Here is a 144,179-nt window from a genome sequence, read left to right on the forward strand (position 1 = left end):
TAAACCCAGGCAAGTTGAACAGAGACGTTCCTACATTAAAAAAATAGCCCTCCAAGACAGTCAGCCATCAGGGTAAGAACCCCCAGAGCATTTAGCTTTCAAGGCCAGGGGGGCCTGAGTGCAGGAGCTCCACACAGTTGGGCGAAACAGGGATTCCACTCTTGAAGGGTGCACAGAAGACCTCACATGCACTGAGACCAAGCACAAAGCAATACCTCCATAAGAACTGGGGTTAGACCAAACTAGGTGTCTGTGAGGGTCTCCTGAGGAGGTGGGGGTCAGTTGTAGCTCACTGTGGGAGCAAGGACACTGTAGCAGATGTGTCAGGGAATATTGAGTGGTGTGAGCTCACAAAGACCCATCCCTACCCAACAGCCTATAGGCTCAAGAGCTGGAATGACTTGGGCCCAACAACCAGTGAGACAGGACCACAGATCCACCTATCAGCAGGCAGGATCCCTGAAGTCATATTGAGCTCATAGCTACCTCAAAGCCCAGCACTTGACTTGGCCCTGTCCATCAAAATGAAAAGATCCAGCTCCACCCACCAGAGGACAGGCACTAGTTCCTCCCACAAGGAAGCCTACACAAGCCCCTGGTCCAAACTCACCCACCAGGGGGCAGATGCCAAAATAAGAGGAACTATGATCCTGCAGCCTACAGAAAGAAGACCACAAACACAGAAAGTTAAACAAAATGAGAAGACAAGAGAAATATGCTGAAAACAAAGGAACAAGATAAAAACCCACAAGAACAACTAGATGAAAAGGAGATAGGCAATCTACCTGAAAAAGAATTTAGAGTAATGATAGTAAGGATGATACAAAATCTTGGAAAAAGAATGGAGGCCCAGGTCAAGAAGATACAAGAAATGTTTAACAAGGAGGTAGAAGATTGAAGAACAAACAGATGAGCAATACAAAAAGTGAAATGAGAAATACACTAGAAGGAATCAATAGCAGAATAAATGAGGCAGAAGAACAAATAAGTGACCTGGAAGACAAAGTGGTGGAAATAACTCCCACAGAACAGAATAAGGAAAAAAGAATGAAAAGATATGAGTCTTTTGAATGAAAAGATATGACAGTCTCAGAGACCTCTGGGAAAAATTGAATGTGCCAACATTCACATTATAGGGGTCCTAAAGGGAGGAGAGAAAAAGAAATGGCCTGAGAAAATATTTCAAGATATTATAGCTGAAAACTTCCTCAACATGAGAAAGGAAACACTCACTCAAGTCCAGGAAGAGCAGAGAGTCCTATACAGGAGGAACCCAAGAAGTAACACACTGAGACTCATAATAATCAAAGTGACAAAAATTAAAGACAAAGAAAAATATTAAAAGCAATAAGGGAAAAGCAAAAAATAGGATGTAAGGGAATCCCTATAAGATAATTAGCTGAGATGGTGGAAGAGTAAGACGCGAAGATCACCTTCCTCCCACAGATACATCAGAAATACATCTACACATGGAACTGCTCCTATAGAACACCTACTGAATGCTGGCAGAAGACCTCATACCTCCCAAAAGACAAGAAACTTCCCACGTACCTGGGTAGGGCAAAAGAAAAAAGACAAAACAGAAACAAAAGTATAGGGACGGAACCTGCTCCAGTGGGAGGGAGCTGTGAAGGAGGGAAGGTTTCCACACACTAGAAGCTTCTTCGTGAGTGGAGATTGCGGGTGCCAGAGGGGGGAAGCTTCAAAGCCACAGAGGAGAGTGCAGCAACAGGGGTGTGGAGGGCAGAGTGGAGAGATTACCACACAGAGGATTGGTGCCGACCAGCATTCACCAACCCAAGAGGCTTGTCTGTTCACCCGCCGGGATGGTCGGGGGCTGGGAGCTGAGGCTTGGGCTTTGGTCGGATGCAGGGAGAGGACTGGGTTTGGCTGTGTGAACACAGCCTGAAGGGGTTCATGCCCCACAGCTAGCCGGGAGGGAGTCCAGGAAAAGTCTGGAGCTGCCAAAGAGACAAGAGACATTTTCTTGCCTCTTTGTTTTCTGGTGTGCAAGGAGAGGGGATTAAGAGCACTGCTTAAAGGAGCTCCAGAGATGGGCATGAGACGCTAAGGCTGCTGCTGCCACCATCAAGAAGCCTATGTGCAAGCACAGGTCACTATTCACTATCCACCGATCCTCCCGGGAGCCTGTGCAGACCGTCACTGCCAGGGTCCATGATCCAGAGACAACTTCCCTGGGAGAACACACAGTGTGCCTCAGGCTGGTGCAACGCCACAATGGCCTCTGCCACCGCAGTCTTGCCCCGCATCCGTATCTCTCCCTCCCCACCAGCCTGAGTGAGCCAGAGCCCCAAAATCAGTGGCTTCTTTAACCCCATCCTGTCTGAGCGAAGAACAGACACCCTCAGGCACCTACACACAGAGGCAGAGCCAAATCAAGAGCTGAACCACAGGAGCTGTGCAAACAAAGAAGAGAAAGGGAAATTTCTCCCAGCAGCCTCAGAAGCACCGGATTAAAGCTCCACAATCAACTTGATGTACACTGCATCTATGGAATACCTGAATAGACAACGAAAAATCCCAAATTGAGGAGGTGGACTTTGGGAGCAAGATAGATTATTTTTTCCACTTTTTCTCTTTTTGTGAGTGTGTATGTGTATGATTCTGTGTGAGATTTTTTCTGTATAGCTTTGCTTTCACTATTTGTCATACTGTTCTGTCCATCCATTTTTTTTAATTTTTAAAATATTTTTCTTAATACTTATTTTTATTTTAATAACTTTATTTTATTTTATCCTGTTTCTTGTTTACTTTCTTTCTTTATTTTCTTCCTTTTATTCTGAGCCATGTGGATGACAGGCTCTTGGTGCTCCAGCAAGGTGTCAGGGCTCTGCCACTGAGGTGGGAGAGCCAACTTCAGGACATGGGTCCACAAAACACCTCCCAGCTCCACGTAATATCAAACAGTGAAAATCTCCCAGAGACCTCCATCCCAACACCAAGACACAGCTTCACTCAACTACAAGCAAGCTGCACTGCTGGACAACCTAAGCCAAACAACAACTAAGACAGGAACAAAGCCTGATCCATTAGCATAAATGGTGCCTAAAATCATAATAAGACCACAGGCATGCCAAAACACACCACCAGACATGGACCTGCCCACCAGAAAGACAAGATCCAGCCTCATCCAACAGAACACAGGCACTAGTCCCCTCCACCAGGAAACATACAAAACCCACTGAACCAACTTTAGCCACTGGAGACAGGCACCAAAAACAACAGGAACTATGAACCTGCAGCCTGCAAAAAGGAGACCCCAAACACAATATGATAAGTAAAAAGAAAAGATGGAAAAACAAACAGAAGATGAAGGAGCAAGATAAAAATCCACCAGACCTAACAAATAAAGAGGAAATAGACAGTCTACCTGAAAAAGAATTCAGAATAATGATAGTAAAGATGATCCAAAATCTTGGAAATAGAATAGACAGAATGCAAGCAACATTTAACAAGGACCTAGAAGAACTAAAGAGGAAACAAGCAATGATGAACAACACAATAAATGAAATTAAAAATACTCTAGAAGGGATCAATAGCAGAATAATTGAGGCAGAAGAATGGATAAGTGACCTGGAAGATAAAATAGTGGAAAAAACTACTGCAGAGCAGAATAAAGAAAAAAGAATGAAAAGAACTGAGGACAGTCTCAGAGACTTCTGGGACAACATTAAACAAACCAACATTCGAATTATAGGGGTTCCAGAAGAGGAAGAGAAAAAGAAAGGGACTGAGAAAATATTTCAAGAGATTATAGTTGAAAACTTCCCTAATATGGGAAAGGAAATAGTTAATCAAGTCCAGGAACACAGGGAGTCCCATACAGGATAAATCCAAGGAGAAACACGCCAAGACACATATTAATCAAAGTATCAAAAATTAAATACAAAGAAAACATATTAAAAGCAGCAAGGGAAAAACAACAATTAACACACAAGGGAATCCCCATAAGGGTAACAGCAGATCATTCAGCAGAAACTCTGCAAGCCAGAAGGGAGTGGCAGGACATATTTAAAGTGATGAAGGAAAAAAACCTACAACCAAGATTACTCTACCCAGCAAGGATCTCATTCAGATTTGATGGAGAAATTAAAATCTTTAGAGACAAGCAAACGCTGAGAGAGTTCAGTGCCACCAAACCAACTTTACACCAAAAGCTAAAGGAACTTCTCTAGGCAAGAAACAAAAGAGAAGGAAAAGACCTACAATAACAAACCCAAAACAAATAAGAAAATGGGAAAAGGAACATACATATTGATAATTACCTTAAATATAAATGGATTAAATGCTCCCACCAAAAGACAGAGACTGGTTGAATGGATACAAAAACAAGACCCTTATATATGCTGTCTACAAGAGACCCACTTCAGACCTAGGGAAACATACAGACATAAAGTCAGGGGATGGAAAAAGATATTCCAGGCAAGTGGAAATCAGAAGAAAGCTGGTGAAGCAATTCTCATGCAAGGCTAAATAGACTTTAAAATAAAGACTATTACAAGAGACAAAGAAGGACACTACATAATGATCAAGGGATCGATCCAGGAAGATGATATAACAATTGTAAATATTTATGCACCCAACATAGGACCACCACAATACATAAGACAAATACTAACAGCCATAAAAGGGGAAATAGACAGTAACACAATCTTAGTAGAGAACTTTAACAACCCACTTTCACCCATGGACAGATCATCCAAAATGAAAATAAATAAGGAAACACAAGCTTTAAATGATACATTAAACAAGATGGACTTAATTGATATTTATAGGACATTCCATACAAAAACAACAGAATAAATATTTTCTCAAGTGCTCATGGAACATACTCCAGGATAGATTATATCGTGGGTCACAAATCAAGCCTTGTTAAATTTAAGAAAGTTGAAATCGTATCATGTATCCTTTCTGACCACAATGCTATAAGACTACATATCAATTACAGGAAAAGATCTGTAAAAAATAAAAACACATTGAGGCTAAGAAATACAGTACTTAATAACGAAGTGGTCACTGAAGAAATCAAAGAGGAAATCAAAAAATACCTAGAAACAAATGACAATTGAGACACGGTGACCCAAAACCTATGGATGCAGCAAAAGCAGTTGTAAGAGGGAAGTTTAGAGCAATACAATCCTACCTTAAGAAACAGGAAACAACTCAAATAAACAACCTAACCTTGCACCTAAAGCAATGAGAGAAAGAAGAAGAAGAAAAAAAACACCAAGTTAGCAGAAGGAAAGAAATCATAAAGACCAGATCAGAAATAAATGAAAAAGAAATGAAGGAAATGATAGCAAAGATCAATAAAACTAAAAGCTGGTTCTTTGAGAAGATAAACAAAATTGATAATCCATTAGCCAGACTCATCAAGAAAAAAAGGGAGGACTCAAATCAATATAATTAAAAATGAAAAAGGAGAAGTAACAACTGACACTGCAGAAATATAAAGGATCACGAGAGATTACTACAATCAACTCTATGCCAATAAAATGGACAACCTGGAAGAAATGGACAAATTCTTAGAAATGCACAAGCTGCCATGACTGAACCAGGAAGAAATAGAAAATATGAACAGACCAATCACAAGCACTGAAGTTGAAACTGTGATTAAAAATCTTCCAACAAACAAAAGCCCAGGACCAGATGGCTTCACAGGTGAATTCTATCAAACGTTTAGAGAAGAGCTAACACCTATCCTTCTCGAACTCTTCCAAAATATAGCAGAGGGAGGAACACTCCCAAATTCCTTCTACGAGGCCACCATCACCTTGATACCAAAACCAGACAAGGATGTCACAAAGAAAGAAAACTACAGGCCAATATCACTGATGAACATAGATGCAAAAATCCTCAACAAAATACTAGCAAACAGAATTGAACAGCATATTAAAAGGGTCATACACCATGATCAAGTGGGGTTTATTCCAGGAATGCAAGGATTCTTCAATATACAAAAATCAATCAACGTGATACAACGTATTAACAAATTGAAGGAGAAAAGCCATATGAACATCTCAATAGATGCAGAGAAAGCTTTTGACAAAATCACCATCCATTTATGATAAAAACACAGCAGAAAGTAAGCATAAAGGGACCTTTCCTCAACATAATAAAGGCCATATATGGCAAACCCCCAGCAAACATCATCCTCAATGGTGAAAAATTGAAAGCATATCTACTAAGATCAGGAACAAGACAAGGTTGCCCACTCTCACCACTCTTATTCAACATAGTTTTGGAAGTTTTGGCCACAGCAATCAGGGAAGAAAAATAAATAAAAGGAATCCAAATCGGAAAAGAAGAAGTAAAGCTGTCACTGTTTGCAGATGACATGATACTATACATAGACAATCCTAAAGATGCTACCAGAAAACTACTAGAGCTGATCAATGAATTTGGTAAAGTAGCAGGATACAAAATTAATGCACAGAAATCTCTGGCATTCCTATATAATAATGATGAAAAATCTGAAAGTGAAATCAAGAAAACACTCCCATTTACCATTGCAACAAAAAGAATAAAATATCTAGGAATAAACTTACCTAAGGAGATGAAAGACCTGTATGCAGAAAATTATAAGACACTGATGAAAGAAATTAAAGATGATACAAACTGTTGGAGAGATATATCATGTTCTTGGATTGGAAGAATCAGCATTGTGAAAATGACTCTACTACACAAAGCAATCTATAGATTCAGTGCAATTCCTATTAAACTACCACTGGCATTTTTCACAGAACTAGAATAAAAATTTCACAGTTTGTATGGAAACACAAAATACCCCTAATAGCCAAAGCAATCTTGAGAACGAAAAATGGAGCTGGAGGAATCAGGCTCCCTGACTTCAGACTATACTACAAAGTTACAGTAATCAAGACAGTATGGTACTGACAAAAAAACAGAAATAATGATCAATGGAACAGGATAGAAAGCCCAGAGATAAACCCACACACATATGGTCACCTTGTCTTTGATAAAGGAGGCCAGAATATACACGAGAGAAAACACAGCCTCTTCCATAAGTGGTGCTGGGAAAACTGGACAGGTACATGTAAAAGTATGAAGTTAGAACACTCCCTAACACCATACACAAAAATAAACTCAAAATGGAGTAAAGACCTAAATATAAGGTCAGATACTATCAAACTCTTAGAGGAAAACATAGGCAGAACACTCTATGACATAAATCACAGCCAGATCCTTTTTGACCCACCTCCTAGAGAAATGGAAATAAAAACAAAAATAAACAAATGGGACCTAATGAAACTTAAAAGCTTTTGCACAGCAAAGGAAAGCATAAACAAGACCAAAAGACAATCCTCAGAATGGGAGAAAGTATTTGCAAATGAAGCAACTGACAAAGGATTAATCTCCAAAGTTTACAAGCAGCTCAACCACAAAAAAGAAACAACCCAATCCAAAAATGGGCCGAAGACCTAAATAGACGTTTCTCCAAAGAAGATGTACAGATTGCCAACAAACACACGAAAGAATGCTCAATATCATTAATCATTAGAGAAATGCAAGTCAAAACTACAATGAGATATCATCTCACACCAGTCAGAATGGGCATCATCAGAAAATCTACAAACAACAAATGCTTGATATTGTGTGCAGAAAAGGGAACCGTGTTGCACTGTTTGTGGGAATGTAAATTAATACAGCCACTATGGAGAACAGTATGGAGGTTCCTTAAAAAACTAAAAATAGAATTACCTTATGACCCAGCAATCCCACTACTAGGCATATACTCAGATAAAACCATAATTCAGAAAGAAACATGCACCCCAGTATTCATTTCAGCACTATTTTCAATAGCCAGGTTATGGAAGCAACCTAAGTGTCCATCAACAGGTGAATGGATAAAGAAGATGTTGTACATATATACAATGGAATATTCCTCAGCCATAAAAAGAATGAAACTGGGTCATTAGTAGAGACGTGGATGGATCTAGAGACTGTCATGCAGAGTGAAGTAAGTAGAAAGAGAAAAACAAATATCATATATTTATGCATATATGTGGAACTTAGAAAAATGGTACCAGTTTTTCTACCTTCCAAATATGAAACTGGTTTGCAGGGCAGAAATTGAGACACAGATGTAGAGAACAAACATATGAACACTAAGGGGGGAAAGTGGTGAGGTGGTGGTGTTTAATTGGGAGATTGAGATTGACATATATACACTAATATCTATAAAATGGATAACTAACAAGAACCTGCTGTGTAAATAAATAAATTAAAATTAAAAAAAAAATCTCTGTACTGTAAATACCACCTTGTACCTAGAAAAAGCAAACTACTTTTCAATATCATTCATTTTGATTTTAGGAACTATTGTGAAGTGAAACATTAACAATCAAGTATAAAATGGAATTTGACAAACCTAGAGACAAATATATCCAAATATCTTTCATAATACTTACGATTATCCTCTAATAATTCCTCCTACAATTCACTGAGAAACAATTTTAAAACAGTCTGTCAAGTTTGATTTAAAATCAGCATTGTATTATACAATGCATTAATTATATTTAATATCATGTATTAATTGGATTATTCCAGATCAGATGAATCACAGTGATATAATTGCATTTTCAAAAATTAATATTTTCTTAATATTCTCAGCTATCAAGTCAGTATTGAAATTTCTAAATGTAGTACAATTTTATTTATTTTTATTTCATATTTTTGCCATGAATCACTATCTAAATGTAGTCTACACATTATGATTTTATTTTATTTTATTGGGGGTATAATTGCTTTACCATGTTGTGTTACTTTCTGCTGTATAACAAAGTTAATCAGCTATATGTATACATATATCCCCTCCCTCATTGACCTCCCTCCCACTTCCCCCTTCCTACCCATCTAGGTAACCACAGAGCAACAAACTGAGCTCTGTGTGCTATACAGTATGTTCCAACTAGCTATCTGTTTTACACATGACATTGAACATATGTCATTCCCAATTTCCCATTGCAGACCACCACCCTATCCCCACCATATACACATGACTGTTCTCTCCATCTGCATCTCTATTCTTGCCCTACAAATAGGTTTATCTGTACCATTTTTCTAGACTCCACAAATATGTGTTAATATACAATATTTGTTTTTCTCTTTCTGACTTACTTCACTCTGTATGACGGACTCTAGGTCCATGCACATCTGTACAAATGACCCAATTTTTTTCTTTTAGGGCTGAGTAATATTCCATTGTATATATGTACCTCATCTTGTTTATCCATTCAGCTGTTGATGGACATTTAGGTTGTTCCATGTCTTGGCTATTGTAAATAGTGCTGCAATGAATATTGGGGTACATGTGTCTTTCTGAATTATGATTTTCTAAGGGTATTTGCCTAGTTGTGGGATTGCTGGGTCATATGGTAGTTCTATTTTTAGTTTTTTAAGGAACCTCCATACTCTTCTCCATAGTGGCTGTTTCAATTTACATTCCCACTAACAGTGCAAGAGGGTTCCCTTTTCTCCACACCCTCTCCAGCATTTATTGTTTGTAAATTTTTGATGATGACCATTCTGACTGGAGTGAGGGGATACATAACTGTAGGTCTGATCTGCATTTCTCTAATAATTAGTGATGTTGAGCAGCTATTCATGTGCTTCTTGGCCATATGCATATGTTCTTTGGAGAAATGTCTCTTTAGGTCTTCCTCCCATTTTTTGATTGGGTCTTTTGCTTTTTGATATTGAGCTACATCAGCTGATTGTATATTTTGGAGATTAATACCTGGTCAGTTGCTTCATTGGCAAATATTTTTTCCCATTCTGAGGGTTGTCTTTTTGTCTTATTTATGGTTTCCTTTTCTCTGCAAAAGTTTTAAGTTTAATTAGACCCCATTTGTTTAATTTTTTAAATTTTTCATTACTCCAAGAGGTGGGTCAAAAAAGGATCCATTTTATTTATTTTTCTTCTCTGTTTACCATTGCTGGACTTCACAAACTATTTTGAATAATATTAGTGAGAGTGCACATCATTGTCTTATTCCTGATCTTAGAGGAAATGTTTTCAGTTTTTCACCATTGAGAATGATGTTGGCTGTGGGTTTGTCATATATGGCCTTTATTATGTTGAGGTAGGTTCCCTCTATGCCTACTTTCTGGAGAGTTTTTATCATACATGGGTGTTGAATTTTGTCAAAAGCTTTTTCTGCATCTATTAAGATGATTATGTGGTTTTTATTCTTTAATTTGTTAATATGATGTATCATGTTGGTTGATTTTCAATCCTTGGATCACTGGGATAATTCTCGTTTGGTCACGGTGTATGATACTTTTAATGTGTTGTTGGATTCTGTTTGCTAATATTTTCTTGAGGATTTCTATGTCTATGTTGATCAATGATACTTGCCTGCAATTTTCTTTTTTCTTTTTTTTTTTGTTTTTTCTCAATATTTTTTTTTTTTTTGGATATCTTTGCCTCATAGAATGAGCTTGGGAGTTTTCCTTCCTCTGCAATTTTTTGGAAGAATTTGAGAAGGATGGGTGTTAGTTCTTCTCTAAATGTTAGAATAGAATTCACTCGTGAAGGCACCTGGTCCTGGACTTTTGTTTGTTGGAAGATTTTAAATTGCTGTTTCAATTTTATTAGTTGTGATTTGTCTGTTCATATTTTCTATTTCTTCCTGGTACAATCTTTCAAGGTTGTACCTTTGTAAGAATTTGTCCATTTCTTCCAGGTTGCCCTTTTTATTGGCATATAGTTGCTTGTGGTAGTCTCCTATGATCCTTTGTATTTCTATGGTATCAGTTGTGACTTCTCCTTTTTCATTCCTATTTTTATTTATTTGAATCCTCTCCTATTTTTTTCTTGGTGAGTCTGACTAAAGATTTATCCATTTTCTTTATCTTCTGAAAAAAACAGCTTTTAGTTTCATTGATTTTTACTATTGTTTTCTATTTCATTTAATTCTGCTCTGAGTTTTATGATTTCTTTCCTTCTACTGACTTTGTGTATTATTTGTTCTTTCTCTGGTTGCTTTAGGTATAAGGTTATGTTGTTCATTTGAGACTTTTCTTGTTTCTGGAAGTAGAATTGAATTGCTACAAACTTCCCCCTTAAGACTGCTTTTTCTGCATCCCATAGGTTATGGGTCATTGTGTTTTCATTGTCGCTTGTTTGTATGTATGTTTTGATTTCCTCTTTGATTTCTTCTGTGGTGTCTTCGTTATTTGGTAGCATAGTGCTTAACAACCATGTGTTTGTGTATTTTATAGCTTTTTTCCTGTAATTGATTTCTAATCTCATAGCATTGTGGTTGGAAAAGATAATTGAAATGATTTCAATTTTCTTAAATTTACCAAGGTTTGATTTGTGACCCAGAATGGGATGTATCCTGGAGAATGTTCTGTGTGCACTTGAGATGAAAGTGCATTCTGCTGTTTTCAAATGGAATGTCCTATAAATATCAATTTAGTCTATCTGATCTAATGTGTCATTTAAGGCTTGTGTTTCCTTATTATTTTTCTGTCTGGATGATCTGTCCATTGTGGTAATTCTCCCACCATTATTGTGTTACTTTCAATTTCCCATTTTATGGCTGTTAGCATTTGCCTTATATACTGAGGTGCGCCTATGTTGAGTGCATATATATTTACAATTGTTATACCTTCTTTGTGGACTGAACTCTTGATCATTATGTAATGTCCTTTCTTATCTCTTGTAACAGTCTTCATTTTAAAGTCTATTTTCTGATATGAGTATTGCCACTCCAGTTTTCTTTTGATTTCCATTTGCGTTGAATATCTTTTTCCATTCCCTCACTTTCCATCTGTATGTGTCCATAGGTCTGAAGTGGATCTCTTGTAGACAACATTTATATCAGTCTTGTTTTCATATCCATTCAGCCAGTCTGTGTCTTTTGGTTGGAGCATTTAATCCTTTTACATTTAAGGTAATTATCAATATGTGTGTTCCTATTGCCATATTCTTAATTGTTTTGCATTTGTTTTGTAGGTCTTTTTTTATTTCCTTCCTCTTTTTTTCTCTTCTCTTGTTGTTTGATGACCATCTTTGGTGTTGTGTTTGGGTTGATTTTTCTTTTGTATGTGTGCATCTATTGTAGTTTTTTGGTTTGCATTTCTCATGAGGTTTTGATATAGCAGTGTATATGTATCCAAGTTTGTTTAAAGTTGCTGGTCTCTTAATTTCAAATGTAATTCCCGTTTCCCACATTTGTACTCTCCTCTTCACATGGTTGATCGTTTTGATATCATATTTGCGTGTGAATGATTTCCTGCTTTTACTATATGTTTGCCTTTACTAGTTAGCTTTCCCATTAGTGATTTTCTTGTTTCTAGTTGTGGCCTTTTTTTTTTTTTTTCCCCCTGCTTAGAGAATTTTCTTTAGCATTTCTTGCAACTCTGGTCTGGTGATGCTGCATTCTCTTAGCTTTTGCTTGTGTGTTAAAGTTTTGATTTCTCCATTGAATCTAAATAACAGTCTTGCTGGGTATAATATTCTTGGTTGTAGTTTTTGTTTCCCTTTATCACTTTAAATATATCATGACACTCCCTTCTGTCCTGCAGAGTTTCTGCAGAAAAGATCAGCTCATTAAATTATTGGGAATCTGTTGTATGTTATTTATTGCTTTTCTCTTGTTGCTTTTAATATTTTTTCTTTGTATTTAATTTTTGTTAGTTTTATTAATATGTGTTCCTCCTTAGTTTTACCTTGTCTGGCACTCTCTGAGCTTTCTAGGCTTGGGTGATTATTTCCTTTCCCATGTGAGGGAATTATTTTACTATAATCTCTTCAAGCATTTTCTCATACCCTTTCTCTTCCTCTTCTTCTTATGAAACCCCTATAATTTAAATGTTGGTGTGTTTAATGTTGTCCCAGAGGTCTTTGTGACTGTCCTCATTTCTTTTCATCCTTTGTTCTTTATTCTGCTCCTTTGCAGTTATTTCCATCATTCTATCTTCCAGCTCACTTATTCATTCTTGTCTCTCCATTCTTCTGTTATTGTTTCTTTCTAGTGTATTTTGTATTTCATTTATTGTGTTGTTCATCACTGTTTGTTTGTTCGTTTTTTCTTCTAGGTCCTTATTAAAGATTTCTTGTAGTTTCTCCATCTGTGCCTCCATTCTATTTCCAAGATTATGGATCATCTTTACTATCATAACTCTGAATTCTTTTTCAGGTAGGTTGCCTATTTCCTCTTCCTTTATTTGTTGTTGTAGGTTTTTATCTTGCTCTATTGTCTGTAACACATTTTTTGTCGTCTCATTTTTTTGATGTGTGGGGCTGTGCTCCTGTCTTGTTGGTTGTTTGGCCTGAGGCATTCAGCACTGGAGTTTGCAGGCAGTTGGGTGGAGCCAGATCTCGGTGCAGAGATGAGAACCTCCAGGAGATCTCACACCAATTAATATTCCCTGGGACTTGATGTTCTCTCTTAGTCCAGCAGTGTGAACTCAGTGTTCCCACCACAGGAGCTCAGGCCTGACCCCTGGCCTTGGAACCAACACCCTGCAAGCCACAGTGCATGGCCAAAAAAAAAAAGAAAAAAAAAAAAGCAACAAACAGAAAAGAGCAGAACAATAGCAAAGAATAAAAAAAAGTTAGAAGAATAAAAACTGTATTAGACAAAATAAAAATGAAACAACAACAAAACAAAAAAAAACATGGCAGCAAATAAATAAATAAGAAAAAAGAAAATAAATAAAAAAATAAAAAGATGCCTCTTTTATCAGTGTCCTTGCCCTTCCAGTGAGCTACAGCCTACCTCTGCCTCCCCAGTAGGCCTCCTAGATCTCTAGGTAAGTCTTTGGACCCACTGTTTCAGCCCAAATTCTGCATGTGTTCATCTCAGCAGTGTCTGTTCCTGGAGCTGGCCCAGAACACACATGCCCCCACAGGCCTGCTGGTGCATAGGTCTTCACAGGTGTTCCTGCAGGGACTGGCACAGCTGGAGGAGGTCTTAGAGCAGGGGGCACTCAGACTGCCTGGACCTGCATGACCAGAGGAGGCCCTGTCAGGGTGGCACTTTGGCTTCCAGGATCTGTGTGGCAGCCAGAGGAGGATTTGCTAGAGGCAGGGCTCAAGCCTGGGACCCACATGGCTGGGAGAGGCCTTGGTGGGGGGCGGGACTCGGGCCTGGGACCCACATGGCCAGAATAGACCTTGGCCGGGAGGAAGGGTGCTCTGGCCCAGCACTCATGTGGCCGGAAGAAGCCTTGGCATGGGTGGGGCTCAGGCCTGGGACTTGTGAGGCAGGAGGGGGCCTTAGGGGTGTGAGTTCAGGCCTGGGAGCACAGCAGGTTTGCCAGGGCCCAATCAGGCAGGGAAGATGATGGCCACATTCCCCTCCAATCCCCCGATCCTCCAAAGGTCCCTCTCCATCCCTGCTGATCCCCTCAACATGAGTGGGTCTCTCTGAGCATGGGAAACTCTCCACTCCACCATCTCCCCCTCAGGGTTGCCTGTCCTGTCCTGCCTCCACTTTTCTTCCCTCCCTCCTTTTCTCCCACATCCTACCTTGTCATGTGGGGATTCTTCCTATCCCTTTAGGTGTCTGAGGACCCCCACCAGTGTCTACTAGGTACCCTAGTTGTGAGGAGACTTGAACTCTGCATCCTCTTACTTCACCATCTTGACCTACACATTGTGATTAATAGTCATCATTTTTTCTCTTTCAGTATTTTGTCTCTTTTAATACATTGCCTATTTTTTGACAATATATTTGTTTAAAAAAACATATTTTGCCTGTAAATTTTCCCACAGCCTGGAAATTCTTGTGTTTTTCCCCATAATGTCATTTAACATATTCTTATTTTGCTGTATTTTCTGTAAATTGGTGGTTGAATATATAAACTTCATCAGCTTAGGTTTGTTTGATATTTTGTTAAGACTATGTTATAGATGGTATATTTTTCCATTCAGAGGCACATGTCATCTGGGTGTCTCTCTTTTAAAAATATTCTAATGTCTATATGCATTAATTCCCTTGGCTAGCAAAATGATATTTGATCAATTGTTCTTCATTAATAATTAACTGTTATACTTCTATAAAGAGAAACTTTCCCTTTTCTTACTCAGTAGTACACTTTAGATTAGATAGAAAGGTAGTATAACTCTTGATTCTTTCCCTTCAATTACCCATTTTCAAATGAAATGTTAATTTACTAGCATCCAAAGTTGTCATTCTAGATGACTGAAATTCATATGAATGTAAATTTTTTCTTACTTTTCTCTACCCAGCCCATCAAATTTGTATAATGTGTGTGTATATATATATATATATACACTGTATGTATACACTGTATATATTGTACAGTATATATATATATATATATATATAGTACATAAATTTATATAAAATTTATCATGGAAAGCTAGAACCAGAAAAAATGACCCTGGAAAATATTTTTTGGTACGGGGGTTGATAGACTGGAATATTTCCAATTTCCTGAAACCACATTTATTTAAATTGTAAACAATATTTAAGAGTAATAAAGAGATATTTAGGAAACCAAATTTAACTTTAAATAACCTAGATTATTTAAAGTTACTATAAAAGTGATATTGACTCAGGTCTTAGGTTAAAAAATCAAAATTTAATTCTACATTTGTGTCAAAATATGTTTTAATCATGCTTGCATTTAATGACAGTTACACATTTATAGGTCTGAAAATAGTTTTTGTGGTTTTACAGATTAGAAATGCAAGTTTTGCCTTTTAGGATTTAAGTAAGTTGTGGACCCTTGGAGAAGATGTCGTCTACATCAAGCAGACTCTCAAGGAGTAACCAAGGTTAAATGCTGCGTTGATGTTGTGATTGATCCCCTATTTATAAGGGTGTGTGTGTGTGTGTGTGTGTGTGTGTGTGTGTGTGTGTGTAGAGGAGGTAGTGTTAATTACACAGTCAAATAGCTTTACACAATTATGTTCTGGCATAAGTACAGACCCCTGGTTGGGGAGGGATGCAAAAAGGAGAGGGGAAGCATCAAATCAATGTGACTCTCAGCATGACTGAAAAAAAGATGAATTTGGTCAGCGATTAACAGATGGGCTTTATGCATCTCAGATACCACTAACATAACCTTCTTTATTTATATTTGCAAAATACTCTGGGGATTCCATGTTGACTAAAGTTACAGTGTAGGAAACTAACTTCCATGTGATGTCTTTATTTCTTTTCACCTATAACAAAAAGTAAACAAAAACACACAAGAAGTAAATCCTTCGACTTTGTCATTGCTGTAAAACTACTATGGAATGTGTTAAAAAAAAAAAACCAGAAACTTCAATTAAATATTAAATAAATAAACCTCAAAAAACAGGAGAGAATTGGAAACCCTCATGCCCTGTGAAGATAGCAAAGCCCAGCAGAAAGAAGAGAGACTCTTCTCTCCTGGCAAGGGCTCAGCCAAGAAAAGCCATAGACTTTGTTTAATACAGCCCTCCCAATGGCCTTTTACCCTCTATAAACATGTTCTTCCCGTGCTGTGCAGTGACTTGCAGATGGCTTTCCATGTTTGCAAACCTCAAATTGCAATTTTCTGCTCATCCTGAATAAACCCATCTTTGCTAAAGAAATATCTAGCATGCTACTTGTTTCAGGTCAACAAATGACAGTATGGTCCTTTCCAATATCTTTCCCACCATCTTTTTCCTCTTTCCTTCCTCCTTCATCACTGCAGGCTGTGCCTACAAGAAAGATAACAATAAGAAGCAAAAATAAAAAATAGAACTCGAAACTTCACAGTGATTTTGAGCAATAGCACTTCCAATTTACTACAAAATCTTCCCTTGTTATCTGATGAAGCTTAATCTTACAACTAGCAAGAGGAAACAGTACAAATCTATGATAGTTTTATACTCTAATTTAAAATTGTACAAACCCTTTAGTCTTTTCCTCCTAGATGAGATAAGATTTGAGTTCCTCAGACTCTTTTTCTAAAGAACAGTTCTTACAAATCATGTATAAGATGTAAGATGTCCTTTAACTGCAGTTAAATTTGTTCCCCCACCCCTACCCCAACCCCTACCTCCACCCCCCACCATGCACATGTATGTGTCCTGTGAAAGTCTCTTGATTATATGAGGCCTTGTGGAGACTGCAGTTACCTGGGAGTAATCAGGAATCTACATGGTCATATGGATAAATGTACATTTTAATGACTGAAAAATATGGATCAAGAAGGTTTTTTATGAAGCAAATTTATTTAGTGACTTGTTTAATATTATTATTGAAGATCTTGTAGATTATTGGGTTAACACTGCTCTTTCAGATTTGTAGAAAATGTTGTCAGTGATATACTACGAGGCAATGGTCTTTGCCTTAACTATATATTAGAATTGCCTGGGGTGCTTTAAAAATGTACTGATGCCCACCCTAGACCAATTAAGTCTGAATCTCTGCTGAGGGTGAGGCTTGTAAATTTCTACTTAAAACAAACAAAACAAAACAAAACAAAACAAAACAAAAAAAACAGGCGATTCTAATGTGTAATCAAAGCTGGAAACTCTGGCCTTAAGAGATAAAAGACCAGAAATGAGTATAATCCATGAAAGCACTGGCAATGTGTGGCATTTCCAGAACTTTTGGGATTCTTCTTTAAAAACACTTTATTTTGTTCCATTCTATTCTGTTTTTAGCCCATTTGTGGATAGCTTTTTTCTTTCTGTAGTTGGGGAAAAAACCTGTTTTTTCAATGTCTTTCAGCATTCTGGTTTTAAACAGCTCCATAACTTAAAGTATTTGAAGTAAGAAAGAGTGGCTTATGTTCATTGTAATGCATTGTACAAAGTTGGAAATAACTGTGTGGCTTTCCCCACTACAGCCTCACACTGGTAAATCCAAATTTATGGAACGCTTTTATCTAGTAGGTGACAAAATCACTTTGCAATGATGGCCTTTTTTTCTGTTGAAAAAGAAACTGGTACAAATTGGGCAGCCTTAGGGGATCTGGAAACTCAGCTTCAGTTTATAGAGTTGGCGTATTCCTTAACATACCTATAGAATTGACCCCTATATAATTAATGCAAAACCCCAAAGCTAAAAGTTTTATTTATTCCATTTCCTTAAAAAAGCTCATATTCTTGATATATGGAAACTATAGAGAGTTTTCCTGAAGACTTTTTGAGTATTCATTTTAATTTGAAAATAGAATCTTAATACAGTATATCAATCCAATGGAAAATTTCAGTTGTAAAAGACATTATGAACTAACAGAGTTGAATTCTGGGTGCCCCCCATAGGCGACTGATTGATCAAAGAACATCAATTTTGGCCATATATTGGCATCCTTAGCAAAAATAAGCTTTAACATGACTGTCCTCTCTCAGTTCTTGGCTGAGTTTGGTTGTGGATAATCGCTACTCTTAGATGGGTCCTCTCTTATTTTTTCCACAATCCCTGAATTACCAGATTCCAAGTTTATGAAGGAGTAAAATTATTATAACTAATTGAATATCTGTAATGCATTCAAGAAGAAGTATTTTATTACATTCTCAAGCTGTTCTTTAATATTATTATATTTTAAGCAAAAGTCACATTTTCATTTTAAATTAATGCAGTAATTGGGTACAGAAATTTATTTAGTTTTTTATAAACACTCATTTACGTGCAGTATTAAAGAATAATTTATCACTAATTAGTTTTTGCAGAAAAGTGTCATAGAGTTTTGCAGAATACACATCTAGGTAATACTTAGGCAATCCTTAAAAATCTTGTTGAGGCCAGCCAGCAACTATTGTCTTTACATCTTTCTCCTTCTGAGTTGATATATAGATACTGTCATAGGTCTTTCTGGTGTTTTCTTAAATACTTTTAAGGGCAGTTGCCACTGTTAGGGTTATGAATAGTATTTCATTTTGAAGTTGCAAATTTATTTGTTATTATCAATAACAAACTGATGTTATTAACAACAGGTGTGTTAGTAACAACAGCAAATTTTATTGACTCAAGCATTTTTGTAGGGTTGAGGTAACTTGTTTAATGCTACAGTAGAGCAATAGGGTCTTTATAGTTGTTAGAGACCTTAGAAGTCCCAAGTAAAACCGTTTTTTAAAGAGATATTAACTGTAGGATTTTTTTTCAAAGTCACAGCTAATAAGAGTAATGGCTAGTGACCTCAGGTCTGCTGAATCAGGTCTCTGTTCACATTTCCTTTGGTAACACTATTGAACTGATTCTCAGTTCAGACTGCACTTTAAAATTGCTGGAGCAACTTTTAGAAAGAAGTTATGCCTGTACCCAGTCTCAACCAAGAGAAATGGAATCATAGGACTGTGGCTTGGGATATATGCTTTCAAAAAATCTCCCAATTGATTTTAATGCACAGTGGTGATTGAGACCTATATATTATAAACTTTTCACACCACATTATCCATTCAATATAAGACCAATGTCTCATCTGAATGGTGATTCTATTTGATACATTTGAATCTTTAGGTAGATTAACTGTCCACTAAATGAATGCATAATGAAAATGTAGTGTATTTCAGAATATTTCAGAATATTATACAGTCATAAAAAGAAGGAAATCCCACCTTTAGTTACAATATATATGGAACTTGAGGACATTATGCTAAGTAAAATAAGTCAGCAGAGAAAGACAAATACTGTATGATCTCACTTATACATATGTCAAATCAAAAAAACAAAAAAACACCCAAATCATAGAAACAGAAAATAGAATGGCAGTTGCCAAGGGGACATGTTGGTCAAAGGGTACAACTTCAAGGTATAAGTTCTAAGTATCTAAAATACAGCATGGTGACTATAGTTAAAAATACTGTATTATATACTTGAAGGTTGGAAAAAAGCAGAATATTAAATGTTCTCACCACACAAAAAAATGAGGTGATGGAAGTGTTAACTAAACTTACTGTGATAATTATTTTGCAATACATACATGTACCAAATCATCACATTGTACACCTTAAACTTACATAACATCTCAGTATATCTCAATAAAGCTGGGAAAAATGAATAAGTTGATCAATGCCACCACCAAAAATCTTAAATGAAACTGAAGCTTCAGTGGTAAGGATGTTGATGAGGGCATTTCTTTGCATACCATAGATGCCCAGGAGCATCACATACTTGTTTGCGGAGTACTCTGATTGGTTAGCTTTAAGAGAAAGTAGAAGCATTTCAGCAGGAGAATCTTTCAGGAAACAGGATGACTGGTTTCAAACTTGTCAGTATGCAGCAAAAAGTCATTTTAATATTAGGGTTTGTTTGATTCCAGAGTATAGAACACACTGATTGCTTAGGCATTTGCTTTGAGAGTGGTATTGAAAAGGTTTTGGTTTGTTTGTTTGTTTTAACAATGTCACTTCTCTGTCACCAGAAGATGTTGCAGATGAGTAGAGCTTTCTAATACAGGACACTTATTGCTTCAGAACCTATGATTTGATACCACTATCATAAATCACTGAAGTATGTAATTATGCTAACAAACAGAAAAGGAGCAGAAGGGAACACATAGGAAAAACCAGCAACAACATTGCATCATGCTGAATCACACAGCATCTCATAGCACACAGAACAAACTTGTTTTTCTGTAAAGAAATGGCTCCTCACCTCTATATTTCAACTAGATAGTCTTCATCCTTAAGCAAGGTTTAATAATTCCAACTTCTGAGAATTTAGGCACTCTAAAAAGTAGCATTTTGAAATCTTACTTCTTGGTATTTTAGATTGCAAGCTCTCTTAAGAAAATTTCTCTGTTTACTTTTTAATTCTCAAAAAGTTGAAGTAAAGTATTAGTTTTGTAACTAGTAGTTTTGTAAATAATATAAATGAATGAACAATTTATGATTTAAAGGATTAAAAAAAATTCTTTAAAGCTTTTTTGCATCCTGAAATTCCTCAGTAGAATAGTCATTTATCTAGAGATCATTTCAAATATTAGACTATGATTTCTGGATTTCAAAATTAGTGAAATTTTTTACTTCTGATAATTTATTTATATATCTGTCTCATATCTTTAAATAATATGTTCTATTCAGGAAATATTTATTGACCATCTATTAGGTGTCAAAAATTATACTCTCTAGAAGGTGAAAGTACCTTCCAAAGTTCCCCATCTAGTGATAATAGTGGGCATATGTAGAAGGACGTGCAATACAATGCCAACCATAATAAGTACTATTATTAGAAGTAGTAATAAACACTATGGAGTGGGGATGTCCTTTGAGGGCAGTATATTAGATTCTGTTACCTCAAATTACCATTGACAAATTGTGAGACAGAGATCAATATTGCATTGAAAATATGTTCTTGTTTATTTGTTCACTCAAAAAACATTTGAGTTCTAAGCAATGTGTTAGGGATACAAATATGTGTAAGACATGTTACCTAATCTGAAATGGCTCAAAGTCCTTCTGGGAGAGGCAGACACTAAGAAGATATCTCTTACATGATGTGTTAATGGCAGCAACAGAGTTAAACATAAAGAATAAAGAGAATATTTAATTGTTGCAACTTTATGAGACAAAGCAAACTTCTTGGTTCTTTATTACCTGAATTGCATGTTTATATTTTTATAAACTATATATAAACATATTTATAAAACTAAATTGCAAGACCTTCAAGATGGTGGAGGAGTAAGATGTGGAGATCACCTTCCTCCCCACAAATACATCAGAAATACATCTACATGTGGAAAAACTCCTACAGAACACCTACTGAATGCTGGAAGAAGATCACAGACTTCCCAAAAGCCAAGAAACTCCCCACATACCTGGGTAGGGCAAAAGAAAAAAACAGAGGCAAAAGAATAGGGATGAGACCTGCTCCTCTGGGAGAGAGCGGTGATGTAGGAGAAGTTTCCACACACTAGGAAGCCCCTTCACTGGCAGAGATGGGGGGTGAGCAGGGGGAAAGCTTCAGAGCCACGGAGGAGAGCACAGCAACAGGGGTGCAGAGGGCAAAGAGAAGAGATTCCCGCACAGAGGATCAGTGCCGACCGGCACTCACCAGCCTGAGAGGCTTGTCTGCTCACTTGCAGGGATGGATGGGGGCTGGGAGCTGAGGTTCAGGCTTCAGAGGTCAGATCACAGGGAAAGGACTGGGGTTGGCTGCGTGAGCACAACCTGAAGGGGGCTAGTGCACAAGAACTAGCCAGGAGGGAGTCTCGGAAAATGACCGGAACTGCCTAAGAGGGAAGAGAAAATTGTTTTGGGGTGCGTGAGGAGAGGAGATTCAGAGCACCACCTAAAAGAGCTCCAGAGACAGGCGCGAACCGCGGCAATCAGTGGAGACACCAGAGATGGGCATGAGACACTAAGGCTGCTGCTGCACCACTAAGAAACCTGTGTGCAAGCACAGGTCACTATCCACACCTCTCCTCCTGGGAGCCTGTGCAGCCCGCCACTGCCAGTGTCCTGTGACCCAGGGACAACTTCCCCACTGTGCACCTCATGCTGTTGCAACTTCACGCCAGCCTCTGCTGCCACAGGCTCACCCCGGATTCCATACCCCTCCTTCCCCTCAACCTTAGTGAGCCAGAGCCCCCTAATCAGCTTCTCCTTAACCCCCGTCCTGTCGGAACAAAGAACAGACACCTTCAGATGACTTATACAAAGAGGCGGGGCCAATTCAAAGCTGAACCCCAGGAGCTGTGTAAACAAGGGAGACAAAGGGAAACTTCTCCCAGCAGCCTCAGGAGCAGCAGACTAAATTTCTATAATCAATTTGTTGTAACCTTCATCTGTGGAATACCTGAATAGACAATGAATCATGCTAATTTTGAGGGGGTGGACTTTGGGAGCAACTGTAGACTTGGGGTGTTCATTCTGAATCTAATTTTTTTCTGGTTTTATGTTTAATTTAGTTTAGTATTTAAAGTTTATTATCATTGGTAGATTTTTTTTTATTAATTTGGTTGCTCTCTTCCTTTTTTTTAATATATAGATTTTTTTTCCTTTTTCTCTTTTCCTGAGTGACTATGTATATTTCTGTGATTTTGTCTGTATAGCTTTCTTTTACAATTTGTCCTAAGGTTCTATCTGTGAAGTTTTATTTCCTTTTTTTTTTTTTTTTTGTAGTATAGTTTTTAGTGCTTTTTAAAGTTGATGGATTTATGTTTTGGTTTGGTTGCTCTCTTCTTTCTTTCTTTCTTTTTATTACTTTTTACTTTTTTTTATTTTTAATATATATATATAAATAAGTTTTTTATTTTATTTTTATTTCTTCATTCTTTTTTTCTCATTTTTCATCTGAGCCAAGTGGCTGAAAAGGTATTGGTGCCCTGGCTGGGTGTCAAGCCTGTACCTCTGAGGTGGGAGAGCCAAGTTCAGGACATTGGTCCACCAGAGACCTCTCAGCTCCACATAGTATCAAATGATGAAAACTCTCCCAGAGATCACCATCTCAGGGCTAAGACCCAGCTCCACTCAATGGCAGCAAGCTACAGTGCTGGACACCCTATGCCAAATAACTAGCAAGACAGGAACACCACTCCACCCATTAGCAGAGAAGCTGCCTAAAATCATAATAAGGTCACAGACACATCAAAACACACCACAGATGTGGCCCTGTGCACCAGAAAGAAAAGATCCAGCCTTATCCACCAAAACACAGGCATGAGTCCCCTTCACCAAGAAGCCTACACAACCCACTGAATCAACCTTAGCCACTGGGGGCAGACACCAAAAGCAACGGGAACTACGAACCTGCAGCCTGTGAAAAGGAGACTCAAAACACAGTAAATGAAGCAAAATGAGAAGACAGAGAGACACAAAACAGATAAAGGAGCAAGGTAACAACCCACCTGAACAAGCAAATGAAGAAGAAATAGTCAGTCTACCTAAAAGTGAATTCAAAGTAGTGATAGTAAAGAAGACCCCAAATCTTGGAAATAGAATGGAGAAAATACAAGAAAATTTAACAAGGACTTAGAAGAACTAAAGAGCAAAACAACAATGATGAAAAACACAATAAATGAAATTAAAAATTTTCTGGAAGGAATCAATAGGAGAATAACTGAGTCAGAAGAATGGATAAATAACCTGGAAGATAAAATAGTGGAAATAACTACTGCAGAGCAGAATAAAGAAAAAAAATGAAAAGAATAGAGAATGGTATTAGAGACCTCTGGGACAACATGAAATGCAATAACATTCAAATTACAGGGGTCCCAGAAGAAGAGAAAAAGGGAGGGGCTGAGAAAATATTTGAATAGATTATAGCTGAAAACTTCACTAATATGGGAAAAGAAACAGTCAATCAAGTTCAGGAAGTGCAGAGAGTCCCATACAGGATAAATCCAGGAAGAAACACAACATGACACATATTAATCAAACTATCAAAAGTTAACTACGAAGAAAAAATCTTAAAAGCAGCAAAGGAAAAACAACAAATAACATACAAGGGAATCCCCTTAAGGTTAACAGCTGATCTTTCAGCAGAAATTCTGCAAGCCAGAAGGGAGTAGCAGGACATATTTAAAGTGATGAAGGAGAAAAACCTACAATCAAGATTACTCTACCCAGCAAGGATCTCATTCAGATTTGATGGAGAAATTAAAACCTTTATAGACAAGCAAAAGCTAAGATAATTCAGCACCACCAAAACAGCTTTAAAACAAATGCTAAAGGAACTTCTATAAGCAGGAAACACCAGAGAAGGAAAAGACATACAAAAAGAAACCCAAAACAATAAAGGAAATGGTAATAGGAATATGCATATCAATAATTACCTTAAATTAAATGCTCCAACCAAAAGACATAGACTGGATGAATGGATACAAAAACAGGAACCATATATATACTGTCTACAAGAGACCCACTTCAGACCTAAGGACACATACAGACTGAAAGTGAGTGGAGAGAAAAAATATTCCATGCAAATAGAAATTAAAAGAAAGCTGGAGTAGCAATTATCATATCAGACAAAATAGACTTTAAAATAAAGACTATTACAAGAGACAAAGAAGGACACTACATAAGACCAAGGGATCAATCCAAGAAGATATAGCAATTGTAAATATTTATGAACCCAACATAAGAGCACCTCAATACATAAGGTAAATGCTAACAGCCATTAGGGGGGAATTCAACAGTAACACAATCATATTAGGGGACTTTAATGCCCCACTTTCACCAATAGAAAGATCATCCAAAATGAAAATAAATAAGGAAACACAAGTTTTAAACAATACATTAAACAGGATGGACTTTATTGATATTTATAGGACATTCCATCTCAAAACAACAGAATACACTTTCTTCTCAAGTGCTTATGGAACATTCCCCAGGATAGATCATATCATGGGTCACAAATCAAGCCTTGGTAAATTTAAGAAAATTGAAATCATATCAAGTATCTTTTCCAACAACCATGCTATGAGACTAGATGTCAATTACAGGAAAAAATCTGTAAAAAATACAAACACATAGAGACTAATTTATACAATACTAATTAACCAAGAGGTTAATGAAGAAATCAAAGAGGAAATCAAAAAATACCTAGAAACAAGTGACAATGAAAACACCACAACTCAAAACCTATGGGATGCAGCAAAAGCAGTTCTAAGAGAGAAGTTTATAGAAGTACAATCCTACCTCAAAAAAAAAGAAACATCTCAAATAAACAGCCTAAACTTACACCTAAAGCAATTAGAGAAAGAACAAAAAAACCCAAGGGTAGCAGAAAGAAAGAAATCGTAAAAATCAGATCAGAAATAAATGAAAAAGAAATGAAGAAAACAATAGCAAATATCACTAAAGCTAAAAGCTGATTCTTCGGGAAGGTAAACAAAATTGATAAATCATTAGCCAGAACCATCAAGAAAAAAGGAAGAAGATTCAAATCAATAGAATTAGAAATGAAAAAGGAGAAGTAACAACTGACACTGCAGAAATACAAAGGATCATGAGAGATTACTACAAGCAACTATATGCCAATAAAATGGACAACCTGGAAGAAATGGACAAATTCTTAGTAAAGTACAACCTTCTGAGACTGAACCAGGAAGAAATAGAAAATATAAACAGACCAATCACAAGCACTGAAATTGAAACACTGATTAAAAATCTTCCAACAAACAAAAGCCCAGGACCAGATGGCTTCAAAGGCAAATTCTAGCAAACATTTAGAGAAGAATTAATACCTATCCTTCTCAAACTCTTCTAAAATATTGCAGAGAGAGGAACACTCCCAAACTCATTCTAGGAAGCCATGATTATCCTGATAGCAAAAGCAGACAGAGAGGTCACAAAGAAAGAAAACTACAGGCCAATATCACTGATGAAAAGAGATGCAAAATCCTCAACAAAATAGTAACAAACAGAATCCAACAGCACATTAAAAGGATCATACACCATGATCAAGAGAGGTTTATCCCAGGAATACAAGGATTCTTCAATATACGCAAATCAGTCAATGTGATACACCGTATTAATAAATTGAAGAATAAAACCATATAATCATCTCCATAGATGCAGAAAAAGTTTTCCACAAAAGTCAACACCAACTTATGATAAAAACCCTCCAGAAAATAGGCATAGAGGGAACTTATCTCAACACAATAAAGGTCATATATGACAAAACCACAGCCAACATTGTTATCAGTGGTGGAAAAGTGAAACCATTTCCTCTAAGGTCAGGAACAAGACAAGGCTGTCCACTGTTAGCAATATTATTCAACATAGTTTTGAAAGTTTTAGTCACAGCAATCAGAGAAGGAAAATAAATAAAAGGAATCCAAATCGGAAATGAAGAAGTAAAGCTGTCACTGTTTGCAGATGACATGATGCTCTACATAGAGAATCCTAAAGGTGATACCAGAAAACTACTAGAGCTAATCAATGAATTTGGTAAAGTAGCAGGATACAAAGTTAATGCACAGGAAACTCTTGCATTCTTATACACTAATCATGAAAAATCTGAAAGAATAATTAAGGAAACACTCCCATTTACCATTGCAAGACAAAGAATAAAATATCTAGGAATAAACCTACTTAAGGAGACAAAAGACCTGTATGCAGAAAACTATAAGACACTGATGAAAGAAATTAAAGATAATACAAACAGATGGAGAGATATACCATGTTCTTGGATTGGAAGACTCAACATTGTGAAAATGGCTGTACTACCCAAAGCAATCTATAGAATCAATGCAATCCCTATCAAACTACCAATGGCATTTTTCACAGAACTAGAACAAAAAATTTCACAATTTGTATGGAAACACAAAAGACCCCAAATAGCCAAAGCAATCTTGAGAAAGAAAAAAGGGGCTGGAGGAATCAGGCTCCCTGTCCTCAGATTCTACTACAAAGCTACAGTAATCAAGACAGTATGGTACTGGCACAAAATCAGAAATATAGATCAGTGTAACAGGATAGAAAGCCCAGACATAAACCTACACACATATGGCCAACTTAGTTCTGATTAAGGAGGCAAGCATATACAATGGAGAAACGACAGGCTCTTCAATAAGTGGTGGTGGGAATACTCAACAGCTACATGTAAAAGAATGAAATTAGAACACTCCTTAACACCATAAACAAAAATAAACTCAAAATGGACTAAAGATCTAAATGTAAGGTCAGACACTATAAAACCCTTAGGGGAAAACATAGGCAGAACACTCTATGACATAAATCACAGCAAGATCATTTTTGATTCACCTTCTAGAGAAATGAAAATAAAAACAAAAATAAACAAATGGGACCTAATGAAACTTAAAAGCTTTTGCACAGCAAAGGAAACCATAAACAAGATGAAAAGGCAAATCTCAGAATGGTAGAAAATATTTGCACATGAAGAAAGTGACAAAGGATTCATCTCCAAAACATATAAGCAACTCATGAAGCTCAATATCATAAAAAACAAACAACCCAATCCAAAAATAGGCAGAAGAACTAAATAGACATTTCTCCAAAGAAGATATACAGATTGCTAACAAACACATGAAAGAATGCTCAACATCACTAATCATTAGAGAAATGCAAATCAAAACTACAATGAGATATCATCTCACACCAGTCAGAATGGCCATCATCAAAAAATCTAGAAACAATAAATGCTGGAGAGGGTGTGGAGAAAAGGGAACACTCTTGCACTGCTGGTGGGAATGTAAATTGATACAGCCACTATGGAGAACAATATGGAGGTTCCTTAAAAACTAAAAATAGAAATACTGTATGACCCAGCAATCCCACTACTGGGTATATACCCTGAGAAAACCATAATTCAAAAAGAGTCATGTACCAAAATGTTCATTGCAGCTCTATTTACAGTAGCCAGGACATGGAAGCAACCTAAGTGTCCATCGACAGATGAATGGATAAAGAAGATGTGACACATATATACAATGGAATATTACTCAGCCATAAAAAGAAATGAAATTGAGTTATTTGTAGTGATGTGGATGGACCTGGAATCTGTCATACAGAGTGAAGTAAATCAGAAAAAGAAAAGTGAATACAGTATGCTAACACATATATATGGAATCAAATAATAATAATAATAATGGTTCTGAAGAACCTAGGGGTAGGACAGGAATAAAGGTGCAGAAGTAGAGAATGGACTTGAGGACAGTCGTAAGTGGAAGGGTAAGCTGGGACAAAGTGAGAGAGTGACATGATCTTATATATACTACCAAATGATAAATAGATAGCTAGTGGGAAGAAGCCACAAAGCAGAGGGAGTTTAGCTCAGTGCTTTCTGAGCACCTAGAGGGGTGGGATATGAGGGTGGGAGGGAAACACCAAGAGGGAGGAGATATGGGGATATATGTATATGTATAGCTGATTCACTTTACTCTAAAGCCAAAACTAACACACCATTGTAAAACAATTATACTCCAATAAAGATGTTAAAAAAAAAAAGTAAATTGGCATTTCTCACCTATATTTCTTTAAAAATTTGATTGAATATTAGACCACACTTTAATGCCTAAATGTGACCTTACTTCCCAATCTTCAAAACCTTGGCTGATTTGTGAATGTTTATAACTTTTGAATATTGATTAAACTGACTGTGACCTATTTAGTTAACATAGCAAGATCTATTTTAGCTCCACCATGTATTTTAGACCCTGGATCTCTGGAACAGCTTTTACTCACTGTCTCTCTTTCTCTCTACCTCTATTTCTATCTCTGTCTCTGTCTCTCTGTCTTTCCATCTGTCTCTATCTCTGTCTTTATCTCTGTTTCATACACACACACACACACACAAACTCGCGCACACACACACACACATTAAAAATATCAAAGACTTATCAGAGGAATGTGGAAACCCTGACATTCCTGCCCATGTCTTGTAAATAAGACTCAGAAGGAAGTTTTCTAAGGGTAGCAAGTGATTTTTTTTTCTCTCTCTCTAGTGTTCCAGCTTATGAACCTGAATATTATTACAGACACTTTGTTATATTGTAATACATATATATATTTTTTTAAATAAACATGTATTCTGTAAAATCATACACAGAAATTAATAGACTTATGGGAAAAATAAAGTTAAGGACAGACCATTAAGAACCTGTGTGATGTTCTAACCAGAGCCCCACCTGACATAATACTTTGATGAAAATACGAGCACAGTTAAAAAGACAAATTTCTAATAAGTAAATATTACAAGTTTAGGAATTTATCTTTTTTTATAAAAAGATGATAGTAGCTCATTGGAAAGGAGTATAAGGAAGGGTTGAGGCTGTTGAGTTATGGAAACAAAGGAAAAATGCCCAAAGATTGGAGAGCAGCACAGAATAAAGCATTTCTGGACAGAGCACATGCCTGAATCAAGCCAAGAAAACTGGAGGTGAATGGGTATCTGTGGACATATTTCTCCTTCATGGCCTATTAGGTTTAGCTCAGTGTGAATTCTTCCTGTTCAACTGAAGTTATTTAATGGACAAAATCCTAACTATAAAAACAAATGCATGTGAAACTAGGCAATTTCCACTTTACTTTGACATCACACCTAAATTTATTACGGTGTATGAATTGATTTTTAAATCAAAACCTATTGTACCAGAAGGTCTATTTTTGCACTATTCCTCTTGCCTGGACACTTAAGTTACACTGAATTTTTTCACTCTGCTTTTTTACAGGTTTGATTAGATCTTGAGTACTTCCTAGCAATCTGATCCCACCTCATTCTTGACAACGCCCTTCTGGGTGGTTCAACTTTTTTAAGTGAGGTTGTATGTGTATAAATCAGATGAATTCTTTAGAAATATGGTTGTAAGTCCTTTCTTTATTTTGATAATTCTATGTAATTTAAAGGAAAGCAAGGGGAGGTTTCTTTCCTTTTCTCCTCTGCAAAGAAAACAGATTTTAAAATATTTCTATAGCATAAAAATCAGAGCATTAACAAGTTCTCAGAGGCATCAAAATTATACATTCTGCCTTTAGCATTTAATTTGTTAGAAAACCTCCTGATATTGGAATAGATATTGGCCACTAGTTGAACAAAATATGTTTTTATTCTGGTGTACTGATCGCCCTGTGCCTAACATGTTATTTAAAAAAAACAAAAAAAATAGTAACTGGAACTGGAAGCTGGTGGTAGTTCATGGATGGTTAATATTGAGGAGTATTAAGCAACATAGTAAATATTAGCCCAAAGATCACGAGAGTTAAATAAAGCACAGTTTAACTCAATGACCTGAATATTTTGGGAGATAATAGACTCTGGGTGGCCTTAAGTATTAAAATGTTTTCCATCATGGTCTTCTTCAATCTGCAAGTGTATGAGAAGGTATTGTCAGCATTCTGTGTTGTCACGCTTATGTGTCCAAAGGAACCAGAATTGCATGATGATAAAATTGCTGAATACTTAGTTAAACTCAGCTAATCTATATTATCATCTTCATTGTAAAATGCTACTGCTCCATAATGCTTCAGTGCCCTGAATAATTCTGACTATTCTTTTCTTCCTTGGCCTTGGATTACCTCAGGCAAGTTACATTTCACTAATCCAGAATATTATGACTTGGCTGACTTGTTTCTACTATTATCTTCATTATTATAAAAATAGATTCTACTCATTTAATATTTTCCTTGTCTTACAACAAAGAAAATAATTTGTGCTTTAAAATAGAAATCTGTTTCCTTTCCATCCTTCACTCTTCTGAAATAATGCTTTTTCAAAGAAAGAGCCCATATGGTGCTTAATGATCTCTCCACTTACACAATTAATGTTTAAGGGCTGTAAACTGTACACTCAAATGCTTAAATCATTTTCAGTGTGTGCATAGTTAAAAGATTTTATTGCTTTCTTCAGTAGCCAATTCCACACACTAATAATCCACTACTAAAGAAAGTTTTTCTAACTTCCCAAGGCTTGATCTTTTGTTAGTTTATAGCAAGATTTTTATACTTTGCCATCCAATTTTATGATAATCATCTTCTGGGATTTTCAAATAATTTCATTGGCCACTTTTCTTTTAAGGCAAGAGGAATTAAATTCACCTCACATTTCAGAAGTGGTTGTAATTTATTTTTAGCTTTGAGGCTTTTTAAAAGATTTGATCAAAAAAATTCAAGCAATATTTAGAGTGACAAGTGTCTGTTAAGTCTTCTCATATTTTTCCATCTTTATCTCTTCCGTTGTAAAATGTTACAAAATATCCCATGAATTAAGATTTAGGATGTAATGAAGACCATTATTAAGCACCACAAAAGTTCATTAAGGGACATCAAAAAGCTTCATTCACCAGCCCTTCTTGTTTTTGCTAATATCTGAATTAACTTCATTTTCACAAAGCAGCAAACCTCTTTGCTATTTGCCTCTGTGATTTCTCCACATACCAAAACATTCTTATTGCCATAATATTCTGCATTAATATTATCCACATTATGGTTTTTTTTACATTTCTTTGCAGTTACTCTGAATTTCTCAGTTCCCCTTCGAAGAAACTCCTTAGTGGTATTTCTTTTACACACTTCTTCATACCCTATTTACTCCTCAACCTATTTATTTTTTTTTTATTTTTTATTTTTTTAAACATCTTTATTGGGGTATAATTGCTTTACAATGGTGTGTTAGTTTCTGCTTTATAACAAAGTGAATCAGTTATATATATACATATGTTCCCATATGTCTTCCCTCTTGCGTCTCCCTCCCTCCCACTCTTCCTATCCCACCCCTCCAGGCTGTCACAAAGCACCGAGCTAATATCCCTGTGCCTTGCGGCTGCTTCCCCCTAGCTATCTACATTAATACGTTTGTTAGTGTGTATATGTCCATGACTCTCTCTCGCCCTGTCAAAGCTCACCCTTCCCCCTCCCCATATCCTCAAGTCCGTTCTCCAGTAGGTCTGCGTCTTTATTCCTTTCTTACCCCTAGGTTCTTCATGACATTTTTTTTTCCTTAAATTCCATATATATGTGTTAGCATACAGTATTTGTCTTTTTCTTTCTGACTTACTTCACTCTGTATGACAGACTCTAGGTCTATCCATCTCATTACAAATAGCTCAATTTCATTTCTTTTTAAGGCTGAGTAATGTTCCATTGTATATATGTGCCACATCTTCTTTATCCATTCATCCGATGATGGGCGCTTAGGTTGTTTCCATCTCCGGGCTATTGTAAATAGAGCTGCAATGAACATTTTGGTACATGACTCTTTTTGAATTATGGTTTTCTCAGGATATATGCCCAGGAGTGGGATTGCTGGGTCCTATGGTAGTTCTATTTTTAGTTTTTTAAGGAACCTTGATACTGTTCTCCATAGTAGCTGTACCAATTCACATTCCCACCAGCAGTGCAAGAGTGTTCCCTTTTCTCCACACCCTCTCCAGCATTTATTGTTTCTAGAGTTTCTGATGATGGCCATTCTGACTGGTGTGAGATGATATCTCATTGTAGTTTTGATTTGCATTTCTCTAATGATTAATGATGTTGAGCATTCTTTCATGTGTTTGTTGGCATTCTGTATATCTTCTTTGGAGAAATGTCTATTTAGGTCTTCTGCCCATTTTTGGACTGGGTTGTTTGTTTTTTTGTTATTGAGCTGCATGAGCTGCTTGTAAATTTTGGAGATTAATCCTTTGTCAGTTGCTTCATTTGCAAATATTTTCTCCCATTCTGAGGGTTGTCTTTTGGTCTTGATTATGGTTTCCTCTGCTGTGCAAAAGCTTTGAAGTTTCATTAGGTCCCATTTGTTTATTTTTGTTTTTATTTCCATTACTCTAGGAGGTGGGTCAGAAAGGATCTTGCTGTGATTTATGTCATAGAGTGTTCTGCCTATGTTTTCCTCTAAGAGTTTGATAGTTTCTGGCCTTACATTTAAGTCTTTAATCCATTTTGAGCTTATTTTTGGGTATGGTGTTAGGGAGTGATCTAATCTCATACTTTTACATGTACCTGTCCAGTTTTCCCAGCACCATTTATTGAAGAGGCTGTCCTTTCTCCACTGTACATTCCTGCCACCTTTCTCAAAGATAAGGTGTCCATATGTGCGTGGGTTTATCTCTGGGCTTTCTATCCTGTTCCATTGATCTATCTTTCTGTTTTTGTGCCAGTATCATACTGTCTTGATTACTGTAGCTTTGTAGTATAGTCTGAAGTCAGGGAGCCTGATTCCTCCAGCTCCGTTTTTCGTTCTCAAGATTGCTTTGGCTATTCGGGGTCTTTTGTGTTTCCATACAAATTGTGAACTTTTTTGTTCTAGTTCTGTGAAAAATGCCAGTGGTTGTCTGATAGGGATTGCATTGAATCTGTAGATTGCTTTGGGTAGTAGAGTCATTTTCACAATGTTGATTCTTCCCATCCAAGAACATGATATATCTCTCCATCTATTTGTATCATCTTTAATTTCTTTCATCAGTGTCTTATAATTTTCTGCATACAGGTCTTTCGTCTCCTTAGGTAGGTTTATTCCTAGATATTTTATTCGTTTTGTTGCAATGGTAAATGGGAGTGTTTTCTTGATTTCACTTTCAGATTTTTCATCATTAGTATATAGGAATGCCAGAGATTTCTGTGCATTAATTTTGTATCCTGCTACTTTACCAAATTCATTGATCAGCTCTAGTAGTTTTCTGGTAACATCTTTAGGACTCTCTATGTATAGTATCATGTCATCTGCAAACAGTGACAGCTTTACTTCTTCTTTTCCGATTTGGATTCCTTTTATTTCCTTTTCTTCTCTGATTGCTGTGGCTAAAACTTCCAAAACTATGTTGAATAAGAGTGGTGATAGTGGGCAACCTTGTCTTATTCCTGATCTTAGTGGAAATGCTTTCAGTTTTTCACCATTGAGGATGATGTTTGCTGTGGGCTCGTCATATATGGCCTTTATTATGTTGAGGAAAGTTCCCTCTGTGCCTACTTCTGCAGGTTTTTATCATAAATGGGTGCTGAATTTTGTCGAAAGCTTTCTCTGCATCTATTGAGATGAGCATTTGGTTTTTCTCCTTCAATTTGTTAATATGGTTTATCACATTGATAGATTTGCGTATATTGAAGAATCCTTGCATTCCTGGAATAAACCCTACTTGATCATGGTGTATGATCCTTTTAATGTGCTGTTGGATTCTGTTTGCTAGTATTTTGTTGAGGATTTTTGCATCTATGTTCATCAGTCATATTGGCCTGTAGTTTTCTTTCTTTGTGACATCCTTGTCTGGTTTTGGTATCAAGGTGATGGTGGCCTCGTAGAAGGAATTTGGGAGTGTTCCTCCCTCTGCTATATTTTGGAAGAGTTCGAGAAGGATAGGTGTTAGCTCTTCTCTAAACGTTTGATAGAATTCAGCTGTGAAACCATCTGGTCCTGGGCTTTTGTTTGTTGGAAGATTTTTAAGCACAGTTTCAATTTCAGTGCTTGTGATTGGTCTGTTCATATTTTCTATTTCTTCCTGATTCAGTCTTGGCAGGTTGTGCATTTCTAAGAATTTGTCCATTTCTTCCAGGTTGTCCATTTTATTGGCATAGAGTTGCTTGTAGTAATCTCTCATGATTTTTTTAATTTCTGCAGTGTCAGTTGTTACTTCTCCTTTTTCATTTCTAATTCTATTGATTTGGGTCTTCTCCCTTTTTTTCTTGATGAGTCTGGCTAGTGGTTTATCTATTTTGTTTATCTTCTCAAAGAACCAGCTTTTAGTTTTATTGATCTTTGCTATCGTTTCCTTCATTTCTTTTTCATTTATTTCTGATCTGATTTTTATGATTTCTTTCCTTCTGCTAGCTTTGGGGTTTTTTTGTTCTTCTTTCTCTAATTGCTTGAGGTGCCAGGATAGGTTGTTTATTCGAGATGTTTTCTGCTTCTTAAGGTGGGCTTGTATTGCTATAAACTTCCCCCTTAGAACTGCTTTTGCTGCGTCCCATAGGTTTTGGGTCGTTGTGTCTCCATTGTCATTTGTTTCTAGGTATTTTTTGATTTCCTCTTTGATTTCTTCAGTGATCACTTCATTATTAAGCAGTGTATTGTTTAGCCTCCATGTGTTTGTATTTTTTATGGATCTTTTCCCGTAATTGATATCTAGTCTCATGGCGTTGTGGTCAGAAAAGATACTTGATACAATTTCAATTTTCTTAAATTTACCAAGGCTTGATTTGTGACCCAAGATATGATATGTCCTGGAGAATGTTCCATGAGCACTTGAGAAAAATGTGTATTTTCTTGTTTTTGGATGGAGTGTCTTATAAATATCAATTAAGTCCATCTTGTTTAATGTATCATTTGAAGCTTGTGTTTCCTTATTTATTTTCATTTTGGATGATCTGTCCATGGGTGAAAGTGGGGTGCTAAAGTCCCCTACTATGAATGTGTTACTGTCGATCTCCTCTTTTATGGCTGTTAGTATTTGCCTTATGTTTTGAGGTGCTCCTATGTTGGGTGCATAAATATTTACAATTGTTATATCTTCTTGGATTGATCCCTTGATCATTATGTAGTGTCCTTCTTTGTCTCTTTTAATAGTCCTTATTTTAAAGTCTATTTTGTCTGATATGAGAATTGCTCCTCCAGCTTTCTTTTGGTTTCCATTTGCATGGAATATCTTTTTCCATCCCCTTACTTTCAGTCTGTATGTGTCTCTAGGTCTGAAGTGGGTCTCTTGTAGACAGCATATATAAGGGTCTTGTTTTTGTATCCATTCAGCCAATCTGTGTCTTTTGGTGGGAGCATTTAGTCCATTTACATTTAAGGTAATTATCTATATGTATGTTCCTATTTCCATTTTCTATATTGTTTTGGGTTCGTTATTATAGGTCTTTTCCTTCTCTTGTGTTTCTTGTCTAGAGAAGTTCCTTTAGCATTTGTTGTAAAGCAGGTTTGGTGGTGCTGAACTCTCTCAGCTTTTGCTTGTCTGTAAACGTTTTAATTTCTCCATCAAATCTGAATGAGATCCTTGCTGGGTAGAGTAGTCTTGGTTGCAGGTTTTTCTCCTTCATCACTTTCAGTATGTCCTGCCACTCCCTTCTGGCTTGTAGGGTTTCTGACGAGATAAGCTGTTAACCTTATGGGGATTCCCTTGTGTGTTATTTGTTGTTTATCCCTTGCTGCTTTTAATATGCTTTCTTTGTATTTAATTTTTGACAGTTTGATTAATATGTGTCTTGGCGTATTTCTCCTTGTATTTATCCTGTATGGGACTCTCTGTGCTTCCTGGACTTGATTAACTATTTCCTTTCCCATATTAGGGAAGTTTCCAACTATAATCTCTTCAAATATTTTCTCAGTCCCTTTCTTTTTCTCTTCTTCTTCTGGAACCCCTATAATTCGAATGTTGGTGCATTGAATGTTGTCCCAGAGGTCTCTGAGACTGTCCTCAGTTCTTTTCATTCTTTTTTCTTTATTCTGCTCTGCAGTAGTTATTTCCACTACTTTACCTTCCAGGTCACTTATCCATTCTTCTGCCTCAGTTATTCTGCTATTGATCCCTTCTAGAGTATTTTTAATTTCATTTATTACGTTGTTCATCGTTGCTTGTTTCATGTTTATTTCTTCTAGGTCCTTGTTAACTGTTTCTTGCATTTTGTCCATTCTATTTCCAAGATTTCGGATCATCCTCACTATCATTATTCTGAATTCTTTTTCAGGTAAACTGCCTATTTCCTCTTCATTTGTTAGGTCTGGTGCATTTTTATCTTGCTCCTTCATCTGCTGTGTGTTTTTTGTCTTCTCATTTTGCTTATCTTACTGTGTTTGGGGTCTCCTTTTTGCAGGCTGCAGGTTCGTAGTTCCCATTGTTTTTGATGTCTGTCTCCAGTGGCTAAGTTTGGTTCAGTGGGTTGTGTAGGCTTCCTGGTGGAGAGGATTAGTGCCTGTGTTGTGGTGGATGAGGCTGTATCTTGTCTCTCTAGTGGGCAGGTTCACGTCTGTTGGTGCGTTTTGGGGTGTCTGTGGCCTTATTATGATTTTAGGCAGCCTCTCTGCTAATGGGTGGGGTTGTGTTCCTGTTTTGCTAGTTGTTTGGCATAGGTTGTCCAGCACTGTGGCTTGCTGGTTGTTGAGTGAAGCTGGGTGCTGGTGTTAAGATGGAGGTCTCTGGGAGATTTCCGCCGTTTAATATTATGTGGAGCTGGGAGGTCTCTTGTTGACCAGTGTCCTGAAGTTGGCTCTCCTACCTCAGAGGCAGAGCCCTGACTCCTGGCTGGAGCATCAAGAGCCTTTCATCCACACGGCTCAGAATAAAAGGGAGAAAAATTAGAGAGAATTAGTAGAAGTATGAGGAAAGAAAGAAGGAAAGGAGGAAAGGAAGGAAGGAAGAAAGAAGCAAAGAAGGAAAGAAAGGAGGGAGGGAGGGAGGGAGGAAGGAAGGAAGGAAGGAGGGAAAGAAGGAAAAAAGACAGAAAGAAAGAAGATACAGTAAAAATAAAATACAGTATAATATAGTTATTGAATTAAAAAATATTTAGAAAAAAAAAAAAAGGGACGGATAGAACCTTAGGACAAATGTTGGAAGCAAAGCTATACAGAGAAAATCTTACACAGAAGCATACACATACACCTTCACAAAAAGAGGTAAAGGGGGAAAAATCATAAATCTTGCTCTCAGAGACCACCTCCTCAATTTGCGGTGATTCGTCGTCTAAAGGAGGGAAGGAAGGAAGGAAAGAAAGAAAGAAAGAACGAAGGTAAAGTATAATAAAGTTATTACAATTAAAATTAATTATTAAGAAAAAAAATTTAAAAAAAAAAAAAAACATGGACGGATAGAGCCCTAGGAAAAATGGTGGAAGCAAGAGTATACAGACAAGATCTCACACAAAGCATACACGTACACATTCACAAAAAGAGGAAAAGGGAAAAAAATCATAGATCTCGCTCCTAAATTCCACCTCTTCAATTTGGGATCATTCCTTGTCTATTCAGGTATTCCACAGATGCAGGGTATATCAAGTTGATTGTGGAGCTTTAATCCGCTGCTTCTGAGGTTGCTGGGAGAGATTTCCCTTTCTCTTCTTTGTTCTCACAGCTCACAGGAGCTCAGCTTTGGATTTGGCCCTGCCTCTGCGTGTAGGTCGCTGGAGGGCGTCTGTTTTTTGCTCAGACAGGACGGGGTTAAAGGAGCCGCTGATTCGGGGCCTCCGGCTCACTCAGGCCGGGGGTGAGGGGGGGAAGGAGGGGCACTGCGTGCGGGGCGGGCCTGCAGCGTGACATTGCGGCAGAGGCCGGCGAGACGTTGCACCAGTCTGAGGCCCGCCGTGCGTTCTCCCGGGGAAGTTGTCCCTGGATCCCGGGAACCTGGCAGTGGCGGGCTGCACTGGCTCCGCGGGAGAGGGGTGTGGAGAGTGACCTGTGCTCGCACACAGGCCCCTTGGTGGCGGCAGCAGCCTTAGCGTCTCCCGCCCGTCTCTGGGGTCCGCGCTTTTAGCCGCGGCTCGCGCCCGTCTCTGGAGTTCCTTTAAGCAGCGCTCTTAAACCCCTCTCCTCGCGCACCAGGAAACAAAGAGGGAAGAAACAGTCTCTTGCCTCTTCGGCAGGTGCAGGCTTTTCCCCGAACTCCCTCCCGGCTAGTCGTGGTGCACTAAGCCCTTCAGGCTATGTTCAAGCTGCCAACCCCAGTCCTTTCCCTGCGCTCCGTCCAAAGCCGAAACCCGAGCCTCAGCTCGCAGCCCCGCCCGCCCCAGCGGGTGAGCAGACAAGCCTCTCGGGCTGGTGAGTGCCGGTCGGCACCGATCCTCTGTGCGGGAATCTTTCCGCTTTGCCCCCCGCACCCGTCGCTGTGCACTCCTCCGCGGTGCCGAAGCTCCCCCCTCCACCTCCCGCAGTCTCCGCCCGTGAAGGGGCTTCCTAGTGTGTGGAAACTTTTCCTCCTTCACAGCTCCCTCCCACTGGTGCAGGTGCCGTCCTTATTCTTTTGTCTCTGTTTTTTCTTTTTTTCTTTTGCCCTACCCAGGTACGTGGGGAGTTTCTTGCCTTTTGGGAGGTCTGAGGTCTTCTGCCAGCCTTCAGTAGGTGTTCTGTAGGAGTTGTTCCACGTGTAGATGTATTTCTGGTGTATCCGTGGGGAGGAAGGCGATCTCCGCGTCTTACTCTTCCGCCATCTTCCTGCCATTCCTCAACCTATTTAAATCTGGCTATTCTTACCTCCCTTCCCTCTGAAAATTCTCACCAATGACCTACATCTTGCCAAAATGAATGACCAATTTCTTGCTCTTTTCTTACTTATTGCAACTTTGATAGTTTAACTATTCCTTACTTCTTGAAATATATAATTTCATTTCTAGACTCCCTTGGTTTTCTTTCTATTTTGCTGACTTTTTCACTAGCTATTAGAGCTTTGTCCTTGTTTCATGTATTTTGTTTTTATGTTCTCTGCTTAGGTGAGCTACTCTGTTGTGTTACTTCAAATAGTATCTATATGATGATGTCCCTTACATTTGTATCTTTTGCATGAATATCAAACATTTTTCTCAATATCTTCATTTTGATGTTCAATTGCATGGCAAATACTACATTTCTAAATGAAATACTTAATTTTCAACATCCAAATCTGCTGCCTCCAAAGTATCTCCATTTCCATTTCTATCTAGTTCTTCAGGAAAGGTATCAAAGTAGAAATTATTATTCATTCCTACCTCTTTCTCACATTTCACATCCAGTTCACAAGGCAAGTTCTTTTAGCCATCAATATATAGCCCAAATCTGACCACATGTATTCATATTCACAGTTACAGTGCTAAGTAGCATTATCTGTGACGTAGGATACTGCAATAGCCTATAATTGAGATCCTATCTCAATTCTTACCCTCCTGTGGTCCATTCTCAACTCAGCAGCCAGAGTGATCTTTCTAGAACAAAAATGATTTTTCTGCTTGAAACACTTCACTAATATCCCAATATTTTAAGAATAAAATCTAAGTGTCTTGCCATGATGTAAAATAGTCAAAATAATCTGAAATTTGTGGAACTCTGAACAGAACATGTATTCCATTCCAAAGTGACTTTTACACATGTTTTTGTCTATCTGGAATATACTTGCTTTCTTTTCTTAAGCCCAAGATAATATTTTAAATGTATCAAATCATGTGTGGTTTTTAACCTTGTACTGCACTTTTTCTTCACTCTGCCTTTCCTCTACATTTTCCCATAGTCACTCCTTATTCAAGCAACTAGCCATTTTGTATTCCTTGGTAAAGATGAATAATATGAAAGAGCAGAAATGAGAGACCTTCCTACCCCATCCATACCCCAAAAAGACTTGAAAAAGTCCCCAAGTCAGAATGGGGAGGAGAGATGGAGAGAAAAGGTGATAAGAAAAACATGGAGATATGTGGGGCCTTAGAGAGATAAGAGTTGTACACAGTCATTATTTTATCTGGTCACAAATGAACACTTCGCCTCTTGAATAACCTGAGACTTTCCTTAGCTCCTGTCTTTCTTACTCCCAATGGATAATGTCTCCTGCAAATAAAAATAGAGTGGGGGCCTAAATGGCAAGTAGACTGGTGGCTGTGATAGAAAAGGATGGTGGTGACCACTTGCTACACTTATGCCTATTGGAGAGCTATATGGAACACATACTAAATCTCCCTTAGGACAATGTGTTCTCACCATAACATATGAGTGCTTGTCCAGAATACTGTTAATTTGTAAATCTGGGTACAACCTAAGTGTCATTATTTGACATAGTAATACCTTCATACTAGTCAACTATATCTTTTCACTCTTTAGTACCATTCAAGAAAGCAAATAAATTTGACCCATCTCATATGATGTGGGAAGGAAGGAAACCTACCTGCAGCAAATTGCTTCACACATAATCTATGTAAGTCTGCCAGGGGATTGCCCTAAACAGTATTTCTTGAAAGCTAGACAAAGAAGAAGGATGATGGAAAGTAAACTACAAACCTAACCCTCCTCAGAGGTAATTTTCTGAAAATATGCCCTTATAACTGTTTTCTTAGGTTTTTAAAATTACTTCCTATTTCCCTTGTTATTGTTCTTCATTCTGGACTATATTTATAGGAGGCAAGTGGACATAGAAAAACTCATTTCAAAACTAGTTTTGTACCCTTCATTGTTGTATAGGATACAATAAAAATACCTAGTCAATTTGATTCACACAGTTTGCTAAGACAGATTTAGCACATTTAAATTATTTTTAAAACAAGTTTGCTGTAAACTCTCTTAACTACTTCACAATGTGGGAGAACTTTTCTAATTTTCCTCTGAACCTTCATTCTTTAATCTGTACAATGAAGAAAATAGTGATGCAAATTTCAAGTGTTTCCTATGGATTAAGTAAGATAATAAATGTCATTGTTTAGTAGAGTACCCAGCTAAATTAGATACCTAATGACAGTCGGCCATTGTTATTTTTATTAGTTGATTTATGTATTTATATCTCTGGAAATTCTTCCCAGATTTCATTGTGGTTTCCTCTTCCCTTCTCTAACCTTATGTACTAGCATATTCAAACACGTGTTGTTAATACTATCAACTAACATCTACAGATCAGTGGCTTAGGTATGTACTATAAATTCAGACCTTTCCTTTCACTTTTGGATGCTTAGATCTAGTTGTTTTCTGGTTAGGTCCACCAGATGTACAGCAGCAACTCCAAACACAACCTGTTTTAATATGAATTAAGATTCTCTAAAACTTCTTTTGTCTCTACGTTCCAATACACTGTTGAATGATCATTTGGAGGTTTCACTTGATATTTTCTTCTCTTATTTGGTACATCATATAGGCCACAAAGGCTTGAAGTTCCATAACATAAACATTTTTATCCCCACTGTTGTTGCTTTGATTCAGGACTTTATCATCTCTTACCTGTGCTATTGCACTTGATACCTATCTGTATCCTGATCTTATAAAGAAAACCTCAAAAGCATACAGCTGCCACAGATGAGTTAAAAATATGAATGTGCTAATCATTGTTCTGAAAATTTGCAGTGGTTCTACTGAGTGTAAAGTTAAACTCTGGCTCTTTATGATTTATGTCAATTTCTCCTGGCTCCTCATTTGCTATGGTGGCTGTTAATGTGCCACCATATACTGTATGCCAGACAGCTTGCAAGTCCACAAACACTGCTTTATGCTTCCATTTCTTGTCATAATTCTTTAAGTCTTTTTTCTTGCTGTGCCTGCTTGACAAACACTAATCACCCCTACTGCCTCCAAATCTACCTTGGACTTGTCTTCCTTGAAGAATGTCATTATTAATTCTTTTCATTGGCAAGGAACACTTTGTCATTGGCATTGCCTTTTTGTGTTCCTCCTGTACGTAGATGAGTCTTCTATCTAGGTACCAACGAGTGGACCATTGACTCCTCTTTGTGAAGCAGCAAGGTGATTAGGGGGATTGACCAGATTGATGGGAGGCTCTTGATTGGTCTAGGCTTCCAATGAAAAGTTTTTTCTTTTTGCCAGAGAAAGACTGGCCTAAGATATTTTGGGATTTTGAAATTGAGAAGATGTTTCCCTGGAGGCTTCTGGGAAGTAAATTTTCTTACTTTTAAGATAGAGACATGGAAATCTGGGTTTCCTATTTTACTGAATGTGAAAGAAGAAGTATGCTGCTGGTAACAAGCTGAGGACAAAGCCACACAAGAGAGAGGGCAGAACTAAAAGGAAAACAAAGAAACAGGAGAGAAGTTCAATTAAACTGTTTTCAAATGTCACTGTGCCTCTAGAGTTTTAGTTATGTGAACCAATATTATGTTATTGTTAAAGAAGATTGAATTTGATGCTTTGGAATGCAAGTAATCAGAAAAACTCAACAGAAAGAACCTGCAACAAGTCGCTATATTATTTAGTTAGATACCTGTCTCTACTTTCTATTTTCTTGAAAGCAAGAACTCTATCTACTTTATGTCACCCCAAGTCATATTTATGTCACCCAAATTTGAGGTTGGGGAATTGTATTTGGTCAAAACTTGTTTGATGATAAAAAAATTAATTTTCTGGGTTCCTATTCTGTTTAAAGCATTGGTGGGAGACTTTTTCACATATGTTATTTCATTTAATGTTTATAATTAATTGATTGTGAAGGAGCTATAAGTAATTTTGCATGGATCCTAGATTATCATGAAATGAATTCAGAAATGTCCATGTCCACATGATGACATGGCAGAACAGTACTTACAAATTTTATTTTTGTTAATTGACATGCATGGAGAAGATGTCTTCACAGGGAAGAAAAGGAAGTGTAGAGACCCAGGACCATTGATGAGGGTGAGAATAAATGACACCCATTTGAGACCTATAAAATTGGAACAAACCCTGGGCACTGCAGGGAACACTGTCATAGAAACAGAAGGAGCTGTTGACACAAGAGACTATACAGAAACTCGGGTCACATAAAGTGAAATTTGGGGGTCTTAGTAACAAAGACCTAGACTTCTAAAAGAATGACATTCTCCCTGTTCTGTGAAATACACAGCATGACTCTAGCATAGTAAAAAAGTTTTTGAAAGTGAGAACATATAGAATTTCCTGATCAAACCCAGAGTTCTCAAAAAGCATCAGCACCACTAGGAAACATGGATTCACAAAAACTGGACACTAACAAAAGGATAGGAGGAAGGAAGAGAAGATCGTTTGTGACTACATGTGAGACTCCCTTAAGGATTCTTTCTAAATACTAGGGTAATGTTCAGCAGTAATGTGGTTGGACTTTATTTATATCTGCTCAGGTATATTATTTTATTAAATACCCCTAGAGCGATGGGTCCTAGGAAAATTAAGTAACACTTGGTAGTAGTGTTTAATAAAATTACAACCCAGGTTACTTTTTGGAAGGCAATTTGGAAGAAGAATGAAGTAGGTCTGGCTTTGAAATATTAAAGAGCTGTGAAATGGCCTATACTTCCATTAAAGTATATATTTATAGTCACTCACATTCAATGGGAAGGAATACACAAGGACATGAATACTGGGAGGTGGGGATCATTGGGGGTCACCTTAGGGTCTTCTTACCACGATTACCATTAAAATTTTTCTCTATAAAAAAAAACCTTGAGTTATAGATCACTTACTAGTTTAACAGTTTACAAGACAAAATTTTAGTCTTGCAGAGTAAGATGACTAATTCACAGAATATGCTAAGTGTTTATTTTAAATTACTTTATCTTTGAAGATTCGGTGCTTTCATGTGCTATCTTTTGATCATATCCAATCCATACTGCTAAAATTCTGTTGAGAATCCCCCCACCATGCACATACACACACACACACACACACACACACACACACACATCATTACTCATTTCAAGTTTTATTTCAGATCATTCTTTCTAGCTAGATTTTATCTTTCATGGTCTTACTTGTATTTGTCCAACATTAATAATTCTGTGGTTGTAGGATTAGAAAATGACACCTTGCCTCAACTATCACTTCACAAATATCCCAGAAAGAATCAATAATGACTATTTATAATGAGAGTTTGCAATCATGTGAGTAAAATTGAAATATATCATTTCCAAAGTAATACACTGTAGCATTCATCATTCATGATTCTTGCTTTCCATGGAGTACTAAATGATAAAAGTATAGAGTGAAGGACAAAAATGGGATATGATAAAATGTCTCAATAAAGTTAAGATTTGTTCCTTCATTATTGTAGAGCAGTGGTTCTCAAGGCATAGTCTGATGATGCTTGGGGGTTTCTAAGACCATTTCAGGGGCCTGCAATGTCAAAACTAATTTCATTAAAATGCTAAGAAGTTATTGACCTTTTACACTACCTCTCTCTCTGAGTGTGAAGTTTTTCAGAAGCTACATAAAATATAATGATAAAATATACATAAAATATAATATAAAATATAATGATACCATTTCTCTGATGGCTTTGTATTCTTTTATTTTATTTTTTTCATACTGATGCTTTTTTTGTTTGTTTTTTATTGGGGTATAATTGCTTTACCATGTTGTGTTAGTTTCCACTATACAATACAGTGAATGAGCTTTTTGTATAAATATATCCCCTCCCTCTTAGACCTCCCTCTTACACCCCCTATCTCACCCATCTAGGTCACCACAGAGCACCAAGCTGAGCTCCCTGTGCTCTACAACAGGTTCAAAATGTCCATTAACAGATGAATGGCTTTGTATTCTTGTGTTTAAATGCCTCAATTTTGTTTTCCAACACATTACATATTGATAGATAAAAATAGTGCTATTCTGTTAACTGTTTAAAAGAAGAATATTTGGACCCCAAAACACCAAAACCTGATTTATAGTGTTTACTGATTTTCTGTGATGTAGATACTCCCATGATGATTGACTTCAAGCTAGCAAGGTGATGTCATTGAACACAGAGTAAGGAATAATCACACACAGTCAGTTCTTGTGAGTCAGTGTGAGGTGGCTCCATTGCATCACTGGATATAACCCAGATAAGCAAAAATGCTCCGGAGTCAATTTAAAAGTGTAAAGAGGCCCAAAGATTAAAATAAAAAAAAAAAAAGTTTGAGAATCTCTGATTTATCATTTGTCCTAAATGATTCCCTGGTAGAATTCGTGTAGGTAAATTTTTTCAGGTACAACAGCCAACCATTTTCATGATTTTGTTTTCTCCTTTGGACTGTGATCCTTCATTAAATCCGACAAATTTAATTAGTTCTCAGTTATAAAGAAAGAAAATGTACCTTCTACTGTGGTCCCAAGGCACTTGTTACCTATCTCAAATGCAACAGATAACATTGAATTTGTGTGTGAAAGTGTCTATCTGCCTCACCAAATAGTAATCCAGGACTTCATTGTTCCCTTGATATCTACTTTGCTTTATCTGCTAAATTAATCAATAACAAGTATAAATTAATATTTTATGATTTTGGAGCATTTACATTTTAAAAGAAAAACCAAAATGAGGATAATCCTTTCTGCATAGAGCGTAATGGAACTTAAGAGTGAACTTATATTTTGTAAAGTTGAACTGGCTGTAGAGTGTTAGATATATTTGTAGGAAATATTACATGATAGTTACACGTTAGAAAAATTCATAACTTGAATTTATACTTTTCTCTGTTCTTAGGAGAGAGCTTATAGTTTGTTAGCATTAAATTAAAAAAAATTACTAAAGAGGTGGGAGGGAAATTTTGGAAGTGATGGATATGTTTATGGCATAGAGAATGGTGATGATTTCACCAGCATATACCAAACTCCAAATTCATCATTTTATATATTAAACATGCACAGATTTTTGTATGTCAGTCAAAACTCAATTAAGTGGGTTAAAAAAATTTTTTGAAAGTACTCTGTCTGAATAGTGCATAAGAGCACACATTATTTCTCATAGTGTCTTCACAGGAATTTTCACTATAATACTAATTGACTGAATATGTAACTACCATTTATGAATTTGCTAGACAATTTAGTTCTTTCTCAGATATTTAGCCTTTTTTTGTAATGATTCAGTTATTACCCTGAAAGACTATAGCTAAAACATGAAAGAAGTAAGAGTAGAGAAAAATATGTACAATAAATAATTTTTAATTGTAGTGCAACAGGCTCTTTTTCTTCTGGAAATCCTAGGGTGGAAATGTTAGTGTTCATTTAAAAAAATACTTAAACTACAACAAAATAACCAGATACGACATCTCTTGCTGACAATTTGAGGAATTCATATCTACTTGTCTTACTTTAAAGACTGTTAGGTTTTCTTTAGACTCCAGAATCTTATTCAACATTTTTGACTGTATGGTGCTATTTGTGAACAGATATATCCTTCCACATATTCCACATAATTCATCTTTCATGGCTTTTTGTTCTCTGGGAACTTTTCAATATTGAGAATAGTTTTTAGTTCACAAATGTAATTATTGGGTAAATTTCTCAGCCAAAGTTCAAAGATGCAAATGAATTATACCAGTGGGTTAACTAGCCAGAGTGGGTAAAGATCATGCCCTTCTAGCTTCCAAAATGTATTCTGTAAAACATGGATTCTAGAAATTTTACATAGATATTAGATAGTATTCGGGGATGTCTTGGCTAAATCAAATTGCTGAGGAGTTTCTCACAATAATTACTGTATTATTCTGATTGTGAATCTTCAAGGGAAGGTGTTGTTTTCCCTTTTGACTTTGAAGTACATTTTCCACAGAATATCCTATAGGAACACACTATATGAAACTTCCTTGTATATATGCTCCAAATGGAATGTCTTAAGAATGAATGAGGGCATTAAAATAATTTAAAAATATTATTTTGAAATATTAATTCGTTAGGCAACAAATTTGTTTTTATTTGTGGACCTATAAAATTATTCTATTCAATAATGATTTTTAAAATAAAATTATTAATAAAATAAAAAGAATGCATATTCACAGACGTTACGGTAAAAAAAAATTCTTATTTTATTCATTATTTGAACTTAAAAAAATAATGCAATAGAATAATCATTCTTCATACATATTCATATTATTTTGATTAGTTTATTAGCTGTATTTTTTCTAATGTCATTTTTTCATGAATGTATTTTAATATGGTCTCATTATTTTTAAATCTTTTATGAAATTGAAAAATTTTTTCATAGTTACATTTTATGAGTAATATATTTGAAATTGTTGAAATCTTTGATTCTTTTCTGAAAACTATATTTCTAACTGAGAAAATTATATTTTTTAGGTGCCTTGTAAACTCAGAGCAAATTCTTCCAAAAGTAATTTATTTTTGTAATTTTAGTTTGTAGTTAATGTGTAAATACCTTAGGTCAAATGTTTTCCCAGATACCCTTTTGTCACCATTTTGAGTAACTATTCTTGACAATTTTTTAAAAAATCAATCTTATTAAATGTTTTCTTTATTTGTAACTCTTTTGAATGTTGTAGATGCTGAAAAATCATAGACTTTCTCAATTTTATTCATTTCCAGTATCAATGATCAATTTATACACTTAAAAATAAGTGCTCCATCACACATCCTAAAAATCAAGATATTCTGGAGTACAACTATAGAATTTCAAAATTAAATGTGTATTCCATTTCAGAATTCATAATTTGTTCAGTTTCCTGCTTTTTCCTTGATAAATTTGAACGTTTTGCAATTTTCAAATTTTTTTTTGATATCGAATTTGCTGAAATGTTCAAAAACTGCAGGTTGGTTTATTCTTTTCCACTATTTTCCTGGATTACTTTAATTGTAAATTTCCAATTCATCTGAAAAAAATGTGACTAAAATTTAGAAGATATATACAATTTAGAATACATGTAAACAAGACATAAAAATTTGGAAGACACATAAGACATTTTGACTTACAAAGTAACTTCTCAAAGGCTCAAACATGTCTATGTTTTAACTGATGAATAGTAGCAAAGAGAGAAAAATCATAGCAGTAAGCTCTTCACAAATTTTTTTTGTTTTCAGCATCAGCTTCTTCTTATAGTATATATTTACTGTAGTGAATATATATAAAACATACATAATTTTTGACATAGTGGCTCTTCTTTCAATTAGTAAACATTTGCAGATTTTTGACATATAAATAGTAGCTTATGTACATTTAATATATTAATAACATTCTTTATCCTATGAGGCTGGATTCACCAAAAAATTTATTTATCATTACAAAACAATCTTATCTTCTATGTTGAACTTTCTACTATAGAAGCATATTTGCAGTAATATTAGACATTTAACTTAAATAGAATGAAATTCCAGAAGATTTATTTGATTTTAAATTTGATGAAAAATGAACAATTTTTGGAATTAAATAAATTGCTTTTCTTTTTGAAACATTAGATAATGACACGAACATAAAATTTATATCATCTAAATATTTGTTTTTTTCTGTTAATGAAGAATCATATTAGTATCAATTGCTTTGTAATTTTGTACATGCATAAATAAATGAACAAAGTTAATTTAAAAGCTATCATTTGAGCTAAATAAAATTTTTACTTCACAGAGTATTATTAAACATGAATTCTACGGCTGTACTTTCTCTCGTTTAATAATCTTCTTAAAATATTTACTATCTTTCCAATTAGACGCTAATGCTTCTGTAAATTTTGTCCTTCAGTTGATACATAATAGCCCTCCTCCCATTTTAGTGTATGTTAAATGTCTTAATGATAACAAACAGTTTAGGCAAATCACATATTCATTACCAATTTTCTTTAGAAATGAAAATTCTTTATTTATAAAATTAAAATGACCTTTTTAAGGCTCATTCTTGTATAAAAAGTTTATAAAGTAAAAGTGTTAATGAAAATAGTAGACGTTTTAGATTTTAACCATGGAATGTCTGACAAAATATCCATAGCAAGATATGTAGATACAATCTAAGACAGGGCAGCCCAGCATTTATTTCCCATATACCTGCCACATTTTCTATTGACCCCACAGACAAGGGGTATGGCAGTGTGTTCATCTGACAGGGTTGGCATGATCCACGGTATAACTGGTTGGCACATCAAGTAGCCGGAAGGAGTAGCAGCATCAAACAACTTAAACTCTCACCAAAGACCAGAAGGTACTAGATTTTCCTAGCTTTTTAGGTTGAAGAGCACTTTATCAGCTATTCTTGAAAAGGGGGTGTTTGTTAGTTATGATGCTAAATCTAGATCAGATCAAGAAAGTGAGTCCAGTTTCCTCCTGCATGTTTTCACTGTGTGAAACTGAGGACTGTTACTGCACATATATCTCACATCCATGGCAGAATCTGGAGACACAAAATGGAGGCTCATCAAAAACATTTGAGAAGTAAATGATTAGTGTGCTGGTCTGCGATCCATATTTTCTTTGAAGTTGGGGGGAGCATCCTCAAGAGAGGATGACCCTGTCAAATCTCCTTGTAAACATGCAATGTAGTCCTACTGGCAAACAAAATAAGGTTTGTTGGAGAGTCTTTAGTTTTGGAATGCTTTTGACTGGATGTGTCTCATTTATCTAGGATTGCTTATGGTAAACAAACCTGAAATCTACAGTTTTATAGGGTATGGCTCCCTGAGGAATGTCATAGAATGTATGTAATCACATGAAGATGAATGGAGATGTTTCCCAGCCAAAATGGCTCCTTCTGTGTAAGATACTGTATATTTGGCACCAGAGTGCATTCTGCTGCAACAAGAAAGAACCTGGAGAACTGCATTAGAGAACCTAGACCATTCCTGTTGTGCCAGTGCCTTGCAATTGCTTATGTCCTTAAAATTATTAGTAAATCTTTATGCTAAGTAAAATCTTAGATTTGTGTCAGTCTTCTTGGAAAATGTAATCCTTTGTTATCATACCATTTCAGATGATTTTATTGCAACTATGTGAATTAATTATAATACTTCCTTAAAGTGAAGAATATGGAACAAACTGGTTGGGACTCTGTGTCAACAGGAATAAGCCAGAACTGTCTCCTCCTTATACCTGGAAGAGTGCAGACCTCTAAAGGAGTCTGGTCTCCAAGAGAGAAATCTGCCACCAGTGGCTTTAACAACAGACATTCTGACATTTGTCACTCAGTATTATTCATATTGAGACTTTCCTCTTTCTGGACGCCATTTGTCTATCTGCATGGGATGGACTGACTGGCTGTTGCTTAGCAGTAGTTTCTGAACAATTGTTTGGTGTTGGTCTCACATTTCATTTCCTATTTTAACCATAAGTAGGACATAAATCCAATTTGGTAAGCATTAATAAGTATTTTATTTTAAATAGAATAGAATGGAATACAATAGAATATATAGAACAAAATAAAAATAGAAAAAAAAATCAATGCACATTTACCTATGTAAGTTTAGGTATTGTTTCATTATAGTTTTGTTTTGGTTACTTGTAAGTGTGTGTGTGTGTGTGTGTGTGTGTGTGTGTGAGAGAGAGAGAGAGAGAGAGAGGGAGGGAGGGAGAGAGAGAGGATGACAATATGAAATGTGTTTATGCCTGAGGATCATAGTAAAAAAGAAATACCATGACTTCTATTATGGGATAATAGTCTAGAATCTTAAGCAGCCTCTGTTGAGAGTACACTTTTTTGACCACTTAAGAAACATAATCTTGCTTTACATGGGACTTCCTCTGATACAGTGTAGTATAAATGTTTTATGTAGATAGACATTGAGGGAAGAAATTTGCAAGCCTGACATCAAATCTGGAGACTTGAAATTCAAATCTGACATTGAGCCTTGAGGGTTCAGATTAATTTCTGACTAGCAAAATGCAATTTATTTTTTTTAAGTCACCATAAAATTATACAAAAAAAAATCAAATAGCTTTACCAAATGACAATTTGAGTAAAAACCAGTCATTAGATGTGAAATACATTTCCCATAGCATACACTTGGATTTTTAATGAAAAGAAAGGTACTTGTAAAGTGCTAGTGTGTATTTTGTGCAACCTCAAATGTTTGGGGGAATTTTTTTTTGCCTGGATGGTGCAAAACACAGAAAGTCTTGCTTATCTCTCAATGTACACTGTAGCACAAAAGAAAATTAAGCCACTGGAAGGGTATTATGAGAAAGAAAAAAGTCAAACTATTCATTTAAAGTTTGACTCTGACCAAAGCTCCAATGTTTATAGTTTGTAGTTTTTACAATGCCATTATTATTATTTCAACTCAACAAAACAAGTTATTGAAACATTGAACTGGAATTATGATCGATGTACTACAATCAATAACATGTAAAATTTAAGAAATATTTGTCCCATCAATCCATGAAGACAAGGCTTTCCCAAAACCAGTAGTGCAGGAAGTCCTCAAAGATGATCACAAAAACCTCTCAGACTTCTGTTGTTATGGTATGAAATCAGAAAACAATGCACATATTCAATTACTTTCCTAAAAATAGGTACATTATAATTCTGATGCTGAGCACTAATATTTACAGAACATTTATTCTGTACCTGAAACTCTGCTAAATTCTTTTCATAGATTATCTCATTTAATGCATTAAACCACCTTCTGAAGTATTTAGTATTATTATCCTTGTTATATGGTTAAGGAAACTGGGAGAAATAAAAATTTCTGTAGGCTCCAGAAAACATGGGAACTATCTGAATCAACTCAGACCTACATGGATCAACACTGCAGACTTTCTCTTATATCATGTTTCCTCCCTCCCTCTTTCCTTCTTCTCCCTTTCTTTCTTTCTTTTCATTTTCTCTCTTCTTCCCTTCTTCCTTCCCTCCTTTTTTCTTTCTCTCTTTCTGCTTCTGTGACTCTTTCTATCTGAAATTTTAGACTCAATGTCATCTTACTCAGAGGACATTGACTATCTGTTTCTTTCCTCTTACCTGTTCTCCACCCAGAGAAGTTAGCAACTACTCACAATCTGTCATATACTGTACAATAATACCTGTCATATAATCTAAGTCAACTATGGGGAATGACATTTGAAAATTACAGACTTTCACATATACTTGAAATTAACTTCAGGCGTATTTTGTGGAACTACTTATCTAATATTTAAATATTTGTTAGTCAAATACTCAACCATTTTGATAGTTAAATCTTCCAGTAATAGGTAGCTTACTTCTAACTTTGAGCATGGCTATTAAAACAAATCTTCATATTAAAGTGAAATGTGACCTTATGGCTTCATTCATTTGTCAAACAAATATTGAGTGATTATCATATGCCAATCACAGTTTAGGTCCTAAGGATACATCAGGGGACAAAACAAAACAAAACAACGATCCCAGAATTTGCAGAGCTTCTACTTTCTTCTCAGTTAGGCCATAATAAGAATATTTACATTATTTTTGTCATGTTCATCTTTCAGGTGTTAAATGATAGGTCTTGTGTACATCTTTAATCTTCTTTTCCCTAAATAAAATACTCTCTGTTAAAGGGATATATGTGGAACATAGTTTAAAGCCTTACCATTTACACTCATCTGGAAGCTAAGTATTCCTCAGAGTGGCACAAAAGGAGTATATCGTAATGTCAAAGTAAAATAGAATATTGATATGTTTAATCCAGATAATCCATAAACAAAATGAGCTGTTTGAGTTTTGGATGTTTTCTTATACAAATGTACTAGATTTAAGGACTGATGAATTTGGTGAGTTATTGGATTAGGTAACATTTCTTAGCTAGCACATGTCTCTCTTATTTTTATAAAACTTGAGGTTTTTATAAAAATAAATCCTGAGTGGAGTTTATTCATAATTAGTTCCTATTCATCTTATCCTTCTACCCATGAGCTTTTCCCCCAGAATTATCTAACTATTTTAGGTAAAAAAAATCTTTTCTAAGTATCAGTTGATTTCTTGCAATAGATTTGCATGCACAAACACAACTGCAAGGGAAAAATGAATGAACAAGAACTATATACTCTGTCCAGGTTTGTTCTATCATTTTTCCACACTGAATAGTCTTGATACTTGATGAAAGAGAGACAGGACCTTTGAGGAATAAAACCTTAACATCCATTGTGTCAGGACACTTTTCTGTCAGTGACATCAATTTCTTTGGAAATCATCACTCATCTTTAGCTTAACCCATGCCCTTCAGAAGGGCATGATTCAAGTGTTAGAAATGCATGTTCTCCTCACACACAAAGTGAAAGTCACCTTGGAATGAGAACTACAGGTGTGTTTGATGCCAGAAAATACAGAAACACGTTGACCAAAGATTTTTCTAAAAGATCTGAGATCAACACATTTAAAAATATATGTATAAAGGGACATATGCATTAAATATATATAAATACATTTATATGTATCAATTTTTTTTTCATCTCTTTATTTTTGAAACTGCCAATTCTGCTACCAAGGAGAATTCTGAATCCAGTGACTGGTATCTTTATGTGAAGGACATGTGAAAACACATAGTGAAGATGGCCATGTGGCTACCGAAGGCAGAGACTAGAATGATATAGCTCCATTCTTTCGCTATTCTACGGGGAATATCTATTCTTCCCTGTCTAACCACTATATTTTGGAGCACACAACTTGCTTTCTAGTTTCACAGGTCCGCAGATGAAGAGGAGTTTTGCTCCAGGATGGATCATTTCCAGAGTCTCACCTACATCTGATTTAGGTGATTTTGATGGTGAGATATGAAACTTTTGAGTTGATGAAATGGGTGAAGACTTTCAGGGATATTGGAATAGAGTGAACATATTGGGCACAAGGGACAGTTGTGAATTGGGGGGTCAGACAATATTGGGTTGAATAGTGTGCTCTCAAATGTATGTCTACCTGAAAACTCAGAATGTGACATTATTTGGAAATCTGGTGTTTGCAGATGTAATTAGTTAAGATATTGATTGGTGTCCTTTTAGAAAGCCTATGTGAAGACACAGGAGAGGATGATGCCATGTGATGAAGACAGAGATAGGAGTTATGCAGCCACAAGCCAAGGAATCCAAAGTATTGCTGTTAACAACGAAAAGCTAAGAAGAGGTAAGGAAACATTTTTCCCTAGAGTCTTCAGAAAGAGCATGGCATTGTTGACACCTTGATTTTGGATTTCTAGCCTCCAGTATGGTGAGAAAATATATTTCTTTTTTTTTTTTTACTTTTATTTAATTTATTTTTTTTACACAGCAGGTTCTTATTAGTCATCAATTTCATACACATCAGTGTATACATGTCAATCCCAATCACCCAATTCATCACACAAACACCCACATCATCGCACCCCTTTTTCCGCTTGGTGCCCATACGTTTCTTCTCTACATCTGTGTCTCTATTTCTGCCCTGCAAACCGGTTCATGTGTACCATATTTCTAGGGTCCACATATATGTGTTAATATATGATATTTGTTTTTCTCTTTCTGACTTACTTCACTCTGTATGACAGTCTCTAGATCCATCCACGTCTCAACAAATGGCACAATTTTGTTTCTTTCTATGGCTGAATAATATTCCATTGTATATATGTACCACATCTTCTTTATCTATTCGTCTGTTGATGGGCATTTAGGTTGCTTCCATGACCTGGCTACTGTAAATAGTGGTGCAATGAACATTGGGGTGCATGTGTCTTTTTGAATTATGGTTTTCTCTGGGTATATGCCCAGTAGTGGGATTGCTGGATCATATGGTAATTCTATTTCTAGTTTTTTAAGGAACCTCTATACTGTTCTCCATAGTGCCTGCATCAATTTACATTCCCACAAACAGTGCAAGAGGGTTCCCTTTTCTCCACACCATCTCCAGAATTTATTGTTTGTAGATATTCTGATGATGCCCATTCTAACTGTTGTGAGGTGATACCTCATTGTAGTTTAGATTTGCATTTCTCTAATAATTAGTGATGTTGAGCAGCTTTTCATGTGCTTCTTGGCCATCTGTATATCTTCTTTGGAGAATTGTCTATTTAGGTCTTCTGCCCATTTTTGGATTGGGATGTTTGCTTTTTTTAATATTGAGCTGCATGAGTTGTTTATATGTTTTGGAGATTGATCCTTTGTCCGTTGATTCATTAGCAAATATTTTCTCCCACTCTGAAGGTTGTCTTTTCATCTTGTTTATGGTTTCCTTTGCTGTGTAAAAGCTTTTAAGTTTCATTAGGTCCCATTTGTTTTTATTTCCACTACTCTAGGAGGTGAATCAAAAAAGGTCTTGCTGTGATTTATGTCAAAGAGTGTTCTTCCTATGTTTTCCTGGAAGAGTTTCATAGTGTCTGGTCTTACATTTAGGTCTCTAATCCATTTTGAGTTTATTCTTGAGTATGGTGTTAGGGAGTGTTCTAATTTCATTCTTTTACATGTAGCTGTCCAGTTTTCCCAACACCACTTATTGAAGTGGTTATCTTCTCTCCATTGCATATCCTTGACTCCTTTGTCATAGATTAGTTGACCATAGGTGCATATGTTTATCTATGGCTTTTCTATCTTGTTCCATTGATCTATGTTAATGATTTTGTGCCAGTACTATATTGTCTTGATTACTGTAGCTTTATAGTATCATCTGAAGTCAGGGAGTCTGATTCCTCCAGCTCCATTTTTTTTCCCTCAAGACTGCTTTGGCTAATAGGGGTCTTTTTTGGCTCCATACAAATTTTAAGATTTATTTTTTCTAGTTCCATAAAGAATGCCATTGGTAATTTGATAGGGATTTCAGTGAATCTGTAGATTGCTTTGGGTAGTAGAGTCATTTTCACAGTATTGATTCTTCCAATCCAAGAACACTGTTGGCATCATCTTTAATTTCTTCCATCAGTGTCTTATAGTTTTCTGCATACAGGTCTCTTGTCTCCCTAGGTAGGTTTATTCCGAGGTATTTTATTCATTTTGTTGCCAAGGTAAATGGGAGTGTTTCCTTAATTTCTCTTTCAGATTTTTCATCAGTAGTGTATAGGAATGCAACAGATGTCTGTGCATTAATGTTGTATCCTGCAACTTTACCAGATTCATTGATTAGGTCTAGCTGTTTTCTGGTGGCATCTTTAGGATTCTGTATGTGTACTATCATGTCATCTGCAAACAGTGACAGTTTTACTTCTTCTTTTCCAATTTGTATTCCTTTTATTTATTTTTCTTCTCTGATTGCTGTGGCTAGGACTTCCATAGCTATGTTGAAAAGTAGTGGTGAGAGTGGACATCCTTGTCTTGATCCTGATCTTAGAAGAAATGCTTTCAGTTTTTCACCATTGGGAATGATGTTTGCTTTGGGTTTGTCTTATATGGCCTTTATTATGTTGAGGTAGGTTCCCTCTATGCCCACTTTCTGTAGAGTTTTTTTTTTATCATAAATCGTTGTTGAATTTTGTCAAAAGCTTTGTCTGCATCTATTGAGATGATCATATGGTTTTTATTTGTCAATTTGTTAATATGGTGTATCACATTGATTGATTTGCTTATATTGAAAAATCCTTGCATCCCTGGGATAAATCCCACTTGATCGTCTTGTATGATCCTTTAATGTGTTGTTGGATATTGTTTGCTAGTATTTTGTTGAGGATTTTTGCATCTATATTCATCAGTGATATTGGTCTGTAATTTTCTTTTTTGTAGTATCTTTGTCTGGTTTTCGTATCAGGGTGATGGTGGCCTCATAGAATGAGTTTGGCAGTGTTCCTTTCTCCACAAATTTTTGTAAGAGTTTGAGAAGGATGGGTGTTAGCTCTTCTCTAAATGTTTGATAGAATTCACCTCTGAAGCCATCTGCTCCTGGACTTTTGTTTGCTGGAAGATTTTTAATCACAATTTCAATTTCATTACTTGTGACTTTTCTCTTCATATTTTCTATTTCTTCCTGATTCAGTCTTGGAATATTATACCTTTCTAAGAATTTGTCCATTTCTTCCAGGTTGTCCATTTTATTGGCATAAAGGTGCTTGTAGTAGTCTCTTAGGATGCTTCATATTTCTGTGGTGTCTGTTGTAACTTCTCTTTATTCATTTCTAATTTTATTGATTTGAGTCCTCTCCCTCTTTTCTTGATGAGTCTGGCTAATGGTTTATCAATTTTGTTTATCTTCTCAAAGAACCAGCTTTAGGTTTTATTGATCCCTGTTATTGTTTTCTTTGTTTCTATTTCATTTATTTCTGCTCTGATCTTTATGATTTCTTTCCTTCTGCTAACTTTGTATTTTATTTTTTGTTCTTCTTTCTCTATTTCCTTTAGGTGTAATGTTAGGTTGTTTATTTGATATTTTTCTTGTTTCTTGAGGTAGGCTTGTATAGCTGTAAACTTCCCTCTTAGAACTGCTTTTGCTGCATCCCATAGGTTTTGGATCATTGTGTTTTCATTGTCATTTCTCTGTAGGTATTTTTTTTTTTTTCCTCTTTGATTTCTTCAGTGATCTCTTCGTTATTTAGTAATGTATTGTTTAGTCTCCATATGTTTGAATTTTTTTACATTTTTTTCCCTGTAATTCATTTCTAATCTCATAGTGTTGTGTTCAGGAAAGATGCTTCATATGATTTCAGTTTTCTGAAATTTACTGAGGCTTGATTTGTGACCCAAGATGTTATCTATCCTGTAGAATGTTCCCTGATCACTTGAGTAGAAAGTGTAACCTGCTGTTTTTGGATGGAATGTCCTATAAATATCATTTAAATCTATGTGATCTATTTTGTTATTTAAAGCTTCTGTTTCCTTTTTTTTTTTTTTTTTTCATTTTGGATCATCTATCCATTGGTGTAAGTGCAGTGTTAAAGCTCCCCACTATTATTGTGCTACTATTGATTTCCTCTTTTAGAGCTGTTAGCAGTTGCCTTATGTACTGAGGTGCTCCTATGTTGGGTGCATATATATTTACAATTCTTATATCTTCTTCTTGGATTGATCCCTTGACCATTATGTAGTTTTGTAGTGTCCTTCCTTGACTCTTGCAACATTCTTTATTTTAAAGTCTATTTTATCAGAAATGAGTATTGCTACTCCAGTTTTCTTTTGATTTCCATTTGCGTGGAATATCTTTTTCCATCCCTTCACTTTCAGTCTGTATCTATCCCTAGGTCTGAAGTGGGTGTCTTGTAGACAGCATATATATGGGTCTTGTTTTTTTATCCATTCAGCAAGCCTGTGTCTTTTGGTTGGAGCATTTAATCCATTCACATTTAAGGTAATTTTCAGTATGTATGTTCCTATTACCTTTTTCTTAATTGTTTTTGGTTTGTTTTTGTTTTTGTAGGTCCTTTTCTTCTCTTGTGTTTCCCACTTGGAGAAGTCCCTTTAGCATTTGTTGTAGAGCTAGTTTGGTGGTGCTGAATTCTCTTAGCTGTTGCTTGTCTGTAAAGCTTTTGATTTCTCCATCAAATCTGAATGAGATCATTGACAAGTCGAGTAAACTTGGTTGTAGGTTCTTCCCTTTCATCACTTTAAGTATATCATGTGACTCCCTTCTGGCTTGTATAATTTCTGCTGAGATATCAACTGTTAACCTTATGGGAGTTCCATTGCATGTTATTTGTCATTTTTCCCTTTTTGCTTTCAATAATTTTTCTTTGTCTTTAATTTTTGCAGACTTGAATACTATGTGTCTCTGCATGTTTCTCCTTGGGTTTATCCTGTATGGGACTCTCTGCTCTTCCTGGACTTGGGTGGCTATTTCCTTTCCCATGTTAAGGAAGTTTTTGACTAAAATCTCTTCAAATATTTTTTCTTGTCCTTTCTCTCTCTCTCCTCCTTCTGGGACCCCTATAATGCAAATGTTTTTGTGTTTAATGTTGTCCCAGAGGTCTCTTAGGCTGTCTTAATTTCTTTTCATTCTTTTTTCTCTATTCTGTTCCACAGCAGTGAATTCCACCATTCTGTCTTCCAGGTCACTTATCCGTTCTTTGCCTTAGTTATTCTGCTATTGATTCCTTCTAGTGTAGTTTTCATTTCAGTTATTGTATTGTTCATCTCTGTTTGTTTGTTCTTTAATTCTTCTAGGTCTTTGTTAAACATTTCTTGCATCTTCTCAATCTTTGCCTCCATTCTTTTTCCAAGGTACTGGATCATCTTCACTATCATTATTCTGAATACTTTTTATGGAAGGTTCCCTATCTCCACTTGATTAAGTTGTTTTTCTGGGGTTTTATCTTGTTCCTTCATCTGGTACATAGCCTTCTGCCTTTTCATCTTGTCTATCTTTCTGTGAATGTGGTTCCTGTTCCACAGGCTGCAGGATTGTAGTTCTTCTTGCTTCTGCTGTCTGCCCTCTGGTCTCTATTTTTTTCAGGGTACAGAGTTTGTGAAAATGCCTTACAGTAGTCCAAGAAAACTAGTATTCAGACATACAGAAACCTCTTTTATTTACTTTTTTCTGTGGAATATCACATGATGAGCTTATTCCCTCTTAATATGACAGTGCATCCAATGACTACCTTCAACTTTTAGTTTTGCCTTCTCTATGCTAAAATCAACAAGTTCCTTTCAACATTTTTTATGTATTTTAATTATATGTTGGTTTCTGTACCTCAAAGACTCACAGTTTGTCAACCCCTTTTTAAAATATCACAACCACAACTAAACATATTCCAGATGTGGGATATCCAAGGGAAAATAAAATATGTCTGAATTTAATCTCTGAAGAGAACAGTTCTATTATTTCCATGTAATAATAATATGAGACTTTTAAACAGTCATTACAGTGTTGAAACATATTAAGTGTGTAATCTGCTAAGTTTTATAAATCTTTTTCCTATGAACTTTCTCAAATTCTGGTCATATCCAGCATACACTTGAGCAAGAATTGGGAGCCAATATATCGATTATTGTATTTTCCTGTTAAATCGATCTCAGTTTGAGGCTATACATTTAGTTATAGTGCTTATTTCTAATTTGAATTTTGAATTTCAGTACATAAGATCAATCCTCTACTTTTGCATTGCTTGAGAATTTGAAAGGCATGCTGTCAATGTTTTCATTAAAGTTTCTGATAGAAATACCAAGTGGGTTAGGATAAATTTTATAAAAGTATGATCAAATACAGAGTTCAGTGGCATGTCAATATAATACATTCTCCAATGAAGCATCAACAAATTAATCAAATTATTTTAGGAAACTATTCACTCAGAGGAATCTACAGAATAATATTAACATTGGCCAATATTTTATCATATAGCCCACCAGAAAATTACCTAATGTAGCTTATATTTGGCAAACATTTAGCAATATTTACTTTATTAAATGAATTTCCCAATTAAATGACAATTTAAAAAATAAAATTAGGTTATTTTGTTTTGATTAATTTGAGGAAAAATTTCACTAAGTGTTCACCAAATATTTACTAACCAGTTATTTAATATGATATTCCAAATTATTAGTGTTCTGAAAGATATTAAATACATTGTTGGAAGAAAATTAAAGTCTCTATATATACATATATTTGAGAAATATTCATTTCCTCTTGATGTCTCATTGTATACTAGATAATACATTAATATTAATAAAGACAATAAATTCTGCAGCAAAAGAACCTCTTTAATTTTGTGTGATGAAAAGTTTCATGGAACTACATAAACAGAAAATATTTTTACTCTAGAACACTTTTTAACAACTATTCCAAGTAATACATTTGAGAAAGTGTTAAGTATGCCATTAGTACTCAAGATGTTAATATGAATTACTTAATCATGTGAGTCAGAATGACGCAGAAGCTCTCTCTGGATCCCCTTTGAAAGAAAAACTTCTACACAGTTGTGGAGAATGCAGTCAGCACACTGCCTCTAGTTGACAGCTCTAGACAGTGCTATGCGCAAGTTCACAGCTCCTAGCGGAGTCAGCATGTGTTGACTGAACAAAGTAGGGGTACACAGTTTGGGTCATTTATGCCCAATGTAACACTGCTCTGATGGGCAATGTTTGTTTCAGAACTCCCTGCTGGGTTGGCAGAAGTTATCCAGCCTTCATTTCAATTCAACTTCTTTTCCTGCCTAATCCTACCTCCTCCCCTTCTTCTTTTAAGTGTTAATCCCATATCTTGCACTCCAAATTCTATCTCAGCATTTGCTTCTTGAAAATGTCTATAGGTTGAAAAGCAACATATTTTTAAAAATTATTTGAGATAATTTTCTTTGGGCAAATATATTTTAGTGAAAAGTAGAAGAAGGAAAGTTCTAGCATAGAGGCAGTTCTTGTTAGAGCAGAGAAGCCTGGACAGGTACCCTCCATTGTGGATTTGACACATGAACAAGGAAACTGTAAACTACCTATGTATCAAGGCAGGAACAGTAAGGAGAAGAAAAAGAATGATTCCAAAGGCAAATATAGTTGCAATTTAGCTACATTCTTCTGGTTGACCTAATGATAGTTCTAGCATGAGGTGTTTCTCTGGTCTTGGGGCCAAAGGCAAAGTCAACCTTAATTTTAAACAAGACTATAAATTAAGGTCTGGACCACATTGTCAGTACACTTCACTATCTTGCCTAATCTCAGACCTCTGCTGAAATTAGTTTCATGACTAGCTGAAGGAAGTGGTGATACTGATTCAGCAGAAATATTTTTGGACTGAGATTTCTATGAAAACAAATAAACTAGTCATTGATGGGAAAATAAAATACCTTTAAACCCACTGTTGGGATAAATTGAATCAATTCATTGGACCATCTAACCAAGAAAGAAGTTCTAAAATCTATGAAACTATTATGGAAATAAATATACACAAAGTCATATCTAAAACAGATATAAAATGCTACTTCAGCTATTACATGTTGAATCAACTCCTTAATTTGGTTCTCAAGTACACCATGTACCTGTAGAACAGTTTTTTCAGTGCACCCTATTGGCCAACAAAGTGAGTCTCTCCTTGACCCCTATGCAGAAGTCTCTCTCAAAGAGACATATGTCATTTGAAATATTTAAGAATACTGACTGCTTTTTCAATCAGGCTTGCGTCTTGAGACAAGGAGATGCCTTATTTCTTCTTTGGTTAGATATCTAGATACTGAATATACTTTCATAGATCCAGAAAATAAATCAATTTACTTCACTTCAAAAACTAGATTTAAGAATTAGTAGTTTCATTCATATTTTTTGAGTAAAGTTTATTTCTTCACAGCTAAGAGACATGAATCAACTCAGAAACTATCAGAGACTTACAGAGTTTAGTTATTTGCTTATTCACAAATTTGAAAGTTGAACATATTTTCAATGAAAACTAAACCTAGTGAAACTTAATAATGGCCCCTCTCAGAAAACTAAACAAATTTTCTACTTCAAATCTACAGTCTCGCCTATATTATACTCTCAAAGGATTTCTGTGGATATAGAGTATGAGAAGTGATTTACGAAGATTTATAAAAATGCAAGATGTCACAATGCATTGTAATTATTTGTTCTTGGAGTCAAACTCAGGTTCAGCTCTAAGAAAGACTCTTTTGTTCCTTTGATAGTAGACTTTATAAGTACCTTTACTGAGTGATTTCACTGTTGTTCTAAGAAATATTTTGAGGCCCACAGCTGCTGAGGAGATATTGAGCCTCTGGGAACACACACAGGCTTCTAGGGAAATTACTTGGAAGAAGAAGAATGTTACTCTATTTATAAAGATGGATAAGATATTTTGGTTATCATGACATCAACAGAGAATGGAGAAGAAATTAACGTGTTCTCACAGTCTTCTAGGCCTCTGTTAGATCTGTTACATATATTATTTCAGTATCCTTATCAATTGCAATAAACTAAATAAGCATTAGACCAAAATTTAAGGTTAGGGAATTAGGTGTATAATATTCCCAAGACTTCCTATTTTTTAATTTGTAGAGATTTGACATGAATTTGTAAAATTGGTGTCCTTTCTACTTCATTAAGCTGCCTCCATCAATAATGTGACTTCCATCAATAACATTTTATGTTTAAAACCAGATTTTTTTAATTGTATGTTTATCTAGATTTATTTTCAGAGTTAAAAAAAGCAAAAGCTTGGTAGGGTTTTAAAGTTGTCAAAATAAAAATCTGAAGAGAGAGCATTTTTTATATTAGTACTTTTATTTCTTATTTTTTTAATTTAATTTTTAAAAATTTTTATTGAAGTACATTTGATTTACAATGTTGTGTTTGTTTCAGGTATAAAGCAAAGTGAATCAGTTATACATATACATATATTCACTGTCTTTTAGATTCTTTACCTGTATAGGCCATTATGGAGTATTGAGTAGAATTCAATACTTGGGCTATACAGTAGGTCCTTATTAGTTATCTATTCTACATATAACAGTGTCTATATATCAATTCCAATCTTACAATTTATTCCTCCCCGCCATCCCCTGGTAACCATAAGTTTATATTCTACATCTGTAACTCTATTTCTGTTTTGTATGTAGGTTCATTTGTAACCCTTTTTTAGATTCCATACATAAGTGATACCATAATTTTATATTATTACTTTTAAATCTATGTTTTCAATTTACTGGTAGTTAATGAACAATATATACATTTGAGTGAACAAACCAATATATAAATTTTTACTATAAATCAACAATTTAATAATGGAACAATAAAGAAATCTCCTGAACCATAATACATTACAATAATTGGTGGCAGTGGTGGTTGACTGCCACTTCAGTCAATTTTATTAAAACTGTGCCAGTTATTTGACTTCTCTAATAATCTTCTGTTCAGAGATATTTCTCCACAGACCTCTTGCTTGTATAACAAACAATCTTGGAAAATAGACATGGTATCACTTTCTAGAGCAAATGGCAGATTTGCTCACAGCCTGAGTATATAAAGACTTTACCTCTTTCTAGAGCAGGAGGCAGGCACACTTACTGAGACCAGGTGCAGCTTCACAACACCCAATATCTCTGGCAGTCAAGGAAAGACTGATATCTCTTCCTTCCCACATCACCATCACCACAAAAAAGGAAAGCCAGCAGCTTATTGACCATGTTGTATATTGAAGATAAAATGTGCTTGACTTGGGGATTCTACTTGGTTCTTTATACTGGCTATCTCATAATTTGACATCTGTTGTCTGAGGTCCACATAAGTAGGTTGCATTGGAGGAGGCTCAGCAAGCCCTGACATGATCTTTAACTTTGGAGCTCTTTAGCCATAATCAACCTTTTGATCTATAACTCTTTGACTAATGATTTTGCAGATCAGAGCCTTTGGTAAAGGAAGGTAGCCTCCACCTAGAGAAAACTCTTAGGATGTTTTACTCATTGCCTCCCTGACACAGCTGTTAGATACATACAATCTGAAAAGGAGTGTTGTTATGAACGTTGCTACTGGGCTGCTATCAATAAAAAATACCTGCTCCATGGAGGCTTTGTGACTCTCTGGTATAATATTCTCATTTTGAGGTGAGTCAATTTCAACTCAATGACTAAAAAGTTAAAAGGGCCCCACAAGTTGCACTGGTGAAGTGGAAATTCAATATTCGGCAATACAGCAGGCCTGGTCTTAGTGGTATCTTGACTTTATCTGAAAAAAATAACAGCTATCCCTTCAGAGAAAATTTGTGTTCCATTCTGTCACCTGATGCATAGCCTCTGGCTCAATGGAGTCCTTGATTCATAGAGATTTACCTAATGCTTAAGCTTGGTTTGCTGATGGTTTGTCTAAGCTAAAACTAGAAGGTGTAAACTAGGTTGACATACAATTTCAACCTACTGTCAGCTATACAGAAATAATGTTGGACCTGGTTATTCCACTCATGGGTAGAACTCTACTATTCTTATAGCTCTGGGCAATACTTTCTTTGATGAACCTTATTACATTTTTAATGAGCTTTTAAGTCTTGCCAGTGGTGTAGCTCTTTGGTCTGCCACTTGGAAAACAAAACACTGGCAGATTAAAGACGAGCACCCTTCTTCTTCTTCTTTTTCTTTCTCTTCTTCTTCCCCTTCTCCCCTCCTCCCACCTTTTACTCCTCCTCTTCCCCCTCCTCCTTCTTCTTCCCCTCATTCTCCTTCTCCTTCTTCTTCCTCTTCTTCTTCTTCTCCACTCACCCTCCTCCTTCTCTTTTTGCAAAAGCCACTCACAGGGAACTGATATTTGGCTCAGGATATTTGATCAACCTTTCATACATCCTGTCATACACAGGTATCTGATTTTGTCTTGTGTTAAAAAAAGCTTACTTAAAAATAAAATAACAAAAGACTTCTAAAACTACTTTTCTCACATCTTCCTGGTCTGCACACTTCAGTAAGGCAATTTTTGTTCGTTGAATACAGCTGTCCCCAGAAATGGGTCATCTCCTCTAGTCTAATTCCTGGCTAATTCTCATGACAAAATGGGTAGAGAGTTATATAGCCCTATTTTTAAAATTTGAGATTTAATCCATTCCTGAGCATAATAGTTCTTTCTTGTCCTTAACAACTCCAGACCAATCTGATGGGTTGGTACACCGAGTACAGCCACAGAAGGCCTAGGGAATTCAACATAATTCTGGTACAAGCACATGGATTCTCTTTTTGAATTGACATAGTTCTAGATCATAACTTCAACAGAACTCAGTTGACTACATTGGATCATAAGTCTCCCAATAGTGGCCTTCATGGGTGGCCATGAAGTGGTGGACAAACTGTGTCTCTTTAAGTTGTATATAAACCCTGTCCTTCTTGCACCTGACCATTTTGGGCAAAAGGTATGCATTCAAGCAAGATATAACTGAAGAAGAATTGAGCTTGTAGCTGCTAGAATGGGACATGTGAAATTTGGGGGGTGGGAAATATAGGGAGAAAGCAATCATGGTGGTACATGGGAGGGAAAACCTCAGACTCTAGAAAACATGAGGATGTGGCTGACATTAATGATTTTTTTCTTTAAGGATCTCCCCTGAACATCACTCATTAAGAAAAGCATTCTGATGTGGTTCCCACGAACTGCAGCATCAAGCACCTAAAATTAGTTGACTGCTATCTTTTGTCAGGAAACTGTGACCATGATTTGATTACTACTCTGTTTAATCCTACAAGAAGTCTATCAAAACTGCAGAGCATGGCCTTAACTCTAGTACCTTCCATGTAAAAACAACTGTCAGTACCTTGAAATATCTTCCCAACCTCCATTTCCATAGCTGTTGTTCATTCATTTTCTGAGTAGGCAAATGTCTCCTGCCTGGTGGCATGAACAAACAGAAAAGAATAGGCCCCCTTCAGGAAGTTTTCTTTAAAATAAGGTTTAGTCATAATTATTCAAACTGAAATAGAATCTCTAATATCTACCAGTTTACTGGGAGACCACAATGAAAGCTCTGTCAACCTGGCCTCCTGTTGATGTAGGTCCCACTTGGAGTCTCAATAACTGGAAATGCCCCTCTTGTCCCAATGACCCCACACCATGTACACCCCCAATACTATACTTTTTGTCATTAACTTGCCTTTTCCCCCAAATCGTGGTAATTTATAGCTTAGTAGAGATTATAAGAAACTTTCAACTATTAAAGAAATACCAGTAGATTATGTAACTCTCAGATGAGAGTTACATCTGAGAGGTCTCTTGAAGTGAGACTACCCTTGATGACTCAAGGGAGCTTCCAGAGGTATAACTGACTTGATATCTATATACAGATAATCATCCCTATGTTTGGAGTCATACAATTTGAAATGATGGTATGAAATTTTTGTTTGAGTTTAGCTGAAGTGACAAGACCTTGTCCTTGAAAGACATTTACATCAGTAACAACTCACTGCCCTAGGATTTTTTATGGATGATAAAATTGCCCTAGGCATTCTTGCATGCCAAGGCAGAATCAGTGTAATTACTAATATATACTTCTGTTGTTGGATTATTTCCCTCAGGGAAAATGAAAAGGTTGATACAGGAATGTAAGGAGAAAGCCACCTGGATATTGAAGATAGCGTGTGATGGTTTATGGGATTTGTTCAGCTGGAAGTGTTCAGGATCCTAGGATCATGCTTGATGTCAGTGTTGTAGGTTGCTCTCACTCTGTTGCTTGATGTCAGTGTTGTAGGTTGCTTGATAGAATTTATAATTATGCAATAAAAGTTACATAATTTGGTTTTATATTAATCATATTATTTTAACATTTATATTTGTCAAAGTGGCTGATGGAGTAGGAAAATTCAACAGAAGCCAAGGTAGTATAAAAAAAGGTATAAAAATGAAGGGTGCATATTGTTAGGAGATGTGGGTCTTTCACACAGGTCTTTTACATTTCCACTCATGTTGTGAGCAGAGATACTGACAGATATTATTCCTGACTGTTTTTTCAAAGATGTTTGTATAGTGAACAACTTTAGAAGATAGAGATAAAGATTCCCTCTGGAGCAAAGAGCTGGTTTGCTGACAGCCTTAAAAGACATAGATAGTCTAGTTCTGCACCAAAGAACAACTTGCTTACTGCCTGTTATAAAATACTTAGTTTCCCTGAGTTCAGGGTTCGTCTCCTGTAATATGTGTCACATTGCCCTCTTCATGTGACCCTGTGGGAATTGGGGCTTGAGGACCTGGCATAAGAAGATACTGATTACCTTGCTATTTCTAATGTTATGTGTACTTAAAGTTCTTTGTCTCTGGCCCAAGACTCTTGTGTATTCTGTAAGCACCCATAACCTGGTGGCAGGATAACTTATTTGCCTTAAAATAGAGTGAAATAATAAACATTTTATTGTTCTTGACTATGCAGTTCTTGACTTAGGATAGCAGTACAGGTAACACTAAAACACTGGTCCTCTATAGCCCATGTGAAAATGGGTGTTAAGAGGGAAACAGTAATTCCCCTGATATACAACTGCTAGAGGGGTAAGTTCTTGGGTAGCTGGGTACTTAGTACCCATTTTTACTTGGACTCCAATCAGAAAATGAATCTTGCTGACAAAGGGGATATACTCTACCAGCTTCCCATTATGAGTACCAAGTAAGAAAAAAGGTGCAGTTAGGAGAGAGAGCAAATAGCAGGGCAATGTGCTAAGGGATAGAAAAATGGATATGTATGCCTAAGTAGACTAACACAAATCATCACCAAGTTAATTGGTTAAGCAAATTGCCAGCATTTTGAGGAGTGAATTTCAGGGAAGTAAACTTTTAATGAAGCCATTTTTCAGAAAAATTTTGAGCATTTGAAGGTTATTATCTAAAAACAAAAATAAGAGCACTAAAACAAAGAAATGATATATCATTACAGAATGTCAGGGAATAAGAGATTGGTGGGGCACAATGAAGATTAAGAGCTGGTCTACAGCAACTCAGGAAAAGAGAAGTCCTAATCTCAAATTTTGACAGCAATAATTCTATAGAATCAGTCATTTTCAGCCAACTGGTTTGTTATCTTCATAAAGTCAAGAATGAAAGCACCTCTCCAGTTATTGCTATACATAGGTATCTCATGGCAGGAGTAGGCACTACCAGATAAGTAAAACAGTGTCTCACACTGACTCATTGATCAACTCAAATGACTGCTTGATGTCAACCAACCCAAATATGCGGAATATAAAAACTAAGTGAATGCTATACCTTCACCAATACTGAGTCTTCTATGCTGTGGTTAGCCTGGTCAGGAAAGACCTCTTTAAGGAGGTGGCATTTGGGGTGAGGTGACCATGTGAAGAGGAAGCATATTCTGAGTAGCAGGAAAATCAAGTACAATGGCTCTGAGACAGGCTGTGTCTACTGTACTTTCTTTTTCCTGTTTGATAGGGAGAACTAGAAACGGGCTACTTAAGAGGCCCATTGTTAACTGTGATATTCAAGCTCTCTCTCTCTCCCTCTCTATACATGCATATATATACACACATACATATAACATATATATTAAAGTATAGTTGATTTGCAATATTATATTAGTTTCAGAAGTACAACATAGTGATTCAATATTTTTATAGATTATACTCCATTATTTACTCCCTTATTTATTTTACACATAATACTTGGTACCTCTTAATCCTATACCCCCATTTTGCCCCTCCCCCCATTGGTAACCACTAGTTTGTTCTCTATATCTGTGAGTCTGTTTCTGTTTTGTTATATTCATTAGTTTTATTTTGTAGATTGCACATATAAGTGATTACAAAATTTTTGTCTTTCTCAGTCTGACTTATTTCACTCAGTATATATATATATATATATATATACATATCACATCTTCTTTATCCATTCATCTGTTGATGGACTCAGGTTGCTTCCTATCTTGGCTATTGTAAATAATGCTACTATGAACATTGGGGTGCATATATCTTTTCAAATTAGTGTTTTCATTTTCTTCAGATATACCCAGAAATGGAATTGCTGGATCATATGGTACTTCTGTTTTTAGGTTTTGAGGGACCACCATACTGTTTTCCATAGTGGCTGTTCCAAATTACATTACCACCAACAATGTACTAGGGTTCTATTTTCTCCACCTTCTCACCAACATTTGTTACTTTTGGTCTTATTGATGACAGGAGTGAGGTGATATCTCATTTTGGTTTTGATTTGCATTTCTCTGATGATTAGTGATGTGGAGCATCTTTTTATGTGCCTGTTGGCCATCTGTGTGTCTTCTTTGGAAAAATGTTTATTTAGGTTTTCTGCCCATTTATTAATCAGGTTGTTTGTTTTTTTTGATATTGAGTTGTATATGTTGTTTATATATTTTGAGTATGAATCCCTTATCAGTCACATAATTTGCAAATATTTTCTCCCACTAGATAGGTTGTTTTTTCACTTTGTCAATGGTTTTCTTTGCTGCACAAAACCTTTTAAGTTTGATTAGGTCCCATTTGTTTATTTTTGCTTTTGTTTCCTGAAGAGGAAGATCAAAAAAATATTGCTACAACTCATGTCTAAGGGTGTTCTTCTTATGTTATCCTCTAGGAATTTTAAATTTCTCATCTTACATTTAGATCTTTAATATTTTTGAGTCTATTTTTGTTTACAATGCATAAAATTATTATAATTTTATTCTTCTACATATAGCTATCCAGTTTTCCCAGCACCACTTACTGAAGAGATTGTCTTTTCCCCATTGTATATTTTTGCCTCTTTTGTCATAGATTAATTGACCATATGTGTGTGGATTTATTTCTGGGCCCTATATTCTTTTCCATTTATCTATGTGTCTGTTTTTACGGCAATAACATATTGTTCTGATCACTTTGTAATACAGTTTGAAACCAGTACATGTGATTCCTTCAGCTTTGTCCTTATTTCTCAAGATTGCTTTGGCTATTCATGGTCTTTTGTAGTTGCATATAAATTTTAGGATTAATTGTTCTAGTTCTGTGAAAAATGTCATGGGTATTTTGATAGGGATTGCCTTAAATCTGTAGATTGCTTTAGGTATTCTGTACATTTTAACAATATTAATTCTTCCAATCCATGAACATGGGATATCTTTCCATTTCTATATATCATCTTCAATTTCAAATTATAAGTATTTCTCCTTCTGAGTTAAGTTTATTCCTAGGTATTTTATTCCTTTGATGAAATTTTTAAAAGGATTGTTTTCTCTTTCTGATAATTCATTATTAATGTATAGAGAAACAATGTGTTTCTGCATATTAATCTTGTATTCCACAACTTTATTATTTCTAATAGTTTCTGGGTGGAGACTTTAGGGTTTTCTATATATAGTATCATGTCATCTGCAAACAGTGACAGTTTACTTCTTCCCTTCTAATTTGGATGCCTTTATTTATTTTTCTTGTCTGACTGCTGTGGCTAGGACTTCCAATACTATGTTAAATGAAGGTAACAAGAGTGAGCATCCTTATCTTATTCCTAATTTTAGGAAAATCTTTCAGCTTTTTACCATTAAGCATAATGTTAGCTGTGGTTTGTCATAAATGGCCTTTATTATGTTGAGATATGCTACAACTTTACCAACTTTGATTAGTGTTTTCATCATGAATGGATGTTCAATTATGTCAGATGCTTTTTCTGCATCTGTTGAGATGATCATATGATTTCTTTGCTCTGTTAATGTGTTGTATCACACTGACTAATTTGAGGATACGGAACCATCTTTCTACCCCTGTAATAAATCCCACTTGATCATAGTATATCATCATTTTTATATATTGTTGAATTTGGTGTGCTAATATTTTGCTGAGGATTTTTCTATCCATATTTTTTAGAAATACTGGTCTGTATTATTGTTTTGGTTTCTTTGGTTTTGGTATTAGGGTAATTATGGCATTGTAGACTGAATTTGGGGGTGTTCCCTCCTCTTCAGTTTCTGAAATAGTTTGAGAAGGATAGATATAATCTGTTCTTTATATTTTTGTTAGAATTCCCCTGTGAAGCCGTCTGCTCCTGGACTTTTGTTTGCTGGGAGCTTTTTGATTACTGATTCAATTTCACTCCTATTCTGTTCAGATTATCTATTTCTTCCTGATTCAGTTTTGGAAGACTGTATGTTTCTAAGAATTTATCCATTTCTTCTATGTTGTCCAATTTGTTGCCATATAACTGCCTGGGGTATTCTATTATGATTTTTTTGTATCTCTGTGATATTGGTTGTAATTTCTCCTCTTTCATTTCCTATTTTGTTTATTTGGGTCCTCTTTCTTTCTTAATGAGGATGGCTAAAGCCTTACCAATTTTGTTATTTTTTTAAAGAACCAGCTCTTGATTTCATTGAACTTTTCTATTGAATTTTTGTCTCTAATGTATTTCTGCTCTGATTTTTACTATTCCTTTCCTTTGCTGACTTTGGGTTTTGTTTGTTCTTTTTTTTTTTTTAAATTCATTTAGATAGCAGGTTAGATTATTTAGGGAATTTCTTTTGCTTGAGGTAGGCCTGAATACAGTTTCCTCTTAGAACTACTTTTGTTGTAGCTCATAGATTTTTGGGAGTTATATTTTTATTTGTCTAGAGGTATTTTCTGATATCCTCTTTCATTTCTTTATTGACCCACTTGTTTCTAGATAGTATGTTGTGTAGTCTCCATGTGTTTGTGCTTTTCCCGTTTTTCTTCCTGTACTTGATTTCTAGTTCTATACTGTTGTGGTTGGAAAAAATATTTAATATAATTTCTATCCTCTTAAATTTGTTGAGACTTGTTTTTTGGCCTACCATGTGATCTATCCTGGAGAACATTCCAAATGCACTTGAAAAGAATGTTTATTCTGCTCTTTTGGGATGAAATGTACTGTAGATATCTATTAAGTCCAACTGCTCTAATGTGTATTTTAAGGCCACTGTTTCCTTATTGATTCTTTTTGTGGACGATCTGTCCATTGGTGTAAGTGGGGTGCTAAAGTCCCCTACCATTATTGTATTATTAACTATTTCTTCATTTTTTTCTGTTAATATTTGCTTTGATATTTAGGTGCTCTTATGTTAGTTGCATATATGTTAAGAAATGTTATATCCTCTTATATGGATCCTTTTATCATTTTATAACACCTTTCTTTGTCTTTTGTTATAAACTTAGTTTTAAATTGTACTTTAACTGATATGAGTATTGCTACCCCAGCTCTCCTTTGGTTTCCTTTTGTTTGGAATATCTTTTTCCATTCTGTAATTTTAAGTCTGTGTGTGTCTCTTGTGCTCAGCATATAGATCAGCTTATTTTTAATTCAATCAGTCACCCAATGTCTTTTGATTATACCATTTAGTCCACTGACATTTAAAGTGATTATTGATAGGTATTACTTGCTGCCATTTTGTTATTTGTTTTCTGGTTGTTTTTTGCAGTTTTTCTGTTTTCATTTCTTCTTTTAGTCTCTTCCCTTGTGGTTTGATGATTTTTTGAGTGTTATGCTTATGTTCCTTTCTCTCTATTTTTTGTGTATTTATTGTAGGCTTTTATTTGTGATTACCATGGAGTTTGCATTGTTGACCTATGTCTGTATCCACATGTTTTAAACTGATAGGCACTTAAATTCAAACACATTCTAATAGATCTACATTTTTAAATTCTCTTTCCCCATACTTTGTGTGTCTGATATCATATTTTACATCTTCTGTCTATCCCTTAACAGTTTATCGTAGTTATAGTTGATTTTACGCCTTTTTTCCAGTCCTTTTTTTAAAGTCTTTATTGAATCTGTTACAATATTGCTTCTGTTTTATGTTTTGTTGTTTTGGCCACAAGACATGTGGGATCTTAGCTTCTTGACCAGGAATCGAACCTGCACCCCCTGCATTGGAAGGTGAAGTCTTAACCACTGGACCACCAGGGAAGTCCCTACAGTTTTTATCTTTTAATCTTTGTACTAGCTTAAGTAGTTAATCCACAGCCTTTACTAATAGGCTTTTTCCTTTCCTATAAATTCTCATTTCTTTTCTCTTTCACTTAAAGAAGACTCTTTAATACTTCTTGAAAGATCAGTTTAGTAATTAGGTGAAAGAGTTACTTATCACAGTCTTGAAGTGGTGTCAAAGTGTAGATTCATCCCTATTCAGTCTGCACATATCCAGTGGCTCTTGTGGGAGAGCTGGCTCTGAAGTGAGCGCAGGTCACATATTTCTCTGGGGTGTGCTGGAAGGTACCATGCTGATGGGAGGTAAGGCTAGAGATGGAAGTGCTAGAGCTAGAGTCATGTATCAGCTGGGGTTTCTCCTGTGCTCAGTGACAGTTATTGACTTATCATGTGTAGGGTTGGGCCCAAGGGGCTGGAGCAGAAACCCTGAGGTTTGGGTCTCAGCTGGTTCCACTCCCTTTAACTGTGTGAACTCTCCTTGGCAATGGCAGCCTCCACACTAGTAGAGAGCAGTTCAAGTTAAATATATTAAATTATAAGTTTAAAGCTGTTTTGGATCCAGGTCCTTAAATTACATTTGCATTTTTCAGTGAATTTTACTATATTTGCTTGATGATAAATTTGAAATCACTGTTAACATTCCCTACCTCAAAATAAAATATCAAAAATACTGTGCTTATCTTTTTTCTCCACCAGCTTAAAAATATATTTTTTACATATTTATTAAAAATTAATTAAATTTATATATAAACATTATATATTATATACTTATAAAATATATAAATATATTTATATAATATATATAATTTGTATAATATTAGTAATAAATATTAGAGGATTTGGAGTAGCATGGAATGAGGTCTAGATTGGCAGTGAAAATAGAGGGTTTTCTGCCACTTATCATCCAATTACAAAATCCTACTTAACCTCTTTGAGGTAATATTGGCTTCTTTTGCTTACCTCATAGGGTTGATATAGAGATCATGCTTGATAATGCATGTAAAAGCATCTGGAGTATCTGAAGTATTTTTTAAATGTAAGGGAGTATTATTACTAATAAAAGGGATAGCAGACTTTATTTTTGCCTCATAGCTAATTGGGTAAATTTTTCAAAAACTTACCTAATCTTCCCTTGACTTCAGGATACATTCTTGAATCAAATTTCATAAATATTGTTTTTACCCATTATATTTTATATTATTACTTTGGTTTTGACAGTGTAACTACCACATTTTTCCCATCAAACAGGGTTTTCTCAGATCTTTAAAAAAAAACACTTAAGACTTATATGTATGATGATATTTACCTACTTCAAAATTATGAAATAAAAATGAAGAATACACAATTGGTATATTACCTTCAAGGAAACATCTATTCTATTATTCACAAGTTAAGAGAAGTATTTTAACACATTTATAATTTAGGGTAGAACAAATTATTCATTGAAAATATTAAAATTTGTTTCCATTTCCACATTTTAAATGAAATACAGGGCTTCCCTGGTTGTGAAGTGGTTGAGAGTCCGCCTGCCGATTCAGGGGACACAGGTTCGTGCCCTGGTCTGGGAAGATCCCACATGCTGTGGAGCGGCTGGGCCCATGAGCAATGGCCACTGAGCCTGTGCATCTGGAGCCTGTGCTCCACCACGGGAGAGGCCACAACAGTGAGAGGCCCGTGTACCACAAAAAGAAAAAAATATGATATACAACTATAGAATTCCTGTACATAATTTTTGCTGACTCCAAATGAACCTTCAGTGAACTAAGCTTTGTGTTTCTGCAAACATGCAGTGTAAATGATTGCAAATTAAAAACATTAATTTAAATGACCATTATTGGTTTTCTTTAAGCTACTCAGTGTTGATCACTTGTTTTTCCTGAATAGTCAGAAAACTGGTGAGGTTGCAATAGTTGCATAATCCAGAGAAAATGTCTTTGATGGAAAAAAAGGAAAGGAAATCTTCATTTAAAAGAATGATTAATTGTGTCAGCCATAAAGAAATAAATCCAAGTAGAAAATATATTAAAAAACAATCAATTGTATACAAAAATGATAGTCTGTTAAATAGTTTATTTTGGGTAACAAGTACATTTGAAATATTCTTATTCTATAGATAAGATGCTCTGGTTTCACCCAGCTCTAATATCAACAGCAGCAGGAGCATATCATCATCATTATAACATCAATAGCCAACAACAGAAACAGCAGCAAATGCCATGAATGGAAAGTTTACTATCACCTCAGTATTTTTATATTTTGTTATAATAACTTTGTCAGATAGATAATATATTCATTTTATAGAAATGAACTCAGGTAACATGGTTTGTTTCTAGTCCCCCAGCTGAAACTTCATATATTTTCAACCCAGAAGTCAAAGATAAATTTGGATTGCACTTTCTTCATTCTTTATACTACACTGTGAAGCCTACATATAAAGTAATTTTTCTTCCTGTGTCTTATCAGATACTTGCTAAAAGCTAAATTCTCACTGTACATTACAGGAACAAAAGCAATTTTTTTTTTTTTTGGCCACACCTTGCAGTATGTGAGATCTTGGTTCCCTGACAAGGGATCGAACCTGTGCTACCTGCATTGGGAGTGTGGAGTCTTAACAACTGGAACACCTAGGAAGTCCTCAAAAGCAAATTTAAAAGCATGTAATTAATACTCTCAATCATGATCATAAAAACTGTGATGGATTGAATTCCATTTACCATGCTCTGGCTGTTGAGAACATAGCTTAGTTACCAAGAAGAGCTAGCCAAGTGTTAGAGTTGCATAAAATTAGATTATAGAGGTTCCGTTGTCCTAGTTTTTTCTTTTTATTATACCAGTTATCAATTATCTATTTGTGATTTGTGAGTGCTACAGATTGTTTCCTCTCTAGATAGAAATGACATCACAATGAAGTTTAGTCATTCATTTTCTAATTAACTTATTCATTAGTCACACATTATTCTTGGTGTTGGAAAATTAGTGGTGGACAATGGTTCCTGTGGAGGGACTAGATATTAATTGTGGCACTGCATGGTGTTCTGAGAGTAAGTAAGAACATGTAATGGGATAATAAAGCTATTTTTATACATCTTCATATATAATTGTAAAGTTTGATCTAGATCTGAAGAAAGAGAAGGAGATCATGCACAAGTGGTGGCAATGAAGGCAAAACTTTTCAAGAAGAGGACACATCATATGAAAAGGCCCTGTGGCAGGAAGTAACAGATATTCAGTAACTGAAGAAGGATCATGTGACAGACCCCAGAGTGGACTGCATGGTGTGAGATATTAAGTATTTGGGGCTTCACCTCAGAGTAATGATAAATTATTCAAATGTTCTGAATATGGGAAGAATGCAGGGTCAGGAGAATTCAGATTTGTGTTTCAAAAAGATCACTCTATTTGGAATGTGAAGATTGACAGATGTAGACATTAAGAAACTGGCCATAAAAAATAATGAAATAATGTCATTTGCAGCAGCATGGATGGACCTAGAGATTATTATACTAAGTGAAGTAAGTCAGACAAAGACAAGTATCATATGCTATCACTTATATGTGGAATCTAAAAAACATGATACAAATGAACTTATTTACAAAATATAAATAGGCTCACAACATAGAAAAAAATCTTATGGTTACCAAAGAGGAAAGGGGGGAGGGATAAATTAGGAGTTTAGGATTAGCAGATACACACTACTATATATAAAATAGATAAACAACAAGGACCTAATCTACAGCTCAGAGAACTATGTTCAATATCTTGTAATAACCTATAATGGAAAAAAATGGAAAATAATCAGAAAAAGTATATATATATATTTGGTATTGAATCACTTTTCTGTACACATGAAACATTGTAAACCAACTATAGTTCAACAAAAAATGTAAAAATATAAACCAGTCAGAGATGCGTATAACTGAAGCTGAAATATCTTTTGGGCATTTGAAGAGAAGTCTGACTTTCTAATTATATTCTGCTTAGTTCAGTACTTCAAAGGTATTTGTAATCTCAGAGCAGAGACACAGAGTGTAAGTCTGCACTTAATTTATCAAGTTTTACTGAGAAAATAACTCCCTGGGAATAATCAACAGTTATAGTATATTAGGTGCATTGATATATTTTGAATTACTACAATATTCTTATGTTATCCTATCTTTGGTGGTATAGTTGTAGTGGAAGCTATTTCAACTAATAATTGACAGAAATAAGGTAAAGGAAGTGGTATTTTTAGTAACAGGGTTGTGAACAATGTAAGTCACAGTGTCAGTGGGAAAAGGGATTTGTTAGATATGCGGAACATTGTGTTTAGGCTTAGAGGAATAGATACCATGAAGAGTAAGTTCAGCTGAGGAAAGAGCTTTACATAAAGTAGGCAATCCATGAATGAAGAAGAGGATGAGCCTTAGGTCATGCAACCACAAATATACTAAATTCAGTAAGAAAAAAATGTATTCTATGTTTCCATTGTTTTCTCCTTGAATGGTGACAAGTAACATATATGACTATAATTTTTCATGTTCGATGAACATAAACTCAGAGAATTTTAAACATTAGAACATTAAAATAAAGTCAGAAATGTAGAAGACATTGAAGCACATGAGAACTATTTTAAATTAGATTATAATGACAATGGAGAGCCAAAGGAATGCCCAAGAGAAAAAATGGCTGGCTTATCAATACTGCCAAACATGAAACAAAACTATTCTGGTAAAGAATTAAATTAAGTGATGTGTCAAAGAATTTACATTGATAAGTGTGAATAACTCGTTTCCATTGATCAGTCAATTCATAATTCCTAAAAGTTTAATTAGGAGTAATGCAGAAGAATTGAACTTATTGTTTAAAGGTCTATTTTGAAAAATGTATTATTGTATTTGTCCTACTACTTGTACTCCAAAGTTGACAATGTCTTGATGGCAATTTTCACTTTGTTGACTTGTAGATTAGTTGTGTCAGTCCTCTAAGAAATGGTATCTATATGTAAAGAAGAACTCATATGTCTTTTCTAAGGATTCTAGAAGACTGAGTTCATGTTTGTTCTGTCCTGCATACATTTCTATGGCTATCATTACTGCTTATCTCTTTTTGTGTGTAAAGGTGCAGATTTAGAGTCAGATAATCACATTTGGAGTCAATTGTGTCATTACTAATTATATGATTTTAGGGATAATAATGCACTTCTCTAAACTATTAGTTTTTTCATTTGTAAAATAAGAATTATTCTGTCTTGCAGACTTATTGTTTATTCTTGGACTGGTTCATTCATTCACTGACAGATATTGATTGAATAATAATCCCAAATGTTGGAAATGAAATGGTGAGTAAAAGTAGACATGGTCCATGCTGTCATGGAGCTTAAAGGCTAGTAGCAGAGAAAGACATTAATCATATAATCACACAAATATTACAACTGTGATTAATCCTAGAAAGAGCAACACATGATATCTAAAAAGAATGTAGAGCAAAGAAATTTGACATAATTAAAGACTCATCTAAGGTTTCCTTGAAGAAATACCTTGACGTTAGAAAGATGAAAAATGTTCACCTGTTGCATGTGTTCATCAAGGGCAGATTTGAAGAAGAGAGAATAGCATGTGCAAAAGCCCCATGGGAGCAGAGAGAATGATATTGTCATACAACTGACAGAAGGTCCTGGAACACAGAGAACAAGTGTATTGTGACAAAAGTTGAAGTTGGAAAGAGAGATAAGGGTCAAATTATGCAGAACTTTAAAGCTTTTTTGTCATTCTCAAGCTGATGAGCATCTGAAACAGAGGAATGGTAAAATCAGTCTTGTGTATGTTTATACATATTTAGTCCTCAATAAATATCTTATCCATTTCCATGTAGCAACAATCTCCAGTGGACTGGTGATATGTTGTACCAGCACTAAGAAATAAATATTCCCACGTGATACAGTATGATGAGACAAAGGCTATGCATTCATTGATACATCGAAGCAGAACCACTTCATCCATTATGCTGACCAAAGATACTCCAACATCAAAAAATGTAGTATCAGCCACAGATAGAAATCTAAAAAAAATTTTCTACTATATTTTTAATGTAACAGTGTTTCAAATAGTGTATTATGAATATGACTATAATGCAGTATGCCATAAAAAATTTTATAATAATTTATTCATTGGTATATAGACTGGGCTACTGTGAAACAATCATACTGATTACACCTGGTTGCTATAAAGTAACCATATTGTTGTTTCTTCATCATCAGTGCATGAATTGTTATACCTGTACATAACATAAATTTCTTTTTCACATTATCTTTTCATTTTGTATGTCTAGTGTTAATAATATGTATAACATCTACACTGTTTTTTATCATAAAAGACAATATTGACGCAGGGTACTGACAGACAAATGATTCATCTTGTAAACAGATGCCATAAACTTAGGGTATTGATAAATATAGTATGGTATTTTAAATGTATTTTTCTTCCTTATGATTTTCTTAATAACATTTTCTTTTCTGTAACTTATTTTATTGTAAGAATACAATATATAATATGTATGTATATATAACATACAAAATACGTGTTAATCAACTCTTGCTACTGTTAAGATTTCCATTCAGCAGTAAGCTATAAGTAGTTAAGTTTGGGGGTAGTCAAAAGTTATATGTGAATTTTCAGCTGTGTGAGGGATTGAATTCCCTAACCTCCTCATTGTTCAAGGGTCGACAGTATATAAATGTACAGATAGATTGAAAATAAAAGGATCAGAAAAATGTATACTATACAACCACTAATAATAATAAAGCTGGAGGGCTTCCCTGGTGGTGCAGTGGTTGAGAATCTGCCTGCTAATGCAGGGGACACGGGTTTGAGCCCTGGTCTGGGAGGATCCCACATGCCACGGAACAGCTAGGCCCATGACCCACACCTACTGAGCCTGCGCGTCTGGAGCCTGTGCTCTTCATCAAGAGAGGCCGCCGGGCTTCCCTGGTGGTGCAGTGGTTGAGAGTCCGCCTGCCGATGCAGGGGACTCCGGTCCCTTCCCACTCCCCGTGTCCTCAAGTCCGTTCTCTATGTCTGCATCTTTATTCCTATCCTGCCCCTACGTTCTTCAGAAGCATTTTTTTTTCAGATTCCATATATATGTGTTAGCATACAGTATTTGTTTTTCTCTTTCTGACTTATTTCACTCTGTGTGACAGACTCTAGGTCCATCCACCTCACTACAAATAACTCAATTTCATTTCTTTATGGCTGAGTAATATTCCATTGTATATATGTGCCACATCTTCTTTATTCACTGATCTGTCGATGAACACTTAGGTTGCTTCCATGTCCTGGCTATTGTAAATAGAGCTGCAATGAACATTGTGGTACATGATACTTTTTGAATGATGGTTTTCTCAGGGTATATTCCCAGTAGTGGGAATTCTGGGTCATAAGGTAGTTCTTTTTTAGTGTTTAAGGAACCCCCATACTGTTCTCCATAGTGGCCGTACCAATTTACATACCTATCAACAGTGCAAGAGGGATCCCTTTTCTCCACACTCTCTCCAGCATTTATTGTTTGTAGATTTGATAATGGCCACTATGACTGGTGTGAAGTGATACGTCATTGTAGTTTTGATTTGCATTTCTCTAATGATTAGTGATGTTGGGCATGCTTTCATGTGTTGGTGGGCAATCTGTATGTCTTCTATGGAGAAATGTCTATTTAGTTCTTTAGCTCATTTTTGTATTAGGTTGCTTGAGTTTTTAATATGGAGATGCATGAGCTGCTTGTATATTTTGGAGATTAATCTTTTGTCAGTTCCTTCATTTGCAAATATTTTCTCCAATTCTGAGGGTTGCCTTTTCATCTTGTTTATGGTTTCCTTTGCTGTGCAAAAGCTTTTAAGTTTCATTAGGTTCCATTTGTTTATTTTTTTTTATTTCCATTTCTCTAGGAGGTGGGTCAAAAAGGATCTTGCTGTGATTTATGTCATAGAGTGTTCTGCCTATGTTTTCCTCTAAGAGTTTTATAGTGTCTGGCCTTACATTTAGGTCTTTATTCTATTTTGAGTTTATTTTTGTGTATGGTGTTAGGGAGTGGTCTAATTTCATTCTTTTACATGTAGCTGTCCGGTGTTCCCATCACCACTTATTGAAGAGGTTTTCTTTTCTCCACTGTATACTCTTGCCTCCTTTATCAAAGATAAGGTGACCATATGTGCACAGGTTTATCTCTGGGCTTTCTATCCTGTTCCATTGCTCTATATTTTGGTTTTTGTGCCAGTACCATACTGTCTTGATTACTGTACCTTTGTAGTATAGTCTGAAGTCAGGGAGCCTGATTCCTCCAGCTCCATCTTTGTATCTCAAGATTGCTGTGGCAATTCAGGATCTTTTGTTTTTTCATACAAACTGTGAAATTTTTTGTTGTAGTTCTGTGAAAAATGCCATTCATAGTTTGAAAGGGATTGCACTGAATCTGTAGATTGCTTTGAGCAGTATAGTCATTTTCACAATGTTGATTCTTCCAATTCAAGAAAATGGTATATCTTTCCACCTGTTTGTATCATCTTTAATTTCTTTCATCAGTGTCTTATAGTTTTCTTCATAAAGGGCTTTTGTCTCCTTAGGTAAGTTTATTCCTAGGTATTTTATTATTTTTGTTGCAGTGGTAAATGGGAGTGTTTCCTTGATTTCTCTTTCAGATTTTTCATCATTAGTGTATAGGAATGCAAGAGATTTCTGTGCCTTTATTTTGTATCCTGCTACTTTGCCAAATTCATTGATTAGCTCTACTACTTTTCTGGTAGCATCTTTAGGATTCTCTATGTATAGTATCATGTCATCTGGAAACAGTGACAGCTTTGCTTCTTCTTTTCCAATTTGGATTCCTTTTATTTCTTTTTCTTCTCTGATTGCCGTGGCTCAAATTTTCAAAGCTGTGTTGAATAATAGTGCTGAGAGTGGGCATCCTTGTCTTATTCCTGATCTTAGAGGAAATGCTTTCAGTTTTTCACCTTTGAGAACGATGTTGGCTGTGGGTTTGTCGTATATGGTCTTTATTATGTTGAGGTAACTTCCCTGTATGCCTACTTTCTGGAGGGTTTTCATATAAATGGGTGTTGCGTTTTATTGAAAGCTTTTTCTGCATCTGTTGAGATGATCATATGATTTTTTCCTTCAATTTGTTAATATGGTTTATCACATTGTTTGATTTGTGTATATTGAAGAATCCTTGCATTCCTTGTGTAAACCCCACTTGATCACGGTGTATGATTCTTTTAATGTGCTGTTGGATTCTATTTGCTAGTATTTTGCTCAGGATTTTGCATCTATGTTCACCAGTGATATTGGCCTGTAGTTTTCTTTCTTTGTGACATATGTGTCTGGTGTTGATATAAGTGTGATAGTCACCTCATAGAATGAGTTTGGGAGTGTCCCCCCCTCTGCTATACTTTGGAAGAGTTTGAGAAGCATAGGTGTTAATTCTTCTCTAAATGTTTGATAGAATGCGCCTGTGAAGTCATGTGCTCCTGGGCTTTTGTTTGTTGGAAAATTTTTAATCTCAGTTTGAAGTTCATTACTTATGATTGGTCTATTTATATTTTCTATTTCTTCCTGTTCAGTCTCAGAAGGTTGTGCTTTTCTAAGAATGTGTCCATTTCTTCCAGGTTGTCTGGTTTATTGGCATATAGTTGCTTGTAGTAATCTCTCATGATCCTTTGTATTTCTTCAGTGTCAATTGTTACTTCTCCTTTTTCATTTCTTATTCTATTGATGAGTCTTCTACTGTTTTTCCTTGTTGAGTCTGGATAATGTTTTATCAATTTTGTTTATCTTCTCAAAGAACAAGCTTTTAGCTTTATTGATCTTTGTTATTGCTTCCTTCATTTCTTTTTCACTTATTTCTGGTCTGATCTTTATGATTTCTTTCATTTTGTTAACTTTGGGGTTTTTTTGGTTGTTTTTTCTCTAATTTCTTTTGGTGTAATGTTTGGTTGTTTGAGATGTTTCTTTTATCATGAGGTAGGATTGTATTGCTATAAACTTCCCTCTTAGAACTGTTTTGCTGCATCTCACAGGGTTTGGGTCATCGTGTTTTCATTGTCATTTGTTTCTAGGTTTTTTGATTACCTCTTTGATTACTTCAGTGATCTCTTGGTTACCTAGTAGCGTATTGTTTTGCCTCCTCGTGTTTGTATTTTTTACAGATTTTTTTCCTGTAATTGACGTCTAGTCTCATAGTGTTGTGGTCAGAAAAGGTTCTTGATATGATTTCATTTTTCTTAAATTTACCAAAGCTTGCTTTGTGACCAAAGATATGACCTATCCTGCAGAATGTTCCATGTGAACTTGAGAAGAAAGTGTATTCTTCTGTTTTCTGATGGAATGTCCTATAAAAATCAATTAATCCATCTGGTTTAATGTGTTATTTAAGGCCTTTTTTTCCTTACTGATTTTTTGTCTAGTTGATCTGTCCATTAATGACAGTGGAGTGTTAAAGTTCCCCATTATTATTGTGTTACAGTCGATTTCTCCCTTTATGGCTGTTAGTTATTCTCTTATATATTGAGGTGTTCCTACTTTGGATACACATATATTTGTGATACTTATATCCTCTTCTTGGATTGACCCTTTGATCATTATGTAGTATCCTTCCTTGTCTCTTATAACAGTCTTTATTTTAAAGTCTACTTTGTCTGATATAAGTATTGCTACTCTAGCTTTCTTTTGATTTTCATTTATATGGAATATCTTTTTCCATCCCCTGACTTTCATTCTGTATGTGTCCCTAGCTCTGAAGTGGATCTTTTGTAGACAGCATGTATACGGATCTTGTTTTTGTATCCATTCAGCCAGACTGTGTCTTTTCATTGGAGCATTTAATCCATTTACATTTAAGCTAATATCAGTATGCATATTCTTATTGCCATTTTGTTAGTTGTTTAGGATTTATTTTTGTAGGTCTTTTTTCTTTCCTTCCTCTTTTATTCTCTTCTCTTGTGAATTGATGACTAACTTCATATTGTTTTTGTATTCCTTTTTATTTTTTATGTGTGTATCTATTGTAGGTTTGAAGTTTGCATTTCCCATGAGGTTTTAACAGTCTATATATAAACAAGGCTGGTTTTAGTTTCTGTTTTTTAAATTTCAAATGTATTTCCAATATCCTGCATTTATGCTCTCTTCTTCTCCCAATTGCTGGTTTTGATATCATATTTGTGTGTGGATGATTTCCTACCTTTACTGTGTATTTGCCTTCACTGGTGAGCTTTTCCATTGGTAATTTTCTTGTGTCTAGTTGTGGGTCTTTTTTGTTTTTTGTTTTTTTTGCTTAGAAAATTCCTTTAACATTTGTTGCAAATCTGGTGTGGTGGTGCTGAATTCTCATCCTTTGCTTGTCTCTAAAGTTGTTGATTTCTCTGTCAAATGTAAATGAGAGCCTTGCTGTGTAAAATATTCTTTGTTAAGGTTTTTCCATTTCATCATTTATAATATATTATGCCCCTCCCTTCTGGCCTCCAGAGTTTCTGTTTTTAAATTTTGTCAGTGTGATTACTGTGTGTCTGCACTTCCTGGACTTGGTTGACAGTTTCCTTTCCCATATTAGGGAAGTTTTCAGCTATTTTCTTTTCAAATATTTTCTCCAAAAAGATGGATGAATTGGACCCAAAAGTTAGTGGAAGACATAGAGTTGGAGATCTTGTCTATAAATCCACTTCACAAATGTATCTATGCATGGAAAAGAAGATTGGAGGGCATATAAACTTCGGGCGTGGGGGGAGGGAATAAGGCGGCAAAAGATGCATGTTTTAGTTTTGATCATCCTTTGGGAATCAGATTACAGGTGAAGAATTTATTTTTACTTTTGTACTTTTTTTTTTTTTTTTTGGCGGTACGCAGGCCTATCACTGCTGTGACCTCTCCCATTGTGGAGCACAGGCTCTGGACGTGCAGGCCCAGCGGCCATGGGTCACAGGCCCAGACGCTCCACAGCATGTGGGATCCTCCTGGACCAGGGCACGAACCCGCGTGCCCTGCATCAGCATGCAGACTCTCAACCACTGTGCCACCAGGGAAGCCCTACTTTTGTACTTTTAATGTTTCTCTAAATTTAAGTTGTCGTCACTAAACATACATTATTATAGATTGAAGAAAATTAATTGTTTAAAAAATAAGTAAAACAAGTTTCCTCTATGGTAATGGTAACTTGGTGGGTTATTTTTGGGACAATTTCAGACTATACCTGATGAAATTAATAATGTGCAAGAGACCTGTCTTGTAAGAAGTTTGGTGTCCACAGGATTGATGTGGACTGCTTGTCTAAGAATGAAGTTCACACCTCTAGGAGGAAGCTGTCTTCACTGTTCAGGTTCTATCAATTGAACTCACAACAGAAAGCCTCTAGGGATATTCCAGAGAAAAGCCTTTTAGAAAACTGGGACATTTTATGAGGCTCTTCTCTGGAATTAGTCCTCTGTCTTAGATGGATATCCACTCTGTCTCTTGTTTCTGTAACAAGAGGCTTTGACTAGCTATAATTCTAGTCTTGTCAATAAACTTTCTCACTCCATCATCTCCTGTTGGATTCCAGTGTCATCTTTTATTTTATTTTTTCATCTTTTTTTAATATATAAATTTATTTATTTATTTTTGGCTGCATTGGGTCTTCGTTGCTGCATGCTGGCTTTTCTCTAGTTGCAGAAAGTGGGGGCTACTCTTTGTTTTGGTGCACGGGCTTCTCATTGCAGTGGCTTCTCTTATTATGGAGTACAGGCTCTAGGTGCGTGGGCTTCAGTAGTTGTGGCATGTAGGCTCAGTAGCTGTGGCTCACAGTATGTAGAGTGCAGGTTCAGTAGTTGTGGCACATGGGCTTAGTTGCTCCACGGCATATGGAATATTCCTGGACCAAGGCTTGAACCTGTATTCTCTGCATTGGCAGGCGGACTTTTAACCACTGCACCACCAGGGAAGTCCCTCCAGTGTTATCTTCGAGAATAGAAGCTAGCATGTACAAATGAGACCTCTTTCCTAACTCTTGAGAGTCAGCTGCCCAGACAAAGCAAGCAGTTCTGGTCTGCCTAATTCTGTCTTTTCATGTTGTAAGTTTTACAGAAGTACCTCAACATGGGGAAGCCTAGGTTTTTTCCTTGTGATCATCACTTTGCTCATTATTCTGACAAATTCTGGAGTTTAGAGATATATTATGGCCACTCATTAAGCTACAATTGCTAATGTGACTACGAGCTTTATTATTAATAGAGGTGATTGTATCATTTCCATCTATGTAACTCCTGATCTACTTTTTTTGTTTTAACTTAACAGACTTTGATTTTTATAGAAGAGTTTTATGTTTACAACAAAAAATGAGCAGAAAGTACAAGGAACTCCCACATACCCCTACACACAGTTTAATCTATTATTAATATATTAATATGGTAATAACCTACAGTTGATAAACCAATATTGATACATTTTATTAAATAGAATTTGTAGTTTATTCAGGTTTGCTTAGTTTTTACCTAATGTTGTTTCTCTGTTCCAGGAGTTCACCTAGGACACCACATTATATTTAGTTGTTATGTCTCTTTAGCCTTCTCTTGACTGTGACAATTTCTCTGACTTTCTTTGTTTTAGATGAACTTGCAGTAAGAGGAGTAGAGTTTCTCAAGGTTAGACTGGGACTACGGATTAAGGGAATGTAGATCACATAGGTAAAGTGTCATTTTCATTACATTATATCAAGGTAACATACTATCAACATGATTTATGACTGTTGATGCTTTGTCCCATGGCTGAAGTAGGATTTGCCATGTCTCTTCACTTTCCCCCCATTTAAGGGAGAATACTAAAAATTAATATCTTGGGCTTCCCTGGTGGCACAGTGGTTGAGAGTCTGCCTGCCGATGCAGGGGATGCGGGTTCATGCCCCGGTCTGGGAAGATCCCACATGCCGCGGAGCAGCTAGACCCATGAGCCATGGCCGCTGAGCCTGTGCATTCAGACCCTGTGCTCCACAACGGGAGAGGCCACAACAGTGAGAGGCCCCCATACCACAAAAAAAAAAAAAAAAAAAATTAATATCTTCTTTTTAATAGAGAATATTTTAAAATACTTCTAAGATTATTGAGAGGGGCAAGTGGTGAGGGTGATAGAAAGAAAGAAAGAATAACAAGTTTGCGACTTTCAGAGAAAATGAGAGGGTTTCTGGGCAATGATACAAATGGACAGGGTTACCTTGGCTTGAGTTGGAGCACAGTTTTCCTTGAGACTGTGGAGAAAGATGCTAGGAATAATGAACTTATTGTAGTGTTTGAGCAAGTCTCATATATGAATTTTTTAATGGCACAGTTTGTTTGGTTTGGTTTTGCTTAGCTGAGTGAAAGAAAGTGGCTGAGACTAGCCACATAGGAAAACAGAAAATTTAACAAACCAGAAATTAGTGAAAAGACCACTAAGCAACTGTTGAGGGTCTATTTCAGGTTAGAAACTATCAGTTTTTCCAGATTATGTAATTTTATGCAGATAATGGAAATAGACCATTGGTTTGAACCAGAGTTAAGAGTTGGCAAAAGCAAGTATAGTGGAAGATCATAGAGATATGAGATTCTAGTGAGAGTGAGCTGAAATATCTGAGGAAAAAAAAAAAAGAAAGCATAAAGCAACTGGAAGATGGTGATATTTAAGAAGTAATGAATGGGTTCGAAATTTGAATTAAATGCAAGATTGAAAAGGAGTAAAAGAAGGATGTTCAGGGCTTCCCTGGTGGTGCAGTGGTTGACAGCCCACCTGCCGATGCGGGGTACGCGGGCTCGTGTCCCAGTCCGGGAGGATCCCACATGCCACGGAGTGGCTGGGCCCGTGAGCCATGGCCGCTGAGCCTGCGCGTCCGGAGCCTGTGCTCCGCAATGGGAGAGGCCACAGCAGTGAGAGGCCCGCATAACGCAAAAAAAAAAAAAAAAAAAAAAAAGAAGGATGTTCAGATTAGAGAAATTTCAAATTTCAATATGTGGAAAATAGTGTTAAAGTTTTCATCCAGTTTGTAACCATATGAAAAGTCTACTAAAGTAGACAAATGATTTTAAAAGCACATTAAATGACAGGATCTAACCATATGGCTGGATATGATGGTGATAGCAGTGCATATTGATATTCTGATGATGGTAGCTAATGAGGTTGATGAAAAAGTGAGTCAGGTATAATAATATTTTTAAAATATCAAGTTGTGACTCTATGGTTAACAGATCATTGTATAAGAATAAGAAGAGTGAGAAGTACTTGAGGTTTTGTGAGAAGAATGGTAGTTGGCAGGGAGTGTGGAACCAGGGGAACTTTAAACCATTCCAAACTTTCTTTATGATGATGGAAATAATGGGAAAGGAATGGCTTGTTTTTAAGAGGAAAGCAAGAGGAGTGAAAAAGTAGGTTTTAGCTAATGAGATATATGGTACATTAGAGGAAGATATGTATTTTAACCCAAATCAAGGTCATAAAAATTCACAGAGTGTAGTAATTTATGTACTTTGGTTTTATTATCAGTTTAGATTTGGTATAATGGAATATAATTTCCTCCTTCTTGATATTGAGTAATAAAAATTGCATAAATGGTAGTAAGGGTTTTGATGGTACTGAGATAGTCATTATTGTATGGTGGGGCAGCTATATATAAGCAGAAGAAACAACAGCAGAAGATGGCAAAATTACTGTGGTCAGCTGTGACCCTAGGTTTCAAAGCTCATCAGTGGGCTGCATATGAGGAAGATTAAAAAGAGACTTCTACCTGTAATTTTGAGCTCTGCTTCTAGGAAACAAGTCATGAGTCAACTAAGCACTTGAACTGCTTATATTTACACTTATGTTTACTAATACATTGCAATCAATATTCTGGAATATGAAAATACAGTTTAGTATGTGTCCATCTTTCAGAGGAGGTATCCTATACTAATTAATTTGTTTTTTATAATGGTGACACAAGTGATTTCCATTTTGTGTGCTTAACTCCTAACCACACTGTTATAACTTTATGTGCGAACCCTGCATGTTAAACATTTCTCTCCACAAAATGAAATAAAACTATTGTATTTTCCATCTAAGAGAGACAGTAAAGAATTACTATGCAAGGATTTCTGGCGTTCTTTATTTAATAGTTCAAAGAAAGTTTAGAAATTCCAGATCACTTGAGATTTTAGGGTTTTCTTTAACGGGGTCCTCCAAAAATATTTCCAAAGTACTTATAGTTGTATCTATTTTTTTCTTCAAAGACTTGAATTTTTTTTTTTTTTTGCACCAAGAAATATCCAAAATGAATACAGGAATTTCACCACTGTGTAGACCACTGTAATTGGAGTGTTAAGTCTGAGGTTTTGCAAATATGTAATGTTGAATATGTAGACTTTTTAAGATGCTTCTTTCTACTTTTAGTAGACATTCCTTCTACCTACTCTAATGATATGTGCTTCAACAAATCTTTTATTTAGTTTTAGCACTAGAATCACAAAGCACATTTACAAATTAAATTTCCATAAAATTCATAAAATGACAAAAATTAAAACACAGAGACAGGAGAAAATTAAATTTTAACCCATATTTTCATGTAGCTATCACCCTTTTGCACTCCATGATGAAGTTTTCATTCATTTGTTATAAATCTATTTGAGAGGGACTATAGACTAGAAGTCCAAGATCAGGGTGTTGGGCAGGTTTAGTTTCTCCTAAGTCCTCTCTCCTTGCAAATGCCTGCCTTATCCCTATAACCTCACATGGTCATTTCTCTATTCATGAGAATCCGATGTGTCTCTGCATGTTTCCAAATTTCCTCTTCTTATAAGGAAGTGAAATTGGATTAGCCCTATCTTTACAGCCTCATTTTAACTAAAAGACCCCTTTAAAGACCTCATCTCAAAATTAGTCACATTCTGAGATGCTAGTGGTGAGAGTTTCAACATATGAATTTTGGAGGAGATATAGTTCAGCCCATCACACACACACACACAGACATACACTTACCACACACACACACACACACACACACACACACACACACACACATATATATCATCCAGTATCTTATAAATGAATTTTAAAAAATAAGAAACGTTGTGGTTGTTTATTTATTGCTTTTTCTTTAGGTTTAACTGAAATGAAAAATCATTATATAGCTCAAGTAATAAATCACAACTCTTTAATCAAAATACACAAAGCAGGACGTGGAATAGATTTTTTTTTTCCCAAATTAAACATGCAGATGCCCAACAGACACATGAAACAATGTTGTGTTGTGGAGAATGTGGAGAAAAGGGAACATTCGTGCTTTGTTGGCTGCACCAACTTGTGCAGCCACTACACAAAACAGTATGGAGATTCCTCAAAAAATTAAAAATAGAACTACCATACAATCCAGAAATTCCACTTTTGGGTATTTTTTCAAAGACAATGAAAACACTAATTTGAAAATATATATGCATCCCTATGTTCACTGCAGCATTATTCACAATAACCAAGATATGGAAGCAACCTCAGTGCCTACTGATAGATGAGTGGGTGAAGAAGATGTGATATGCATACAGATATGCATGCAGACACACAAGGGACTATTACTTAGCCACAAAAAAGAAATGAAATCTTGCCATCTGTGACAGCATAGATCCAGAAGGTATTATGTTATGTGAAATAACTCAGACATAAGACAAATACCTATGATTTCACTTATGTGTGGAATCTAAAAAACAAAGCAAATGAACAAATAGAACAAAACAAAAGCAGGCATAGACACAGAGAACAAACAGGCAGTTGTCAGTGGAGAGGAAAGTGGGGTGATGATGGAAATATGTGGAAGAAATTAAGACTCAAATTTCCAGTTACAAAATAAACATCATAAGGATGAAATGCACAGCATGGATAATATAGTCAATAAAAATATAATGTTTTTGTATGGTGACAGATGGCAACTAGACTTGTGCTGATCATTTTGCAACGTGTAGAAACATCAAATCACTGTGTTGTGCACCAGGAGCTAACATAGGGTTGTAGGTCAATTATACTTCAAAAAACAAACACATAAACTCATTTAAAAAAGATCAAATGTGATTATCAGAGACAGGGTAGGGGGAGAAGTAATTGGATAAGGGTGGCCAAAAGTACAACCTTCAGTTATAAGTACAAGGGGTGTAAATTCACACCATGATTAATATAATTAATACTGCTATATGTTATATATGAAAGTTGTTGAGAAAATAAATCCTAAGAGTTTTCATCACAAAGAAAAAATATGTATTCTATTTATTTAATTTTCAATCTATATGAGACAATGGATGTTCACTAAACTTACCGTGATAATAATTTCATGATGTGTGTGAGTCAAATCATTATGCTCTATGCTTTAAGCTTATACAGTGCTGTATGTCAATTATATCATAATAAAACTGAAAGGGAAATAAATAAATAAATGTAAGAAAATAATCCTAAGGAAAAAACACACAAAAAATTTGTTGGTAAAGCAATTTATATTAACATATCAATGTTTGTGGAATATCCATCACTAAGACCAAGTTTGCTTACTGTGGTAGCACCTTTTTATTGAAGTTTTTCCAAATGATGGGAAGGGATAGAGAATTCTATGAACTTGATCCATATAAAATAATTATTTTTTAGAAAAAATATTTTTAACATATTTTCAAGGATTTTTATACCTGAGTTTTCCAAGGAGAGTATTGAGATACTGTCCTTCCTAATAACTCTTGGATATAAATAGAGAAATGTTTTTCTAAAAGACTTTTTATTCTGTTATATTAAGGAGCAGGCCATCAGTAAACCTTAACTACCTCTGGGATATGTGCAAGCACTTTAGTAAGCATTCAAAGACTGTAAAATATAACCACAAACTAGTTTTCTAATATCATTTCCATGTACTTTTTTTGAAAGAATCTTCTACTTTACTCAGACTAATTGGCTTTCTCCATTCTTTTGTTAAACCATTGTTCTCTAGACTATTTCTTTTCTATGTAGAGGTCAACTGGTGAAATAAATGAAAAAAGGGAAGAAAAAAGAACACAATTAACAATCAGTTGTAATTAATTGGGGGTTATAATCACCTAATTTTAATTACTAGATATGCTTGTAAACTATGAGAAATTATTTTAAAAACACAGGACAAAAATACACAGAACAGATGATGTAGATATTTCATTTACAGATATCCATCTAAATAAATGTAATTTCATGTGCACCAAAAGTCATGGACAAGAATTTTCATAGAAACGTTATCTGTATTATTATTCCACAACTGGAAACAACACAAAGATCCATCATTAGGACTACAACTGAAAAGTCCACCAATAAGAATACTATAAAGCAATTAAAAATGTGCAAACTTTTGTTATTAGCCAATGATATAAAATATTTTCACAAAAATAACTTTCAGTAAAAAGAGCTGCATGAAATAGAATATACACTGTATCAATCCATTTATATAAAGTTCAAAAATAAGCAATAAGAATTTATTGTGATAGCTATTAGAATAAAAGTTATTTTTCAGCTCAAAACATAAAAGAGACTGTTAGTATGTGAGTACTATCTTTGCTTTTGGTTATGTTCATATACATTATGTTTTACACACTTTTTTATATGTTATCAGTATGTTATAATTAAAGTGTATTTAAAAATCACCTAAGCATGCACACACACACAGCAATATGAGGTGATAAAATGGATAAAATGGTGTATTTAATGAAAACATTGCCCTCAACTCCTTCCAGAAACCCTTATAAAGAAATTTTTACAAAAGACATAAAACCACAAAGACAAAGGAACAGGTCAGACAGAAGCAACCTCTTTTTAGAAGATGGATAGCAGAGCAATGGAGGATAAGTAACTTAAATTTTAAAAAGCTATAAACTAAAAACAGTTTAGTAAACCAGGAAGCTAATTGACAACAGAGACCCACCAAGCTAACAACAATTATAGTCCCAGATGCTCTTATCTCTGCTCATCTAGATGGGTGGCCTCTCTCAACCTATCCAGGTTGAAGTATGCAGGCTATTCTTAGGAGATTGTCCATGAGAGAATCTGTGTATTGAAGGATACCAGTTACAAAATGGAGGCTGTATGTATTGTTACTATAGTGAAAGCAGGAAGATCAGGTGGATGTTTACACGCTGAACATTGAGATCTTTATCTTTTCTACTACATCTGGCTCAAAAATTATTAGCAGCCAAAGAAATTACTAGCATCAGACAGGAAGTTGGGGAAGACTTCTCTGAGGTGTCTGACAAGCCCAAATATAACAACTAAAGATACTGGCAGCGGCAGCTCCTTAAAAAATGCAACTAGGCTATCCTACTCTGAAGCCAACAGTCAACAAAGCACCCTCAAACATACCGAGCTACTAAGGGCGACTAAACTTCTAAAGAATAGTATATAATAAACAGACAGAGGCTAAAAGCTAAAACAAAAGTTGCTTGGAGAAAATAGAGACTATGAAAGGAGAATTTTAAAAGATTAAACAATATTCTGAGTGATAAGGCAGCATCCTCGTATCATAAGACTAGAAGAGATACTTTAAAATAAATCATTCAAAAAATTTAGTAGAATAAAAATAAAAATAAACAAATGGGCCCGAATTAAACTTGAAAGCTTTGCACAGCAAAGGAAACCATAAGAAATGAAAAGACAACCCACAGAACTGGAGAAAATATTTGCAAATGAAGTGATGGAAAAGAGATTAATCTCCAAAATATACAAACAGCTCATGAAACTCAATACCAAAAAACAAACAACCCAATCAAAAAATGGGTGGAAGTTCTAAATAGACATTTGTTCAAAGAAGACATACAGATGACCAAGAGGCACATGAAAAGATGCTCAACATCACTAATTATTATAAAAATGCAAATCAAAACTACAGTGAAGGGTTCCCTGGTGGTGCAGTGGTTGGCAGTCTGCCTGCTGATGCAGGGGACATGGGTTCATGCCCCAGTCCGGGAAGATCCCACATGCCACGGAGCAGCTGGGCCCGTGAGCCATGGCTGCTGAGCCTGTGCGTCCAGAGCCTGTGCTCCGCAATGGGAGAGGCCACAACAGTGAGAGGCCCGCGTACCGCAAAATCAAAAAAAAACTACAATGAGGTATCACCTCACACTTGTTAGAATGGCCATCATCAAAAAATCTATAAACAGGGGCTTCCCTGGTGGTGCAGTGGTTGAGAGTCCACCTGCCAATGCAGGGGATGCAGGTTCATGCTCCAGTCCGGGAGGATCCCACATGCTGTGGAGCGGCTGGGCCCGTGAGCCATGGCCACTGAGCCTGCATGTCTGGAGCCTGTGCTCTGCAACGGGAGAGGCCACAACAGTGAGAGGCCAGCATACTGTAAAAAAAAAAAAAAAAATCTACAAACTATAAATGCTCGAGAGGGTGTGGAGAAAAGAGAACCCTCCTACACTTTGGTGGGAATGTATATTGGTTTCAGCCACTATGGAGATCAGTATGGAGGTTCCTTAAAAAACTAAAATTAAGCTACCATATGATCCAGCAATCCCACTCCTGGCAGATATTCAGAGAAAACCATAATTTGAAAAGATACATGCACTCCAATGTTCATTGCAGCACTATTTACAATAGCCAAGACATGGAAGGAACCTAAATGTCCATCAACAGAGGAATGGATAAAGAAGACATGGCATATATATACAATGGAATATTACTCAGCCATAAAAAAGAATGAAACAATGTCATTTGCAGCAACATGGGTAGACCTCGAGATTGTCATACTGAGTGAAATAAGTTAGACAGAAAAAGACAAATATCATATGATATTGCTTATATATGGAATCTGAAGAATATGGTACAAGTGAACCTATCTACAAAACAGAAATAGAGTCACATATGTAGAAAACAAGCTTATGGTAACCAAAGGGGAAAAGTGGGGGGGATAAGTTGGAAGATTGGGATTTACTTATACACACTACTATATAAGACAGATAACTAGTAAGAACCTACTATATAGCACAGGGAACTCTACTCAATACTCTGTAATGATCTATATGGGAATAGAATCAAAAAAGAGTGGATGTATGTATATGTATAACTGATATACTTTGCTGTATGTAAGAAACTAACAAAACACTGTATATCAACTATACTCTAATAAAAGTTAATTTAAAAAAGAGAATTTAGTAGAGCTGTTGCATATTACAAACATGATAGATAATCTGTGCAAAATATCAATAAAATTTTTGAAGTTGAAATTGAGCATTAAAAAAAATATATAGTACAAAAAGAAAAAAGGATGGATATACCAGAAAGGAAAATACAGTGAAATTACAGTTCTGGTGGTCCAACATCAAAATTATAGTAGTTTCAGAACAGTAGAACAGAGGAATTTTATAAAAGCACATCACCAACAAATATTCAAGAATATTTCCCAGGACTGAAATGCCTACTGAGTTCTCAGCCAAATGGAAAATAGAAGGTTATCACCAAGACACATTATCATAATACTTACCTTTATTAGGAACAAAAATAAAATTCAAAAAGGTTGCAGAGAGGAAAGTATCAAGAATCAAATGGCACCAGAATCTGTCAGTAGAGCTCTGAGAACTGGGTGGCAGCAGAGCAATGATCTCCAAACCTGAGAGAGATACTTTCAATCTAGGAGTTCATACTCATTTCATTGTGAGATATACCTCACAGTTTGTAGACTTACAAGGTATAAGACATTTTAATCACTTGCTGCTATCTTGGGGGAAGCAATGTAGTATGTACTCCATTAAAATAAGGGAGGAAACTAACAAAAATATGTAGGATATAGAAAATAGGGAGATCAAGAAGGGAATGGGAAAGTTTATCCCCAAGGTAATGGTAAATGACAGTTAAAGGTTGACAATTTCTATGTGAAGCCTAGAAGTTAACAAATTATATTCAGAGCAGGTCAGAGGTTTCTAAAGAGATTTATTTGGGGGATGAACCAGATAGAATTTTTATTGTTTGAACATAGCAAGAATAGGTTTACACAGCTGAGAAAAAATATGCAGAAAAGGCAAGAGTTCATTCTAGAAAAACAAAGAAAAAGCTAGGTAAGTTTTAACTCTTAGAAGAACAAAAATTTATTATTGTTGTATTTGTTTTGTTTATTTTGAGAAGATAAAGAAAATGAAAAGTGAGAGTTACTGATACAGGTGTGTGTATGTGGAGCATAAAAGAGACCTACAAGTTTCTCCTTCATAATCAAAGGAAAAGTCAACATCTCTGAGAGTGGTCCCTAGACCTCTGGGGATATCAGAGGGTTCTGTGGATTCAAACCATTTTTATAATACTACTTAATGTTATTTGCCTTTTCCACTGTGTGTTGACATTAACACCAATGGTACAAAACCATGGTGGCTAAAACTACTGGTGCATAAGCACAGGTCAAGGCAGTGGCACCAAAGTGTGCTAATCATTGTCTACTTCATGACCGGGAACTCAGAGCATTTCTTAAAAAGTATTACTTAAGAATTTTCTTGGTGGCGCAGTGGTTGAGAGTCCACCTGCCGATGCAGGGGACATGGGCTCGTGCACCGGTCCGGGAAGACCACACATGCCACGGAGTGGCTAGGCCGGTGAGCCATGGGCGCTGAGCCTGTGCATCCAGAGCCTGTGCTCCGCAACGGGAGATGCCACAACAGTGAGAGGTCCGCGTACCGCAAAAAAACAAAAAAAACCAAAAAAAACCAAAAGAACTTTTTTGATGGGCTAAAATATTTGTTTTATTAAATTGTGACACTTGGGTGCACATTTTTAATATTCATCATAATTTTATTATGATGAAATGGTAAATATGCTTAAAGAACTTCTCTACTTACTGATAACAGTGGTTGTTTTGAGATGTATTCATATATTTTAGCTTTTTTTTTTATTGTGTTGTTTTGACATCTTTGAAAACCTTTCTGGCTGAGGAGAGACTGACTCTCTAGGGTCTATCCAATTCTTAGAGATAGCAAAGGACTCAGCCAGCAGCATGACTTTGATATGCAAACTAACCAATCCAGAGCAAGACCTCCTCTATCTGGCTTGTACACCCTAGAAGGCAATATTTTTTTCTTTATAAATTTATTCACAAAAAGTGAGATTGTAGAGGGTCTAGGGATAGTACATGGGGCTAGCAGACAATGGAACCTTCAGGTGGAAAGGTACTTTTTAATAAAAAATAATGATAATAGGAACTACAACCACCCATCCACCTCACCAATTAAAAAGACACAAATACTGACGTCTTTGAGGTAAAGGGGGAATTTATAGCCTAATGTTGTTGAAAGTGTTTCACAGGTGCCAGGGCTTAAAGGGGGTGTCACAGGTGTTGGGTTGGCTCCTGTATCAGCTGGGAGAATAGCACATAGTCCTCATTGAATACCAGCTGGTTTTCACTGACAGGAAATACTAGTTATTATAGACATAGCAACAAATCTGATACCAGCACAGAGCTGTGTAGTAGCCATTGTGGATGTTGCTAGAGTGGTTGCCAAGGGTGTTGCCAAAACTGGGCTTCTGTTCACAAGTGCTGAATAGAAATGCAGAGACAGAGTTTTGGGTGAAGTAGAAAAGAATAGCCTTTATTGATTTGCCAGGAAGAGGAGGCCAGAGTGGGCTAGTGCCCTCAAGACTGTGCCTGCTTTTGGTAGAAAATAGGAAGAGGTCTTGTAGTTCAGTAATGGAAGGCATGTCTCAGATAAGGATTAAGGCAGATGCAAGCTTGCAGTCTTCTTTCCTCCTGGTAAATGTCAACATTGTCAAAGTTGGCATCAGGTGGTCCTGCGAGGTTTCCAGTGGTCCTTGAGGTTAACACACTCTGTTTTTTCTGGAATGAAGAATGCTAACAGAGGAAAGGAGTATGAGAGAATGTTCCTTGGAGAAGAAAACACCAGGTGTATAGTACAACTCTAACTAGAAACTAATCATTTTCAGAATGTGATTAAGCAAGAAAGAGAAACATTTGTGAGAGAATCTCTGAGTGGGCTAAAAGAATAAGGCCTAACATAATGGAAGCTACCTTAACCAGTTTCTGCTATAACAAATTCCCCACTGCTAATTTGTTCCTTCTATTTCAATGGAAAAAGGGAATCAGGAGTCATTCTCATCTGGCTGCTTCCTGCTGAACAAGGGAAGTGAGAAGGGGCTCTTCTTATGGAAGGGATGAATATTTTCATGCCAAGTATCAGGAGGTTTAGTGAGGTCTTGGTTGGTTTTCTACATAGATAAGGTAAACAGCACATGGAGAATCTGACAAAGATATATATATATATTTGTGACTAGAAGTAAAACAGTAAAAGTCAAAAAATTCCACAGAAAAAGGATTGAACACCTTGGGGGATCAGCTTAATATGCTGGAAAACAAGTTGGACACTCCAGGAACAGTTGCAGAGGCATAAGCATCTGAATTATCAACAGTCTAGATCCAGGACCGCATGTCATTGAGGAGTGTAGATATATTCCCTGATTCATCTGGTATAAAGATAAAACAGTATGGATAATGGCACAAGTTCCTCCTCCTTGTGACGCAGTTAAGATCTCTAAGGTCATTCAGTTCTGCAGTACGGCCTTTCTCATTATTGAAACCTCAGTGTTTAATAATGTTAGACTCTGTTGACTATCGTTCAGGGCTTGCCTGGTAAATTTAGCTAATGCTTCTCTATGGAGAGACATACTTTCCAGGTCTATATTTGGATAAAGAAGTTAAGTTTAAGTAAGTAGTAATACCATTTGAAGACCAACCTAGTCCATCTGGTGAGGAGATAAGACAGATTAGAAATTTTAGCCTTCTGTAAAAATTTTTGTGGGTGTACTTGAGCCTAAGGGAATCCCAGAGTGCACCTGCTAATCCACACTGGTGGGAGCCATGGCCACAGATTGGTTCTGCAAACCCAACAGGTCTCATTTGGGGCCCTCCAATAAATTTCTGGTCTCCTAATCCAGTCAGTGGTGAACCAATCACTGATTTTTTATATTGTAAGGCTATTGCACTGTTTTATGGGTGTCCATCCCATATATCAAGTAGAAATCACCCAGTGATGGAAGGAATGTTCCAACATAGGGGTACTTTATCACTCAATCAGCCAAATTCTAGGGTTAGCCAAAATAGCCCATCCCAAATTTGATTAAACCCTTCCATCATTTGGTGTGGATTTTGTATGGACCCATATCTCTTGCTGTTTAACCTTTGGACAGTTATCAGGTCTGATTATATTGTGGCATTAAGAGAAAAGAAGAACTTATGGCCTGGTTGATGAAGTGTATCCTTGATTGGACACTCGGCTGGTTCAAAGTTAATAATTTCAATGCTAAGTGGTATAGACTTGTTTTTAACCTCAAGAGTGAATTCAGCTAAGTGTTTCCAGTCCATTCCCTGTAGGGGGGCACCCTCCAAGGCAGTCCTGAGGACCCAGAAATGGCAAGTTGACCACATATCCAGCAATTAGAATAGTTACAGGAGTAAGCATAAGAGTAAGCCCATTGTAAAAAGGTATTTTCAAAAGTATCCTGAGGAAAGATCAGAAATATAAGGATAGGCAAAGACAAATATTCATTTTTCCTGTCAAAACAGGTACTTAAAGTCTTTTACTGGGTGTGATGTCCACTTCTCGGGGTTGGTTTCCCAGCTGGTGGCAGCTCTGATTGATTGGTTCTCAGGAGGCCTTTTTACTCAGGTGTGATGCACCCTCAGCGTGATTCTGTCCAGTTTCAAGGAAGTATGGGTAGTGAAGAGTCACAGTGTTCAAGGAGCAGGGCGTGATCATCTCGTGGACAATTCTCAGATTGGTTGGCATCAGGGGAAGGTTCAAGCATCATCAACCTTCTGGTTTCAACCTGTTTAGGGTCTATGTTCTTGCATTCAGCAGTTTTCATCTGGTGGGGGGACTGCTTCCTGTAAAAACAACTTAGGAATGTGTGTCAGGTCTTTATCTATATCTTTCAGGGAACTGTGAATTCGGTGATTCTGCTATGTGGCAGATTTATAGTCTAAATTGTTACCACTTCCCCAGCTCAAAAGCTATTCTTTGTTTCTACATCTTCACATTTCCCAAGACAAGGACACAGGGGCTAGTACAAGGTTTCAAGCCTTGTGAGTATAATAAACTTCTTCCTTCCAAGCCTCATTCTCATTTCCTCCTGGTGGTTGCACCAACTTCACCATACCATATCCAACATGTACATTCTTAGACCATCTCAGTACTTATACACCTGAGTTATGACCTAAACATTTTACACAGAATACTATACCATTTTTACTGAAAAGAAAAACTGCCAGACAAGATTATTCACATTTGGGTATTTGATAGACATTTTCTTAAACATAAATGCAGTAAGCCTGTCTCTTCAAGAAAACAACTGAAGGGCTTCCCTGGTGGCGCAGTGGTTGAGAGTCCACCTGCCGATGCAGGGGATGCAGGTTCGTGCTCCGGTCAGGAGGGATCCCACATGCCGCGGAGCGGCTGGGCCCGTGAACCGTGGCCACTGAGCCTGCACATCTGGAGCCTGTGCTCCGCAATGGGAGAGGCCACAGCAGTGAGAGGCCCGCGTATGCAAAAAAAAAAAAAAAAAGAAAGAAAAAAGAAAACAACTGATGTTATTTATTGCCAATGATAAAATTTTAACTTTCAAAAGAAGGTTAGAATTTTGGAATACTTTAGTTAACTTGATAGCTTTTTAAAACTTAAAGACTTTTCTGTTGTTATAACTGGTAACATTTGTGAATGTTAATTTTTGATATTGAATAAGGAAATGTGTCAACTTTTCTGAATGAGCAATGCATGCGTGTTACAAAATCACCCATGCGCGTGTAAAAGATCCATTTGAGGTGCAAGATAGACCAACCGATTTTAAAGCAAGAGTTCACTGATATGGTTTAAGATTGTACATTGCAGCTGTTAAGAAACTGCCATTTTCTAGTTTTGATTTAGCATCAAATAAAGATATTCACAGCTATTTGATAAAATTCCTCTCTTTTCCAAGTACATACTGTCTGAGGCTGGATTGTTTTTATTTTTGTATATATATTTCAACCAAAACAATGCATTACAATAGACTGACTGTAGAAATAGATATGAGAATCCAGTTATCTGATATTAAACAGATATTGAAGTGATTTGCAAAAATGTAAAACAATGCCATTCTTCTCACTACAGAGTTTTGTTTTGAGGAAAAGTTATTTTTTTTAGAAATATGTAGGCTAATTTAAAATATATTGTTAGCATTATTTTAAAATTGAGTAAATTTTCTTACAGTTTCCAATTTTTAATTTATAGTATGGCAAATATCCATAGTAGATATAACCCACATAAAGAAAAGTTCTTTGGGGTCCCTCATAATTTTTAAGAGTGTAAAAGTGTCCTGAGGTGAAAATGTTTGAGGAATGTTGGGTTATAAAATGTCTAGAATTGAAAAGTCAAAAGTAGCAACATAAGCATCTTTGAAGAGTTGTATTGTTGGAGGAAATGCTGAAGAATTAAATTCTTCAGTTTCTCAGTTAAATACTTATCAATTTTGATAAAATTATTCCACTACATACAAAGCAATTCAGATCACAAAGTGTTTGCTTTTACCTATTGTAATAATTTTTGAATTGTGGTTTGGATATAATTTGAAGTGATCTCATTTCCTCATTAATAATAGTAATAAAAATTATATAACTGCCAGACAGACAAGGTTTATATAACAACAACAACAACAACAACACTGCTTACTTTTGAGAGTTCTGTGATAACCAGAAGTAAAGTATATAAGGCCTAGTGCTTGGTTTGTTGTTATTGTTTTTAATTATTTATAATTGTCATGGAGATGAAGAAGAAAATGGTGACCTGAGAAAATAAGATCCAAAATAAGTAGAATATACAGTTATTTGTACATTTTTTCTCTCTCTTATTCACTCCTGTTGTTACCAACCAGGGTTCTTAGACTCTAATCAACAGAAATTCATAAGAGGCCAGATGAGACATTCAGGTAAGGCTTTATTGCGACTCACAGCATGGGGAGCGAGAAGACAAGTAACATCTTCCTTTACTTGCTCCGTGAGGAGTGGTGAGCTGGTCCCTTAAATAGGGTGAGGGTGGGGGCTGGTCCATGGGTTGGGTTGGAGGGGTGGCTTAGAAGGTTTGTCCTCCCTCTTGGTGGTGCTGTTTGCAGGTATCATACACAGTACCATGCTTTTGCTCTGGACACCTCAGTAGTGGCAGTTGGGTTTTTAGTCTTTTTGTATCTTCTTGTTCATCATTTGTCACAAGTGCTAGGCAGTTACTTTTAGTTCCTTATAGTTTCTTTGTATTTTCTTGCTGAGGAGACTTTTTTCCAGGTGCAAGTACTGCAGCAAAATGCCCCAAGTCCCAGGTCCCAGCCTGTCTCACTGTTGTTTTCCACTATTCTATATAAAAGGCTAGAAATATTTTCCATGGAAGGAACTCATAGGCCATAAGTTGATGTAATAGTGTAACACCCCAAACTACCCAGACATTTTCTTATCTGTTTTATATAGGTGATTGCACATATTTTAAAAAAGAATTTTCTGCTAAAATATTTTAAAACTACCGATCTAGTCCAATCCAGCATCTACTCATAAAGGACTTATAATATGATGGTGTCACTCTTTTATTATATAATATCAAGTTAATTAAGAAAAAACAACATCATAATTCCTGAACAGATAAATTATTTTCAATGGGAAGAGTAAATTAATTAAAGAGAGAGAAGAATACACTTTACAAATACTTCCACGGTAGTACAAGTTTTTATTTTGTAACTAGCAAGATAGTGGAAAGATCCTTTTTCCTGAGTTAATCGCTTACAATTCCCAATCTTTAAAACTGAGGGTGACCTTACACATAAGCAGATTATATAATTACCTACTTGCTCAAATATTCTCTTTTCAACCTTCTAGCTCTAAATCTACAAGCCATTTAAAAATAAATAAATATTTTTGAGTGCCTATTAAGTAACAAATTATTTCCCTTATGTTGTTTCATCACTTAATTTTAAAAATAATAAATATGGAAATTATTAAATAAAAAAATTGAGGATGAATAAACTTAAGTAATTTTAAAATTTCTCCTATAAAAATAAAATGTTAATTCTTAATCCAGATCTGCTTTATTCCACCTTCTCCCCTATGTAACATATATAACTCTCACCAAGAACCCCAAAGAATGGTTGTAGGGAAAGTGGGAAATTATCACTGAAGCAGTTCACGCTATGATGCTAATATTTACTTAATTTTTATATATTCTCTTCTGGCAGAGAGATTGGAGAATTGGAAATTTTGAAGTACCAAGTCCCCGAAATATGACTATAGTAAAAGGAAAGCTCAGAAAGAGTCAAGGAAGGACTTCAGAGATGAATTTTGTGAACTTTACCAGCTGTCTTATGGGTTGGCCAGGTAATCAATGTAGACATTGAGAGTGTTCAAAACTCAAAATGTAAAATAAATTTACCTCCAGAGTCTCAGTGCTGAGTTTCCCTACTCTGGAGGTAATGTTTCATTAACTTACACACAGATGAAAGATGGTTCTTTTCCATGCCTTACATTCACTGCTGTTGTTGGTTGTTGCAGGAATATACCAAGGGCAGAAGTCTAAGTCTGGTAGAGAGGTAAAGGGATTTTCCAAGTGCTTCCAAATAATAATCCAACACAGCAACAAAAGCTTGGTCAGGTCTCTTCTTATTCAAACCATGCTATCATTTAAAAATAACATGGGAGTGTTTTTTGCTGAAGTGTAGGATTAAAAAATAAAATAGCTAATTCTTCAAACTGTTACAGACTTTTTCTGTTCACAACAATGGTTCAAGCTCCTATGCTATTACTTTCATACTAAGCCAACAAAAGCCATTGTCAAAAGAGTCTACACATATGGTATTTATAAGATAAGTTTAGTTTACTTCATATGATTTTATTTTACTCTGGACTTTCTGCAACTCAGAAAGTCTTCCTTTTCAATTACTGAAGATAATTTAATAATGCTGTTTTTCTTAGACAAAGAAAACTTTCATAGTTTAAAGTCAAAGAATGACTTCAGTACCAATTTAAAAAAATAAATATTCCATAATATTAAAATTTTCCAATAATAAAATTTAGAATTAAAAGTAAAAATTCTGAGATCTTTTATCCTTTCCTGAAAATTCAGGGATATATATATATAGGTAAAAAGAGAACATCCTGGATGTAAAGTTAAGGCAGAGGTTTACAAAATGAGTTGCAGTAGCTGTATACTCTGGGAATTAATATATTATTTAAAGTAGCATTTTTAAAGAACTATAACTTATTCCAAATAACCTATGCAGAAATTCATTTCTTTAAACTCTGAGGACTAGGAAATGGTAGCAGAAGGAAATATCTGTCTAGACCAGGAGAGCTATACTGAAAGATATCTTCTAGAAAAAAAAAAGTATAAAGGTGTTTCATGTGATTGTGATGTGGTTCAAAGTGATTAGACATATCTGTTAATGACAAATATTGAACATGTATAGGTCATCTTCCTTTCAAGGATGAATAAAGAGGGAGAAAATTTTACTTAGGTGACAACCACAACAAAAAGTAAATTATTGACCTTAAGTTGCAGAAGAAGTTATACATATGTAAAGGATTTTTTCAAAAAAACATAACAATGTTTTCAATATATATGCTGTGTCTTCAGTAAAATAAAATAATTTAAAAAGTTAAATAGAGAAAAAAACAGAGATGAAAATGGAACTTCCTTTTTGAGATACAGAATGAAATTAATAGGAGTTAATAGAGATAATGAAAAAAGGGTAACTAAAAATACAGTAGCAAACTAATACTCATTAAAGGGTGCCAAAGAGAAAGTATTTCATTATATAATAGAAAATTATGTAAGTGAAAAACAAAGAGAAGAAAATGATTAAAAAAAAAAAGATGATAGCTGTGGAAGGAAGGGATATGATCCGGTTTATATAGATTATCAGAATCTTGAGAAGGAAGCAGAACATGACTGCTAGAGAAATAACAAACATGCAGGATAAACTGAGTAATACATAAATCTTTAGAGCAAAATCATCCACCTTGATGCAATGGCAGTGAAAAAAAACTATATCTATATCTATATCTATATCTATATATATCTATATATGTATACATACATTTACCTATATATATATCCCTGCACCAAAAAACCTATAAAACTATATATATATATATAGTATGTATACATATAAAATATATATAAAACAAACAATATCATACAAGGAGTTATAGTACAATTCTTGTAATCCTTGTATTATCCTTTAATTATAATGTATCCTTTATACATATTATATATACACACACATATACATGTATACTGTATCATTTTCTGGATATTCAAGAATAAAGAATCATTGAGTTTTAAGAATAAAGAAAAATATTCTTCAAGAATTCAATTTAAAAATAAAAGTTTTATCACATGCAAGATTCATTAAATTAGAAGTAATAAATTATTAAAATATATATATTATTGATTGGGCAATATGCACTTTACAAGTTGGCATCTTCCAGAAATGTAGGGCAGTTTAAATTTAGGAAACACACTGAAGCAACCTGTCATATCCTAACTCAATGGAAACAAGTCACATAGCAAGGGCAGCACCCTGTGAAGCTCTTCTGATTCCAGGGCCACCTGGACTTTCTCTATAAACAGACTGAGTGTCTCCTGGGGTCCCTCTCAGGCCCTCTTTGGGCTGTGCTTGGCAGCAGGGCTCTGGTTTCCTGCCTTGTGCCTACAATGGAGTGGTACATGGGGCAAAAAGTTGGTCTGTTGTTAGCTCAGTTGTACAAAAAGAAACTCTTCCCTAGTCTGGAGAAATGTGGTTGTCATAGTACAGTTTGCTGACCTAAGAGGGAAGAACAATTTTTAACTGGTTGCTCACTTAACACTTAGAGTCAAATCCTTTCCACTAGACTGGATTAAATTTTGTGTTTCAAATTAAGACCGGAGTCAGTAGCGTTTCAAATTCTTTCATGTTTCATCATCACATCTTCACTGAGCATTCTCATTGCAATTATCATTCAAAGCACAAAGGCAGTTTAATTACATTTCCCAATATAGCTACATTATCATTTCATATAGCTGTCATCTTGATCCTAAAATAACCGTAGTCTGTTTCCTGTGAATGTTAACATATAATCAACCATAGCTCCCATAAAGTGACCTTTTCTTGACCCAAAGCTGAAAAGAAATGTTCGTATATAGTTTCATGCTCAAAAGGCTCTTTTGAAAATTAGCAAACTGTTTAGAAGAAAAGCTTTGTTAGCGGCCATTGTCACAAATGCCACTGTGTATTGTCCATAAAATTATCATAAATTTACTGCAACACATAAGCAATGTTAGATACACAAGAGTTTATAAAATATGGGCTGATCCCTTTATTTTCACTTAGCATGCAAACTATTTAAGAATTTGAATGATTCGATACAATTAGAAAACCTGAGGATTTATGAACTTGGACTACAAACCCAGCCGTGCTTCCTGTGGTGATTATTTGCCCAAATATCTGAACAAAATTATACCCACATACTGTCTCATACTGTATTTCCTTATGTCATCATGCAAACTGGTTTATTTTGTGTGGGTGACTCACTAGGATTTGCTTATTATCGTACTTCTGTTTTAATAAACATAAGAAAATCTACTACAAATAAGCCTTGCCAAAGAAAGCTATATTTAATACCAGTCTATCTTGCATGGCATTAAAAAATATATATTTTCCTCTCTCTTGGTGCTGTGATTTTACAAGAAAAAAGAGAAACATTTCAAAGTATAGAAATATTTCTTCATGGCTTTTCACAATGTGGGAGCATAGAATTACAAGGAGTAATAAGTGACTTTCTTTTTGTGCTTCAGACAACAGAATAAAAATTTGGGTCAAATAGGGTCTCTTTTCTTGATTGGTTTTATTCTCATTAGCATTCTTTTTCATATTATTTCCATAAGCCTAAAAATTAAAAGTTTTAATGGAGGTCACAGTTCGGAATTTCTTGATTTTCCCTATTACTCTCATTTCCCCAATATTTTATTATGTTATCTCTTTCTCTGTGGCTTCACTTGCAGAATGTTGAGTTAGTCATGTTTTCCAGCTCATACTCCATTATCATTTTTATGTATGTCAAGAACTCCCTCTTTTTCCATTTTTGTCTTTTTAATTCTTATGCCATACTCTCATTGCTTCCTCCCCACATAGGCATCTCCCCACTGTGTTTGATAGATGTCTTTAAATATACATGTAACTTGGTACAAAATGTACTTTTGTACATATTTTAAAATCAACATAAATGATATTGATATTTGTATCTAAATATATTATCTCTTTCAAACAATATTATGTTTCCATTACTATTTGATATATATATATATAGTCTTTGCTTCTACTTACTACATAATATTCTGTAATTTAATCTACTACATTTTAATTATCTGTTCCACAGAGAATGGGAATCTTATATTACAAACAAATGCAAATCAGTTATGGAACTGTGTGGGAATATATACCAAGGAGTGGAATTTCTAGGTCCCAAATTATACACATAGTATTTTACTGAGTTCTGAAAAAGCACTTTCTACAATGACTGCAACATTTAAACTCTCAACAGAAGTACATGAAACTTTCAATATTTCTTCATCCTAACACTTGTTATTATCCATTTTTTCTATCTTCAGCATTCTCATTTTTAAAATTCACCACAACAAGCTTCCTAGTGAAATAGAGAATCAAATACTTATTAGGCATTTCAACATTCTCTGTTTTGAATTATATATTCCTGTCCTTTGCTCACTGGTTTTTATTAGATTTCTTATATCTTTCTTGTTGACTTCTAGGAGTTCATTTTATATTCCATTTATTTATTCTTTTGGTGTCACACCAGAGATCATCTTCTTCTAGCCTTTTGTTGTGGTGGGTGTCCTTTGTTGAAGTGTATATAATAGTCAAGAGAGAATAGGCTATACTACAGTAACAAATGACTTCAAAATCTAAGTGGCTTAACATATAGAATATCATCCAAAGTTTGCGGTAGCTATGGCCAGTCTAAATTGAGTCCCTTCAGAGTGGAGACTTAGGGATCTAAAGGGTTTCCATCTTGACTCTGCCATTTTAATTAATTAATTAATTTATTTATTTATTTTTATTATTATTATTTTTTTTTGCAGTACACGGGCCTCTCACTGTTGTGGCCTCTCCCGTTGCGGAGCAAAGGCTCCGGACGTGCAGGCTTAGCGGCCATGGCTCACGGGCCCAGCCGCTCCACGGCATGTGGGATCCTCCCGGACCGGGACACGAACCCGCATCCCCTGCATCGGCAGGCGGACACGCAACCACTGTGCCCTCAGGGAAGCCCGGCTCTACCATTTTAAATATAGTCTTTCCTAAATACCTTTTAACCGGAGTAACACATGTTACTTTTGCATAGAGCCCATTGGCCAAAATAAGACAGTTTCCTAATCTAGCTACATGAGAAGCTAGGAAATTTCTGATGGATACATAGTGATCACTATCGCAAAAAATAAAAAAGAATTAAAAATCCTAAATTTGACATAATTTAATCCATCAAATTTTCACCTCATGGTTTGCTTTCAAATATTTTAATATGTAGTGTTTTTAGATCATTAAGATATTCTCCCATATTTTCTTTTATGAATGAATATCTCATATTTTCTTCCATTCCTTTTATAGTTTTAGCTTTTGCACTTAAGTATTTAATCTGTTATGAGTTCATGTTTATTTGGCTGTAAAGTAGGAGTAAGTCTTTCTACATTTATTAATCTAAATTTCCCAACATTATTGTACTTGATAATCTCTTCTTTCCACATTGCTCTGTGCTACCCACTCTACCATCAAAGGCCTAATTCTGAGGTCACTTTTCCTATATTTCATTTATCCTCTTTTAATTTCATTATTAGTACTAAAGTCAACATTCTCTTTATAAAGTCTAAATAGCTTCTATCTCTTGATTTCTAAACTTGATTAAAATTTATTAATTTGTTAACTAGCATATTTATTTAACAAGTATTAAATGAAAATTTCCATATTCCAAGAGCTTGATAGGCAAAGAGAGTATATGATTGACCATTTTTGTGTAAAAAAAGTATTTAAGAGTGCCTTCAGGTAGCTATTTAGCTTTCAATGCTCAGTTTTCTTGTCTATTAAATGAAGGAAATTTTGATCATAATTTTATTGGGAGAATTAAACATGTCAATAAAGCACTTATTAAGTGCCTTGTATACAGTAGTGTTTCACTAAGTGTTAGTTACTATTATTATATTAATTATTAACATTGCTTCTATCTTTTTGACTACCAAAAATCTCTTTTAGAGTTTTTACATTCTCCTTTTCATATGTCTATTTAATCATTGATCCTCCAGTTGCTTAAAATTTAAAATAAACACAAAACAACTTAATAAATATTCAAGAAATACTCAAAGAAACAAAAAATGATCACCATTAAATAAGGGAAAAAGAGTTGTTCTTCCGCTTGCCTGAGAAATGAGGAAGCAAAGCAGTAGGTGAAACAAAACTTAGAAAATCATGCAGAGTACAGCAAAGTGTACTAACCCTGAAAGCCTTTAAGAAATAGTTACTATAAATCTTCAAATCCTCTTTCCAGTTCCCCAAGGAAAGTTAAAAATGTTTTCTTACTTTGTAAAAAAGAGAACTAAGCATCTTTGCTGCCATGAGAAATAGGTAGTGAGTAAAAACTCTGGTAGATAAAATCCTGTCCACTCCTTTTAATACTTAATCCTCATTAGAACCAAGAGTCATATGACCCATTATATTTTCCCTGCCAAGAGTTTATTAATAATCTTTTTTCAAAATTATCATTGTGACATTAAAGTTAACATAGTATTTTAAATTATGTTAAACCCCAAATTTAAGGCCAGAAATACTAGGTTTTAAAAAGTATGTGAGCTTCAAAAACATATCCAAACCTAAAGTAACTGAAAATCTTCATTAAAGCTAGGATATATATCACTCTTCGCCTACTAAACTCATGATTTTTTTTAAAGTTTACTACTGTTAAATAATATAAGTGTAAATATAGAACAATTTTCCTGGATTAAAGGTGAAATCACATACAAGCATATTATTTGACTTGCTTGCAAACATTACTCTTGTTTATTAAAATATCCTTATCTTGTTTCTTATGACTTTAAATCTGTATATAAATCAATAAAAAAATAGATAATGTATTTAAGCTAGAAATTTGCCACTGCTATTTGCTCATCCATAGGCGTGTACCATAATGTTTATTTTTTTAAAACAATGCCACTCTCCTCATTATTTATTCTAATTTTTGTTTTTTAAAAAAAATTATTTTATATTGCAGTATAGTTGATTAACGTGTGTTAATTTCAGGTGTACAGCAAAGTGACTCAGTTATACATATACATGTATCTTTTCTTTTTCTGTACCACAATGCTTAGATTATAGAGTGCTAAATATTTTTCACTTGAGGGTAATCTATCATCTTTTTAAATTTATAACATGACAATTTTTTTCTTTTCAGATTACCTAATCTTATATAAACTGAAATATAGCTGATCTAGACAAAGAAACGTCAATTAGAATGAAGCATAATCCCAGAAACCCTAAAAAGATTATAAGCAGCCAGAACAGAGCAGACTATAAATTTTATTTACTTCTTGGTTAGTGTTTTAAGCCACATCTAAAACAAACAAAAAAATGAACCTGGTTTTTCTTTCCTTCCTGATGTCTTTGATTAGTCTTAACAAAACTAAAAAGTATTGCTGTCTTAGTGCTAACATATGCCTATTCAACTAATTTTCGCAGCATAATATAATTACCACAAAATACAAATGGTAAAAACATGTGACCCCATAGACTTTCTAGACCTTGCTTCTTAGACCAGTCAGGTTTTTTCTTATTTTTGTTTTTTGTGTTTTTTTGTGGTACGCGGGTCTCTCACTGTTGTGGCCCCTCCCGCTGCGGAGCACAGGCTCCGGATGCGCAGGTTCAGTGGCCATGGCTCACGGGCCCAGCCGCTCCACGGCATGTGGGATCTTCCCAGACCGGGGCACAAACCTGTGTCCCCTGCATGGGCAGGCGGACTATCAACCACTGCGCCACCAGGGAAGCCCAGACCAGTCAGGTTTTAGGTTATATGAACATAATTCAACTGTCTCTATTGAATGGTAGTTCAATTTTGTCCAATGGCCAAATTTGGACTCACACTGTGACTTACAAAACAAAGAGGAATAGAATCATTAGGAAGAATTCAGAACGTTGGCATAGTTAACAAAGGTATCTGTGCTTTTTATTATTAGACCAGTGGATTTTTCTGCCTATACCAGGAAAATAAGTTCACTATTACTCAGAATTCTTTGGTAATTCTCTCTATATTGAGAATTATATATACATATATATATATGTATATATATATATATATATATATGGATAGATAAATAGATAGATAAGACCAGAAAAGAGTAAAATATTTTTTTCTTCATGTTATTTTTTTGTACTTCGAGTAAGCTTTCATCTCCAGGAATGACTTTCTGGCATTTCACAAAGACTAAATTTACTAGTGGAAAACAAAAGGCAACCACTGAGGGCAATATGTAACAGTGTGGTAAGGTATTTCGAATATGATATAAACTTTTAAAATGGTTCCAAGCTAGTTCAAAATACCTCCATAAATTTCATTTAACTCAGTATAAGTAATTTTTCCAAATGGTTTACACATCTGTAGTGCCCATTCAAATGCTTTTTTATTCCTTGTTAGATGCAATTTGGTTTTGTTGCTAAGGAAAACAGAAACCCTCTTTCAGCAACATCTGTTTGGGAGAGGAGTGACATCTAATGACCAGTTAAGTTGAGGGCATTTATTCTTTAGGGGTCAGTTTCATTTCTCCCTTAGAGAAAGCTATAGTTGAAAATGATATTAAACTTTTGTGTACCATAAAGTGGATTTTTGAAAAACACATCTTGAAAAATTAGCAGGGACCCTAAATTTCATTTCAGAGTAAATTTGAGCCTTTGTATCAAATATAGCAAGTCTATTTAAATATGCAACAAAATATGGTAATTTTCTCCCCAGTGCAATACAACTGCTCTTTTCACCCCTACACTGAATAGTAATAGAGGCAAGGATTATAAATATCAAGACTGAGTTTTCTTCTCTGCATTGCTGGAAATATATTCATTTTCAATGAAATGAAAGATGATCTCTACAAAAAAGATCGTATTATTTTCAGTGTCCCTCAAAAGTCCTCATACAGAAAGAAAAGATTCAAGAACACTTCTCTGAATAATCTCTAATTTTTCTAAATTTTGTTTTCCTTTTAAGTGATGAGACCCAAAAGAAATTCAGAAATAAAATCAAAATGTGCTACTAATTGCAGAATTTGAGCCAAATTTTCCTACCTTACAAAGTGAACCCATAAGTTTTAAAAATTACAGATACAGAGAAAAAACTAGTGGTTACCAGAGGGGAGAGGGGTGGGGAAAGGGTCAAAATTGAAGTGGATTAAGAGGTACAGACTGCTAGATACAAAATAAATGTTAGCAGGATGTACAGCACAGGCAATATATTCAATATTTTATAATAACTTCGTATGGAGTATATTCTATAAAAATAGCAAATTATGTTGTACACCTGAAGCTAATGTATTAGTGTAGCAAATTATGTTGTACACCTGAAACTAATGTATTAGTGTAAGTCAATTAATAAAAAAATTAAATTAAGTAATTTTAAAAATTACAACTTCTGTCATTTCTAATGTCTTCATGTTTGTTCCATTTACTCAATGCCTGTCTTCTGCACTTTCATGCTCCCCTTCATCCCTAACTAAAATGGAAGCCCCATAAGCTCAGATATTTTTGTCTCCTTTGTCCTCTGCTATAACCCTAGTACTACAACAGTTCCAACCGCTTGATAGACACTCCATGAGAATTTGTTATACATTGTTATTTATATAGTTAATGTAAAGGCAATATATGCATGCTATAGAATATAAGAAAAATATAATGAAATAAAATCTAACCTCACAAAGGTATACAAATACATTGTGGTGAAAATATTTAATTTCTATTAGTCTGAAATTTTGTTTGTGAAAAATATTAATTTTATGAAAAGTTTATTATTAGATATTATTGTATTTCCAAATATATCGGGGAGAATGTAATACTACTGTATACCTACTTGTACTATAAAATTATTTTGATATTTTTCTAGAATTTTGAAAAAAGCCATGAAAATTGGCAGCTAATTCAATAATTTTCAGCATGTAGTTGGATGGAATTAATGAGACTTTTAATGCAAAAAGTTATTCATTCTTATCCATTTATATACATGCCAATGTCATCAAGATTTAGTTCCTAAGCTATAAAATTCCAAAGGTTTCTGAAATCACTAAAATGATAGAAATGTTTTTTGGCCAAACAAAATTATAATGCAGCATTTGCGATGCTTGGTAGTGCATTTGGTAAAGATGGTCATTTTTGCATGCCATTGTGACTCACTGATTTTTCTATATGTATGCATTTATGTCAAAGACTTTGCTTATTGTTGATAAATCTTCATGATTTGGGGGGCTTTGAATCACCATTTTTACCCCATGTGTATGTAAAGAAAAGAAAACAGAACTTGATACCCTCCTTTTTTCACTCAGAAATTCACTGACATCCTTTACGATAATTCTTGAAGTATTTTTAATTAATAGTAAATACCCACCCACACCAGCTCTGTTAATTCCCATCCCTATCCTGCTTTTTTGTTGTTACTAGTAATTAAGAGAAAAATAGTAGTAGGGAGGTTGTTTCTCATGGTTTGGTTTACTGCACCATTTTCAGTTGAAATAATAAGGTATATCAGCATGCAAATATTTACACTCCCTATAAGGATAAACTCTAAATCTGTGACTTACAATTTTGGTCATGGTGCAATCTTAAAGAACAAAGGTGAGACACAGTAGGATTTTTCAGGACTGAAGACACCACTTCACAAAGGAGTGAGAATAATAATCTGGTCAATTTTCCTGTAGACAACACTGACAGATCACCCTAGAATACCTTTAAATGTTATTGGTCAGGAAAATTTTAATTGATTGATTTTTTCAAACAAATTTTATTTATTCATTTATTTTTGGCTGTGTTGGGTCTTCGTTGCTGCATGTGGCCTTTCTCTATTTGCAGCGAGCGGGGGCTGCTCTTCGTTGCGATGCGTGGGCTTCTCATTGTGGCAGCTTCTCTTGTTTCAGTGCACAGGCTCTAGGCCCACAGGCTTCAGTAGTTGTGGTGTGCGGGCTCTAGAATGCAGGCTCGGTAGTTGTGGCGCATGGGTGTAGTTGCTCCACAGCATGTGGGATCTTCCCAGATCAGGGATCGAACCACTGTCCCCTGCATTGGCGGACGGATTCTTAACCACTGCACCACCAGGGAAGTCTCTGATTAATTGTTTTCTTAATGCATCAGTAATACACATCTTGCCAAAGGTTGTATATTATTGGCTTGAGGAAAATGGTAATAAAACCACTCAATTTAACATGATCTTGAAGTATCCTAGCATTCCAAGAAATGAATAGGCAAAGCAATCTATGTGATCCCCAATTTGTTTTGCATTTATCACCAACAAAATTAGAATTTAAAATTCATTGAAATTCAGAAGTGATTTGCTGATTGACATGTAAAAGATCATTTCTCAAGGGATGATCTTTCTTTCTCATGCCAAATAGTAAGTTTTCTCATTGTAATTTATCTTTAAATATTTCACTTAATATTTTTAAATTCTTTTTGCCTTGAAGCTTCCTTCTCTAGGTTTTGTTTTCAGAGCTTTGCTACAATGTCACCTCCTCAGAGAAAACAGTGATGAAAACTCAGTCTAAAGTAAATCCACTTCCAGTCCATTACTATCTATTACATTATCATGTATTATTTAATAAAACATATTATTATACTAACTAGACTCTTTCATAATCCCCAAATAGAAATTATCTTTCCAAATAGTCCGAGAAAAAAGTGTAGGAATTATGCTTTCTTAAGTAATTTGATGATTAATGTTGATTGCCAGACTGGGGTTACATGTCTAACCCCTAAGAAAATCAAGGTACTGGAGAGTGAAATGGATGGTATGCAGTGTTATGATAATTGCTGATCATTAAATCCAACAGTATTTACAATTACCTACACTCACCATCCCCAAAGCCAAAACGATTCCAGAAATTTTAGATTTTTAAAAGTGACTGAAAAAGATATCTCTAAGAATATTATCTTCACAAGTTTTAAGGATTTTTAATGAAATATATTTATATATTGACTTTATTAAGAGCCATAATACCTTCATGTTTATTTTGTATGACATCTTTATAGAAAATAATATTGAGTATTTTGAGCTTGAGTATTAGATTTTATTTCAGAAATTTTGGATCTAAATTTAAAGTCTAATAGCAATAAATTATCTCTCTTGTGAAAAAATACATAATTTCCTCATTAACTATCAAATCAAGGGTAAAGTACTATATTGAAATGGCACAGAATGCAGTACCTGCTGGTGTTTTCACACTCACTTTATTGCTCACATGTTGAAAATACGTCTTAACATTTGTTCATATGATAGCTTTTATTTCTTTTCAGAATTTTGGGAGCTAGTAATGTAACTAACATCTTGACTAAAAAAAAAAAATTACTGAAGTACATATCAATTTAGTAACTCAGTAAGATGGACTACAAATCTTACAAATTGTGCAGAAACCCTTTTAAGGATATATACACTGTTTGCCTAAGCTAGGTGTGTAAACATTTTGTTACTCTCAGGATAACTGCTAGTTAATTCAATTTGCTTATTTAAAAGAAATTATTGTATCTTCTTTATCTCTAAAATAAATATATTCTGTGCTCTAGCTTCCAATTATTTGTAACAGATTTCAGTTATAGCATAGCTGACTTTAGAGTTGGCAAGTACAGATGAAATCGGGACATGTTGATAAAATCGAAATACCATTGTTTCTGAGGATAAATGAAGAAGATATATTTCTCTCCCAAAGGAGGAATACAATTTCTTCCTCCAACGTACAACATCCTAGGTGCGTTTTTGAGAGCAATCCATATCATTCAGCAAAAATCAAGAGCTGTGAAACATTAAGCACCCTCATTCAAGATCTGAGTAGGTAAGGAATTTTGGTGATTCTTTTCTTTTTTTTTTTTTAACATATTTATTGAGGTATAATTGCTTTACATTGTTGTGTTAGCTGCTGCTGTATAACAAAGTGAATCAGCTATATGTATACATATATCCCCATATCTCCTCCCTCTTGCATCTCCCTCCCACCCTCCCTATCCCACCCCTCTAGGTGGTCACAAAGCATGGAGTTGATCTCCCTGTGCTATTAGGCTGCTTCCCACTAGCTACCTATTTTACATTTGGTAGTGTATACATATCAATGCTACTCTCTCACTTCATCCCAGCTTCCCCTTCCCACTCCCATGTCTTCGAGTCCATTCTCTATGTCTGCGTCTTTATTCCTGTCCTGCCCGTAGGTTCTTCAGAACCTTGTTTTTTTAGATTCCATATATATGTGTTAGTATATGGTATTTGTTTTTCTCTTTCCGACTTAACTTCACTCTGTATGACAGACTCTAGGTCCATCCACCTCACTACAAATAACTCAGCTTTGTTTCCTTTTATGTCTGAGTAATATTCCATTGTATATATATGACACATCTTCTTTATCAATTCATCTGTTGATTCTTAAATGATGCTATGTATAAGTTTACCAAAGATTTGACTTTATGTTTTCTTCCCTAATAATACCTTCTTTGTTAAAAAAATTAATTACTAGAAAACTTACGAACATGTGTAAAAGAGTCAATAAACAGACACCTAAGTTATTTCCCCAATGCAACCCAAATTTCAGTTGTATCCAACTTTGATGCACTAGTTATACCTGTTTAATTGGCAAAAGTGTATTAATTACTGTGCAACGTAAACAACGTGAAATGTTTTTAATACTAAGTTTTTACAAGTTATTTTCTTTTATGAATCTTTATGTGTTGACTCTACTGCTAAATGTAACCAGGGCAGAAATTTATCAAAATGCAATCCAGATGAGGATATGTTAAAACCAACTTGCACAGTAAACTACAGTGTAAATTCCCTTTTTGAGGCTGCATGCTTTGAAGTAGAATCCTATCAAGGAAAGCTCTTGGGGCTTGGTCAGCAGAAAAGATACATTGTACAATGGTAGTTTATTTAAAGTTCATTTTGTCAGAAGGATTTTCTAACTGGATTCAACACTACATTTTCCCCTCTCTCCCTTTTAAGTGATAGAGAAATTTCTTTATAGCTTCTGTTTTTAATTATTATTATTTCCCAGAAAGACTTATTCCTTGAATTTTTATCCTGAGTATTTAATTAGGATTCTCAATTACCTGTAAACATATAAAAAAGAAGAAATCTGTGTTCACAATAAATATGGTACATGGATGGTTCTAAAAGAGAAAATGAAAAGAAACCATTTCTAAAAAGGGATTTCATGTGAGGAAATGACAGTTTAGAAATTGCCGGTTTGAGATGTGGGTAGTAAAACTGTCATTATCTTTAGACCAATCCAAACAAGAACACTGATTCCCCACAATACCATGGCTCTGCAAAGAAGCATAAATTAGATGTGGTAGAAAGGATATAAAGTGGCATAGTAATTTTTTAGATATCACACAGTTATATGTTTTGAATATGCAGAAGAGTGACTGTTTATAATAGTCATATTGTATTTATTATTTTATCAAACTTAACTGTTTATGTATTTTCTTCCCATTTATATTCTTAAATTGAGTCATAGCACTATCTTATGCCACCAAAATAAAATAAAAATGCAAGCATACTAAATAACTTATTCAGGGACATTTGCAATGACACATAGTTGACTAGTTGGAAAGGTAAATTATCCAAGTAAAATTAGTGTAATTATTAGATACAGCTACTTCCTGTTCTTGGAGGTTTCATAGCTGATGCAATTCTGGTTCGCTTACTTTGATTAAATTACAGAATGATTGCCTTACACATGTATACCTGCAATTTCAGTCACAAATTTCTATTTACTAGGAATACTAAATTTCAACACTGCATGTAGGTATATTCTTTAACCCACAAAGAAATTAAAATGTAACATTTAAATGGAACTCATAAGTGTCAAAAATAATTTTATACACTTCCCTGAATTTACTGGCAGATGAATACTTTCATAATTTTTTTTTATTGTTGAATATTTGGCACTTACTCATGCACATCTTTGGGACATTACTTTCATTATGGTTATAGACTGCTATTTAATATTTTTTTTTTGTTTTACATCTTTTGGAGTATAATTGCTTTACAATGGTGTGTTAGTTTCTGCTTTATAACAAAGTGAATCAGTTATACATATACATATGTTCCCATATCTCTTCCCTCTTGTGTCTCCCTCCCTCCCACCCTCCCTACCCCACCCCTCTAGGTGGTCACAAAGCACCGAGCTGATCTCCCTGTGCTATGCGGCTGCTTCCCACTAGCTCTCTATTTTACATTTGGTAGTGTATATATGTCCATGTGACTCTCTCACTTTGTCACAGCTTACCCTTCCCCCTCCCCATATCCTCAAGTCCATGCTCTAGTAGGTCTGTGTCTTTATTCCTGTCTTACCCCTAGGTTCTTCATGACATTTTTTTTCTTAAATTCCATATATATGTGTTAGCATAAGGTATTTGTCTTTCTCTTTCTAACTTACTTCACTCTGTATGACAGACTCTAGGTCCATCCACCTCATTAGAAATAGCTCAATTTTGTTTCTTTTTATGGCTGAGTAATATTCCATTGTATATATGTGCCACATCTTCTTTATCCATTCATCCGATGACGGACACTTAGGTTGTTTCCATCTCCTGGCTATTGTAAATAGAGCTGCAATGAACATTTTGGTACATGACTCTTTTTGAATTATGGTTTTTTCAGGGTATATGCCCAGTAGTGGGATTGCTGGGCAATCCCAGTAGTGGGTCCCAGCAATCCCAGTAGTGGGTCGTATGGTAGCTCTATTTTTAGCTTTTTAAGGAAACTCCATACTGTTCTCCATAGTGGCTGTATCAATTTACATTCTCACCAACAGTGCAAGAGTGTTCCCTTTGCTCCACACCCTCTCCAGCGTTTATTGTTTCTAGATTTCTTGATGATGGCCATTCTGACTGGTGTGAGATGATATCTCATTGTAGTTTTGATTTACATTTCTCTAATGATTAATGATGTTGAGCATTCTTTCATGTGTTTGTTGGCAGTCTGTATATCTTCTTTGGATAAATGTCTATTTAGGTCTTCTGCCCATTTTTGGATTGGGTTGTTTGTTTTTTTGTTATTGAGCTGCATGAGCTGCTTATAAATTTTGGAGATTAATCCTTTGCCAGTTGCTTCATTTGCAAATATTTTCTCCCATTCTGAGGGTTGTCTTTTTGTCTTGCTTATGATTTCCATTGTTGTGCAAAAGCTTTGAAGTTTAATTAGGTCATACTTTCATAATTTCTAACAAAAAGAAAAAGAGACCACATGACTTGCTGAAATTAGAAATACTGTAAGCCATTTCTAAGATTAAGAAATATGAGAACAGTTTAAAAGTTTCTAAATTATTGGAGAGGAGATCAGTGGAGTAGGAAGATTTAGAACTCACCTTTCCCCACAAACACATAAAAAATACATCTACATGTGGAATAATTGACACTGAAAACTTGAAAGACTGGCAGAAAGACTCCTGCACAATCAAGGCTGTAACAAAAATCCACACTGAATTGGGTACAAAGGAAATAAAAGCAGTCAGGTTGGGACCTGTGCCCCTAGGAGGGAACTCAGAAGAGGAGGGAAATTACACATGTGGAGATGTTCCCTGGGAGGCAGTTGAGTGGTTTGAGCCACATATTTGGCAACCCAGGCCCAGTGTCCCACAGAGGGAAGAGGACTCCCCTTGGTTGCTTGGAAGTCCAGGGGCCTAAGAGGAGGGCTGGGGGAAGCCTGGACTCCACTTATGAGGAGCTCTTACACAACTTACTTGCTTCAGAAGCAGGGTGGAGAGGGTGGATTGAGACTGCAGGAGTGGCTGGCTGGTTCCTGCAACCACCAGAGAATTGCCCCGACCTGAGTCTAACAACTGCTCCAGCCCCACTTGATTCATGAGGCAGCTCCACGCCAGGGTGAGGGCTGCCACAGCTGAGAAGAGAGCTTGGCTGTGAAGAACAAAGGAGTCTCAGACCCACAGTGATGTGAGTAGGGAGAAGACAGCCATTACTGGCACTTTACACAAGGAGTACATCAGAAGTTTGGGTCTCTGATGCCAACTAGTCTGCCACAGTCCAAGCCCTAACCAGGCCCTACTGGGTAACAAGGGCCTGGGCATGCAGACCCAGCCCCTGAATACCCACACCAGGCCCTATGGCTACATCACTGCTCCCCTCTGGGATGAGGGTGTAGGTACCTGGAGGGGGCATAGCATAGACTTAGAGGGAATGGAGCCAGTTCAGACCCAAACCTCAGGGCTTCTGCTCTGGCAACTTGGGACCCAACCTTGCCCCTGATTGGATGATTATGACCACTAGACAGAGGGAAAGTCCACATCACAACTGACTCAAGCCCTAGATCCCCCATCTCCAACCCTACCACCTACCAAGGTGATAGTTGCCAGCACACCCTGAGGAAAGACATGGCTTTTGTTCACATCAAATCTAGCTCTCACTTTAAAGACACTGAGCACACATAGACTGTATAAGGATGCTACCACATAAGGACACCCTTTCAAGACCACAATAGGTAACTGTTTCACCTAATTTTATGGAGACAGAGAAAAGTAAGCAAAATGAGAAGACAGAGAAATTCATCTCAATTGAAAGAGCAAGATAAAGCCCCTGAAAAACAACTAATAAAACAGAAATAATTTACCAAATAAGAATTCAAAGCATTAGTAATAAGAATACTAACCAAATGAGGGAAAAGAATAGATGAACACAGTGAGAATTCTAACAAGAAACTAGACAATTTAAAAAAGAATCAATCAAAATTGAAGAATACATAAGTGAAATAAAAAACACACTAGAAGGAATTAAAAGCAGACTAGGTGATACAGAAGAATGCATATGCAATATGGAAGTTAGAATAATGGAAACCATCCAATCAAAACAACAAAAAGAAACAAAAATCAAAAAAAGAAAACAAGAATATAAATTAGTGCAGCCACTATGGAGAACAATATAGAGATTCCTTAAAAAACTAAAAATAGAGTTACCATATGATCCAGGTGACATACTCCTGGCCATATATCCAGAGAAAACTAATTAAAAAGATACATGCACTCCAATGTTCATAGCATTACTGTTTACAATAGCCAAGACATTGAAGCAACCTAAGTCGATGTGTCCATCAACAGAGGAATGGATAAAGAAGATGTGAGGCATATACATACACACATACACACACACACACACACACACACACACACACAAAGGAGTATTACACAGCCATAAAAAATGAAATAATGCCATTTGCAGCAATAAATATGAACATAGAGATTACCATACTAAGGGAAGTAAGACAGAGAAAGACAAATATCATATGATATCACTTATTTGTGGAATCTAAAAAAATGATACAAATGAAATTATTTACAAAACAGAAACAGACTCACAGACATAGAAAACAATCATGGTTACTAAAGGGGAAAGGTGGAGGAGGGATAAATTAAGAGATGGGATTAACAGATACACACTACTATATATAAAATAGGTAAACAAAAATGACTTACTGTATAGCACAGGGAACTATATTCAATATCCTATAATAACCTATAATGGAAAAATCTAAGAATATATATATATATGTGTATATATATATATATATATATATATATATATATATATAACTGAATCAATTTGCTGTACACCTGAAACTAACACAACATTTTAAATCAACCTTATATCAATTTTAAAAAGTTTCTAAATTATCACAAAATAATCAAAGGAATCATCTACCAATCATGCTCATGACTATATATATATATATATTTATTTCTTTGTGAATGAGACATTATAATATAGTTTTTGCCAGTATCCAAGTAAATCATAACTAAGTAAGTCTTTGTAGCATATTCTTTGATAGTCAGATAAGTGTTTTTCAAAGTAAATTTCCATAATATTATTGTCCCCTGAGACACTTTCCCCCATCTGACACCAATCCCCAGTCCAAACAAAAATGGATTATTTGGTTATTTAATTTGGGAAATAATGCATCCTCTGTCATTCTCTTGGAGGGTTGAAAAATTATTTAAAGATTTTAAAAAGTCTTGTAGTAAAGAAACATCCTTAATTTTGTTAATTCCAATGTTTCCAAATTTATTACCCATAGGATTAAAAAGCAAGAACAACAATAGCAAACAAATATTTATGAATATCCCAGGGAACTAGTTTTCTTATAAAAACATTTGTGAAACGCTGCAAAATATCAGTGGAAACTGTGGAGTTTGCAACTATTAAAACAAGGAACATCAGAATTAGTATATTGCTAGATTTTCCCTAAAAGTTGTCTCCAGGGAGCCATCAAACTCAAGAGTTATAAAAACACTCCATTTTTATATTGTTACATATACGGTTAGATCTTTGTTCTAGTTAATTAGTTTAAAACTTTTGTAAAGTTTTTTTGAAATCAACAAGAATTTAAAGTGAGGATAAAATCTATGGTGTAGTTTTAAAATAATCACATTATTCCATAGCTACAGAGAGGAAGAAAGGAAGACCATTCTCTGTGTTCCCATTTCATGTTCTTTTTCTCTGCCCCAGACATAACAGAGTACCATTTTCACTGCTTTTGGGTGGAAAATTTTATAGTAAAAGGCAAATAAGTCTGAGTCCAAATACTACAGTCATAATTTTCATAATGGTTATGCTGTTTTGTTTATCCACAAAAATTGTTTATCCACAACAAAAAAATGTATATATATATTTGAACTTAGCCTTTCAATTATGTTTATTTACATATCTACCTCCTGCCAAATTTTTGTAGTATTGTTCTTTTTTTGTTGTTTACTTGCTTTACGAAATAGCACTATTGAGAGTTTCTGTTACTGGTGGTGTTGCTGTTGTTTTAAGAATATATGCCCACTGAGGATGTGCATTCTGCCTTTGCAGGAATCTGCTTCTGCTCTCAGGTCTCACCCCACCAAGGCAGGAGATGTCAACTGCATCAAAACATTGTATACTTATTACTTTCAAGAGTAAATTTTTGCTCGTGTTGTGGGCAACTATTTGTTAACTTATAGTCTTCTTTACCCTATCAAAACTGTACATATTTGACTAATACTTCTAAAGTTACAGTACCATGTCACAATTAATTTTTGTACAGGGTGCAAAGGTACTTTATAAAAGTTCACTCATGCTGTCATTTTTCCCGATGTCACACAAACTCCTAACTAACTATAGCTGTAAAGGGTCATGTCATCTTTCACTGTGCCATCATTATCTCATCATAAATGCTATTTATAAAAACAGGGATCTCTAGACCTTCAAGATGGTGGAGGAGTGAGATGTGGAAATTGCCTTCCTCCCCACAAATACACCAGAAATACATCTACATGTGGAACAACGCCTACAGGACACTTACTGGATGCTGGCAGAAGACCTCAGACTTCACAAAAGGCAAAAACTCCCCATGTACCTGGGTTGTGCAAAATAAAAAAGAAAAAACAGAGAAAAATAATAGGAACAGGACCTGCACCACTGGGAAGGAGTTGTGGAGGAGGAAACGTTTCCACACACTAGGAAGCCCCTTCACTGGCAGAGATGGGGTGTGGTCAGGGGGAAGCTTAAGAGCCATGGAGGAGAGCACAGCAACAGTTGTGCAGAGGGCAAAGCAGAGAGACACCCTCACATAGGATCTGTGCTGGCCAGCACTCACCAGCCCCAGAGGCTTGTTTGCTCACCTGCCAGCCAGGATGGGTGTGGGCTGGGATCTGAAGCTCAGGCTATGGAGGTCAGATCCCAGGGAGAAGACTGGGGCTGGCTGCACGAACACAGCCTGAACAGGGCTAGTGCACCACAGCTAGCCAGGAGGGAGTCTAGGAAAAAGTCTGGACCTGCCTAAGAGTCATGAGACCATTGTTTCAGGGTGCACGAGGAGAAGGGATTCAGAGAACCACCTAAACAACCTCCAGAGATGGGCATGAGCTGCAGCTATCAACACGGACACCAAAGACAGGCATGAAATGCTAAGGCTGCTGCTGCAGCCACCAAGAAGCCTGTGTGCAAGCACAGGTCACTATCCACACCTCCTCTCCTGGGAGCCTGTGCAGCCCACCACTGCCAGGGTCCCGTGATCCAGGGACAATTTTCCCAGGAGAACAGACTGCGCATCTCAGGCTGGTGCAAAATTATGCCAGCCTCTGTAGCTGCAGGCTTGCCCTGCATTCCGTACCCCTCCCTGCCCCCATCCTGAGTGAGCCAGAGTTGCCTAATCAGCTATTAATTTAACCCCAGCCTATCAGAGCGAAGAACACATGTCAGAGGGTGACCTACACGCAGAGGTTGGTCCAAATCCAAAGCTGAACCCCAGGAGCTGTGCAAACAAAGAAGAGAAAAGGAAATCTCTCCCAGCAGCCACAGGCGCAGTGGATTAAAACTCCACAATCAATTTGATGTACGGTGCATCTGTGGAATACCTGAATGAAAATGAATCACCTGAAAATTGAGGCGGTGGACTTTGGGGGCAATTACATTTATATATTTTTCCTTTTTCTCTTTTTGTGAGTGTGTACGTTTATGCTTCTTCATGTGATTTTGCCTGTATAGCTACCCTTTTACCATTTGTCCTAGGGTTCTGTCTCTCTGTTTTTTATTTTATTTTATTTTATTTTATAGTTTTTAGTGCTTGTTATCATTGGTGGACTCATTTTTGGTTTGGTTGCTCACTTCTTTCCTTCTTTTTTTTTTTCTTTTTTTAATTACATTTTATTTTTTTAAAATTTTTAATAATTTTTTAATTTTAATAATTTTATTTTATTCTATTCTTCTCTTTCTTTCAGTCTTTTATTCTCCATTGTCTTCTGAGCTATGTGGCTGACAGGGTCTTGGTGCTCTGGCCTGGTGTCAGGCCTGTGCCTCTGAGGTGGGAGAGCCAAGTTCAGGACATTGGGCCACCAGAGACCTCCTGCCTCCATGTAATATTAAATGGTGAAAGCTCTCCCACAGATCTCCATCTCAACACTAAGACCCAGCTCTACTCAATTACCAGCAAGCTACAGTGCTGGACAACCTATGCCAAATAACTAGCAAGACAGGAACACAACACCACCCATTAGCAGAGAGACTGCCTAAAATCATAATAAGGTCACAGACACCCCAAAACACACCACCGGATGCAATCTTGCCAGCCAGAAAGACAAGATCCAGCCTCATTCTCCAGAACTCAGGTAAAAGTCCCCTCCACCAGAAAGCCTACACAGTTCACTAAACCAACCTCAGCCACTGGGGACAGGCACGAAAAACAATGGGAGCGATGAACCTGCAGCCTGCAAAATGGAGACCCCAAACACAGGAAGTTAAGCAAAATGAGAAGACAGAAAAACACACAGCAGATGAAGGAGAAAGATAAAAACCCACCAGACCTAACAAATGAAGAGAAAATAAGTAGTATGCCTGAAAAAGGATTCAGCATAATGATAGTAAAGATGATTCAAAATCCTGGAAGCAGAATGGAGAAAATACAAGAAACATTTAACAAGGACGTAGAAGAGCTAAAGAGGAAACAAACAATGATGAACAACACAATAAATGAAGTTAAAAATTCTCTAGAAGGAATCAATAGCAGGATAACTGAGGCAGAGGAACGGATAAGTGACCTGGAAGATAAAATAGTGGAAATAATTACTGAAGAGCAGAAAAAAGAAAAAAAGAATGAAAAGAATTGAGACCAGTCTCATAGACCTCTGGGACAACATTAAACCCACCAACATTCGAATTATAGGGATCCCAGAAGAAGAGAAAAAGAAACGGACTGAGACAATATTTGAAGAGAGTATAGTTGAAAACTTCCCTAATATGGGAAAAGATGTAGTTAATCAAGTCCAGGAAGTGCAGAGAGTCCCATACAGGATAAATCCAAGGAGAAACTCAACAAGACACATATTAATCAAATTATCAAAAATTAAATACAAAGAAAAAACATTAAAAGCAGTAAGGGAAAAACAACAAATAGCATACAAGGGAATCCCCATAAGGTTAACAGCTGATTTTTCAGCAGAAACTCTGCAAGCCAGAAGGGAGTGGCAGGACATGTTTAAAGTGATGAAAGGGAAAAACTACAACCAAGATTACTCTACCCCACAGGATCTCATTCAGATTCGATGGAGAAATTAAAACATTTACAGATAAGCAAAGGCTAAGAGAATTCAGCTGCACCAAACCAGCTTTAGAACAAATGCTAAGACCCATATATATGCTATCAACAACAGACCCACTTCAGACTTAGGAACACATACAGACTGAAAATGAGGGGATGGAAAAAGATATTCCATGCAAATGGAAATCAAAAGAAAGCTGGAGTAGCAATTTTGATATCAAACAAAATAGACTTTAAAATAAAGACTACTACAAGAGACAAAGAAGAACACTACATAATGATCAATGCATCAATCTAAGAAGAAGATATAACAATTGTAAATATTTATGCACCCAAATTAGGAGCACCTCAATACATAAGGCAAATGCTAACAGCCATAAAAGAGGAAATCAACAGTAACATGAGTAACATAGTAGGGGACTTTAACACCCCACTTTCACAAATAGACAGATAATCCAAAATGAAAATAAATAAGGAAAAAGAAGCTTTAAATGACACATTAAACAAGAGAGACTTAATTGATATTTTTAGGACATTCCATCCAAAAACAAAAGAATATATATTCTTCTCAACTGCTCATGGATTGTTCTCCAGGATGGATCATATGTTGGGTCGCAAATCAAGCCTTGGTAAATTTAAGAAAATTGATATCAAGTATCTTTTCTGACCACAATGCTATGAAACTGACTATATATTATAGAAAAATAATCTGCAAAAAACACAAATACATGGAGGTTAAACAGTACACTGCTTAATCACCAAGAGATCATTGAAGAAATCAAAGAGCAAACCAAAAAATACCCAGAAACAAATGACAATGAAAACATAACAACCCAAAACCTATGTGATGAAGCAACAGCAGTTCTAAGAGGAAATATTATAGCAATACCATCCTACCTCAAGAAACAAGAAACATCTCAAGTAAACAACCTAACCTTACACCTAAAACAATTAGAGAAGAAGAACAAAAACAAAAACAAAAACAAAAGTTAACAGAAGGAAAGAAACCATAAAGATAAGATAAGAAATAAATGAAAAAGAAATGAAGAAAACAATGGCAAAGCTCAATAAAACTAAAAGCTGGTTCTTTGAGAAGATAAGCAAAATTGATACACCATTAGCCACACTCATCAAGAAAAATAAGGGTGAAAACTCAAATCAATTGAATTCAAAATGATAAAGGAGAACAGACACTACAGAAATATAAAGGATCATGAGAGATTACTGCAAGCAACTATATACCAATAAAATGGACAGCATGGAGGAAATGGACACATTCTTAGAAAAGCACGGTCTTCTGAGACTGTACCAGGAAGAAATCGAAAATATAAACAGACCAATCACAAGCACTGAAATTGAGACTGTGGCTAAAACTCTACCAACAAACAAAAGCCCAGGACCAGATGGCTTCACAGGGGAATTCTATCAAACATTTAGAGAAGAAACTAACACTTATCCTTCTCAAACCCTTCCAAAATATAGCAGAGGGAGGAGCACTCCCAAACTCATTCTACAAGGCCACCAACACCTTGATATCAAAATGAAACGAAGAGGTCACAAAGAAAGAAAACAGACCAATATCACTGATGAACATAGATGCAAAAATCCTCAACAAAATACTAGCAAACAGAATCCAACAGCACATTAAAAGGATCATACACTTGATCAAGTGGGGTTTATCCCAGGAATGCAAGAATTCTTCAATATATGCAAATCAATCAATGTGATACACCATATTAACAAACTGAAGGATAAAAACAATATGATCATCTCAATAGATGCTGAAAAAGCTTTCCACAAAATTCAACACCATTTATGATCAAAACCTTACAGAAACTAGGCATAGAGGGAACTTATCCCATCATAATAAAGGCCATATATGACAAATCCACAGTCAACCTCATTCCCAATGGGGGAAAACTGAAACCATTTCCACTAAGATCAGGAGGAAGACAAGGTTACCCACTTTCACCACTATTATTCAGCATAGATTTGGACGTCTTAGCCACAGTAATCAGAGAAGAAAAAGAAATAAAAGGAATCAAAATTGAAAAAGAAGTAAAGCTGTCACTGTTTGCAGATGACATGATACTATACACAAAGAATCCTAAAGATGCTACCAGAAAACTACTAGAGCTAATCAATGAATTTGCTAAAGTAGCAGGATACAAAATTAATGCACAGAAAACCCTAGTACTCCTCTACACTAATGAAGAAAAATTTGAAAGAAAACTTAGGAAAACACTCCCATTTATCATATCAACAAAAAGAATAAAATACCTAGGAGTAAACCTGCCTAAAGAGACAAAAGACCTGTATGCAGAAAACTATAAGATACTGATGAAAGAAATTAAAGATGATACAAACAGATGGAGAGATATACCATGCTCTCAGATTGGAAGGATCAACATTGTGAAAATGACTATACTACCCAAAGCAGTCTACAGATTCAGTGCAATCCCTATGAAACTACCAATGGCATTTTTCACAGAACTTGAACAAACAATTTCACAATTTGTATGGAAACACAAAAGACCCCGAATAGCCAAAGCAATCCTGAGAAACCAAATGGAGCTGGAGGAATCAGGCTCCTGACTTCAGACTATATTACAAAGCTACATTAATCAGGACAGTATGGTAGTGGCACAAAAACAGAAATATTTATCAATGGAAGAGGAGAGAAAACCCAGAGATAAACCCATGCACATATGGTCACCTTATCTTTGATAAAGGAGGCAAGTATACACAATGGAGAAAAGAATGCCTCTTTGATAAGTGCTGCTGGGAAAGCTGGACAGCTACATGTAAAAGAATGAAATTAGAACACTCCCTAACACTATACACAAAAATAAAGTCAAAATGTATTAAAAACCTAAATGTAAGGTCAGATACTATAAAACTCTTAGAGGAAAACATAGGCAGAACACTCTATGAAATGAATCACAGCAAGATCCTTTTTGACCCACCTCCTAGAGAAATGGAAATAAAAACATAAATAAGCAAATGGGACCTAATGAAACTTAAAAGCTTTTGCACAGCAAAGGAAACCATAAACAATATGAAAAGACAACCCTCAGAATTGGAGAAAATATTTGCAAATGAAGCACCTGACAAAGGATTTATCTCCAAAATTTACAAGCAGCTCATGCAGCTCAATATAAAAAAAAAACAACCCAATCCAGAAATGGGCAGAAGACCTAAAGTGACATTTCTCCAAAGAAGATATACAGATTGCCAACACACACATGAAAGAATGCTCAACATCACTTATTATTAGAAAAATGCGAATCAAAACTTCAATGACATATCACTTCACACCAGTCAGAATGGCCATCATCAAAAAATCTACAAACAGTAAATGCTGGAGAGGGTGTGGAGAAAAGGCAACCCTCTTGCACTGTTGGTGGGAATGTAAATTGATACAGCCACTATGGAGAACAGTATGGAGGTTCCTTAAAAAACAGAAATAGAACTACCATACGACCCAGAAATCCCACTGCTGGGCATATACCCTGAGTAAACCATAGTTCAAAAAGAGTCATGGGGCTTCCCTGGTGGTGCAGTGGTTGAGAGTCCACCTGCCGATGCAGGGGACACGGGTTCATGCACTGGTCCAGGAAGATCTCACATGTTCTGGAGTGGCTAGGCCCGTGAGCCAGGGCCGCTGCGCCTGCATGTTTGGAGCCTGTGTTCTGCAACGGGAGAGGCCACAACAGTGAGAGGTCCGCATACTGCAAAAAAAAAAAAAAAGATTCATGTACCACAATGTTCATTGCAGCTCTATTTACAATAGCCAGGACATGGAAGCAACCTAAATGTACATCCACAGATGAATGGATAAAGAAGATGTGGCACATATATACAATGGAATATTACTCAGCCAGAAAAAGAAACAAAATTGAGTTATTTGTAGTGAGGTGGATGGACCTAGAGACTGTTATACAGAGTGAAGAAGTCAGAAAGCAAAAAACTTATACCATATGCTAACACATATATATGGAATCTAAAAAAAAAAAATGTTTATGAAGAACCAGCGGCAAGACAGGAATAAAAACTCAGATGTAAGAGAATGGACTTGAGGACATGGGGAGTGGGAATCGTAATCTGGGATGAAGTGAGAGAGTGGCATGGACCAATATATACTACGAACTGTAAAATAGATAGCTAGTGGGAAGCAGCTGTATAATCCAGGAAGATCAGCTGTGTGTTTTGTGACCATATAGAGGGGTGACATAGGGAGTTTTGGAGGGAGATGCAAGAGGGAGGTGATGGGGATATATGTATATGTATAGCTAATTCACTTTGTTATAAAGCAGAAGCTAACATACCATTGTAAAGCAATTATACTCCAATAAAGACGTTAAAAAAAAAAACAAAACAGAGATCAACTTTATTTTTTGATTGGCTTCTATATACCGGATACAGTCACTTAATAGTTTTGAGACATTTCTCCATAACCATCTGTTCTCATCAATATATAATGGGGTTTTAACAAAAGACACTGCTACATCTCTGTCAGGGCCCCACTTTACAGAAAGGTAGGTGTAGAAGCACTCAGTATAAAAGCCTGCTTTTGCCAGTTTTACTATTATTTTACAAGCTACACACAAGGCTATGGTTAGTATCATTATTCATAACTGATTTTCAGGACACAGGTGGAACTGGTATTAATTTATCATAATATTATAAACAGTGTCTCTGTACTGGTTTTCATGTACCATGAAACTAAAAAATTCCCATTAAATAGTATTAGCTTGGGGGGACCTTGAAGATGGCGGAAGAGTAAGACGCGGAGATCGCCTTCCTCCCCACGGATACACAAGAAATACATCTACACGTGGAACAACTCCTACAGAACACCTACTGAAGGCAGGCAGAAAACCTCAGACCTCCCAAAAGTCAAGAAACTCCCCACATACCTGGGTAGGGCAAAAGAAAAAAATAAAAAACAGAGACAAAACAATAAGGACGGCACCTGCACCAGTGGGAGGGAGCTGTGAAGGAGGAAAAGCTTCCACACACTAGGAAACCCCTCCATGGGCGGAGACTGCGGGAGGCGGAGGGGGGAGCTTCGGGACCACGGAGTAGTGCACAGCGACGGGTGCGGAGGGCAAAGCGGGAAGGTTCCCGCACAGAGGATCGGTGCCGACCGGCACTCACCAGCCCGAGAGGCTTGTCTGCTCACCCGCCGGGGCGGGCGGGGCTGCGAGCTGAGGCTCGGGTTTCGGTTTTGGACGGAGCTCAGGGAGAGGACTGGGGTTGGCAGCTTGAACATAGCCTGAAGGGGTTAGTGCACCACGACTAGCCAGGAGGGATTTCGGGGAAAAGCCTGCACCTGCCGAAGAGGCAAGAGACTTTTTCTTCCCTCTTTGTTTCCTGGTGCGCGAGGAGAGGGGTTTAAGAGCGCTGCTTAAAGGAACTCGAGACGGGCGCGAGCCGCGGCTAAAAGCGCGGACCACAGAGACGGGCGGGAGACGCTAAGGCTGCTGCTGCCGCCACCAAGGGGCCTGTGTGCGAGCACAGGTCACTCTCCACACCCCTCTTCTGCGGAGCCTGTGCAGCCTGCCACCGCCAGGTTCCCGGGATCCAGGGACAACTTCCCCGGGAGAACGCACGGCGGGCCTCTGGCTGGTGCAACGTCACGCCGGCCTCTGCCGCAACGTCACGCCGCCTCTGACGCCGCAGGCCCGCCCCGCATGCAGTGCCCCTCCTTCCCCCCCCTCCCACCCCCGGCCAGAGTGAGCCAGAGCCCCCGAATCAGCGGCTCCTTTAACCCCGTCCTGTCTGAGCAAAAAACAGATGCCCTCCAGCGACCTACACGCAGAGGCAGGGCCAAATCCAAAGCTGAGCTCCTGTGAGCTGTGAGAACAAAGAAGAGAAAGGGAAATCTCTCCCAGCAGCCTCAGAAGCAGCGGATTAAAGCTCCACAATCAACTTGATATACCCTGCATCTGTGGAATACCTGAATAGACAAGGAATGATCCCAAATTGAAGAGGTGGAATTTAGGAGCGAGATCTATGATTTTTTTCCCTTTTCCTCTTTTTGTGAATGTGTACGTGTATGCTTCTGTGTGAGATCTTGTCTGTATAGTCTTGCTTCCACCATTTGTCCTAGGGCTGTATCCGTCCATGGTTTTAAAAAAAATTTTTTTTTCTTAATAATTAATTTTATTTGTAATAACTTTATTATACTTTACCTTCTTTCTTTCTTTCTGTCCTTCCTTCCTTCCCTCCTTTAGACAACGAATCACCACAAATTGAGGAGGTGGTCTCTGAGAGCAAGATTTATGATTTTTCCCCCTTTACCTCTTTTTGTGAAGGTGTATGTGTATGCTTCTGTGTAAGATTTTCTCTGTATAGCTTTGCTTCCAACATTTGTCCTAAGGTTCTATCCGTCCCTTTTTTTTTTTCTAAATATTTTTTAATTCAATAACTATGTTATACTGTATTTTATTTTTACTGTATCTTCTTTCTTTCTGTCTTTTTTCCTTCTTTCCCTCCTTCCTTCCTTCCTTCCTCCCTCCCTCCCTCCCTCCTTTCTTTCCTTCTTTGCTTCTTTCTTCCTTCCTTCCTTTCCTCCTTTCCTTCTTTCTTTCTTCATACTTCTACTAATTCTCTCTACTTTTTCTCCCTTTTATTCTGAGCCGTGTGGATGAAAGGCTCTTGGTGCTCCAGCCAGGAGTCAGGGCTCTGCCTCTGAGGTAGGAGAGCCATCTTCAGGTCACTGGTCAACAGGAGACCTCCCAGCTCCACATAATATTAAACGGCGGAAATCTCCCAGAGACCTCCATCTTAACAACAGCACCCAGCTTCACTCAACGACCAGCAAGCCACAGTGCTGGACAACCTATGCCAAACAACTAGTAAAACAGGAACACAACCCCACCCATTAGCAGAGAGGCTGCCTAAAATCATAATAAGGCCACAGACACCCCAAAACGCACCACCAGACATGAACCTGCCCACTAGAGAGGCAAGATCCAGCCTCATCCACCACAACACAGGCACTAGTCCTCTCCACCAGGAAGCCTACACAACCCACTGAAACAACCTTAGCCACTGGAGACAGACATCAAAAACAACGGGAACTACGAACGTGCAGCCTGCATAAAGGAGACCCCAAACACAGTAAGATAAGCAAAATGAGAAGACAAAAAACACACAGCAGATGAAGGAGCAAGATAAAAATGCACCAGACCTAACAAATGAAGAGGAAATAGGCAGTCTACCTGAAAAAGAATTCAGAATAAAGATAGTAAGGATGATCCAAAATCTTGGAAACAGAATGGACAAAATGCAAGAAACAGTTAACAAGGACCTAGAAGAAATAAAGATGAAACAAGCAATGATGAACAATGCAATAAATGAAATTAAAAGTACTCTAGATGGGATCAGTAGCAGAATAACGGAGGCAGAAGAACGGATAAGTGACCTGGAAGATAAAATAGTGGAAGTAACTACTGCAGAGCAGAATAAAGAAAAAAGAATGAAAAGAACTGAGGACAGTCTCAGAGACCTCTGGGACAACATTAAACGCACCAACATTTGAATTATAGGGGTTCCAGAAGAAGAAGAGAAAAAGAAAGGGACTGAGAAAATATTTGAAGAGATTATAGTTGAAAACTTCCCTAATATGGGAAAGGAAATAGTTAATCAAGTCCAGGAAGCACAGAGAGTCCCATACAGGATAAATACAAGGAGAAATACGCCAAGACATATTAATCAAACTGTCAAAAATTAAATACAAAGAAAGCATATTAAAAGCAGCAAGGGAAAAACAACAAATAACACAGAAGGGAATCCCCATAAGGTTAACAGCTGATCTCTCAGCAGAAACCCTACAAGCCAGAAGGGAGTGGCAGGACATACTGAAAGTGATGAAGGAGAAAAACCTGCAACCAAGACTACTCTACCCAGCAAGGATATCATTCAGATTTGATGGAGAAATTAAAAAGGTTACAGACAAGCAAAAGCTGAGAGAGTTCAGCACCACCAAACCAGCTTTACAACAAATGCTAAAGGAACTTCTCTAGACAAGAAACACAAGAGAAGCAAAAGACCTATAATAACGAACCCAAAACAATTTAGAAAATGGGAATAGGAACATACATATCGATAATTACCTTAAATGTAAATGGACTAAATGCTCTCACCAAAAGACACAGATTGGCTGAATGGATACAAAAGCAAGACCCTTATATATGCTGTCTACAAGAGACCCACTTCAGACCTAGAGACACATACAGACTGAAAGTAAGGGGATGGAAAAAGATATTCCATGCAAATGGAAACCAAAAGAAAGCTGGAGGAGCAATTCTCATATCAGACAAAATAGACCTTAAAATAAGGTCTATTAAAAGAGACAAAGAAGGACACTACATAATGATCAAGGGATCGATCCAAGAAGAAGATATAACAATTGTAAATATTTATACACCCAACATAGGAGCACCTCAATACATAAGGCAAATACTAACAACCATAAAAGGGGAGATCGACAGTAAGACATTAATAGTAGGGGACTTTAACACCCCACTTTCACCCATGGACAGATCATCCAAAAGGAAAATAAATAAGGAAACACAAGCTTTAAATGATACATTAAACAAGATGGACTTAATTGATACTTATAGGACACTCCATCCAAAAACAAGAGAATACACATTTTTCTCAAGTGCTCATGGAACATTCTCCAGGATAGATCATACCTTGGGTCACAAATCAAGCCTTGGTAAATTTCAGAAAATTGAAATTGTATCAAGTATCTTTTCTGACCACAACGCCATGAGACTAGATATCAATTACAGGAAAAGATCTGTAAAAAATACAAACACATGGAGGCTAAACAATACACTACTTAATAATGAAGTGATCACTGAAGAAATCAAAGAGGAAATAAAAAAATACCTAGAAACAAATGACAATGGAGACACAACGACCCAAAACCTATGGGATGCAGCAAAAGCAGTTCTAAGGGGGAATTTTATAGCAATACAAGCCCACCTTAAGAAGCAGGAAACATCTCGAATAAACAACCTAACCTTGCACCTCAAGCAATTAGAGAAAGAAGAACAAAAAAACCCCAAAGCTAGCAGAAGGAAAGAAATCATAAAAATCAGATCAGAAATAAATGAAAAAGAAATGAAGGAAACGATAGCAAAGATCAATAAAACTAAAAGCTGGTTCTTTGAGAAGATAAACAAAATAGATAAACCACTAGCCAGACTCATCAAGAAAAAAAGGGAGAAGACTCAAATCAATAGAATTAGAAATGAGAAAGGAGAAGTAAAAACTGACACTGCAGAAATAAAAAAAATCATGAGAGATTACTACAAACAACTCTATGCCAATAAAATGGACAATCTGGAAGAAATGGACAAATTCTTAGAAATGCACAACCTGCCAAGACTGAATCAGGAAGAAATAGAAAATATGAACAGACAAATCACAAGCACTGAAATTGAAACTGTGATTAAAAATCTTCCAACAAACAAAAGCCCAGGGCCAGATGGCTTCACAGGTGAATTCTATCAAACGTTTAGAGAAGAGCTAACACCTATCCTTCTCGAACTCTTCCAAAATATAGCAGAGGGAGGAACACTCCCAAATTCCTTCTACGAGGCCACCATCACCTTGATACCAAAACCAGACAAGGATGTCACAAAGAAAGAAAACTACAGGCCAATATCACTGATGAACATAGATGCAAAAATCCTCAACAAAATACTAGGAAACAGAATCCAACAGCACATTAAAAGGATCATACACCATGATCAAGTGGGGTTTATTCCAGGAATGCAAGGATTCTTCAATATACGCAAATCTATTAATATGATAAACCATATTAACAAATTGAAGGAGAAAAACCATATGATCATCTCAATAGATGCAGAGAAAGCTTTTGACAAAACTCAACACCAATTTATGATAAAAACCCTGCAGAAAGTAGGCATAGGGGGAACTTTCCTCAACATAATAAAGGCCATATATGACAAGCCCACAGCAAACATCATCCTCAATGGTGAAAAACTGAAAGCATTTCCACTAAGATCAGGAACAAGACAAGGTTGCCCACTCTCACCACTCTTATTCAACATATTTTTAGAAGTTTTAGCCACAGCAATCAGAGAAGAAAAGGAAATAAAAGGAATCCAAATCGGAAAAGAAGAAGTAAAGCTGTCACTGTTTGCAGATGACATGATACTATACATAGAGAATCCTAAAGATGCTACCAGAAAACTACTAGAGCTAATCAATGAATTTGGTAAAGTAGCACGATACAAAATTAATGCACAGAAATCTCTGGCATTTCTATATACTAATGATGAAAAATCTGAAAGTGAAATCAAGAAAACACTCCCATTTACCATTGCAACAAAAAGAATAATATATCTAGGAATAAACCTACCTAAGGAGACAAAAGACCTGTATGCAGAAAATTATAAGACACTGATGAAAGAAATTAAAGATGATACAAATAGATGGAGAGATATATCATGTTCTTGGATGGGAAGAATCAGCATTGTGAAAATGACTCTACTACCCAAAGCAATCTACAGATTCAATGCAATCCCTATCAAACTACAATGCATTTTTCACAGAACTAGAACAAAAAATTTTGCAATTTGTATGGAAACACAAAAGACCCCGAATAGCCAAAGCAATCTTGAGAACGAAAAAAGGAGCTGGAGAAATCAGGCTCCCTGACTTCAGACTATACTACAAAGCTACAGTAATCAAGACAGTATGGTACTGGCACAAAAACAGAAAGATAGATCAATGGAACAGGATAGAAAGCCCAGAGATAAACCCACGCACATATGGACACCTTGTCTTTGATAAAGGTGGCAGGAATGTACAGTGGAGAAAGGACAGCCTCTTCAATAAATGGTGCTGGGAAAACTGGACAGGTTCATGTAAAAATATGAGATTAGATCACTCCCTAACACCATACCCAAAAATAAGCTCAAAATGGATTAAAGACCTAAATGTAAGGCCAGAAACTATCAAACTCTTAGAGGAACACATAGGCAGAACACTCTATGACATAAATCACAGCAAGATCCTTTCTGACCCACCTCCTAGAGTAATGGAAATAAAAACAAAAATAAACAAATGGGACCTAATGAAACTTCAAAGCTTTTGCACAGCAAAGGAAACCATAATCAAGACCAAAAGACAACCCTCAGAATGGGAGAAAACATTTGCAAATGAAGCAACAGACAAAGGATTAATCTTCAATATTTACAAGCAGCTCATGCAGCTCAATAACAAAAAAACAAACAACCCAATCAAAAAATGGGCAGAAGACCTAAATAGACATTTCTCCAAAGAAGATATACAGAATGCCATAAACACATGAAAGAATGCTCAACATCATTAATCATTAGAGAAATGCAAATCAAAACTACAATGAGATATCATCTCACACCAGTCAGAATGGCCATCATCAAAAAATCGAGAAACAATAAATGCTGGAGAGGGTGTGGAGAAACGTGAACACTCTTGCACTGCTGGTGGGAATGTGAATTGGTTCAGCCACTATGGAGAACAGTATGGAGGTTCCTTAAAAAACTACAAATAGAATTACCATATGACCCAGCAATCCCACTACTGGGCATATACCCTGAGAAAACCAAAATTCAAAAAGAGTCATGTACCAAAATGTTCATTGCAGCTCTATTTACAATAGCCTGGAGATGGAAACAACCTAAGCGCCCATCATCGGATGAATGGATAAAGAAGATGTGGCACATATATACAATGGAATATTACTCAGCCTTAAAAAGAAATGAAATTGAGCTATTTGTAATGAGATGGATAGCCCTAGAGTCTGTCATACAGAGTGAAGTAAGTCAGAAAGAAAAAGACAAATACCGTATGCTAACACATATATATGGAATTTAAGGGGAAAAAAATGTCATGAAGAACCTAGGGGTAAGACAGGAATAAAGACGCAGACCTACTGGAGAGTGGACTTGAGGATAAGGGGAGGGGGAAGGGAGAGCTTTGACAGGGCGAGAGAGAGTCATGGACATATACACACTAACAAGCGTAGTAAGGTAGATAGCTAGGGGGAAGCAGCCGCAAGGCACAGGGATATTAGCTGGGTGCTTTGTGACAGCCTGGAGGGGTGGGATAGGGAGAGTGGGAGGGAGGGAGACGCAAGAGGGAAGACATATGGGAACATATGTATATGTATAACTGATTCACTTTGTTATAAAGCAGAAACTAACACACCATTTTAAAGCAATTATACTCCAATAAAGATGTTTAAAAAGAAAATAGTATTAGCTTAAGAGTATCCAATCCAAACTCATTCAAAAACATGTTCACTCATATAAATGAACTCATTTTTAGCCTCTCTTCACATTTTGTCTTTAAACTGCCTACTAATAGAAAAAAAAAAGAAAATAAATGTTTACAACTCTTATCTCTGTGAGATATATAACAGATTTCCTACAACAGATGTGTACTGCATATCTAATTATAAAGTTTTCAATAAATGTTATTTTCAAATATTTTCTTTTGTGGTTTTTAAAGTATTTTAGAGATACCTTAAAAAAATCAATCACCCCATCTCTACTTTTGCTTTTGCTGTGTGTGTGTGTGTTTGCGCATGTGTGTGTGGAGAGGGTTATGGGGAACCTTTGAAGAAATTAAAGAAAAAAGATATAGAGAACTAGAGGCTGTGTATGTTGCCCCAAATTTAGTTTGTTTCAATTCTGTATTGCATGCTATTTCAGAAAAATTTATTACTTCCTTCCTTTACTCATTTAGTCATCAATTAACTCAGCAAATATTGAATGTTAACCATATGCTTGGGCCTGTCACAGACATTCTGAATTGTGAAGTTTCATTGTTTATCCTCAAGGGTCTAGTATCAGAAAGCTACATTTTGTAGAGATGAGTAAAATACAATTTGAAAAACAATTATTTAGTGAGACGGTAAATTATTAACTCTCAGGTCCCTGAAAAGCTTCATAAATCTGTTCAATCCTTCGTTACTGTGTGTTCAAATTACACACTCTATAACATTGATCTGGGTTTCAAAATAGATATTTACCCTGGTAAGTATGGTTTCTGCAGAAAGGATTGTTTTAGTTCACTAACTAGATCGATACTTTACATCAACTGACTGCCATTGTAATCCACATTTTATTTTCTCTGAGTTTGGTTATAGTATAGTATTCCATCAGATATTGTCCAAAAGAGAAGGAATTATCCATTGGTTATCTGGACTAGAGATGAGGGATTATGTCTTACTGATTTGATAGTATTTATGTTTTTATTACATATAATTTGTATTGTCCAGTAGTGTCCTGCACATGTACAGGACACAATATTTATTAAATGAAGGATCATTTAGTATTATTATCTATATGATCTATTTTATTTTAATTTCTCATTAACACTATCAAGGATTAAAACATTCATACTTAGTCTTAGAATTGAAACTGGATGACACCCCATGCAATTTGGGTAATTCACTGGTAAATTTTATAACACCAAAATTCAAATTATCATAACATGGAATTTGGAATTAGAGGACATTGATTTAAGTCCTAAGTCTTCAGTGTCTGAACTTGGATAAGTCATTTTACTTCTCTCAAACTGAATTTTATCACTTTAAAAATGGAGCTAATATTTATTTCATTTGTGATGAGAATTCTAAAAAGACAAAATGTATAAGTAGGCACATTTTAAATTGCAAACCACTACACATTTATTATGGATAAAAGTCATATTATATCACTCTTTGGAAAGACAGTCCACTAAAAGCATGTTGTAAAAATGAGATTACTAGGTAATGGTGGGAAACAGGTGGACAAGGGGAGAGAAAAGAGAAGAGAATATATAAAGACAAACTCTGTCTACTCCTTAATTGTGCTGTGGTTTGCATTTGGCCGATTCTTCCTCACAATAAGATTTCTTAAAACTTCCTTCTAACTCTGAGAAACAATATTGCTTACCCTAATATTAAACAAGCTTATGAATTATTTGATTTTTAAACTGTAAATGTGAGTTTGAATTAATAAATTACGAAGACTCATTTTGGAGCTATCAGGTTGATACTGTATTAATATCAGGTTGTACTGTACTGACATCAGGTTGATACATATTGGATGAATTTAGCTCAGCTTGACCTATCGTTTTTGGTAGTGAGTTCATAATGAAAAAAAAATGTGAGAAACAAGTCAATGTGAGCAAAGATAGCAAAAATAAAAAGATCAAAACTAGTAAATAATTATCTACACTGTATAAAATGTTTAAAATACATAGATGGATTAGAAATACAAGGAAAAACAATGGCAAGACAAACATTTTTAAATGACAGAAATAGAGAATGGCATGAAAAGTTTAATAATTAAAACTAAAAATTAAAAGCACAGACATTCATTTCCACTTCCATCCATAACCAAGCCACCAGCCCTTTGGTAGAAACACCTTAAAAGAGGAGACAATGGAATTAACAGACACGAATTTCAAACAGCTATTAGAAATATATTCAAAACTCTGAAGGAAATATAAACAAAATATTTAAAATAAAGTCATAAAAAGAAAGTATAAAAGACTTAGTGAGAAAAAATAAAATATCTGAAACGAAAACGTCACCACAGGCTCTTTCTGTGCTCTGTGCACACGCATTCCCGGTGGGTGCCACAGAGTTTCTCTGGGGCCCAGATGGCAGGAGCTGAGCATCAGGTGCTGGAGTGGAGGCCTGAGTGTTCCGTTGTGCCTTTTGAGCTGGGCCCTTGGGAGCCAGGCACGCAGGGAATCTGTGGGGCCACCCTACCTTTCCTGTCACCTGGGAAGGTGAGGAACCAAGATAAGGTGTCTGCCATGGTTACTCACCGGAGGCAGTGGCCAGCTGCCTAACCTGAATAGAGGCAAATAGGACAACATGGAGCTGCTGTTGTAGATCCCCTTTTGCCTTGAAGTTGCTGGGCCACCAGCAGTCCAACACAGACATGGAGGTCTAGCAGATTTTATTGGCTGAAAATGTAACTGAAGAAACTTCTAGAAATGTAGATTTTCATAACTTCACGGCAAAGAGAAAGAAACGATAGAATTTTGTCTTCATGACGGATCTCCTTATGCAAATGGTGACCTTCATGTAGGACATGCTTTAAATAAGATTTTGAAAGACATGACCGGCTTATACCTTATGATGACAGTTTCCAAAGTACGTTTTGTGTCAGGATGATATTGTAATGGGTTACTCATTGAAGTAAAAGTATTACCAGAACTTGGTGAAAAAGTTCAGAATCTTTCATCCGTGAAATTAGAAAGTTCATTTGGTAAAGCAGCCAATGAGAAACAGAAATCGACATTTAGTCTTTGAATAGTAATGGCAGATTGCAATAATTGCTACTCTACATTTGATAGAAAATATGAAGCCAAACAATTGAGAATTTTCTAATAAGTGTTTGATAACAGCTTGGTTTATTGATTTTACAAAACCTGTGTTTTGGTTTCCCTGGTCAAGGACTGCTTAGGTTCTGCTTCAGCAGAACTTGAATAAAATCCTGAGTGCATCAGTTCTATACATTTAAAATTCTCTCACTTGAAACTTTCTAAGTTGACATCCCTTATAGATAGTTTATCTTCTGTTAGCTTTTTTAGTCTGAACCACACAGTCTTGGACTTTTCCAGCCAGTTGGATTGTTTGCTATGTGCCCAAATACAAGTACACTATTGAGAAATGTTCCAGTTCTGGAAATATCTATATATTTCCTGCAGATAAAGTAACACCTGTTGCTTCTACTTTGGAAACAATATTTGAAGTTATTTCAACATTTTCAAGTATAACTTTGAAAAATGGTATTTGTACCCATCCTATATTTCTTGATAAAGCTCTCCTCTTTTATCTTCAAATTATATGACCATGACAAAATGAACAGGATTGGTTCACACAGTCCCAATTCATGATAAGGAAGATTACAGTGTAGATTTTCAACACAACCTGTTAATGATATTTTCACTAGATGAGGATGACATTTTCACAGATGTTTCAGATCCTAAACTTCAAAGACTGTACTTAAAGAAGAAACTGCTGTGGTAATAAATGTGCTTCAGGCAGCAAAGCATTTGTTGAAAGAGGATAATTTGATATTTAGCTATCCTTATGACTGGAGAACTCAGAAACCAATGGTTACTCATGTCTGCAAGCAGTGGTTTGTAATATATTAAGACCACATGAATTTTACGACCACAGCCAAGTCCCCCCTTTTAAAAAGGGGGAACTTCCTCCTAGATCAAGAGTGAATGCCGTGGTCAAAATCATGGACACACAACTATAGTAGTATATATCAAGGCAAAGAGATTGAGGTGTTCAAATTCCTATGTTTTGTCATAATACACAAGATGAATTATTGATCAACATCCAAACCATTGAGCATATTATTGAATAAGTGGAACAACACAGCAGTGATATCTAACAGACTCCTTCCCCTGAGCAACTGCTTCCAAAAGAAGTCAAATCTCAGATTGGTGGTCCTGATACCTTAGAATATGTGCTAGGCCAGGATATTTTAAACATCTGGTTTAATAGATTTTCATGGCTTCATGTTCTTCCAGGTACTGACTAAAGAGCCAATTTGTATTTGAGAGGAAAAGTCCAGCTTGGTGGTTGGTTTCAGTCTTTTTTGATTAACATGTGTGACAGCAAGGAAAAAAGCACTTAGTAAGACAGTGGTTGTCAGGAATTAACCTTGGAGAAAGGGATAATTGATGTTTAAAACTTTGAGAATATCATTAATCATAATGTTGTCATCAGTGGAACACAAGATAAAAGCAAGGAGCCTCCCTATGGTACTGATATCCTTCTTTGGTGGTAGCTGAGTCTTGTGTCATCATTAAAGTGACAGTTGGTTCATCTGTTATTAATGCTGCCAGAGATGTTAGCAAGTTTAGGAATACCATGTGCTTTTTTTGCCGGGGAGGGGGTGGCTGGTTTCAGTACAGAACTGGTTTCAGTCCTGCTAAAGATATGTGTGTCATAGACCAGTATGCTACACTTAAGTGTAGGATTTTGCAAACAAGATTATTGAGTCATATAAACAATATGATCTTGGAAAAGTCATTTGC

General features: G+C 35.9%; 1 pseudogene; it reads left to right on the forward strand.

The window, feature by feature from the left end:
- The first annotated feature begins 141,773 nt into the window (after positions 1-141,773).
- The window catches only part of LOC111164978 (isoleucine--tRNA ligase, mitochondrial-like), a 4,374-nt pseudogene continuing 1,968 nt past the window's right edge, over positions 141,774-144,179 (forward strand).

The sequence above is a fragment of the Delphinapterus leucas genome, chromosome 17 (genome assembly GCF_059928025.1).
Source record: "Delphinapterus leucas isolate spDelLeu-1000000601 "Yukka" chromosome 17, BTC_Dleu_Yukka2, whole genome shotgun sequence".
Taxonomy (NCBI): domain Eukaryota; kingdom Metazoa; phylum Chordata; class Mammalia; order Artiodactyla; family Monodontidae; genus Delphinapterus; species Delphinapterus leucas.